The sequence below is a fragment of the Ciconia boyciana genome, chromosome 3, assembly GCF_034638445.1.
Source record: "Ciconia boyciana chromosome 3, ASM3463844v1, whole genome shotgun sequence".
NCBI lineage: Eukaryota > Metazoa > Chordata > Aves > Ciconiiformes > Ciconiidae > Ciconia > Ciconia boyciana.
This window is the reverse complement of record NC_132936.1, coordinates 41,082,013-41,225,163: the sequence shown is the minus strand read 5'-3', so window position 1 is coordinate 41,225,163 and position 143,151 is coordinate 41,082,013. Positions and strand designations below refer to the sequence as shown.

The 143,151-nt window shown below is 40.2% G+C and overlaps 5 protein-coding genes and 1 long non-coding RNA gene across 13 annotated transcripts in view; 2 read left to right on the top strand and 4 right to left on the bottom strand.

The window, feature by feature from the left end:
• The window catches only part of LOC140649984 (uncharacterized), a 6,392-nt gene extending 3,788 nt beyond the window's left edge, over positions 1 to 2,604 (bottom strand). The window contains exon 1 of the long non-coding RNA XR_012041812.1: positions 2,268 to 2,604. This is a non-coding gene — a long non-coding RNA (uncharacterized lncRNA). The remainder of the gene's footprint in view (positions 1 to 2,267) is intronic.
• Positions 2,605 to 2,922: 318 nt separating this feature from the next.
• AKIRIN2 (akirin 2) lies at positions 2,923 to 20,276 on the top strand. 5 transcript variants are annotated; one of them, XM_072855436.1, is made up of 5 exons: positions 2,928 to 3,609; positions 14,531 to 14,674; positions 15,276 to 15,410; positions 19,208 to 19,279; positions 19,594 to 20,276. In XM_072855436.1, exons 1-5 carry the CDS (start codon positions 3,405 to 3,407, stop codon positions 19,602 to 19,604), a joined length of 567 nt encoding a protein of 188 aa, XP_072711537.1. In that variant the 5' UTR covers positions 2,928 to 3,404; the 3' UTR covers positions 19,605 to 20,276. The 5 variants fall into 5 exon arrangements, with proteins under 5 accessions (XP_072711536.1, XP_072711533.1, XP_072711537.1 ...); XM_072855434.1 differs by having other exon boundaries at positions 2,931 to 3,609; positions 15,261 to 15,410; XM_072855435.1 differs by lacking the exons at positions 19,208 to 19,279; positions 19,594 to 20,276 and adding an exon at positions 18,141 to 18,334 and having other exon boundaries at positions 2,923 to 3,609.
• A 6,067-nt stretch (positions 20,277 to 26,343) lies between these two features.
• Positions 26,344 to 62,970, bottom strand: ORC3 (origin recognition complex subunit 3). Of its 2 annotated transcripts, none has more exons than XM_072855425.1 (20): positions 62,827 to 62,970; positions 60,136 to 60,190; positions 58,142 to 58,239; positions 53,881 to 54,025; positions 52,501 to 52,605; positions 51,573 to 51,727; positions 50,586 to 50,722; positions 48,330 to 48,489; positions 47,402 to 47,515; positions 45,326 to 45,459; positions 44,785 to 44,848; positions 41,379 to 41,495; positions 40,392 to 40,471; positions 37,001 to 37,134; positions 34,470 to 34,552; positions 33,893 to 33,990; positions 32,854 to 32,995; positions 28,922 to 29,038; positions 27,709 to 27,788; positions 26,344 to 26,491 (listed from the first exon to the last, which is right to left on the bottom strand). In XM_072855425.1, the coding sequence occupies exons 1-20, from the start codon at positions 62,848 to 62,850 to the stop codon at positions 26,386 to 26,388; spliced, it is 2,148 nt and encodes a 715-aa protein (XP_072711526.1). In that variant the 5' UTR covers positions 62,851 to 62,970; the 3' UTR covers positions 26,344 to 26,385. The 2 variants fall into 2 exon arrangements, with proteins under 2 accessions (XP_072711526.1, XP_072711527.1); XM_072855426.1 differs by having other exon boundaries at positions 34,470 to 34,555; positions 62,827 to 62,967.
• Positions 62,971 to 63,010: 40 nt separating this feature from the next.
• On the top strand, positions 63,011 to 104,409 carry RARS2 (arginyl-tRNA synthetase 2, mitochondrial). 3 transcript variants are annotated; one of them, XM_072855428.1, is made up of 20 exons: positions 63,011 to 63,135; positions 64,054 to 64,127; positions 64,747 to 64,852; positions 68,687 to 68,770; positions 72,042 to 72,139; positions 73,239 to 73,294; positions 74,847 to 74,930; positions 78,605 to 78,681; positions 82,327 to 82,482; positions 84,427 to 84,533; positions 85,151 to 85,246; positions 87,615 to 87,675; positions 91,844 to 91,920; positions 93,290 to 93,414; positions 97,661 to 97,728; positions 97,828 to 97,937; positions 99,004 to 99,099; positions 101,846 to 101,920; positions 102,824 to 102,887; positions 104,274 to 104,409. In XM_072855428.1, the coding sequence occupies exons 1-20, from the start codon at positions 63,133 to 63,135 to the stop codon at positions 104,358 to 104,360; spliced, it is 1,704 nt and encodes a 567-aa protein (XP_072711529.1). In that variant the 5' UTR covers positions 63,011 to 63,132; the 3' UTR covers positions 104,361 to 104,409. The 3 variants fall into 3 exon arrangements, with proteins under 3 accessions (XP_072711529.1, XP_072711528.1, XP_072711530.1); XM_072855427.1 differs by having other exon boundaries at positions 63,121 to 63,249; XM_072855429.1 differs by lacking the exons at positions 63,011 to 63,135; positions 64,054 to 64,127; positions 64,747 to 64,852; positions 68,687 to 68,770; positions 72,042 to 72,139 and adding an exon at positions 72,576 to 72,654.
• A 1,539-nt stretch (positions 104,410 to 105,948) lies between these two features.
• Positions 105,949 to 122,987, bottom strand: SLC35A1 (solute carrier family 35 member A1). The gene is made up of 8 exons (XM_072855422.1): positions 122,883 to 122,987; positions 119,608 to 119,785; positions 113,214 to 113,373; positions 112,678 to 112,830; positions 111,801 to 111,867; positions 108,410 to 108,586; positions 107,878 to 108,012; positions 105,949 to 106,505 (listed from the first exon to the last, which is right to left on the bottom strand). The coding sequence occupies exons 1-8, from the start codon at positions 122,896 to 122,898 to the stop codon at positions 106,375 to 106,377; spliced, it is 1,017 nt and encodes a 338-aa protein (XP_072711523.1). The 5' UTR covers positions 122,899 to 122,987; the 3' UTR covers positions 105,949 to 106,374.
• A 1,865-nt stretch (positions 122,988 to 124,852) lies between these two features.
• Positions 124,853 to 142,866, bottom strand: CFAP206 (cilia and flagella associated protein 206). Its single transcript, XM_072855421.1, has 13 exons — positions 142,757 to 142,866; positions 142,403 to 142,511; positions 140,632 to 140,715; positions 140,212 to 140,302; positions 138,910 to 139,098; positions 138,490 to 138,648; positions 137,352 to 137,560; positions 136,401 to 136,520; positions 133,659 to 133,857; positions 132,814 to 132,951; positions 130,603 to 130,796; positions 129,387 to 129,530; positions 124,853 to 126,346 (listed from the first exon to the last, which is right to left on the bottom strand). Exons 2-13 carry the CDS (start codon positions 142,508 to 142,510, stop codon positions 126,116 to 126,118), a joined length of 1,866 nt encoding a protein of 621 aa, XP_072711522.1. The 5' UTR covers position 142,511; positions 142,757 to 142,866; the 3' UTR covers positions 124,853 to 126,115.
• Positions 142,867 to 143,151: the final 285 nt, after the last annotated feature.

Here is a 143,151-nt window from a genome sequence, read left to right as displayed (position 1 = left end):
AGCTACTGTGTGAAGTGGGAGGAATAAGGTTAGATGGCATAAAAGAAAAGGACTGTGATGTGGACCTTGCCTCAAATGAATAGGATGTCTCAAGGAAAAGGAAAAGGAAGCAGAGTCAACATGGTATATAAAGAGAATGAGAGGAAGACAGCAAAGAAAGAAAACAAAAAACAATGGGGGAATGGAGCAACGGCAGAGGAAGGGGAAGAAAAGAGAATGCATGAAGACTAGCATTTGGTCAACTACGAACAACATTTCCATCACAGTCCCAAAGGAATACACTGAAAGGGTTACTTTCCCACCCCATTCAGAGCTTGTACAAAGACCAAAACATTGTCCTGCGTCTGGACTTGTCTTTTTAACAGGTGTCATGCTTGAAGTGCAGATCCAATAAAATCTAGCACACCACCAGTTATAAATAAGCTCTCCCATTCCCAGTATTAATAAAATTTGTGGGTACTATTTATTTAAAAAATATGCTTATAATATATAATTTTAAAGGCACCCCATGTAGCACATAATGGGACACTGCAAATTGGTTATATAAGTAAGTAGAAGAAAGAACAATATAAACAGTGGTTTGCAGACTTGACCTTAGGGTGTTTCCTGCCACAATGAAAGTAAAAACACATGTTCCCTGACAACTATCAAGCACTTTGTCACTGCTGTTGGACATTTTGCTGCCTTAGGGTTTGTCTACATGCAAAGCTACATTGGTTTAGCTGGGTTTAATTTGCTGCAAAGGGCTGTGTGAATTCTTATTTTGACTTAAATCAGACTTACTTCAGTTTAGCTCAACAAATTAAAGGGCAGATAAAGCCTGAGTAACTCTGTTGATTAGGACAATCATGGTTCTAATCAATTGCTTACAATTATAATGCTGCCTGCGCTGGCAAAAGCTTGCTTTCTAGTAGCTTATCTTGATGAAGTTTTGCCTGATTCCGCAGACTGTTTTAATTGACTTAAATTGTGCCTGAATGGTCCTTAGGATCTGGTGTCACATGAGTCAATGTAACCGAATCTTTTCTGCTGCTGAATGCAGATTTCATGTATATAAAATATTAAGTTCAGTGGGAAAGTGCTGGTTATTCTAAAATTTAGGGTTTTTTCAATATTGCACCCAAACACGGGCACTTCTCAGCATATAGATGAAGACAGAAGTAGCTGTCTCAGTCCTGCATGGGCACAGGGCATTCCAAACTGAACAAGTGCATCATACACATGTTGAAAAACATGCAAGGTTTCCTTAATCCAAAGCCTGCAAAAACACTTCACCTCAGTCTTCTTGGGTGAAACACTTGGTATGAATACTTAAGACTGTTGCAAGAACACAGGGAAACTTATCTGCTTAGGGAAATGTAATGGAAATGAAGAATTAAATGAATGGAAAACCAGCCTTCATTATTCCAAAGAAGAGTGTCCACAGAAGGAGTTATACCTGTATACTAATAGTAGGGCAATTATAACACTGTAATAACATCAGCACATTTCCTGAGCCTTGTTATGGAGAACCAAAACTTGTCTTAGTTTTAGAGAGGCTTGTCAGCATCCTCCTTACCAAGGAAGAATATTCTAAGTACTTCCTCTACAGAGGAAAAGGTAACAGCAGAGGAATAAATTTGCTATTTTCTGTAATTAGTTTTAGGCCAAGGCAAGTCAGGTAAACCTAAAGATAATTTCACCTAATTGTTCCAACATCATCATGAGCTATCTGTTACAGAAAGCAAATTAATTACTATTTCTATTTTTGTTGGGCAGAAAAGCTCTGCCAGGTCACCCCATCACTTGAAACATCAGGTACGCTAAGAACTGCACAACCACATTGCCAGCACAGACATCAGGTCTGTGTTTAGACTGACTGGGTGCTGTTACAGCTTAATTAACAATATATGCCATGCATAGAACACATAAAGCAAAAACTTGCTTCAGAATGATAAGGTTTGTTTTGTTTTTTAAATGCCATTAGAGAAAGGCTAGCTTATATTTCATCAGACAATAAAAAAACCACCAAAGTGTCAAGATTTTATGAGGGCATGCATAGTCCTCATTTTATCTTCCAAAGCCAACCTGTCTTTACCTTCACAGTTAAATTAACAGGATCAGATACAAAAAAGCTGAAGGTTACATAAATGTTGGGGCCTATCAACCCCTGTTAGCTTTTCCACCAGGGTGAACTGTAACACGGTTTATTTCAATTCGGAAGCTGAACAGGAAAGAGCTCTGCTCTTCCCACAAACAGCTATAGTTATTTGAACCTCTTCTCTCACCACTCTCCTTCAGCAAGAAAGCCCTTTATGCAACTGCCAGGAAATCAGTCGGTTACACCAAGAGACAACTCTCAGCATCGCGGGGCCTTTTCTGGCGTGTCCTTAGCTGTCACCTCCACCCGCTTCCTACCTCTGACTCCTGCACGCTCCCTGCTCTGCCCTCATCATGGAGGCCACTAAACGCACTTTGCCCTCATTTCACACACAGACAAGCGGCCTGCGGACATACAGCCGCTGCCGGACCCACCCGGCGCCTGAGGTAACAGGCGGCCCGGGCCGCAGGGCTCTCGCCCCCTTTGTGTGTCCGGGACCTGACGGGAGCCCTTCGCACCTTCCCCAGGGCCGCGCCGCTGCCTAGGGGCGCTGAGAATACCCAGCAGCCGCCCCCGAGGCTGAGCCCTGAGCCCCGCCGCCCCGTCCCCGCAGCCTCGTCCTTTAACCCGCACCCCACACCGCAGCCTCTGAGGGGGGATTTAAATCAGAACCCGGAAGCCGGGGAGGCCGGCGCGGAGCACGGCGGGATTTGTAGTCCCGCCGCCCCTGCGGGCGCCCCGCCGCCGAGCCGCGTTGCCGGGGCGGGGAAACCACGAGTCCCCTGAGCCTCTGCGGCCGCCACCGCCCCAGGAACGCAGGCGCAGTGCGGGGGGCTGGTTTTTGAATCCGAGGCGTTGTTATTGACGCCATATTGCTGGTGTGGGAGTCACAGAGGGAAGCGCCGCCGCCGCCGCTGCCCGGGCCCCGCCGCCATCGCTCGTCATCGGCGGCCCCGGACCGGGTAGCCGGGCCCGGCCCTGCGCCCCTCGGCCCAGCTCCCGCCCCGCCACCGGCCGCGGGCGGAATTGGCCCGGCCCGGCCAGGGCAGGGCGGGCGGCGAGAGCGGGGATCCAGCCGGCCGAGCCGGAGCCGCTGGGGGGGCCGGGGCCGCTCCCCAGAGAGAGGCCGACAGGGAGGCGGCGGAGGCCCTGACGCAGCTGCCCCCTCCTTTCCCTGCCGCCTTCCCTTCCCTCCCCCCCAGCCCACCCCAGACAGCGGGGAAGGCGCCTCTGGGCAGGGCCGGCTGCTGCTACCACCGCCGCCGTCGTCTCCCCTGCCCCTCGCTCCGAGCCCCCTTCCTCCGCCCCGCCGCCGCCCCGCGCCATGGCTTGCGGCGCCACTTTGAAAAGGACTCTGGATTTCGACCCGCTGCTGAGCCCGGCGTCCCCGAAGCGGAGGCGATGTGCGCCATTGTCAGCCCCGGCCTCGGCCGCCGCCTCCTCCTCCTCCTTCGCTGCCGCCTCCCCGCAGAAATACCTGCGCATGGAGCCCTCGCCCTTCGGAGAGGTGTCGTCCCGGCTCACCACAGGTGAGGGACGCGGCCCCGCCGTGCCCGGGAGCCCCCCGGGGCGGTGGGGGGGTGGGGGTGCGGGGCGGCGGCGGGGGGACCTCGGCGGGGAGGGGGCGGCGGGTGCGCAGGGCAGGGTGCCGGGAAGGCGACCGGGGAGGGGGGAGGAGGAAGAAGAGGGATGGGGAGGGTGGGTCTCGCGTCCCCCTCCAGCCATTTTCTGTCGGGTTGTGTGGCTGGCAGCGGCGGGGGCCGGGGCGATCCCTGCTCGGCTTGGCACCGCCGCGGCGGAGACACAATAGAAATGGCCGTTTGCAGCAGGAGAGGGGGAGGAGGGACGGCGAGGAAGGGGGGGGGGGCGGGTTGAGCCGATGCGGGCGGGTGGCCATAGGAAAGGGACCGGAGAAAGGGACCCGAGCGAGGGAAGCGGGGGGGCGTTGGTGGGGGAGGCTTGATCCGGTGCCGAGGGAAGGGGGAGGCCGGCTTTCCTCGCGTCGGGGACGGGCACGGAGGATTTTTTTCTCCTCTTCCACGGCTGCCTGGATGTGGCAAGGAGAGCCGCAGGGGCGAGTCAAGCTGCGGAAACGCTGGGGGCGGCGGGGGGCTGGTGGTGGCGGCCGTGGTGTCTGCGGAGGCGGGGATGGGGCTGGGGCTCGGGCTCGCTCCCGCTCCCAGCTTGCGCCCGGAGCCCCTCTCAGCGGGGCCCCCATCGATCTCTTGCAGCCATTATCGGTGGGTCGAGCGTTGCCCGAGCCGAGGCGGCGGCACCTCCTCCCGTTGCTCAGACATCGGGGGGGGGGGGGAGGGAGGGCGGCCTGTCATCAATCACCCGCAAAACGCCAGTGGGAAAAGGCAAAAGCAGATAAAACAAAGGGGTAATTCCGCTTCCAGTCCCTTAATGCCTGCCACGGTCCCGGATGACCCATTCTGTGGCATCCTTAAAGTTTTGTAGGAAAACCGAGCGATGAAGGCGATTGTGTGCAAGGGTGAGAGTTGCCTTTAGGGCAGCTAAAATGGAATCGGGCAGTCTTCTCGTCTCGGAGACGTTGGGCGAGAACGAAACCCTTTCACATTGTTAACGTGTGAGAGATGAGTCAACCGGTGGCCCTAAAAGCTCCAGGTCTGCTTGTGTAATTGTTGTCAATTAAAAATCAACCGAGTTCGTTTTACCAGCGAGTAGGGAGAGAAGAAAGGAATGAATCTTGGCTGGGCACGCAGGATTGATTGGCCCTTGCTATGGTTAGTCTAGTGGGTAGCTTCCAGTAATGCACTTAAGAACGGTTAAGCTCGCAGCCATGAGTGGCTGTAGTGCTGAGGTATGGATCTGTGTCCTTTGTGTGCAGGAAAAAAGCCCTCTGCAGTTGTTGCAGCTGAATTCCTTCTGCTGTTGCATTCGATACTCCCTTTTATGCAAAAGTTGGCCCCGGATTACTGCTAGTATTACCGAGCAGTAAGTTTGAATGTGTTTTCAAATTGCCATCTCCTCCCTGTAGGACAGTGCCTTGTTTCAATATTCTTCGTTCTGAAAACTGTAGAATAGAATATATTTTTTCACAGGTTTTAATCAAATTCAAAAAAATTGCTATGGAGGAAATATATAGATGGCATACAAGGTGCTTACACTTGGCATCAGTGTCTTGATATTTTTTTGCACCTCTAGGAAAAGATCTTGAATGAGTCAGCGGTCTGGGATGAGAGTTGTGATGGACGGCACTCCCTGGTACAGTGAGGCATTACATATACTTTGAGATAGGTGTTTAAAATCAGAATTGATTTGATTATTTTTAGAAGATAATGGTTGCTTCATTGCAAGGGTATCTTTTGGCTTGTTTCTTTGGGATTTGGAGAGCTTAGGTTACAAATATTTAATATAAATATTGTCTGGCCAGCAAACATGTATCACTGAAAGGAGACAAATCAATACAATTTTCAGCAGAGATAACCTACAGCGGTATTTGAGGTAATACCTAAGCTTCTATCTTAATGATTCTGAAGCTCTTAAAGACAAAAATGTTACTGAACTTAAGCAAATACAGGCCTCATCTTCTCTTGAGAAAATCGGAGGTGCAGGTGGTAATCCATGTGAAAAGGTAATTCTGTACTGATAATTCTGTAAGCCATTTGGATAATGTAATGAAAAGTGAAGGACAGTAAATAAAAATGTCTCTTACAGCACTTGAATGCTCTTGAGCAAAACTTGAAGCATTTATAAATTGTGCACGTTTACACGGTTTTTGCTTAAAAGCTCCCTCTATGGTTTCTGTTACAAGAAAAAAAATCTTTGTACAGTGCTAGTGCAAATGTGACTGTTAAGCAGCTTGCTTAGTTTTTGCTTTCAGTTGAATTTAGGGGTATTATGACATTGTGTATCTTTCATTTTGACCATCAGCGAACAAAATAGAGCTTATCATTTTAAAGGGGACACTTGAAAGATTGTGTGGGATTCATCTCATCTAATTTCGTAAATGTACATCTGACCTAATAATTTGTGGTTTTCTTGATAGTCAGTTGGAAGAAACAGCTGGTTTATTCTAGAGCTCTGACTTAGGATGAGGCAAAGCATGCTGTAGAAATATGTATTGCTTTCCGTTGACTGTAAAATGAATTTACATGACCGTTTCTGATTTAGATGTCTGCATTTGGGTCAGATAAATCTTGCTCTGTGTGTGAAAAGAATTCCAGTCTGACTTTAAAAGTGTTCCCAACTGAGTCACCATTTTGTTCAGTTTTTATATTGGGAAATTTAATAACAATAGCCAGAATTCAGTTGACTTCACTTATGGTTTTCTCAGCATGTTACTGTAATGCTTAGGTTTCCAGCACTTAAAAAGTGTCTGTCTGAATTTTGTGTAATGCAAATTAATGATCATAGGAAATCAGAGCTTTGGATATAAAACCTGATGCTGATACTTTAAGTTCAGCTTAAGCATTTTTCTTCTATTTGATACTCTGTCCTGGTAGTGTTTAACTTCACCCAGTAGAGACTATATAAGTGCCAGAACTTCTTACCACATGGTTAATCATTTCAAAAATTAGTTATCTGGAAGCAGACTACAGATTGATTGAGGGGGGTGCTGAGAACTAAGAATACAGTGTGGTAGTCAGATGAGAAAACAGCTGTCTCTATAGAGTGGTCATAGACAAATAAACGGTATGTCTGTTTGAGAGAGGGTAGGCTTATTCAAGATGAAATTTATCTCTCACAAGAGTGTTTTAATATTTTGTGGTTATTTGAACAGCTGTTAGGTCACTTCCAGTTTCTCAATGAATTTGGCAGCCAAACTAATTGTGGCTTTACGTCTGTACTTTCTGTGGAATTGTGCTTACTGGCTTGAGCGTACTCTGTTTGCTAATTTTTGGATACCATTGTTTGCATCTAGAATTATGTTTTAAAACTGTGTTCACGGTAAGTGGTGCAGAACGTATCTGTCTGGCATAAGATGGGTTCAGTTTTGAAAGAATTTTCTACTGCTTGAATACTACAGATGAATTTTACTTTCATGTAAGTTCTAGCTATAAATGAGATTGTTCTTCTATGACCAGAACAACTGCACTCAGATTTGGATGCCTGTGGGTAATGCATTGTACATGTTCAGTTTCCTCTGAAGTCCTAAGGGTGCTGTCCTGTTTTTAAGCTGTTAAATGAATTCTAGAGGGTGAAAGGAGGAAGCAGTGGCAGTATTTTTTTTTTCCTGCTCTCTGCTGGATGTTGTAGAACCATTATTTGCAGTTTTACCCTGATGAAAGATTATGTTCTGAGGGAAAAAAAAGAAAAAAGAATAAACTACACTTAAGCTGTACTTTAAATTCAAAGGCAGGTCAGTGTTAGAAAGCCTGCATGTCTGGATATTTCTGAGACTGAAGCTACAGTGGGAAATACAGCCCGAAGAAATGGGGGGGGGGGGAGAGGGAGAGATAATGTTGACCTTAGGGATTTAAATCTCCTAATTCATGATACGTAGTAACTGAGAAGACAAACAGATCAGTAGCTTTTTTCCATACTCCTCACCCAAAATCAGAGGTTAACTTGCAGCTAGAACTTTGTAGAATCAAAAAGAATGTTGTATTTTAAAAGTTTGTGAAATTGCTTAAAAATCCACAGACTTTTGCATCTGCACATGCAATTTTTCCTCCATCTGAAACATTCATCTGCTTCAACACTTCCCCAGCAACTAACTGATGTTGCAAACAAAAAATTGTAGTGGGTGGGGTTATTGAGAACAGTCCTTCAGCTCTGGTCACTGGTTGAAATCCAAGCAGAGATAATGTCGAACATTTGACGGAATATAGAAACCGTTGAATTTATGCAGTATTTAGTAATGAATATGCATAATTGGTATTTGCTGCTCTAATGGCAGTTGTATGGCGAATGTCTCTAGTTAAAGATGGCAAGTGGAGTTGGTTGTAAGAGCCCCTCTCTCATGAAGGACTCTTTACAAACAGAAGGTAGATAAATTTGTCTTTAATGTATACCTTTTTCTTTCACAGAATAATCTGGGGGAAAAAATGATCTAATTAGCACAGATTTTCAAAGTTAATGCAAGAAAATGACTTTGACCTTTTTGAATAGGAAGAACTGTTAGTCTTCCCTATAGGCTGTCCTCCTATGACCTTTCAGTTGCCCTCTTGGGCAAACTTAACTACTTCTGTCTGAAACTTGGTCAGACAGTGGCCAAGTACACATTTGGCTTTTAAATGAACAGATCTAGTGGCTTTGGAATGTGACATATTAGTAGTGCTGCATCTCTTTCTGCTTAATTTCTGTTTTGTTAACATTTATCTGCATGTGTATTTATTGCTAAATTATCTTGGAGAGATGCCAAGTTTCTCATTGTGCTCCAGTATTGCAGAAATCATTAGGATTTTAAAAAACAAAACATTCCCACCCCTTAAAAAAAAAAAAAGAAAAAGCACATAATGGCTGCATCTGGACTTGATAATTTAATTTGTATGAGAAATTTCTATATGGATGCCTGTGGTGACTATAAATGTTAAATACCCTTGGTTGTAGATGTCATAAAATGTTGAAGCAGTTTTTTGTTTCAGTGGCAAGTCTGATAAATGCAATGTGACATTTTTTTATGTGAAGAGAAAGATCTAATTGCTGTGGCTAATACATTTTGCATTGCTTGATTTATTTTTCATTCCTCAACCCCTTGATCAGGAGAACTGGGATTTCCTGAAATAACACATTGGCAGAATGAGCTAATGCATATGTGAGCATCCGACTTGTGGGAGAACCAGAACCTTCGTCAGCCTGAGACCTTGAGTAATTGGATCTCGTGAGGTGGCCAGCTCTGTGCCACAGAGTGTGTTGCGAGCTGCTTCCGTCTGTTCTGTAGCTATAGACACCGGCTGTGAAGTGTCAGTATGTACCCATTATCAGGGTTCTGGTGCTTAGAGCATGCTCCTCTGAGGTGAGCATGATTTCCAAAAGTATACATTTTCTATTACTGAAGTCTCACAGACCATGCCTAATTAAGAAATGGAACTGGAGTGATTGATGTCTATGACCAAAGCAAGAGAGTAAGAGGAATATCTGGATTGTTTTAATTTCTGTCTGTGCCTGTGGATTCCCTGGTTAAGTAGATATAAAAAGTGAAGAATACTGTTGCCCATTGCTCTGCTGCAGTGCTGCTCTTAGGGGAAGCTAGCTTCTTAAAATTAATGTTGTATGTCAGTAGTCTTGTGGGGAGGCCAAAACTAGGAATGTGGTAGCATAAACTAAATGTTGAATAAGGATGGTGGCCTAATGGAAATGTTATAAACTTCAACTAGGACAGTGAAGCAGTTTTGCTTTAACAGGAGCTGAAATCCCTGAAGATGCATGCTGTTGACATCAGGATAGCATTTGATTGATTCACTTAGAGGAAATCTCAGGCATGGTTCAGGTTTGAATGCATATGTTGAATGGTGACATTGCAAACTGAAACACGAGCTTTAGGTTCCATTTCGGGCCAGGAAAACTGCTACTCTGATTTCAGCCTATTGAGTCACCTTCCTATGTGTTTTGCCAAAGTTTCCTTCAGCTAAATGAGAGAAGCCAGAAACTGAAATGAGAGATTGCTAGTTTAAAAATGAAGCCCCCCCTCCCCCCCCAAGAAAAAACATCCTTCAGGGGAAACAATCAGCACCTTCATAGTTGATAAGCGGTTATTAAAATGGAGAAAATAGTTTGCCTTGTTACCTTTTCAAGTTGAACTGCTGTTTCCTTTGTACATAATTTCTAGGTAATTACAGGTCAGGATGAAGTAATTAGATGACAGAACTTTGAAAAAGAATAACTTGAATTTTTATCATGAATTAGAGGAAGTAAGAAGGCATCAGTCCTTGGAAATTAATATTTGGCTTTGTAATCCATTAGTGTGACAGATCATGTTTCAGATGTCAAACTTGAATTCTGAATTGCCCCCTTCATGTTTCATCCACTCTTCATTGGGTGTGAAAGCAGCTGAAATGTGAAATTTTGGTTCCCCGAGTCATATCTCAAATTCTGAAAGAAGACTGGCATGAATGCTGTCCTTCATCTTAATGCAGTATTTCATTAACATACGTACTCAACTTTATGGTCTTAGTACACAGAGCTCTACATAAAAAAAGAGTATCTATGCATTTCATTATATTCAGGTGTATTTAACTGAATCTTCTATGCCTTTAGTGGTCATGGTGAGACAGTATCAATCTTTGTCATTCCTTATCTTAGCCTTGAACCTGAAGGAGGAGAAGGGGGCATATAATACAGTCTTGCCTAACTGACGGGGATTCATGGTCATCTTGAATTTGAAATATAATTTATGAAGTACTAATTAATTTCAGTGTATAAGCAATGTGGCTTTTTCTTGCTACTACCCTAGATTAGATTCAGCAGGCCTAATTTTCACTTTCAGCACCTCTGCCTGGTGTTCCCCTGTTAGCTAGCGCTGTGCCTTCAGAGGTACCTCTAACCAGTAGGAAATGCTGAGCACAGAGGGTAAAGTGAAATTAAAAAGACACCAAGGATAGGCCACGGTGATGTGTGTTTGATCATATTAAATATATTCCTTTTGTCATCTCATAAATGAAATTATTGCCTGACATACAATGTCTGATTTGAACTTCAGCACCTATAAGATGGATGCAAGTCTTTATTTAAAAGATCTAATGAGTTCTAATATATATGATTCAAGTTCTAATATATATGATTCAAGTTCTAACTTCAGTTTTATAGTCTTAGAGAAGCTCCCTTAGATTAGATTGTCTTTAATGAGTACACTTTCAGATTCTAAATTTTTATATATAAAATAATTTGTTAATTAAAATGCATGGCATTGTTGAAAAAGACATTTTGGGCCTCCATATTGAGTAACACATAAAAAAACCTGCCCTGCGTTTGACGCAAGTTAAATGCATGTTTTAATTCAGTTGTCAACTGCAAAGGGCATAGTCAGCTAATTGGGAGTAAAGGAAGTTAAGAAACTAAACTTGAAAAGGCAGGAAGGTTTTCTGCACTCAAAATTAGGTTGGTGAATGAGATCTGCTAACTCTAGGCTTTAACTGGGCCAGAATTTTAAAGGGATTTACAGTCAGTTGAATGCAATATAGGTGTTGTTCAAAAGTTGTCTGGTTTGCACTGCCTTAGTATTTCATGGCTTCTTTCAAGTGCTGAGATGCTATAAAAGCTGTTTTGAACATAATATGTTTGTTCATCAGACATATTTTTGTGGATTTATTAAGCAAAACTGTAAATGCCAGAAGTAACTTGGTGCATTTGAACAACTTTTCTTACTCTCCTAGATTTTTTTTTTTAAAAAGACAAAATAATTCAATTTGGCATTCAGATTTTCATTTAAAATCAGTAATAAATATTTGCAAGCTTACATTTCACTTCACAGTGAAGTAGTTTTGTTTAAAGGCATAGATTTTATGTCACTATATGCTAATAAAAATGTCTACTCAGTCTTTGCTGCTGCAGAAATGTGCCTGCTTAATTTGAAGCATTACTAGTCTGATCATTCATGTGAAAAGTCATTGAACAGTTTGATGCTGTGTGAAACTTGTGTTTCTTGACTATTGATCTCCATTTTACAAATGATGGGGATTGGGAAGTATGAGATGAGTCATTCTCAGTCATCTTGCCTGCTAGCAGCACAGTACTGAGTAGAGCTTGTACCCCAGTTCTCTGTGCTGAGCAATAGTGCCTTAAATCTCCTAAGTTAGGCTAAGTAGAGGAATACTGTTTACCAAACCAGGTTATGTACATGCTCAACAAGGGTTCAGTCAGGACTTCAGATTTCAGGCTTTTTTCTCCTGGTGGCTGTTTGCAATGTAGACAGTGCATTGTCATGTTTAAATAGTCCCCTCTTCCATCCCACTTTGCTTAGTTTTATACCTTTACCTGAAGTTACAGTAATGCAAACTGTCAAAGTGGTTTTGTCAGGATAGGGATCTCCCAATGTATCTGTCAGTAGCATTTCTTGAGATTTTTGATTATCAGAGCAAAATTTGAAGATGGCAAGTTAAAAAGTGTTGCCAAATTAGAAGTAGATGAAACTACTTCAATATCATTGAGACTTCTGTGTCCACAATTCAAAATAATTTGGAATAGAATCATGTATCCTTGGTGCACAGATCTTATTTTCTATCCCAGTTGTTACTGTTTTCCCAAAGTCAGTACCTGATTTCTCCACCTCCCCTCCCTGTCGGTCGTCCCCCTGTCCGTGCCCCCCGATATGTTGCTTTTGCTCCTTCTATTCTGACTGGTATTTTAACATTTTCTTTGAATTATTTCCTATTTAATTTGTAGGGGTAGTTAGGGCTGGAGGAAACCTGGCTGATGATTATTGTTTTAACTCCTGGAGTTTTATCCATTGATCAGAGTCTGTTTACGTTTTTTTTTCTTAATGATTTTGGTGGTTAATGTGGTTTGAGGATGTTTCTGCAAAAAGATAATATAAAGGAGAGCTGTAGAGAAGATTTTATCAAAGTTGTTACACCCAAAATTTGGCTGATGTTTTTGCAGCTCATACGGAATTTGGAAAGTATGCTCAAGACCACGTAGTTGTAGTGAAGGATGCATGTGATCTATTACATTCTTCAGTTAATGTAAATACAGTGTGAATGTTTGCAGTCACGTTTCTCATCCTGTAGACATGCTTTAGGACAGATGTTATCTTATGAGCTAATTTGGTTCCCACTCAAAATTATGCAGTATTGCTTCAGCTAGAACAGCACTTGATTCTGAGGAAAGGTATTGTTTTACCACCATAATGCTGTTGAGTAAAAATGTTGCAGGGCCATTCTCCAACCGATGCAGTGTGTATGCGCATGACAAATTCTACGTGGAATTCTATTTAATTTTGGAAGCCTGACTGCATCTTGGTTTAACCTGATTTATGTATTTCTGTACCACACTGGAGTGTAGTATGTACCTTTGTCCTACAAAAAGTATGAATCCTCCAGCCACCCTTGAGTACTTTTTTCCCCACTTTCTCCTAGTTTCCTTCATTTCCCTACTGTGCTTCTTTATTATGTCTTCTGCTTTTGCTTTGAACCAAGTTATTTAACCCCCTTGAGGGAGCTGAAAATTGTACAAGCACTGTAGGCATGGGACTGAAAAGGTATATACTGCAAGGCCTTCATCAATGGACAAAATGGAAACAAGGTCCTTTGCTGAAAATGCTGGTATTCCTGATGACTGGAAAAAGTTTCCTCTCTTTGTATGAGTTGGAAGCCCCCAGACTGATTTACAGAATTGAAGAACTACCGCACTAGTTAAACCTCTGAACTAGGAATTGGCAAATGTTTGCTTCTGCTTGGTCTAGCATAGGCTTCAGCCACTGACTGAATAAGCTGGTAACTGAAGTTACTTACTTCACATGATTGCTTACTAGAAAATGTTCAACTAAGGAGCCTCAATAGCGTACTGTTTACAAACCTGAAAATTAGTTAAGAAGTTTTCATGGTATTGTATTGGCAAAATGCTGAACAGAAGTAGGAAGGTACTGAGTGAGTGGAGTCCTTTGCAACTCTGACATGATCACATTGATTTGTATGTATCTGAGTTCTGGAAAGCTGCCTTTGCCAAAAGTCTAGAAGTCTCCATGGAAGACTATACTGTAGGGAATTTTTTTAAAATGCGTTTGAGCATTTGAAAGTAAGAATTCTCATAAAGAGGGAGTCTTTGGAAGTCTCCTTCTGTGAAAGTCTCCTGTAAAAAATAGAAAATGGCTTTTTTTTTTTCTTTAATATTTTACATTGCCAAAGGATATGCAGTTAGGGCACTGATGTACCTGAGAGCCTTTTGTTACATGGAATTTCAGAGAGAAGGCACATGGGATTGATAGTTCTATTGCAAGGATTACTTTTTTCCTTGTACTTCTACAATGGAGATGAGATTATTAAAAGCACTTGCTGTATTTTATTCATTGTATTTTATTCAAATTCTGAACTACATATTGCCGTACTCCTTTAAGAGAGACTCTTGATCTGTCCATTGTGTTTGTTTGGCTAGATCTGAGGCTGTCAAAAATGTTCTGGAAGGTTTTTGTACTTTGTCAGTTGCCAATTCTTTGAGATTTTAAGCAGTAGTTGCTTTATGCATATTCTGTCTAAACTGTTTTCCTCTCCACTTTGCTGCCTATATGCCAGTAACTATACAGAGAGGAATGGTATTTCATGTACATGTTTTATTCTGGAGTCTTTTGTTACCCTTAACTGTATGAACGATAAACACTGTCTGGGGGAGAAAGATGATTGCAAATTGAATGTATGAAGGGAAGGTGATGAATACCAGTAGAAGTTCTGTAGACTAATTTTTATACGTGTATAAAAGGCCATGTTTTAAGAGTTTAGCGTTTATCATCTGTTAATTGTCTACAGTGTTTGGCGTTTGAGTTGAAATAAAGTTGTGACATACTGAAATGTGATTATTTTAGGCTTAATTTTCTTATTGTTTTTCTTTTAGAACAAATTCTGTACAACATAAAACAGGAGTACAAACGCATGCAGAAGAGGAGACACTTAGAAAATAGCTTCCAGCAGACAGATCCTTGTTGTTCTACTGATGCACAGCCACATGCATTTCTGCTTACTGGACCAGCTTTGCCAGGTACTCAGAAAATTCTGTGCAATTCTGCTCTGTGTTCTTAGACTCTGTTTGCATAAATAATTTTCCCTAGATATCTGGTGGTTTATGGCACCTTCTCACCAGTTACTGTTGCTTTTTTTGGCAATACTAGCATTGATCTGGAAGATTGTAGCTTCTCATTTTAAGAATCAGTAGGACACAAAGCTTGCATTGTATTCAAGAGACCATCCTGCGTACCCTGCCACTGATACTGTAATAGGCTTTGGCAAAGCAGCTGTCTTTACAAAAATACATTGTACTGTAATTTTTACATAAAATAGAAGCTTAAATTTGTAAATGTCAGCTGCCATGTAAATGGTGTTCACAGTGTTTGTGTAACACTCTTGGTGTTTTGGTGCCTGTGCGTATTGTGCATTGTAGATGTCTTCCTTTTGGGTGTCCAATTTTACTTTTAATAGTAATTAGAAGTGTTCAAGTGGCAGAGAAAGACTTCTCCAAGTGTTCTGTAAAGTTTCTTTAATGTAAAAGATGTGAAGAAAACTGATTATAAAAATGGTTCTGAACTACTTGTAAGTGTAAATTGGTATGCCCAAATATTTAATCTTAGGTACTTCATCTGCAGCATCATCACCATTGAAAAAAGAACAGCCCCTGTTTACTCTCAGACAAGTTGGAATGATCTGTGAACGTTTGCTGAAAGAGCGTGAAGAGAAAATCCGTGAAGAGTATGAAGAAATTTTGACCACAAAACTTGCAGGTATATTATAGTTCAAAATAATGTGTTAGGATGAGTTTGAAAGCTTAAAACTTTAACTCATTTTTGTGTTATGCTGTTTTTTCTGACCTAATCTGATTAAGGAATGAGATTGCATACAGGACAGAAAAAATGTGTAGTCTCTTTGATAGGTTTTTTTCTTCTATGCTGCCTTGGATAGAAACTATGACTCCTGGGTATTACTAATCAATGGAAACAGTGGTTTTATTTCAGATAGAACTTTCTCTTGCTATCATGTTTAATTGATCATTTCCTCCTCGTGTTTTTGCCAGAAAGACTTTCTATTCTACTGGCTTAAGAGCTCTTTGTGAAGGACTTTCCCCCCCCACACTGCTTGGGAACTGACTTCCTTTTTCTGGAATTTGGCAAGAAGACAGTACCTAAGGTTTCCCTTGCTCTTCCCAGTACTTACCATTACGCTGCTGCCAGCGGTGTTTGGTATCTGCCGGAGTGTCAGTAGTTTAGCTGCATTTCTGGTGCTCTGTGTTGATTGTTGTGTTTCATGTCATTCAGCTGGTATTTTTGGCGCCTGATGCCAACTTACCTTTTCATAAGGATCAATCGTTCATGTCAGCATTGTAACTATGACCTTTCTTTAGTTGTTGAAGTTCTCTACTTCTAAGCATCTTGCTAGCATTTGAACACCTAAGTTCTGTTGCATTCAGAGGTAGGTGCCTTCACAGTATGATTCGGTGTCTAATTTAATGTTCAGTGTGATGGTAACAAACATCTGAGTACATCAAACCTGCTTTTGAATACCTGTGGCTGTTCTGCTTCCCACCTGAAAACATATCAGAATTAAAGTTTGCAAATCTCTTCAGGTGTGGGAATAAAACCTACAGGCATGTCCATACTGAAAGTCACCAGACTTGTGTCAGGCTTGTGGGTTGCCTGTGACAGTATTTTCTGTGCACCTGAGCCTCTGTTCATGTTCTGTGCTTGCTGATCTGCCATTGCTTTGTAAGAAATGACTATAGTTCTAAGTCCCTCTTAAATCTACATCTATTTACAACTCTAACTAGAGCCCTAAATACTTCTGTTGCTTTGGGCCTAATGTTCAATTTCTGCTGTTTTCTTTTTAACCTGCTTCAGACTGATGAATTAGGACTCTGTAGAACTTTTTTCTTCTAATTTATATATGATAGGAATGAGGTCATTTCTTGCATTCTCTTAAATGCATTTCAGTTACCAGTGATCATAATAACCATTTGAAGACCAGGTATATTTACATTTGTTCCAGACACTTTCTGAGTACAAACTTGTAGTTCTTTACAGCAGGAACCCCTGTGGCAAGTTCCTTACATGTGCTCCATCTGTCAGTCCCAAAGGGAATTTTTTTTTTTTTTTGGGAAGGGAGGGGGCATGGTTTCTGTTTGGAGGGTTGTGGTTTACAGTGAGACGCGTTAGGTTTACTTGTTCTTACGATGGTGGTCACCAAAAGAGCTATTAGAAAGATCATGTTACTGCATCCCATATATCAAGCCAATCATAAATTTTCAGCATTATATGGGAATTTAGAAAGAGACACTGCCAAAAGAATTAAAAAATTCCTTACATAGAAGACCAGTTATGTTTTTTTGCTGACAGAATGATTATATCTTTTTCTAGACTTTGTATAGTAAGGTGATACTCATTCTTACAAACTAGTGAAGTCAATGGAAATGTAACTGGAAATTCTGTAATAAATCTCAATTGAATAGGTTCTTTAAAGTGCCTTAGCTGAATGTTTGGATCTCAGATATTTTCCTCATTCCTTGCTGAATCACAATTTTCTTGTAGGTAGTTAGCCAGATACTGCCTTTTTTCCCCCCTCTCCCATGTTGTGAGCAGAGTTGCCTTTCATGCAGAGTGAGTGTTTGATAAATGGAAAACTTAGATCACTGTAATGCCCTGATTCCCCCTCCTGCCTCTGTTACCTGAAACCACTGTGTTAGCATAAACTTGGGTTTGCAAGATCCTTTGCATATTTTAAAAACAGAGAAAGAATGTAAGGGGCTAAGGGAAACTTTAGCTCAAAAGGTTTTCTAGAACTTGTTTGTGAAAAACAGCTTTTTATACTAAAGGTCAAGTTGTAGAGTATAGTAATCATATTTGTATTCGTGGCATTTAGCCACCTTTTCACTTAAAATAGATACTTAGAACCTATGTATGATACAGGATGCCAGTGGTGTAAGTATCTTTACAAGCATTCACTTAAATTTTCACACAGTTCACTGTAGGCTGCTCTTGCCTTTGGATTGCTTAACTTTCCTAATCTGAATGCCACAAGAAAGGGGATTTTTAGTAACTGTGGATTCTTTAAATTTCCAAAGCCGTAACTTTAACAATGATGATGCTACAAAGCAGCTGTGTATGTTGACTTAAACCTTTAAAGAAGAAAGCTTGCAAGTTAGTTTCTGGCCTTTAATACATACTTTTAGGAAAAGTTCTAGTTGCTGTTATTTTTGGAAATGGTTTCTGGGCAACAGATCCTTCAGTCTGCTCTTTGTGTTATTTTGTTGTTTGGCTAAGATCCTCGCATGGCTGCTGAAAAGCCATCAGTCAGAACTGCAGTGAAACAGAGGTCCTGCTTGTGGGCAGAAGGGAACTGGCTGCCATGACCCTGGGCCCCTTCAGTCAGGGGTTGAATGTCCTTAGATCATTGGGTCAGGTCCGTACTTTGGGCTGCTGCTGCACTACTTGCTGATTACTGATACCCTGTTTACTTCAAAGGTGAAGCTCATCCCTGCAAGAGGATGGGGACTTTAATGGGGCAAACCTGTGGGACTAGGAACCACTACAAATCTAACTGCATTTTTGGTTGAAGATTGCCTTCTTTGACCTTGCCCTTTTCTCAGAACACCCCACATTGCTGCACATGTATTTTTCCACAAGGGAGGAAGGGGAATGGAGAGGAGCGGCATCTGGTAGATATTACTCTCCTTGTTCAATTTCCTAATTCTGAAAGGTGATATCCTGCTGATGAGTGCAATATTAAAACTAAATAAAATATTGCGAATGTATTTGTATGTATGTGTGTATAGAAAGAATAATCTTTCTGGGAAATAACAGTGCTAAGTTCAAAGCCAAATTAATACGTTTGATATCTAAATTTCATTTCAGATTATACAGTAGCTGTTTTCATGAAGTCCACAGTCAACTATGTCTCCTATTGTGGCTACTTTTGTGATTGGAATTAGTCAAGTGTTAGTCACTTAGCATTTCATCCTTTTAGTTTGTCATTTGCTTTTGATTTTTCTGGTGGTCACCAAAAAGAATTTCTAACTCTGTAGCAAGTCCCTTTCCTGTACTTCTGTGTTTCCATTTCATTAAATTAATTTTCTTACATCAGGTACTGATAGGAGCAGAGAGAAGTTATGTTTCCAACCCTAGCACTGACCTTAATGCCATGTTTGCTTAACTACTCTGCCCCCATTACAGATCTGTGAAATGGGCACACTTGATTACTTCAAAATACAGTGTCTGATGCTTAGCCAGTTGTTAGGTATATTGAGGTCTTTGTGTATGTGCAGCATAATTCTCTTTGAGCATATTACTGTCTTTCCCATTACAGAAGTTTGTAAGGGGAAGTCTTTTAATTACGGGGACATGTGCTGCATTGTTGTTCTTTGGGATGAAAAGGAAATGGCAGCTATGAACTGTGTAAAGTCACTTAAAACTACTGTTAGTGGATGCGTGTTTAATCTATATGATTTGTATGTATAAGAAAGTAGCCTTGAATATTTTTCAGCGTGAGTTAAACTTAATATACTCACACTTCTAATGCTTCATGCTTGCAGAACAATATGACGCATTTGTGAAGTTCACGCATGATCAAATCATGCGACGATATGGAGAACAGCCTGCCAGTTGTGAGTATCTATTTCTTCTGGTTCCTATAGCAGCATTAAATTACTGAATGTTCTATAATTTAAGCGGCCATTGTTTGTTGTTAAGCTTCAGCTAGGCCCCAAGTTAAAATACTTTAAATTGATAATATGGAAGACCGAGGTTGAAAGGAAGATGTGAGGTGAAATGCCGCTTTTATTTAAAACATCTAAAACTGTCTCCCATACCATGCTGTTTTTCTACTTTTGAAGCAGGTTTTGATATTGCCATAGCAGGTTTGTGATAGAGCTGGCATTTAACTCCATCATTAACTCTTGGGTTTTTTTTCTCTTTCCAGACGTTTCATGAATCACACTTTCTGCATATGTGGGCTGCCCTATACACCCTGTTTTATTGTTGCAAGCTGTCCCAGTAAAGACTTGCAGCAATGCCATATTTTTTCCCCCTGTGAACACAGGTTATTTCAAGCTTTTGTCAGTGGCAACCACTCTTATGCAGCAACTGGTTTTGGAGTGCTCCCTGATGTCAGTACCACCTGGATGTGGACCTTTGCTACCTGTAATAATACCAGTGGCCTCATTTGCTGTATCATTACAATTTGGCTTCTTATGTTAATAAGTTTGAAAAAGTAAAGGATTAAAGCTGGTGTTCTAGAAGTTGCCCTTCACTGGTTGTGTAAATAAAAATGTAGAATGACACTTCTGACTGAAGTTAGTGTGGTTTTCATAACTGTGCACTACAACAAAGCTGTAATCACAGTTAAGTTAGAATGTAATCCCAGGACAATTTTAAGCAAATAGCCCACAGTACTGCCTGTGAAATAGTGAAGGAGGGCATTTCTGTATTCCATGACTTTTTTGGGGGTTAAGAATGGGTTTATATGATTTCTCATTTTTGTAGTTTTTATTTATTCTATCAGTCTTTAACAAATGTTTATTGCTGCAATTTTTCAGTGTATCATTGTTTTACTGCCCTTGTAGTACTGGAATTTAGTTGGAAGAATAAAACATTTACTTCTAATCTGTTTGTTTTTAATATGCAGGTGGAACTTTTGCTGTGTATGAATAAACTTAAATCTGAGTGTTTACATGAAAACTTCATTTACTAGCAATAGTGGGTGGGTCAGAATTTTAGATCAGGAGAAGGAGGCAGATGAAAATTTCAGGTAATTCTTCAGAGGCGAAAAAATCTTCCTTAGATTGCCTGTATTGTTTCCTGTTGTGGAAGCATGTTTGTTACAGAACTGTCAAGAAACTTGATTTAACTTGCTGCAGCTGACTCAAACAGCTGTGCTTGTCTTCCTTCAGATTTAAATGACACATCAAAGGAAATCTGTTTGTAAGATAGAGCAGGTGCTTGCACCACAAGCTGGAACTACACAGGTATTGGAAGAGCTAAAGGTGCGTAATCTTTGTGTTCAGGGTCGAGGAGTTTGTTGTTGGATGCATTCAGCTGTTTCCAGAGTGCTGTATCAGTGCTGACTGCTGTTGGCTGTGCAATTCTGAGTCTCGGTGTGGATTACTGAAAAGTTACTACATGGCAAGTCGAGATCTGTGTGCTGTGGGGTAGAAGTATTGCTTACCAAATGACTTGGGTTATCTGCTTTGGGGACTTTAAAGTAGTTTCAGAGTAATCCTTTGATTATAAACTGTGGTCTTCTCTAACTTACTGTCAGCTTCTGGTTAAGTGGAAGTCTGTTGTTTAATAGATCTTTGTACCATTCGAAATTAACAGAAGAGTTTTAGTTGAAATGTAATTGAAACCTCAGCTGGTAGATACATGCATTAATTGGCTCATGCTGGTGCTTATGATTTCAGAGAAGCCATGTGATGAGCTCTAGTTCTTAGTGAACTTCTGTTCACTTGGTAGTGAGATTGCAGGTTCAGAATTAGGCATGTGGCCACAGTATCAGTATTTTCTGCTCACTTTCCTGAAACCTATCTTACCCAATTATTTGGATTCTTTTTACTATATTTTCAGAATCTCAGAAATGAGAAATCTCTGCTAGATTCCCCTCTTGGGTCTTCTGTTACTGAAGATAAAAACAAAACTATCAAGGGCTGTAACTTCTGTTGTCTGCCTCAGGGTTCTCAGTCCCCCTCCTTCCTGCTCATTTTTTTTGACCTTTTATTGTTAACTTGCCCACGGTAGGAAAACCACTGCTTCTAGGTGGACCACTACCCAAATTCCAGCATCCTGATACATTTCCTCTATCTCCTGTGTTCTAGCAGATCCTTGTTCTGACTTGATAGAAATGCGTGTATGCCTAACTGATAATTTGAGATAGGAGTAGAATTAAGATACCAGCCATTTTGACTGTCTCTGTGCCTCAGCTTATCTTTTCTTTTGGGATATTAAGAGTTATTATAAATAAGTGATGTCATGTTAGCACCCAGCCACTCCTGTGCTGCTCCAAATTAATGCGTAATAAGCAGTCTTCTCACAGATTAAATACAATGCCACCATGGGTGCTTATGCATCACAGCTGTGGTATGCTTAATTTGTGCCCATTTTGAAAATGAGGTTGCATTGTTTGAAATTTTTCACTTTTTAACCTGCTGCTTGTTCTGTCTTGGACTTCAAACTGGCTTGTTTTCCTGATCTTGGTGCCAATATCTGATGTGATGAATTTCACATGAAAGGCTTGTTCTAACAGGTGACTTATTCTTTAGCAGGAAAATGGTTGGCTGCTTGATTACTGTTGAATAAAATTAGGAAAATTGGGGAGTGGTGTGGAGCAGGCTGGTGCTTAAAAAAAACCCTGGCTTTGGAGAGCCTTTTCAAAGGCTTTCGAGTTAAGTTAGAAATGAGTAAGATTCAATAACTACTGAATTCCCGGCACTACATTTTGTGGTGGCCACATTTATAATATTTTTGCAATTTGTATGTAACTGCAGTCTATCCAAAAGCAAAGCAAGCTGAGGACAGTTAATTGCAACTTAACAGAGTGAAACCAAAGATCTTGGTTAACCTGTTTTTAAGGTAGTGATGTGTAAATGCTTTTCAAGCAGATCTCAGTTACTGTATACTTAAAAAGCAGCATGTACATCCTGACTGTGTTGATTTTTGTGTCTAGCATATAACTGTAAGATTATTCAGCACTTTTCAAGGTTGAAAAGGAAGGAGATTCAAGCAATTTTGTGTGCTGATGCTTGAGATCTGTCTGCGTACTCCTGAACAGCAAGACCATTAGCAGATTCTGGTTAGAAACTGTTTTGTGAAAGCTCTCTTCATTCCTGAGTTGGGAATTGGGAAGGATTTAGCTCTATGATTCCACAGTGGGGAGGAAAAAAACAAGGCTGGTAAAGTATGTATTAAGAGTTTATGCTCTTGTGAACCAGTCAGTGCTCATGACCTTTGTATTGGAAGCAATTCTCTGAGATTATGAATGTGAGGATGAATGTTTGGCTTTTACAGGCACCTGGCTTATTATATTTTACTGCTGTTGTAGGCTCCAAGATAAAAGAAAAATTACCAAGTTTGTGTTTGAAACCAGTAGTGCAGTAAAGAGGTGTCAAAGAACAGCATCCGTAACAGTAGAGAAAAATGGTAAACTCTTCAAACAAGAGTTAATTTACTTTCAGGTCTGATTTTTGGCAGTAGTTTTGTTGAAAGATATGGCTATTGAAGAATACAATACAGTTTCAGTTCAGAGGTGAGGCCTTTACATTGTTAAAGTTTCAGAGCTCCTACCCACAATACAAACATTGGCTTTTTGTTTTGGTTTTTTTTTTTTTTTTTTTTTGTCCTGTTTGCTTTCAGTGAATGTTGCAGACAGAGAAGGTTTCCTGGAGTATCTGCAGAACATGTACTACTCTGCAGACAGTTGTAGAAACTAACATTTGAAAATTACATACATATTTGCAGTCGAAGTCTCTTGTGTATTTCAGCTAAGGTATGTGAGGGTGGGTTTGGAATATTTACAACAAAAAGTAGTAAAATAAATTATATGAGAGGAGGCAAATGTAAAATTCATACTATATAGCCAGATTATCTGCAAACAGAAGGCCTGGTGTTATTAGACCCCTAGCACCAGAATGTCATTAAAGGAGGAAAAGCACAAGGGGCTTTTTCATAGCTGTAGTGTCTCTGCTGTTACTGATGTTGGCTCAGAATTTAGCGGTTAAGCTCTTCCCAGGCAGCTAGGACTGACTACAAAGTCCAGCCTCTGAAGAAAGGCAAGCTAAATGAAATTTATGGCCAGTTTTGCTTAGGTTTTTTTTAATTGTCCAACCTTCCTACCCTCCTTGCTGAAGAAAATGAAATTACACAGTACTTCCTACATAATTTTAGTCAAGTATTTCCCCATTATACATCTTAGTCTGAAGTGCCAAGTACTGAATTATAAAGATTTGATACTGAGAAACCATATATAGTATAGCAAACATGTGACTTCAAGTTTCAAAATTTATGTTATTAGTTAAAGGGAAGAAACAGCCACTAACTATTAATTTTTCTGTTTTAATGTCATGTTGCCTGCACATTTGGGGATTAAAAGCCACACAGCGTTGAGGCTTGCTTCTCTTTATTTCCAAACATTTTACCCTCAAAAGGTGTGAAAGTTAGATGGTGTGGGCTTATCTTGCATTGGGTGAGGTTAGGGGAGGGGAGGCTGCAGGCAACTGGCAGAGGACAGCTGCGCAGAGCACTTGGCTCCATGTCCTCTTGCAGATCGGGGAGACATTCGGCTGTGTTGCTGCTCCCTTCCATTTGTCAAGCATATTTGCAAGAGAAATAGGTGAGGTTCAGGACAGAGGAGAGCTATTTAGCATTCCCTTCCTACTGAAATGTCTCACTTTGCTGCTTGAAAGCCTTACGTATAAATACCACTATGATATAGGTGCCCTAGTGTGGTCTCTGGAGTGAAAAACAGCGGAATTTTACCCCTGTGTCTTTTCGGAAGAGAGGAACTTTTGCAACTGTTCCACTGAGATACTAAAAATTCTTGCTTTGGGTTTTCATCATTACATTTCCCAAGTTGTATGTTTAGGCAGTATAAAGGCCAATAAACTACTCATCCTCCTCAGCCTCTTAATTTGTCTGGCAACATTTAGAGCCAGGCCCTCCCTTAAGTACAGCAGGAAGTGTTGCTGTGTCTCTGCAATTAGAGCAACCAGGAAAGTATTGTGACTTTCCCAGTTGTTGTAGAGTACATGACTCCTACCCTCTCTGAGGGTATTTAAAACAAGCCTAACCTATCTTGTATACATTCCTGGGTAAGCAGCCTGGTAACTTACAGGTTCTTGTAATAGGACTTCCCTCCCCTCCTAGTACAGATCTGGTTTATGCAAGTGATTCAATCTGCAGTGCTTCGGGCTATTGTTTTCAGTTTTGAGTAGGCTGAAGTGCCTGTGCAACTAAGTGGGAGCATCTGGACTCGTGCACTAAGAGCAGCACTTAAAGGCCTCAGATGGAAAGTGAAGTCTGTAGTCCTCTCACACTCAACTGAGGAAGTCTGGGAGGTTTTTGGAGGTAAATACAGCCTTTTACAAGAAACTTAACTAATCAGCAATTTTTAAGTAGGCTGGGAGGGACGAAGTCAACATTTTTAAACTGTGCAGCCCTTTCCTTGGTGATAAGACTGACCTGAAGTCTCCACCCATACTGCTGAAATGCATGTGTCGCAGCCCTGGGGCTGGTTTATCAATGCATGGCAGATGTGCACACTGTTCTGGAGGGAAGCACAGCTCTTCCCCTTTGGTTTCTAAGGCTTTTTCCATGGTTGGAAAACATGGGCCACTGACATCAGCATAAACACATGTGCTCCCCAGACTGAGTCCGAGTGAAGCTGAAGGTTAATGCAGTAAGATCTGCACAGTAGCTTTTGAGTGCCAAAGAAAAGAGATGGGGCTGGTTAGGCCATACCCATGCTACTCTGATACGTGGCATCAGGTGTAGGTTTGTCTTAAGCTCAGCTTCCTTGGGGACCAGAACTCCAGTAATGACTTGTGTTTTTTCCAGCTTTTTGGCACAGCATTTTATTTGTGGCTTTTGTTACAGTATCAGGGACTGATCTGTGACCGACTCTAGGCAGAGAAAGCAGCTCTTTGGTCTATCCTGACCAAATCAGAAGCAGCTGTGAGCCATTCTAGTCCTGTTCCTACAAACAGTACAGCATTGGTAACCTGTATGTGGGTGCATGCACTGCTCTGTGCTGGCAGAAGCTCAGAGAGTGCATCCTGGGCTTGCTTACTGCACAGGGTCAAGTGGCTGAGAAGGTTCTTCGACTAAAGATCTGTCGGATAAGCAGTGCTGTAACACTCTCAGCCAATTTGTTTTCACACAGCTGTTTTCTTTGCTTGTGTACAGTACAAATCCTCAGCAAAGAGAAAAGTTACAGCATGTATGTCAGGTGTGGATTTTACTACCTTCCTCCAATGCTCATGAGTGCCATCTTCTCATTTAGTCTGTGCTGACCCAAGTTCCCCTGACAGCAAAAGTCAGCTAGTACTAATGAGCTTCACTAGAAAAAGGGAATTATTTAAACAGTTTGCTTTTGCTCTTCTCAAAGAGCAAGAATGTGTGTCTTAAATTATTCTGTCCCTTTCTCCTCCTCATGAAGGAGCTTTCAGGGAGTTATGACCAGTTTTGGTTTGAAGAACATGCAGCAGAGGCTGAACATGGAAGCTTATGGTCATTTTTGGCATACTGGTTTTACTTATTTTTAAATCTGCAGTTCAAGGATCTGGAAGACATTTTATAATGATGATTCAAATCCTATCAGCTTATAAGCAAGTTAATAATACTGCTTCATCACTTCTGTAGCTTACACAGCCAGTGTTGTCCTTTGGGCTTGCTAGCCTGAATTCTATCATAGTATCTATCTAGAATTCTATCTAGTATAGTGTTAAATATCACACATCAAAGAAGATTAAAACTGGCACAACAATACAGTATTTGGAACGTGAGCATTAATACTGAGCAGTACATTATGCAGGGAGGCTGAGTATTAAAAAACAACATTGCTATTCAAGTCTATCCAGGCACTCAGAAGAACGTATCTATCTCACAGCACTCTGTCATACTTGACTTTGACTCAGTATGCAAAGTTATTGAGGACCAGTTTAGTGGGAACACAGCCATTGCATAATGTTAGAAAGAACAGGTTTATTAAGATCTTGGTGGCACATTAACAGCCTCCCCATGTCAACCTTGCCACGTGGTCAGTTTTCTGCTTGCTAGGCTTTATGAAGCCTAGGAGTTCCAGTTCGGAAACAGCTCGAATGAAACGAGCACTGGGCATTTCAGTAAAGGAAATTGAGTATACTTTTCATGACACATTGATAGAGACACCATTCTCTCTAGGAGGAGAAGATTTCTAAGTCATGGTAAGCACAGATTACACACACAAAATGTTGTGTTGCACACCAAGACTCTTGGAAACAAGGGCAGAGCATGATTTGCCTACAGAAGCACAAATCTAGAATCTAATCAGTATTTCTCTTGCTACATGCATACAGTGTGGCAAGGAAGGAAGAGTTCCTTTACCCACTGCTAAGAGAAGCTTAAAGCCTACAAAGATGCTAATTTTGTAGTCTCTCAGAAAAAGAATTTGTACTTTCATGTCCCTTGACAAAAAATGGGAAGACATAATTATAGATTTTTTTTTGAGGTTTCATAAAACAGCATCACCTTTTCTTTACTGACTATTCACTATACCTTTCTTATTGCCTTCCTGACACACAGCTATATATCCTTGAATTAAATAGAGAATTTAGTTTTGTGTTAGTTACCAGTGGAGCTTGTAAAAAAGGAAAGGCCTTGTACTAAAGGAAAGCTAGGTATAGTACTAAAGCATATTAATATTCTTCCTGTAGTTAAGCCTCTTTTTGTACAATCATTCATCTCTTCTCTGTGGCAGTGCTACTGTGTTATAGCCATGTTTTGGTTCATAATGCTCATCCTTTAAATATTTTGCAGACCTCACTTAAGAATCAGGACAAAGTGAGAAGCAGAATGGATGTTTTGTGGGAACTAAAATTCTCAACTCTAAGGTACTAGAACTCATAGCTTTTACAGAGACACTACTTTTGTCAGCATTTCCCCTACTAATGCGTCCATCTTCCTTGTAATAAACTACTGTCTATTTCTCCATCTGCTCTCTAGGTCACAGCTATCCTATCTTCTGCTCCCCAGTAATGCTCTCCCTCTATACAGCAGCTGTACAACTCTCAGATGATTTAACTGAGTAGAATAGTTCAACTTGTCTTAAGGACTGTTAGGTCTGTTTCAGATCCAAACAGCTCCTATGGACAAAAGCTGCTCTCTTTACCTTGCCACACCCAGCCCAACTATTTTGGCTTATCTATTTCTGTGACATTTTCAGTATATTAAGTCATCTTATTTTTCTGGAATTAGTTATCAGTGCATGTGAAGCTGTATTTTAAAAATCCTGGTTCATTAGTCCTGTAAGCATTTGAATGTCAAACTTGAGAGAAATGAGAAAGGATATTGGATAATATCATCCACCTGGTCTGAGGAAGCTGCATCTGCATTTGGTCCCTCAACTGCCATCACCACAGTTGAGAAAGCCTAGAAAGGGAAAAGCAGCAGAGATTTAACACATTTCATAGATAGACAGAGCTGCATATAAAATAATGAGCTCTGAGCTGATGACTATCGCTCAGGAAGAAGGAGATCTTGGAATAACTCTGAGAATGTCAGTTCAGCAGCAATCAAGAGAGCAAGCAAGGTTACATATTACCATGGCAGGAATACAGAATGAAAGACATCACTGTATGAACTCATGTGCCTGCATTTTAAAACCCAATACAGTTGTGGTCCCTGACCCATTCTCAGAAAAAATACAGAACTGAAAAACATTTGCAAAGCAAGACTGCTTAAACATTCTGGAAACATGAAGGAGATAAGTTGGCTGGGAAGAAATCTATAAAACTGAGGGACAGCAGGAGGCTGTGTAGGAATCTTCTGTCCACTTTTATTTCCCATACACAAACAAGGCAGCAGCAAACAAAAGATACTCGGAACAAGTAGAAGGAGTGTCCTCTGCACTGCATGTAGTTAAGCTACAGAATTTCTTGCCAGAGGATGCTGTGGTTGCTAAAAAGTTACATTGATAATGTAATCCAGGTAGGCTTACGAAATACAGAGAAACCATTCCAGTTTAGGAAACTTTAGAGCTAAAACATGATTGTTAGTTAGGGAACATTTGGAGAATGTATCATATTAATGTATGTTCTCTTGTTGCACTCTCTCTGCTTTTGCTCACAGTATGAGACAGAGTATCAGGCTAGAAGGACCTTTGCTCTTCCCTAGCACAAGCATTCTTCTCCAAGAGCCCCACACTTGCCGAGCAGCAGCACTTGCCTGTTTCCATAGAAGTGTCACAGAATATGTAAAAACAAAGGGGGGGAAAAAAAGGTACCCTTGTGAAGCATAAAATCTAATCTGTGCCGAGCATAAAATAGAAGCAGAAGCAAAAGATTTCATCACAGAGTAATAATGCTGGAAATAAATGATTCACAGTAGTCAGAGGAAGACTGTGGGCTGGTGATTGGAGTTACTGTGTGTTCTTGCACAGGAGGGACTGAGGTATGCCATGATTTAAGCTGTCAAAAGGGCCACTAAAGAAAAGCAGACATACAGCAAAAAGATAAATCAGAATACTAAAAGCAGGTAAAGGCACTGTTTGCATTGTCACATACCTCTAACCAATCAACGAGATTAATCAGTCTGCCACACTCCAAATGAAGCTTATACGCTATGCATATGTCAGGGGCTTTATTAGAAATGCTTCCTCCATCACTTTTCAAAGCTTGATTCTGATGAAAAAAAATGAAGGCAGTAACCTTGATCAGTTTTTAATCCTGAACAATTTAACATTAGATATAGACAGATATAACATTATTTCAGGAAATTCACATGGTAGGTATTTTAACCATATGTTAACTGTGTGTTTAATGGCAAGTTGATGGTACAAAGGAAAAAAACCCCAAACAAACCCAAAAAACAGGAAACAAGAAAACATACTATTAAGAAAAAAATCCAACAAAAAACCACCCAGCTACTTCACTCCTGGTGTTCCTTCTACAATTTTGTATACTTATGCAGTCTCTACTCTCATGAGTGATTATCTGATTAGGCTTTTCCCCAATTCTTTTGCTAGTTCTATTTACATATCAGATAGAAATATTCTGTTCTGTGGATTCAGGAAAAGAAACTAGTCATGATTTGCCTCAGACTGTACTATGCAGAACACAGAAAAATGTCCCCTGCCCCCAAAAGGAAAGAGGAAGTCTTGGTACAGATCTATCAGATGTACTAAAAAGCAAAACTGATTCTCTCATCTCAGAGTTTTATCTTTGAAATGTAACAATCATTTCTTCTGGCTTGAAACACAGCACCTTTAAAGGCAGAAGCCTGATTTCCTCACAGACTATTCTGTATGTCAGGAAATTCAGGTCATCAGCACTGAACCATTTACTTGAGAAGTAAAAAAGCCACTTGAACCAGAAGCAAAAGTCTCTGTAGAGCTGCAGAAATTTAGAACATTTCATATCAGTTCATGATTTTTTTTTCCAGTTTTCAGTCTCATGCACTTTAAGAAGCCAGCTCTCTTAATATGAAAACAACCACCGATCATTCCTTTCAGTTCACAGAAATTTTAGCTAAAATGCTTTTATATGCTAGTGAAATATGCAGCTACTTTTGGGAAGTCTATAAAGCCCTAGGAAGGATATTTTCATAAATGCTTTTCAATATAGGAAAGAAGGTTAGGCAAAGAATATAACTTTGCTCAAGAATCTCTAGCTTACCTTTCATAGATCTCAATCCCTGCAAGTTGTGAGACTCAGATTTGTTTGGACTCTAGCTCTTACGAGACATTTCACAATTTCCAGAAAGCCTAACAATTTTCAAGTTTATTTATTCTGTACAAGGAACACAAAAGCTGCAGACATTAGGTTAATGTCTGCCAGTTCAGTCCAGATGGTCTCCAGATAAACTCAAGAGTAACATTGCTAAACCCTCAAAATGTTACAATCCAGACATTAATTTACCAGACTATAATTCAGGAGCATACCCTAATAGATCCAAATACTACTGTGTTACTAACGGGCACAGGTGAAGTTACACCTTCTGGCTGATCTAGTGGCTCAGCACTATTCTGAGGGATAACCCTGTGCCTTTCTCTTTCCCCTCTGCTACTTCTCCTGACACTGTGGCTTCCTACACTTTGCATTGATTTTCTAATGTTAAGGCCAGAACAGTTATCACAACCAAGAGAGGATGCAACTTCCAGAGCAACTGCACTCTCCTGGAACAGGTTCATCTGAAGAAATTAGTATCTAGCTGGTCCACATGCAAATGCCGAGAATGATCCAGGGAAGATATTACTGATTGTCACTGCAGGGTCTCTGCCAGCACCTGAAAGAATTCAGCCTCACTTGTGATAACTAGGCCAAGTCTTTACAGCATAGTGGGAGGGAGCTGCAGCCATGTGCGGGGAAACCTCAGCTTCCTGAGGTGGCAGCACATGCGTTGTCCCCAGGAGGAAATAACTAGACTGACAAGCAGGAAGCTGCCCTAGAACAAGCAGCCAGTTGTGGAACCACCTGTACAGCACAGAGGTGCTGCTTCAGAAAGTGAAGAGTATGGGAGTGGGAACAACCCAGAACACTGCTGATGAGGGGTTTCTGTTGCTTGACCCTGCCCCGAGAGGCTAGACAGAGGACAGACTGGTACCTTGCCCTGGAATCAATGTTACTAACTTTCCCAAGGACCAAATGCTAGTATCCCCTTTCCCTGATACAGGAGCTTAATTGCAACTCGAGGATTTTAGTTTCATAGCAATCAAAGTAGCTTCATGGGTAATAGGGCTCATTCCTTGAGATCAATGTGAAAAATCACACTTCTTATCCAAGGTCAAGAACAAAACTTGCACAACCATCTAAACCCCAGGAAGATCCAAGATCAGATTTCCTTGCACTGGCACAATACTAAGCAGTGCCTTGCTGGTATTCCAAGTTACAACTTGTTGAAATTTCAAGGGATCAGTGAAAACAGAATTACACTTTTTTGCGGGTTCCCCCTCCCCCCCCAGGATAAGTATGATCCTTGGTTCACATTTTGCTAAATAAATAACTGGACTGGATTCCTGTAAGAAATGCATCACATATTTATCGTTTGCTGGTACTCCACTGAAGCAGATCCTTTTCTGTCCTAGCCTTCTGGAAGGAACAGCTCTAGAGAACTTTGCTCTGGTCATGGCCCAGAAAAGTACAAGCCATGCAGAAGACATGGATACAATTAAGAAAAAATATCTGACTCACATGGATTAAAGTGCTAAGCAAGGTACTCAGCCAATACTGCTGCTGTTAGAAACTGTGCCAAACCTTCACAATCTACTCAGAAAACATCAGAAATATGTTAAAGTATGTCAAAGAACAAAGTGCAGGATGACAGAGGGCTTTAAATCCTGTCAACTCATCAAAGAGAATACTTATTAAACACATCAGTAGCTAGATTTTGCTAGCTCTCCTCATCTATATTTTTACAGGTTTTCTGAAAATATAAATTACTGAGGTTCATATTAGGTCTCTTTAATGGTAGCCCACTTGCTAACTACTGTTTTCACAAATAAGCTCTTTAAGTGGTTTTAGAAATAACTCCTGCACACAGCAAAACTGACAACCCTCCTTCAAACAGAGGCACAGTGCCAACAAACCCAATACGAATCAGGTTGTAGATTTCAAAGACTGATCTTTATCAAGTATAGTTCCTGGTAAGTGTTGGCTTTGACTCAAGTAACATATAATCACTCAGATACAGGTACAACTGATGTTTTCTTCAAAACTGTAATCACATTTTTAAGGGAAATGTTAGGGCATGAGGATAACTCCAAGTAGCACCTATAATCAAGGACAAAACCAAAGGTATGTTCACTCCTTTTCCAAATCCCACTGTATTCCCTTCTTTCGGTCATCCTGTGAATTTGATTTATGAAAGAAGTGGAAAAGGGGCTGCTTTTCTTCTCTACCCAAGGGCAGGGTTAACTAATAGAATCCATGACAATCCTTTTTTTGGACTCAGAAAAGACAGGATGTCAATACACACCAGATATTAAAATAAATGTAAAAAGAGAAACAAAGGACTCCTTTAAATATGCTGTATTTAAGCTACTGTTAATGCCATCACTCCACCTAACAGAGCCTTCACCTTACAGCTAGTCTACAGAGTGAGGACTAAGCACCAGCCCTGTGAAGAAAGTCTCTGGAAAGAGCCACAGACACTGCATTTTTCCCCATGCACAGTCATCCCATTCGTAATGGGAGGACAAAATGATTTTTCTGCTACATCTACAGGAGAAAGAAAACATCATGACTGGAACAGGCTCTGGAAAATGGGACTCCCCATATAAAACTCTTTCCATAATTAGCTGCTTTATTTCAGCCAGACAGATTCCCTAGCTCTTTGCAGAGTCCCCAGTTGCTTATCAACACTAACTTGCTGGTTCTCTGCAAAACAGCTGGAAGTGTGCTAAGCTTCATGAAACAGCAAAACTAAGCCTTACACATCATCCTCCTGTGCAGCCTTCAGAAACTACTCCAGCACCACAAACAACTCACTTGTTTCTTACCTTCAGGTAGCAGTATGGGTTATTTAAAGCTGTATGAAGTGCAGTCCTTGGGGCAGCATTCAAGTGCCCACGGAGAACACTGGCTGTGTTGAAATACACTATCTCATGCAGAGTCTTGTGGTCTGCAGGAACAAGGTAATTTCTGAAAAAGCAACATGAGGTATGGGGGAAGGAGGGGAGATACAAGCTTTACCTTAAGGGAAACAACAGAAGTCTACTGCAGGCAGAGACTACAAGAATGTATGTTTCCCAACCAGTACAGACAAATCTCTGAAATAAGGAGATGAACAGCACTGAAATCAACTTTTAAGCAGGGAAGTCAGTTATCAACTCTACATCTAATGGGTTTAGCATAGAACTCTAGCTGGGCCACTGACAAAAAAATAAGGGCAGCATCTGAAATGCTAACACGTGTCATGTACTCTACTCCACGGATCTTGCTTATCTGTCTCGAGGCCTCCTGATGAGTCTCTGCTCATCTTTGTCTTCATATGTGAAGCTTTTTTCTTGGCACAGTCATACTTCTGTTAGCTTCTCTGCCTCACCCCTCAAGGCTCTGTAATTTACCAGTGCCTTCATCTATTCCCCCACCCCAAGCCTTTCACATTTTCTGCTACAGAGCTGCCTCCAAAACCCGATCTGCTACACCTTGCTCACCAAAACAGTTCCCAAAATGGGTAAGATATGACACTTGACATCTATACGGTTTTGTAAGTAGAACAGATCAGCAAAGATTAGGGTAAAAACTTGACTTTATTTTGCCACATATACCCAGTCCTCCCTCAACTTTTTTCTGTAGCCAAAATAAGTTGGTCAATTAATGTGCCAATTAGTTCTACTAATCTGTGGAAAATAGATTTTTTTTAAATTTTATTTTCAGAGCCCTCATCAAAGAAAGAATAGGAAGGAAAAAAGTGTGCTTCATACCGCAGGGACCAAGACACAATTTTGACAAGATTAACATGTTAACACATTAGCAAAATTTCTGTTGCAACTTATGGTGCAAACTAATGCAGGAATATAAAACAGGAAAGCTCACCTTACAAGACTGTCTATATAGTCAACAACTTCAAAACGAAGCATTTCAAACTTTGTCAGTTTCTTAGACCGCCTTGATTCCTTCAACTCCAACAAAGTCTTTAAAAAAAAGTGGTGCATAAAACTACATGGGAGGTAGTTATTCTCTGGAGAACATAAGTTATATGTTTATCACATAATTAATTTTTGCTGGCATGTCTTCACTGATGATGTCTGAAAGTGTGATCGTGCAGTGATTTTTATTTAGGCCAGTGTATTCAGTTCTCAAACTGGTAGGAGTTTGGGAAATTCAAAGAAATGTGTGTTAAGCAGAATGTGTAATTTACAAGTTACATAAGAAGAAACCCCCTAATGTGCATTTTAAAATCCTGGTTTATGACAGATATTTTCTATAATTTTCTATGCGTCGGGTGGGCCTCACATACATAGTTGGTACTTATTCATTAATTGTTAAGAAGAGTTACTTACATGCAACCTTTACTCAGAGCTCCAGCAAGCTGGGAAGAACTAACCACGGGCAATTACATTTTAAAAGATTCAGTTAAGGAACTAGTCAGTAAAGCCTACACAGGCCTAACCTTCTGAAGATGATAAAGGTCTGTCTTCTTCTGGAGCTCCTTTTGTGACGATACGGACACATCTCGTTCTTGGAAAGCTTCTGCTACTAGAAGAAAACTAATGTTTGATACGTGGGGTAAACTTTTCCTGACTACCTATATAAACCCCCTAACCCAAGCACTCTGAGACACGTTCAGTTACTTGTTCACATAGACCCAAACACAGACAGCCTGGAGTCTTGCACCTTGAAAAAGATTGTTAAAAAAGGAGTCTGAAGAGCAGCTTAACCAACAGTAATTAAGTAACTGAAGCAATTCAGCCCTGAGCAAAGATCCGGCACAAGCCTTGCATATCACCTGAATTCTGCTTATGTCACCCTAGGTCATACTCTGAACATTTCTAAGTTGGTCAGATTAGGACTAGATACTACTGATGTTTTAGGAGTGTTCAAAAAGCCACACACTGCATTTTTTTTCCTTCTCGTGCAAAAAAACACTAAGTAAGAAATGAGTTCTCCCTACTTAACCCAGAAACTGCAACCAGAGCAGCAAACCAAAAGTGTGCTAAGGTATTTCCTTGTCCAGTTTTATTCTCATCTTAATTTATAACAAAATTTTGTTTTCATAGCCATGTAGTTTGTTGATCAATTGCACCAATAATTAGTAATTTTTAAGTAAAAACAAAGAAACAAAAACTCCCAAAGCACAATCAATGCTAGGATGAGTGATAATCAAAACAAAAGGTAACTAGATTTCTTGCTTTACTTATGAAGATGGTAATAAGATGGCGATTCCACCTACAGCTCACAGGTACAGCTCCAATCAGCCATGACAATCATGATATATAAAAGCTTTTTGGTGACCTACATAGAATGAGTTGCCATTTTCCAGTGCCCTGTGGACATTTGTATTTACATTGAAGGCTTCGAAACAGAGAACTTCCTCTCTCCACTACTACACCAATATATTTTGAAATATTTTTTATCAAATCCTTCAACTCAAAATAGACTGAACATATGGATATTTTGTTTCCTCAAGCTTCATGTTTTTATTTTTTCCAGTTCATTAGGCAGTTCAGAAGATGGACTTTGTTGTTAAAAAAACCCCAATAAATTTTGGACTATTCTTTCACTCTAAGGGCTCTGTGGGGGATTTGGGTACATAACATTTTTGGCAGACTTCTGAAAACTCCTGCTAAAGATCAACACAATCACAGAAACATACAGGAAGAAGTCACCTAACTCAGCAACCTATTCATGTAAAGTTTATCTTAACTTCCCCTTCTCACTTTTTCATTATAGCTTAAATCCGCTTTGAAAACAAACAGATCATTCATGGATTCATTAGACGATCTCTGCTTTAAAAACATCTTCAAATCCTAACTGAAAATAAAAACTGCCTTTTTTGTTTTATAGTTCTGCATGCCCCTGAATTCCCAGAGTTGTTCTTTTTTATTAATTCCCTCAAGGTAAAAATCCAACTACTTAAAAGCCTTTTGTTTCAATTCTTTTTTTCCAAACTAGATGAGCCTTTAGGTTTTCCATCATAGTTCAGATTCTTCAGCGCTGGTATCTTCAGCGACATATACAGCTTTTTCAAAGTGATCACCTATTTCCTGTACCACAGTCCTGCTATTACCACATCTATTCAAAAATACATGGTACAGGCAAGAGCCGATTCTTCTAAACAAGCCTCAGTTAACCCTAGAGCATTACATGACTGCTTTAATTAATATTAGATTGCATTTGGTGGCTTATTGCCTACTTGTCCAAATGCTGGGTAGCAACCACACTGATAATGAACTTCATTTAATATGCATAAAACAGACCAGATGATAACCACTTTATCTTCAAAAGGGAATCATAGGGGAGCACTTCTCCATAGTTCAGGGGAAGCGACGAAATTCCTGTTCCAGAAGAATGCTGGAATATGTCACATTCCAATTTCAGAAGGCATACGGCAGTTTCTGTTAACCTGCCTCTGAAAGACAGAAGGCTGCTACTCATTTGCCTTACTAAACTTTCAAATATGTCCTTTACCATGAACAAATATATGGGCCTGACAAGTTAACAGCATGTCAGCAGAGCCCTGACAACTGGCACTGGATGTCCTAGCTCTTATATGAATTTAACTGAAGGTGCAGGTGAAATAATTTTATATACATTTGGATTAAGTACCATGTCATAAGGAATTCTGCTCCTATTTATCTTTCAGTATCTGTTTTTATTTGTTAAATGTTTTTAATGATTACAACATCTGGTAAAATGCTCAAAAGATACGTATGACGGATTTAGTGAGTAATGTTTGCTGATCTGTCCAATTTCTTATCTTAGGTCACTCCTCCATATTATAAAAAGTATGAACCACATACCAATAAAAAATATAAACACCTCCTAATTTTGTGCGTGTATTTAAAAAAACAGTCCTGAAAAATCTGATGGTTTGATACAATGACAGGATATCACCAGGGAAAATGATACCCATTGGTCAGATTATAAAACAGATTATATAAAATATAATCTTCAACGGAATGTATGATGGTACACACCCACCTTCTAGTTTCTGAAACTGGGTCAAGAACTCCTTCAACTTCTCTACTGTCTTATCAAACTCCTTTCCAGAAGATGACACAAAAATTTCCACACATTGTTGAAGCATGGTTACCAAATCAGACTTGTTCAACATCCTAAAAGACACAATTGTTGGGTGAAGTTAAAATGCAGAATGATGAAACAGCTTTCAATGTCCTTAGTTGAAAAAGAGTTTAAAAATAATCTGAAGAACTCCTTTTAAAAGAGAAAACCTCCAAGATTTCAAGCATTGAGTCTTGCAGTGAAGTCCATTTTTTCCTTGCTGTCATTAACAGAAAGAAACAAATCAACTTGGGTAGATGTCCTTCACATTTTCCTGCAGAACTGACAGTGAAAGCTTTTCTGATATTCTACTTAAAAACGCTTGCTAGATACAGAGTTATAATTTTTGAAACTGTGAGTCAGATTTTAAAAAATAATTAAAAAAAAAGTATGGTAGGGTTCATAACTCATTCCCAAGAATGGTAAATGAAATGGTAAAAAAAAAAATATATCAGATTAGTATGTATTCACACATCCACAAAATCCATTACTCTCTGTGATTCAGACTGATTCTCAAACAAAATCAGAATTCCTGTTTTCTGTATTTAATTGCTATAACCCCAACCACCACTAGAATCCCAGAATCATTTAGGTCAGAAGGGACCTCTTGAGATCACCTAGCCCAACCTCCAGCCTAGCATTTACTTACTTTTAATCATGTATTAGGGCATTTTATAAATGTCACCAAGCACTGCTCAGTCTCGGAATCTTCACTGAAAAGATATCAAAGCAAGTCGTTGCAAATATCCATAAGTGAAATCCAGAATTACAGTCATTGCATCAAGCCAGTACCATTACACATGCATGTAATTTTTTTAATGCTGTGCGAGAGGCTGCCATTGCTAAACACTGTGGTTCTGAACAATCACACATTTGTAATAGTTGCTGTTACTAGAAGCACTTCCCAGCCTATTCTTGTATTTTTGCTTTGTCTTATACAAAACAAAGGTGCTAATAGTTTAAGGATTTTAGAAGACACAAACACAGCTACACAAAAAAGGGAGCATGACAAAAGAATGAAATGATGGTGATCAGTGTGTCAGGCAGTGGGTGTCCCTGTCAGCCACCTAAACATTGACTAAGAGAGATTTAAGGAAGAATTTAGAAGAGGCTCAGGAAGCTTTATGGATGTCTGGAGGGGCAATTGCAATTTGAGCTCTAGTTTCTAGCTGGCAGTTGATGCTAAATGCTTCTAAAGGCTAGAATTTGAAACTTCCGTTTATCCAATTCAGGGTTATGGATTTTTGCAAGTCAGGTGTTGCCTTCAGATACGCTTGTTTTGTACAGAAAAGCATAATGAGTTAACAGAAAGTGTGACCTTGACCACACAAAAGGCTAGAAAACATTTTGAAACTGTCTGGTAGAATATAATGGGTAAACAAGATAGCCTTCTTCCAGGGCAGAGAAAACACTGCAATAATTAAACACCGAAGATGGAGAGAGGATAACCAGATTTGGAGATCTGTATTTTAGTAATATTATTCAAAAAGAAGCTGCAAGTTCTAGAAAAACTTATTTACGACAACAATGGGATTACAGGGCCCAAAGAACAGGCAAGAGGATGGTTATCACATATCAGGAAACAGTAAAGGATCCTTTTCAACCTTTTGGGCTTGTGATTACTGCAAGGTATGCCAGGTATCAGAGAGCGGAGCTAAGATTTTAATTCAGTTAGGAGACAGGCTTAAAGCAGAAAGGAAGATCTCAGATCATCCAAAGACAGTAAATAAATCTGTCTCCGATTATTCAGAGACAAGTTATGAAAGAGAAGAAAGCAAGCTGGGATGAAGTCCATAGAAACTCCCTCTGAATGCTGAAGTGGGGAATCATCTGAAGAAGTGATAACAGAGATCAGTGCAGAAAAAGCAGAGACAAGAGAAGTATGTGTAAAATGGAAAAAGGGAGTTAAAGAAAAAGTTAAAAGCTGAAAGAATAATAATCACAGCTAGAATCCCAAGTATTTGAAGGAATCGTGTTGAAGGAGTTTTGTTAGAAAAATGACAGAATTCCTGGATTAAAAAACAAAAACAAAAGAATCATTTATGAAAGGAATGACCATTATCGCTGTATTTCTATCAGAAGCTGCCACAGTGGGAGCCAGGGCCAGAGGAAAAACAGGAGGGAGATGAACAGATAAGAATAAAGGGGGAGCAAGACAGAATCTGATGGCAGCATCAACTTTGAGATAGAAGAAAATTAAACATAAGAGTAGAAAAAGGAGAGGAAAAAAACAGCCAAGAGTTATTAGAGGTTACAGAACAGACAGTACAGGAAAGCAAAATGACACGTTTGTGGGCAAGTGGATAGGTGATTGAGTGCTGTCAAGATTCAGGAGAGTCAGAGAAGGATTAAGAAGGAAAGACTGTAGAAATGACAAATCAAGCATGTAATCCTTTCAAAGGGATGAGGGTAAAGAACATAGCGCAGTGGCGGTGTGTAAGAACCACTCAGTAAGGCAAAAGGTACAGTTTGAAGAGTATGTTTCCTTGTGTATATAAGCCCAGAAAGTTATCCTCCACCCACCAATGACATGATTATTCTATTCAGTTTTACTGTTAGACACATCAAACCTCACAAGCTCAGAGGCTCTTGAAGAGGCAGTTATGGTAACGGCATTGCATCAGCTCCTTGTGCGACAGAACTGATGTATTATTTGAATGAACATAGCTATCAGGAAACAGCCACTTGCCATGATAAAGCACATTTAAAAGTCTGTAGCTGCAACATTGCAATTGAAGGGTTTTCTATTAAGAAAATTGGCTTAGATTACTTTTCCACTTTAAACGCTGACAGACAACACAAGTGTAGGCTCTCCTAAAGTCCTAAACTCACAATAACACAAAAAATTAACTCAGTCCCTGTACAAACTGTTAGACAAAGCAGGTAGGGGGGAAGCAGTAAAACAAAAAAATAAGAAAGGCCTCCGCTACTCATTTGGAACAGATTCAAATTTTCACAACAGATTCAAATTTAGGCCAACTAAAACTAATAATTTGGCTGATAATATCTAACACAGTCATACTTTAAAAGACAAAGCCCGACTGATGTCCTCATTCACACACAGTAATTTCAGTGGTTTCAGCATAATTACTCAGGGCATAAGAGATATTAGAACCTGGTTGAGTTTCATGGAAAACAGTAGAAAGACAAAATGAAAACAGCAGTCAATTATACTTGCAAACAATTCTATAACTAGCTGTGAACAAGTAATATCCTCAGCTTTAAGTTCCAGAATAAGAGATGACTGATATTCTCTATGTGTACAGTGGTATTAAAACAAAATGGGAAAAGAAAAGAAAAAAAAAATCACCTTGCTAGCTGAAGACATGACTCATACTCCTTTGTCTCCCACACTCGGTTTTCCAAACATGCACAGTGCAGCTCCCTGATCTGTTATGCAGAAAGTGAAGAAAGGATAAAGTGTTTTACAAACAAAGCAATGCGGAACTCTTACAACAAGCTTTTCAAAGTAATATGTAATTCCTTTGGAGCTTGTTTCCCAGAGATGCAGAATGATTGCAAAAGAAATGAGAGCATTTAGTATCTTACAGAACTAAGCTCCTAGTGTTGCTGGAGTCTATGTGTTGCTCTGCACCCCATTTCAAACAACTAACATTCACATGAAGATAACTGCAGAGAACACAGAGGAAGTCCAATCAAATGCCCCAGCTAAAACATCTTTTTATTCTCAAATACTGGGACAGTTCATGCTGATTTTATAGTTAGGGCCAGATTTTAATAAGTGTGCAATACATTGAGAACCAACAGACAAGTAGTGCACATGCACAGAATATATTGCTCTTCTAGTGGAAGAAGAAATTGCTTAGCATGAGAAGGTGGATTTAATGACATTAGAGCAGTGTGGCTAATTAAGAGCAATTATCACTGTTCCCTTACTATCATTTTTATTCTGTATAGAAGGTTGCTAAAACTCAGTCTCTTCATCTGAATTTGACTAGTGAGCTAATAGGTGGTAGAAGACTATACATTGTCTGCAATGCATACAGATAATCACAGATGTGGGAAAGTCAATGTGCGGATTCTTTTGCTGATCTGTGCGTCTGCCTCCTCCTGGAAATTCCTTCCTGTTGACTGACAAGGTATCATCCACCCCACTAAAGAAACCACATGCTGTTGCCCTCTGCCCATAGCAAGAAAGCATCTGTCTCCATTTTAAGAAGTAGGGGGCAAAGCAGCAGAATAGCAAACAAAGAGAAAGAATAAATACTTATTCAGATGTCATACTTTGAAACACCCCCCCCCCATGTTTCACTAAGATGGAATAACAGTATGTCACCTGCTTGCCCAAAGGATACTTTGGAAGAGAAGATGTGAAAACATGAAGACATCTCAGAACTGGAACATAATTTTCATGGTAAACATGCAAGTCCTCCAGCAGCTTCTGGATTGTTTCCTACAGTGACAGAATAATTGTTTTAAAAGTCATTCTGACATCCATTTATTTAAAACTCTCATGAAGAGTCATAAAATGACTCTGAAGTTTTGACATTGTGGTGTGCTATGATTTAAATCACCAGTGTTAAATAAAGACCACTCTGCAAAAAAGCTGTGTTTCAACAGTTCACTGCAACCACATTGCATATTGTTAACTTTACTTTCTTCCTCCATCTCACTGGAGAATTGTTATTGATTAGCATTATTATTTTACTATTTTCAACTATATTTAGCCTTTAGATTTGGTATGTCATCTCGTAAAAATGAGACTATACACTATACCTTTAATAGGCAATGAGAAATTATATAGCTACTTTTACTCAAATTCTTATTATTTGCATTTTTGTATTACAAATGCATTTAAAAATGTATTTCTTGTATTGTGGGTGGCTGCTGTTTTTACTAGTTAGGTATACATAAAAAGACCAGTTCCCAGAAAAGAAAGAAATATGCAGTTGCTGCTCCTATGTGCTCTTAATTTGACTTCTGTTTATTCATAGACTGAGAACTGCAGAAAGAAAAAAATAATCATGTATTAGGAAAAAGAAATTATTAACTGCTGCTACTGAATTTACTGGATGACATCTCACTATCTCTAGCCTCCCATGGAAGCATATGTAACACTTGCAGAAAACCACACTCAAAATTTTTGGTAGCTGTATTAAAGTACTTTGGGCTCATTACATTTAAGTTTGTGAATCAGAAGATCTTCTCTCACCTGTCTTCAGTCAAAGATAAAGAGGAAAAAAACAAAGGATTATCTACATATTTTATTGCCATTTTCCTCAACTCTGAGCAAACTATTCCAAATGGAAAGAGAAAAATAAAACAAGCCACTGAAGTTCTCTAAAGTTAAACTGAAACAAAGAGCATCAAAGATTAAAAGTAAAAAAAAAAGGCAAAACCTTATCTGCCAGCAATATAAGGAAGTACTGACATATGGAAAGATTAAGTATCATACTGCAAAGACGGAAAGTAACAAAGACACTTAGTGCTGCAGAGAGCTTTCTGATGTTGAAAAAGTTCAAAATGATTAAAAACATTAAAGACATTTCTCCCCATAGACTTTTTATCTATTAAAATTTAAGGGCCACTGACATAATAATTGTTTAAATGACTTCCAAGACTTTAGGGTAGACACTCACAAGTTTGTATTTAATTCTAAGCAGGATCGTTAAAAAAAAAAAAAGGAAAAAAATTATGCCCATCACAAAAAAAGCTGAGAGAAGAAAAAAGTTCTCTTTAATGCTGCTACATCAATCTTATTTCCCCAAACCCAGAGTATTATAGCATCTATATTTCCCTCATCTTCTTTCCCAGCTCAAGACAGATGTAGTTAATATATATAAATCACAATGCAATAGTACTATGTATTTTGCCAAATAACGGAGTGAAAAGGCATATTCTGTTTTAGAAGAATTTGAAAACATTATTAGAAGACTATGCAGTGTTATTTCCATAAATATAGATCGCCACATTTACAAATTAAATTTGCCATGAAAACTTTCAGAGTTGTAAGTAATTAGGATGTAAAATTGCTTTTAAAACTGATTATTCTAAATAGGTGGAACTCTTCCCATAGTTATTAAAAAAAGTGGTAACAACATGGAATATAAATTGCAGCTGACAAAGGGTATTGCAGGTTTAGGTGCTAAGCTTGAACAGCAAGTTTACCTGGTCCTGAACATGAACAGTAAATTTATATGAAGTAGTACCACAGTGACTTTGAAAGCGTTTCCAAAGTTGGGAATGATACGGTAGATTAGTACAACATACAGAATAAACAGCATCTAATTAATGCAGTAAGTAGGGCCTTTTCTCCCCAAGCAGACTACACTGCCAGCTTGGCAATGCAGTAATAGCCCTACCCCTATTGTAGAGACTAAAACAAGTGTCTTCAATTAAAATTTGTCAGAAGCATCATATGCACATAAGCACAAGAATTCCAGCTTCCTTCCCAAACTTACAGGGTGAGGCTTGTGAAATAAGGGGTATATTGTTAAACATATAAAGTTTAAAACATATAAAGTTTAAGTTGATGAGCATTCAATTTTCAAAGTAGCAGCCCATTACATGGTCTTTAAACTTTAAACAAAGAAATAGAGTTTCCGCTGCTCACTCCCACTCCTTCCCTCCTCCTGTTGTTTCAACAGAAGCATTTATGCACCTGCAGAGTGAACTGTGTTGGGGAAATCATTCTGCAGAAAAAACCCAGCAAAAAAAATTCCCATGTCTTGTCTTTTTGGTCAGGTTACTTTAAGTCGATTGTTTCTCTGATTACATTCATTGCACAGCCACACAAGCAGTTGTGCTGGCACATCTGCTGAGGTGCATATAAACAGCAAGGGAACAGCAGTAGCTTAAGCTATTTTTGCCACTGAAGACTATGGATCGTAAAATCATGTATAAATCATGTCTCACTTTGACTACTGTAATTGCACTGCACTTGCAAACTTGCCAGCTACCAACCTCTCTTCCAGCCATTACCATTGCTCTTCACACTTGAAAAGTCCTTACAGACCAGGAAGCTCTGCTAGGATAAATTAATTGCTTTATCTCTAGTAGTACCATCTGCCTGACAGGTTAGCTATACTTGAGATTAAGAGTCCGGAGAAACCCTTCACCCTGAGCAATGCTTCTACTGGGTGTGGTTCAGCTGGTGAAAATAACCAACAGATCTTTGTTGGTGAATTCCTAAAGAGCTCACAATAGTAGTAGCCTGACTTTAATCACTTGACAAAACTTCAGATAAACATGTAACAAAGTTTTAATCCTGTACGACATCTAGTGTGAATGTGTGCCTCAGGACCCAGACTGCCCTACTGAGTTCAATCAGAAACTACACAGAGGGTATGGAGGCTTAAGAGCTTATGAAATAACCTCCAAGATTAGTTACTCATTCTGCGAACACTTCACTGACTTTCCAAGAAAGTCAGTCTGAGTAAGCATTAAAAGACCACACCATAAATAAACCTTGTAATCTTCTTTTTAAGCAGTTATATTTCTACACATAGGTAAAAGTTGGTGTAAGAAAAGTTGTGCAGCTTTGTATAAAGGTACACCTGGCAATGCTAGAGATTTGGAATTTTGACCTGCTGATCCTAATTACTGGACATGAAGCACAGTATGTACTGTATGAAAGATGTTATACAGAACCATACATCTTAGTCTTGTATTTTATTATGATCCACAAACTAATATATTGGGAAAGTTATTTCTGCTCTCCGAAGAGATTTTTAAAATTTTACCTTTAAGAAGCTGTCTGCTGTCAGCAGTGCAATCTGTTTCTCTGATACTTGACTTTCCACATACCTGATGGCAAGAAAAAACAAGAACATAAAAATTATAATGTAAAATATGATTAAAGATTATAGAGTTTAAAAAGTTCAAAAAGTTTATGCTGCTATAAGGATTTCTTTGGAAAGATTCAAAGAGGGACTGTCAAATCCAGCAAGTTGAAAGGCCACTCCAAAACCCTAGAGATTATGCTCCAAGTCAGCTTAACAAGTTCAAAAGTTATTTATGATTATTTATCGTAATAGCTTGTTTCTGTATTAAGAACAAGAGGAAAAAAAAAAGTTCAAGTGATTACACATCACAGAAGCTGAACTCTCTAGACCAGAAGATTAAGGCTTCCTGACTGTCCTCCTTTTGATCAATTTACCTTTGCTATAGAAACATACACACAAGTGATCTACAGTTTTCACAGAGCTACACTTACAGATTCCTTTTATCTTTTTTAAAGCTGACTAAATACAAGATTGACCAAAAATTTATCTCCCCTCTTACCTTCTAAAAGAGGGCAGTCTTCGAATGTTTTCACACTGATCATGTGATAAAGAATTTACTCTCTTCTTAAGGTCTACCAGTTGGCAACACAGTACACTAAGAGGCTGGGAATAGAAGTGCTCCACAATACAGAGCTGAAAAACAAAGCAAGAACCAGTGATGTTAATAAAAATTAATCCTCCCTGTTATATCTAACTTTTAATGCTTTCTTATTACTATAGTGCATATACTACAATGGTAATAATGGTATTCCTTTAAAAAAAATAATTCATTACAGTTCATAAATATTCCATAAGTCACTACAGGACACTGATTATTCAGTTTTAAATACAGTCACATAATTACCTTTTTTGCTGTATGTGGTATTCATTTTCAGTACCTCATCTTTCCCCCCTCTTACAAAATGATAACTATAGCTTGTCAAATATTTTCTATTCACTTATGTGAAATACTGCATTCTTTAGGTTACATATTTAGCTCCCATGTTCACAAATAACAGAGTATATTTAAAGATATGAAAAGCAGTCACTGTACACAAGCAAACTTATCACATGTCCTAATATGAATTTCTGTTTCATATATACAAAAATACACTGCTAAGCTCTTACGATGCATATGTACAAACATGCTTTAACACTGATTTCAGCTGCACTAAATGTTTGTAGCATCAGGGCCTTGCAAAATAGTAGCACATACTCATCACATCTATTCTTAAAAACAAAACAAAAACCCAGACTACCTCACAAAAAACTTTTAAAACATAAAAACTGTCAAAGAGGACAGACGCTTCCTGTCAGAAAAGTTAACATCACTCCTAGACATCATGAGATGATGATGATCCCTTGTATCTCACTTAGGAAATCTGATCTGAAATTGCTTCATCCTTGAATACTTTTAACGCGTAAGGACACAGCCATATGCTGCCAGGGTTAAGACTTGTATTTTCATATCAGGCCAATGGGGAATCATTAAATCCTGCTGACTTTCTCAAATGAGAGGCGTTGAAACCTATGAAAGCCTGCACAGGTCTGCATGAAGAGGTACTACAGCCAGGATATTTCTCCTGGCCATGTGTAATCACTGAATCTTAGATATCAAAGAATCTGAGACACTCTAAAGGAGTATGACACTAAAAGGGCATGTTTTACTAACAGGTTCACACTTATGGAACCAGGCAAGAAAGAAACAATTTCACAATCCTGCATTAAAACAGATTACAGGGACTACAAATTCTTTGGAGAACTCTTGTCCGCAGTCCACAAAAGCTACAAGGAGACTCAGACACAGAAATACATCTAGATATGAAGATCTATATAAGCCAATAAAAATACAATTATCATGCTCTGCATAGACTATTTTTTGAAACCTTGAAGTCTTCCACTTTGTCTCCTGAGGGGGTAAACGTAACTTGTGCATTGCTGCACAGCTGCCTGGAGCACAAGCACCACCTACTCAGAGGCACAAAGTAAGTGACCCTACAGCTCCTATTTCCCTACAGGGGAAAGATTTCCTTACAGGGAAATAGGTAAGAAGTGCGCATCCAGAAACTGTGCCAGAAGAGTTCAAGCTGGGAAGAGACACTGCTGTAGCCTACTCGCACCACAACAAACAAGAGTACAAGGACCTGGTACAGAGGATCAGAGCTGGAGAGTTCTGCCAGGGGTGCTAGAAGCTACAAGTTAATCTATAGCAAGATCAAGGTCTTTCTACCCACTAAGGCAGGTTACCCTTTTAAATGTGACCTTTAAATACAGTTTTTTGTGGCAGAGTAAGCTTCTTTTACATGCTTCTTCATACCTGTCCTACAAGTTTTCCCATAAAACCTTAGCAGTTAAGGTTTTAACCTTAAAACACCCACCTGTTCACAGATCCAAACTGTTTCCAAGGGACATTTTTTCATCCAATTCAGTGACAGCAAGATTAGGACCTAAGAAATCTTTCAGTACCTAGTAAGTACCCTTTCTTTTCACAACTGTTATCCCACAAGTGTGAGGTCATTTACCCAGTGTGCGAGACACCAATATTAGACTGTTAGACTACACAACCATAATTTGAGTTCTTGTTACCATTGCCTACCTGAAATCCTTTGATAAAATTCTGGACAGAAAAATCATGGTACAAGAATATGTTGATGAGAACCTGCAGAACTTTCTCACCCAGTTTAAAGGGAAACTGGGCTGTCAGAAGCAGCTGAGGGAGACAAAAAGGAAAAGTAGCCATAGCAGAAATTCTTTCCTGAATTCAACTGAGCAAAATATATATACAATTTGATACAACTCTCAGTATATGTTAGCATTCAACTAAACGAGACCCTAAATACACTGCCAACTTCTAAAAACAATTTCTACTAAAATATCCATGCAAAGATTGATTTTCAGTTTATTATTTCACCACATTTTTGTAAGTACCTTTCACTAATATGCAACGTTGGAAGTTAGTTTTGCTTAACACTATTTTTGTATTTATTTTTAAAATTACAAACAACAGAACAGAGATTGCTGTAACAACCAGGGATACCAACTACTTTCAGCATGTGTAGCAGTGATTTTGGAAATCCTGCACAAAGTGGTGTACCCAGAATCGCACAAGCACAGCATTTATATGGCTTGACCATTTGGATAACTCTGCTAATTTTTGACAGGCAGCAAAATTCAGGCTGAACTGAGTTTTTCTATGTTTAAAACTATCTTTTTTCTGGAACAAAGTAAAACTCAAATCAAAGCACTACTTTAATGAAGAGCTGAGAATGTCAAAGTGTAATTGCCCAAGTACGTATGCACAGATGTCAATGCACATGAAAGCAGATGTGTGTGTGTCTCAATGCGACAAGGAAGCTCTCAGTATTAAGCTACTCTGCAGCTATGAGTAGAAATACCAGAAATCCACAGATCTCAGGAACAGATTGCATTTCAAAAGCTTCAGACAAACCTACTACTTTTAAAGGTCACACGTGTACACTGTGCTTGAATACACACACACTCCTCCTATTTAGAAAGGGAATTACCTTGTCAATTATAGTAGACAGATGCTCCTTAGAAGAAAGGGACTGGAAAAGCTCTATGCACAGCAGAGAGGAAACAGAGTGAGGAAGTAAGCTGTGGATAATCATTGGAGACGTAGCGATTCCAAAAATCAGTACTAGAGGTAATTCACGGATATGCTGACTAGATCATGGGGGAAGGGAGAAAAAAAACATAATAGTTACATTATAGAAAATCATGAAACAAATGCATTATGTTCCTACTACAGCACTGAGCTTAGATGCAGAAAGGGGTAAATTAAAAGATTCGTTGTCAATAAACCAAAAGAGTTTTGATGTGGAGTAACATGAAAATGAAAGCAAGCTATTTAAAGCACTAAAGTAGAAAAGCAAATTAAATTATGTTTTAGGATTCAAATTTCAGGAAGTGGCATAAAAAGCATCTTTTCAGTTACAGTATTGTACTGGCCCTATCTTCCCAAAAAGTTATATTCAGAGAACTGAATCTTATAATATGACGTTTTTTCCCCAAAGAAATAAAGAAAAAATAAGAAAAGACATTAAGCAGCTAACAGTCTCAAGAAAATTTACAAATTTTACACCATTTAATGAATTTAAAATAAATATGAAACATCTCTAACGTTCTATGCTCCCATTATACTTAAAAAAACAGAATTCCAACTTCTCCAGATTTAGTCTTCCTCTTCAGATAGTTTTTTAGTATACGCTTTGAGAACTGATAACCAGGACTGAATGCTGTATTCCTGGTGAGCAGAATACAAATTATACAAAATACAGTGTTTTCAGTATTATTTCATCATTATTTTCCACTTTCTGTTCGTTTCAAGGAGATACAAATTCTTCTATCTTAAATGTCTTCTAGATTAAAATTGACAATTTATTCCTTTCCTCTGTTTTCACCGCAGCAGCTTTTTAACCTTTGTGTTTTAATTGTTATCCCACAATTATTTCTCTAACTCCTCAAAAGTCATTGCTAGAAACTTAAACATAAAAACAATAAACTTCATACATTACTGTCCACTGCTGATAACCTAAAATATTGGAGAGAAAATGAATCTTGTGATTAACAAATCAGAAGAACCTCTCACATTTACCCACTTCACCCTTATTATTAAACATGTTTAAGACTGAAAATAAGACAATAAACCCAATCTCTACAATTAACCCAAAAATATTTTTCAGTGTTATGCAACTCTGCCGAGCTTCTAGTTTACCCATCTTCTACTTTACTTTAATCAAGACAATCTTTAGTTATAAGATCATTTGAATCCTCTAAACCTTTTTTCTGAAGAGACAGTCTATGAAAAAAGTGTATTTGCAAATAGTAGACTGACAGACCTGAACTGCACTTCATCTACATTCCACATGCTCATAATTAACTATTTATCCTTGCCACAAAAAGCAAAACAAAACACAACACTTGAAAAACAATTAAAACCTCATCTTCCCCTGCCTTACACCCTAATTATTTCCAAATAGTTATACATTTCTGATTTTACTTCTTGAAGTGTTCCTCAGAGAACCCATCTGCCAGATCTGAAGTAGAAAAATATTTTTATCGTGGGTGTCTCAGCAAATGAAATTGCCTAGCCTTGTTCAGAGGTAATGTCAGGTGTGCACGCTGCAGCTGAACTAATTGTACAACTGCAGCCCCATTTCTGCTGGAACTGTAGTTTCAACCTGGGGACTAAGTGTAAGATGCTCTTTTTGGAGAACAGCATGGGTTTTTGATTAGAATGCATGAGATGATATTAAGGAAGACAGGTTAAGGAAGGACAGAAGCACACGAGCACTCAGCTACTCATTACAGATCCTGGCCAACATTTAGAAATTCTCTTTATATACTATTAGTAAGCTAGTGACCTTTAAGCAGCATTACATCAGTAGTCATACAAAAAATATACTCTGAAAACAATTTTAAAAGTCTACTGAAGAAAGATCTAGGCATCTTAAAAAATTAGTTTCAGAATCACAAATTCTATAACAACTAGTACCAATAAATCCTCTTATGTAAAGAATTAAATCAGCCACCCAATATCTCAACCCAGCCCTTAAGCACTCTGGTTCGGAGTCCCAAGTTAGCTTTAGGATAATTCATCTCCAAAACCTAGCAAATAGGTTTTTGCTCAATCACTGCTGCAAGGAAGCAGCATCAATATCTGATTCCAACTCTCCACTGGCCTCACTGTTACACTTCAAAACAGCTGCAAATAGAAAATGGGTAAAGGAATGGAAGAACTAAACTTCAGGTCACATTACCTGCTGATGACTATGAAGTCTTGAAGTACTTTTGTACTGAAACTTTCCATGTCTTTGAATATAACTACAACTGGAGGAGATTGCAAGTGTCTAGAAGAGGAAGTTCTTTTTTTGCTCGGAGTTTCAGAATCTGTTTTCTTTAAAGCCATTTGTTATGCATTAATAAACAGAAGACAGGAAAATAAAAAGATTGAATCTTCCTTCTGTTTGGTACAGCAGGAAGTACAACAAATAAACAAGTTTTAAAAACCCACATTCTAAGACATGAATAGCTCTGTGGCACAGAACTGGTGAAATTCTGTTGGGATCGAGGGACATGATTTGAGTTGTGTACCTGGACATTGCCCATTTCCTATATCTTTACCCATTAATAAAAAGAGCATGTACTCATTAAACTTATTTAACATACTGCTCTGATGAAGTCATCATAAAATCAGTTCTGACTTTTATTCATGACAGAAATAAAATTTAAAACTTCATTAGCTTTATTAAAGACAAAGATACAAAAATATTTTGAAAGTTATTTTCTCACTGCTTGTCAATGTCGCGTGGGTTGCAGATGACATAATGGCACACACATTAGCACTAATATGGTGCCTTTCCCCTGGATGGCTGTTCTTTCTTAAAGTTTTGTTTTAATAAACAAAACATCTCAGCACTCCTGGGAGAAAAGCATCTGGCATGAAGTTGATACTGCATTTTAAGCTTCTAGTTCCCAATTAAACATATGATAAAATAGTACTTTTTGCTTGTTTTTCAGAATTCTGACATCGATACCTCATCATAAACTAATTCCATGTTTGTTATATACATTACCAATTTATATTCCAATCCCCTCAATCTCAGTTATTTTTAGTATTAAATGAAAAGATAACCTTTGGCATTTTTTCGCTACGGCGTAGAAATTTGAATTATTCAATTTATTTTTTAAAAGCATCTAAAGGTCAGGCATTTTTATAAACTGGTGATTAAAAAAAAAAATCATACCTTTGTTACACTCTTATACCAGTTGATAAGAGAAGTCATTGAACAACGTATTCTATTCTGGGAAACCTGCACATAGTCCTCGTCTTCCAGTGACTCCACATCTATATAGCAGTTCATCAACTGCCCCATCAGCTTCTGCATCAGATTTTTTATGCCTTCACAACATATTTTTAGACACACAAGTAAAGACATTTGGTTATTCGGTAACACTTCTCCAACTCATAGTCTAAAAAATTACCCCAAGTTATCACTTACTATTTTTCATTTTTCTAATTATTCTCCTTCTCTCTCCAGAACGCACATCTCATGCTCCAGAAAGCTTGAAAGTATTCATGATATGCATTTTGTTAATGCAATAAAAATTATCCTATTAATTTGCCTAGATAGCACCAATTCAGGTTAAGATGTTGGCCCTGCTCCTTTCCTGAACTCCAGCCACATGCTATTAGAATGACCTAAAAATAAATAAGGCAGCAGATCCATAGATCTGGGGATGCTGCCATAAGTGATTTTAACCTTTTTACTTAAAAAATAAAAAAGGATTAAGGAGAGTGGGACAAAATTTTATTCTACCCGTTCCCTCACTGTAATAATGTGACTGTAAGCATTTAAAAAGTGGAATGCATACATACACTGTCTAATTAAACAAGAGGAAAGCCAGCCTACAACATCAACATGTAATACACTAAGCAGCATGCTCTTATGCTACAACTAAGTAGTATTTCAATCTTCATTATTTTAAACAGAACTGGATACCTCTTAAAATACAGCAGGCATTACTGCTATGTTAACATGGGATTGGGCAAATCTTTAGTAAGTCTTCAAGATCCCTCCATCCCATTATTCTTACATTTGGGGGCAAAAGCTAAAATTTCTAGTTAATTGACAGCTTATTCAGATGAAGAAGCAAAGCTATTGCAGTATTTACCTGGGCAATCTTTGGCTTCCAGCAAGGCTATATAAGGAGTAATGTTATTCTGAAGGACTTCAGAAAGACTTCTAAAAGTCAAGTCATGATCTGTAACATTTACACCTAGAAGACAGACAATTTTTAAGGGCATTTTTCCTGTGGTTTGTGACCACAATGATTGAATAATAAACTGAACAGCAGACAAAAGCTAGAGGACACCTCAAATATTCAAGGAAGGAATGAAAAGCATCACATCATCTATGAGGAAAGATGAAAAACTAGCACAAGATTAGACATACATGTTAATACTAGCTGATTAAAAGGAACAGGGAATCACTACAAAGACCCCTCATATAGTTTGGGTTTTGGTTTTTTTTGAAGAAAGATTTCTCAAGGGTGCACACCTGCAAGGAGTAGAATTAGTTTTCTAACTTCACTGCTCCTCATACCCTCAGAAGCCATCCACAGTCATCTAAGGCCTGCAGACAAGAAGATGAAATTCACCTTCTCTGGAGGAAGAGCAGTGCATACACCTGAGACTTGGATCCTCATATGGCTTATGTAAGGACAATTACTATGAGTTAGTATGAACTACAGTCTGAATTTACTATGAACTACTCAATATTTACTGCCTTTGTTAACATCCTTAGACAACCAAAAAAAAGAACAAGCCCCTCCAGAAGGCAATTCACAGCTTCTTCCACAGAAATATTCAGAGCAGGAACTTCTCACTTTCTACTACCTACAGAAGTAGACTACCTTCTAGGCTTTGTTAGTACTCACATGGTAAATTTGAAGCACAGGCCTGATTTTAGGTTCCCTAAAATGATCCACTGAAAATGCAATCAGGTTGCCTTGAACCAGGTTTAGGATTACAGTTACAACCTGGGGGGGGGGGGGGGAGGGGGGAGGGAGAAAGACTTCAACTCAGAACTTCACTAACTTCAGTAATAAGATCTTCAGCTATTTTCTTCACCCTCTGCTCCTTTTCCAAGATAGTGACACTGCTGTCCTACACGTAAAGATGCACTGCAAGAACATCAGAAATACAGAAGCTGTGTAATTCCATGGTTAGTCATAGAAACCACCAAGCATGTTGGTGGCAGAAACAGGGACAGAATCAAAGCATCTCCAGTGCATCGGGAAAAAAAACCCAAATCACTACCAGCTGCCTAAGACAGACCTTTAGGGAAGGTGTTACCTTACTGCACTATTATGCATACAGACAAAGGGGAAGGAGGTCTTATCCTGCTTCCCTCTCCCAACCCAATCTCTTCTCTTAACATTTCTGAAGCTGATACTGCTCACAGTAATTGCTGGAAGTCAGCAATATATTTTTCTTTGATCTCTGTGTCAGTTTTAAGCAGATGCACATAAAATATATCTTTAAAAAATTACCTAAGACAAGAGCTGCAGTAGGGATTTCCCTGGACTTCATCCGACAAGTCCATTTTGTTGTCTTCTCTTGGAACTCAGAATGAGACTGCCTCAAAAAACTTCCTAAGTTATCAAATAACTGCTTATTCAAGTCTTCCTGTATTTGCTGTAAACAAACAGAGAAATATTATTTATAAAATGTGGAAACACCAGAATATCCTCCTTTTCCTCCCCCTTCCCCGCATAATTTTTAACCCTTAAAACTCCAGAGTAAAATTTTAAGTAACACTAAATTTCCCTGTGAACTATAAATATGCTAATTTATTCACTGTGTGGCAAACACAGACATTTCCCCATCTTGGAATTGCCGGTCAAATGCCTCAACAATGACTTGGAAAGCAAATGAGCTTAACTATGTTGTCACACCACAGGCTTTAGAGAAGAAGGAAAAACCCATATGGACAAAGTGTAAGCGACACAGGAGGAATAAAACAGTATAATTAGTTTCTGGAAGAATGTTCATGAAAATTCCTATCATTTCCTCTTGGCTTACAAAACACCTGTTAACATTTTTCTGAGAAATCTATATGAGAGCAAACATTCAGCTCCTACAAATCTAATTCAGGATGAAAAAAAAAAAATAATAAAAGGAAAGCATTAAGTATGTTTTATAGGAAAAAATACTAAACCACACAACTGCCACATTTGCTATACTGTCTTCTGCCCTTCAGGATGCTTTTTATACAAGAACATGTATATGCAGGAATATATGGAAAGGTGAGAGAAAGCAGGGGGAGAGAAAACTTTTAAAGGTAGATATATAGTGGCAGCATTTCGTATTTCTTTTATTCTGTATGTGCCTTTGAAAAATCTGTCTCTAATACAAGATATGCCTTCTGCTAGAATAGACAAAAAACCCCCTGTACTCTGAAGTTCAGAATATCAAAATATACTCTAGAAGATACCTGTTAGAAACAAGATTAAACCCCTGCCCCCAATAAAATCATCATCAAGATTTATTAGCAACAAGAAGTGACACACACAGCAGTGAACTTGATTTTAAATGAAGTGGCAAAGGCCGTCTCTAGCAGCATTGATGAGGCAGCTATCAAAGGAGTTAAGGTCACATCTCCAGGAGATTGCACATGATGCCTGCTCAAAAACCTGAGCTCCATTTCCATTATACAGAAGAGTTCCTCTTGCTCTCCCAAACAACTGATAAAACTGTACACAAAGTAATCTTACTCTTTTCACCCTCTACTTATTAAAAAATATTATTCTGGCCTTTCTGATGTTGATTGTGCACCTCTGAGCTCCCACCTGATAAATTCTATGGCAACTCCAAAGAAACTGCAATATGGCATTTTAAAAAGAAGAGTTTACGCCATCAGCTTTATAACAGCATTGTAACAGCTCCTGTACGTCCCATAACAATCCTCTGAGCTTCTGCTTCAGAATCCATCAGACCTTGAGTTTCTTCTGATTATTATTGTACATGTTTTCGCTAAGCTGCCCTAACAAGAACATAAATCCTTACTGTGCATGGTTACAGTATATATTATTTCTTCCAGTGCACACTTGTGAAGATGGAATTCAGTCTGCCATAGCACTACACATTTACTTAGCTTTCTTAAAATCCATCAGTCTTTTCTTGTCAAAACAACCTTGTTACTGGCACTATTTTAGTAGTGTTCCAGAAAGTACACTAGGCTGCTCTGCATATCAAGTGACCAACTCATTTACTTGCATGACACTGCTTACTCTGGAAAAGTCATATGAACTGGAAGTTCAGTCCCTGCTACTAGGTTTGGTGATGATTATCTGTTGTGTGGTCTGAAAACCATTATCTGCACATTAGAGCTAAAATTACCATATTACAGCCCTGCACTTAGGCTTTTTGTTTCTAACCAGGATCCTGGTAGTGCAACTGGAATTCCTCACCTTACAGGAAGGGAATATTTCTGAAAGTCCTTGATGAGGTGTACCATAATAAGAACATTTGCAAGGCCACTGCTGACAGCAGGGGTCAAAACTGGGATACCTTGCAATACTGAAACAAAAAAGTCCAAAATTCACCTTCCAAAAATGAAGGACAGTTCCTGCAGTACTTTTGCCAGCTTTTCATGGTGTGAGAAGCCTGAAAGGATGTCATCACTGGATGACAGATGGTGCTGCCACAATCACAGCACAGGTTATGATGGACATACAAAGGCCAAGAGTGCTCCGCAACAAAGTACTTGGAGGTCAAATCCTCTTCACTCAACACCTCAAGTAGATACCAGAGAACTGGGAAAACACCAGCAACAAGCACATGGCCTGCCAACAAATCGTCAGGTAGCAGTACTCTAGCAAAAATTTTGGAGAATATCCTGCTAGGCTCCCTTAGCACACTACCAGAAGCCCTAGAATAAAAGTCCAAACCAGCAAGCCACACACTTCCCAGGTATTCTGTTATGGATCAGGTTTACTACAGCAGGGTTTGAAAATATATAAGAAATAAAATCCTGACTGGATAAAGCCCACAGCTACCTGGTCTGACCTCACAGATGATGCTGCTTTGAGCAGAAGTTCGGACCAGAGACTTTCTAAGGTCCCTTCCAACTTTATATGTAAGAACACAATTTTATATGTAAGAACGATTATCACCTCCAAGTTTGCCAACAGTGGGATAAAAGGATCATAATTCAAAACTCAGTAGAAAAAATATCAGAGCTACCCCAGAAGCTGGATAAAGAAAATTCTATGTATAGCAGCAAAAGTAACTGCATGTAATCTGCCCTGGGGCAAATCAAACTCTAAGGCAAGGCCCATATCAATTTGTCAACGTAGCATGAACTGTCTTCCATCAGGAGGAGGAAGAACAGAAGAAAGTATTAGGCAAACTCCTAGCAGCCTCAAAGAAAACAAGGGCAGGAGATTCAGAACAGGAAAGAATGAGTATTTTGGAGATGGCAATGGCTCTGTGCTTCTTAGTGGTTAAGGGAGGCTTTCACTATGATGGGCTGTGACTGCTGCTCTGGGAGAAATTCTTGCAGAGCACTAGGGAAAAAAAAAAACAAAACAACAAACTAACGAAAAACCTCCAAGACTTCTTCAGCCTCAAAATCCTGCAGCCACTGTTGGTGATGTAGAAGCGTTGACTCAACAGCCTGGACAACACTGTGCCAAAGAAAGAAGATCCAAGAAAAGGTCTTCCAGAAGTAGCTACAGAATGTCATCTTCCCTGTAGTCCACTGTGAAGCTGACAAGGCAGTTTCTGGTGCAGCTGCCAACATTACTGCCAATGCTGGTAGCTAACCCATCAAGCTGAAGCAGTTGGCAGGAAGATACCAAATATACCTCCACAAACTTCTGTGTGTTCTCTATAATCAGCATCATGATGTACTGCACTGCTTTGCCCAGCCTGGCCACTTACAGTTTGAAAAGGGTGCCAACTAGTCAAAGTGATCTGGATCATGGAATAGTAGGAACAGAATTAGAGGAATTTATGAGTTTAGCCCAAGGGTCCAGATCGTAAGCTACATCCAGCTGCCTTCTACTGTGCATCCCAAAACAAACTTTGGAAAAAAAGTTTCTCATAATGTCTAGAGCCCAACAGCAGGCAGAGGAATATGGAATACTTGCCCAGAATCCTTGACACTGAATAGAGGAGGAAATCCCTGCTGTACGAAAGCCATTATTCATACTATAATACAAGCCAGCTGGCTGTAGGGACACAACAGCATGCCATGTAACACACAACAATTAGGAGGCCACAGTTCAGTATGAAATTAACTCCGATCCCCACCGGACAACCTCATTGACACTGTCTGTACTAATTCAATAGACTCTGCTTGCAGCTGTGTCATTCAGTATTTGACATCCATGCAGTTGTATAAATCCACTGTGAATCCTGAGCTGCTATGAACTCTGTAACACTGAGGTCAAGAGCAGCCTAAAATCCTCAGAGGGCTGGCAAGCACGTAACTGAATTGAAGGTAGAAAACAGCAGTATGCCAGGAATTAATAAAAAGGACAATTAGTAAGAAGAGAAGCTTAGAAGCAGCAGCTTGAAGCATCAAAAGCATATAGCTGTGCAGTTAGAAGTAATGTGTAATTGATTAATTTATTCTTACTATTTTATATTCTAGACAGGGATTTCAGTCTCAGTATTTCTGGCCCTTTTATTGCTTTAACTAATTGTCCTTTTAAGCATGTAAAAGAGAAGGTCTCCAGAAACAAAGAACCAAGCAGCACTGTTATAAATGCAACACACTGCTTTAGTATTAGGTGCAAGACTCACCTCTGTTTCCGATTTGATCTTATTCCATAAAAACTGACAAGTAACAAACCGCAACTCAGCATCCCCTGAATCATTGTTTCTTTCTCTGAAATCATTAACTAGAAAGACAGAAAGCAAAGGCAAGCACAAATAAGATTATTAAAACAAAACATATTTTGTTGAGAAGAAAACAAAGCATCCAACTGAAACAACAATGTCTTAATAGACGTATCTATCTGAGGGAGATAACTTTTCTCTTAACCAATTAACTAACTGCTGGTAGCTGGTAGAATAAGCAAGGGAACAAGCAGAATCTATTACCCAAGTATGCAGGCAAAAGGTAAAGAACTGGCTTCCATCTCAAGTCCCAGATGAGCTAAAGGCTAAATCAGAGCAAACAGCCTTTATTATTAATATAAAATTTTAAAAAAAATCTTTCCCTTGCTTCAGAAAGTTTTGTGGGTCTTTCACCTATTAAATATTCAATCCTCCTTTACTATTACAGTCAGATATGAACCATAAAGGCTTGCAAGAATAGATACATGAAAATCCTTTCTGTTCCCCAGGGAAGATGCAGCTAACACCAATTTCCTGAAAATAATAAGGTATCCTGGGAAAGGACTGTCAGGTTACATGAAATGCAGATTTATTTATTTTTTTTAAATACATTTAAACCAACACAACTATGCCAGCAAAACTTCTAAGCCCAAACCAGGCCTACATTTCTGGCTCACCTCTAAATTGTCCCTCACTTCTATACATGCTCTTTATGAAAAAGAAAAGGAGAATCAGATCCTTTTTGGTAAAAACAGTGTCTTGGCACATTTTCTGAATACATCTGGCTTCCCAGGTGCTGCACTGCCTCACAGATGTGAGCACAGAAACTCTCCACCAGCTTCCAACGAAGAAGGAAAGACAGAGCTGGGAGTAAAATGTGAGACTGAATAGAAACTAGTATAACTGAGTGAGATTTTTCTCATTGTTTTTCCTCCAACATTCACACAGTCTACATTTCCTTTAAAAGGAAAAAAAAAAAAGCACAGGCTTGGAACTACCCTTCTACTTCCAGCATACATTTAGCAGGCCTGGTGTAGCTTCAATGCTTCACTAACCACCTGGAAAAACACAAAGACTGAAAGTTAAGTAAACAGCCTGTTAACTGTTGCTACAAGGCGACATTAAACATAACGATTGATTTTTTTTAAACATATGTATATAAAAAATTTGCTAGCCATTAATGTCCATTTGGTGGCCACTCAATGGAGCAGCAGTGGTGGTCTGATCTCTAGAAAAGAACCAGTTGATGAGCTCATTCAATCTCCCAAAGCATTAAAAACACCCAAAACAGCTCTGTAAATGACAAACAAGAGGCATCCCTCATCCTCCAGGACAGCTGACCCAAACTGGCCACAGGGCTATTCCATACCATATGATGTCATGCTCAGTATATAAACTGGGGGGAGTTGGCCAATGAGCAGTGATCACTGCTCAGGGATGGGATGGGCGTCAGTCAGCAGGTGATGAGCAATTACATTGTGCATCACTTATTTTGTATATTCTTTTATCATTATTATTATTTTCCCTTCCTTTTCTGCCTATTAAATTGTCTTTATCTCAACCCACAAATTTTACTTTTTCACCCCTCCAATTCTCTCCCCCATCCCACTGGGTGGAGGAAGTGAGTGAACAGCTGTGTGGTGTTTAGCTGCCTGCCGGGTTAAACCACAACAGTTTGTCAGCCAGTAAACAATTTATGGTAGCAGGGAAAGGTGTTCTCCTGTAAAAAATATTTGCAAAGACAAAGATAGCTATACGATCTTGATTGCTGGAGATGAAAAAAAAACATTTACACTAGCCAATAAGTTGCTGGGGTTCCTCTGAAGACATGAGTTTTCAGCAATACTGACTTCAAGGAGCAACAGAAATCATCACGCAGCTATGACAGAATTAAGTCGCATGTGGTTAACCTTCCAGGATTAACCCAAGCATAGCAACGTATATCAAAATGCACTAACCTGTTTTCTGAGATACCCTTCTCTTCTTGGGACTTGGTTTAAAAACAAAGCAGCCCTAGAAAATAGCAAAAAAATATAAGCTTCAACATGAGCATCAATCTGACTGGCTCCTGAGGCCACTTTATTCTCCTTTAATTTCAGTGCTCCATTAAACCAACAATTTGAACTGAACTGCCAGCATCTCAAGGATATAAATTTGCGTGTCGTCCCTTTATATTCCTGTTTCAAGCTGGAAAACTAGCAGAAGCAGTATCCCAGCATATTTGGGAGGAACGTTTTCACCTTTCCATTATGTTCTTCAATTCAGCCATCAACTAGAACAGCAACAGATTTTTTAAATGTCTCATAACCTCCAACAGGTTTATAATTAAGAGGAAATGATTCCCTGAGGACACATCAATGGAGTTTTCTCAGTACAGTTTCAGTTCAAAACAAAACAAAAGGAAAAAAAAAGCAAGAGGCCGGGATGCATAGAAAAGGTGACCCAGAATAATGCAATGAATATTAAGTGACTTACAAAAGCCAATGACACGCCCTAGCTACAGAGGGCAAGTGTATCCCAACTGGAAAAAGTAAAGATGGTTACAAGCAGAATGACAAATGGTTTGGAAAAAGTTCAGATAAATAAAAACCCTGGTTCCAAAGAAGTTCTCCAGACAGAAGTCATCTCCCAGTTAGACCAGTTTCATCACACAGGAGGAAGGAATAACACACAAGTATTAAGCTTTGAATTCTGGAAGATGTTTTTTCTTTTTCCTCTAGAAAATCTGAAATCTATTCCCTCGTCCTCTCAAATAAAAACGTACCTCTTTTGAAGAGTTATATTTCCTATATATCAGAAATCATATGCGCTCCCCAGCTCTCACTGTGAGGTTCTTGTGCTACAGCAAGGGGGAAGGAAACACACAAGTGTTCAAGATAGATAAACAGACTGATTCAATCCTGTATTTCTCAATGGAGATGCTTATATAAGCAAAGATTACTGAACTCAACCTAGGATAGTTCAGCCACCAGTGTAAGAATGATCTAGTGAAAATAAAACTCCAGAGGTATGTTCAATTTTGATCACAGGCACTAGTCTGTTGGGTGACTTTGGACGTGTTATTTCCCTTCTGATACAAATAAGAAACTGCAGTAAAACACCGATAACAATATCGGCTTCCTCTGAAAAACAGCCTTATGAATTGTAGATGCCTTCAGATACTTTCCGTTTTACTACATATATTAGCAACCAGCTAAAACCAGCTGGACAAAAGTTGCGGTTATTCTACAAATCCTCATCACTCTGGAACAATTCCACTACAAAAAGCTATGCTACAGCCTTATTTATGCTGCAGTACATGCAATATGTCAGAACAGTAATTCACAAAAGCACCACTGTAATCAGCCAAAATAACTATAAATCATACATATAAAAAAGAAACGATGTATGCTTAAGTCAAATGAAACACAAATACTACTTAATGCTTTACAAGCATTGAGTTTCCCTACACCACTGAACATAGCAAGGACCAGAATATAAAATGGCAAAGAAGCGTTACATATAAGACACGGGAGGCAAGGGGGGACACAGACCTCTCACTACCTAACTACTTAAAGGCAGCAGCCATTTTTGAAAGGGAAATCCACTTGTTTTTGGATTAAGTTTTAACTTTGTTTGGAAGTTCTTCCCTTTACTCCTAAAAATTATAACCTGCACAGCAACTTCCACACTGAAGGATCCAGCTGCACATGGCAATTCAGTGAAAAACTACAAGGGAGAAGTCTTCTGATGATAAAACGCATCCCTTCCTGCTGTGAACCACTGCTATTGTTCACTATATGATCAAGCAAGACAGGAAATAAGTTAAATGTTCCAATACAACATTTTAAGTCTCGCTACATATTAAGACTCCGATGAATGCACTGCCCCTACTGCCAACCCTGACTACGGGCCAGATAGAAGCTTTCAGCTCAGAAATACCAAGGTGATAACACATATTTAACATCATGTGTGAGTGACAGCACTTTTATTTTTATTTCTCCATTAAATTAGTTTTGGGGTAAGACACAATGAACGTTTCAAAGTGGCAGCAAGCGATGCCAACAGACTTTAGCTGGCAGTGACAAAACCTACAGCCACAACACTACTGCTCAGTTCTAGGGTGAGCTTTACTTCAAGTGCGAGCGCTTTTCGTGTGCCAACAGGACCGAGGAGCAAGGCAGGAGAGCTGACTGATCACTGTGAGAAGAAAAAGTGCCTTAGGTAAAGCGGGACCGAGTGGGCGTCAGGGCACGGATGAAGAGCCACCAAGCCTTGACACAGCAAGGGAAGGGAACAGACAGCAGAACAGGGCCACTGGGAGCCTGGGCACAGGGGCTGAGGGAAACGGCAGCGGATATAGGCAGGAAGAGGAGCAGACGCAGGACGCGACAGGGAGACAGGGCAATCCTGCGGGTCGGTTCCTTCAGCACCCGCACAACCCGCTGCTCTCCTCACACAGCCCGGCAGGGACCGCTCCGAGGGGGCCCGCTCAGGTCGGACGAAGCTCCCGTCCCGCCGAAGCGGGGGAGCGGCCGGCGCGCCCGGCCGCCCGCCGCGGTACGAGGCCCCGAGCCGCCCCACCGCCTCGGCAGGGCGGGAGCGAAAGCGGGCGGGCGGCCGTCCGCCCCCGGAGCGGCGGTTGGCGGGCAGTCCCCACCCCCCCTCACCTTGGAGACGGAGCACGTGCTCATGTCGCCCCTCTCGCGCCCCGGCCCCGGGCGGTACCGGACACGCCGTCCCGCCGCCGACCCAGCCGCAGGGGGAGGAGCCGCGCAGGCCGGCACCGACCCGCGGCGCACGCGCACTCCGTGAACGCCGCCCGGCCCCCTACTTGTCCGTCAAACCCTCCGGCCTGGCGCGCTCGCTTCGCCGCTCTCCCCCCGCCCCTGCGCAGTGGGACAGCCTCTGCCCACCCCCTCCGCGCAAAGGGGGACCAATGGGCTCTTCCTCCCTCTCCCACCCCTGTTCTGAGAATGGTACGGCCCAGCCCGCCCCTGGGCGGGCGGAAAGCAGGGGGGGGGGGGTGCGACCTTCCGCCTGACGGCGCAGCCATGGCAGCCTGTTCCTTTCGGAGGAGCATCGCTTCCCAGGTACGCCGCTCCCTCCCGCCGCTTGCCTGGAGGAGGGGCGCACCATAACCGAGACTTCCCATTTGTGCCCTTACCCAGACACCTCCCCCCTCCTCCGAGCGTCTTATAGTGGGTCCGACCCGTTGCCAAGAGGCTCGGCGCGGGTTTCCCTGCCCCACCCCTCTCTGGCGGGTGGGCGGGGGGGCGCGCTCCTGGGGGCTGCAGGTGAGGGGTGCCCCGCCCCCGCCCGGCCCTTGGCGGGAGGTGTGAGAGGGCCGCGGGGCCCGTGGTCCCCTCACAGTCCCCTCACAGTCCCCTCACAGTCCCTTACACCGCCTGCCCCGCACCAGGCATGCAGCTGTGCCGGCAGCGTTGACTCGGTTTCCTCTCCCTGTGAGCAGTTAACCAGGAGACTCTCCATCTTGGCAAGAGCCCAGCCATTCGTAGCTTATTAGTGAGGCCCTGGCATGGTATGGGCCTCCTTGTCCCCCGCTTACTAGGTGCGGGATAAGCTAAGTGAGGTGTAGTGACTTAGATAAAGGCATGCGAGGGTTTGATGGGATCCTTGATGGAAAAGATAAAAAAAAAGCAGCTATACGTCGTGTTTTGTCTTGCTTTTTCTAAGGCTCCTTTAACATTTCTGGGGTTTGTATTGCATATTTTATTGTATTGCCTATAATAGTTAATAAGTATTTGCTTTTTTATCTGGGTTGAAATTTGCTTTCAAATACAAATGATGCATTCCCCATGGCTATTTAAACAGGGAGTGATACTTTTCCTGGATCTTTTTTGCTTAAGCCACTTTGTTTTTTATTTCAAATTTAGCTTTCAAAGGTTTTGGATCTGCCACCAGAAGATTTAATAAAGTCCATATCTGCAGTTCCCGTCTCCAAAAAACGGTAGTGTTTACATTTTATCTTACGGTGTTGTGTCATGTTCTGTTATTTTCTGTTGTGCTTATTATTGCAAGAGCTTAACAGGACTTTAGGGAAAAAGAAATACAGAAAAAACAAACCGAAGCTAATACACCAATGCAATTATAAGAAGATACCTAAATCTAATTAAATCACTGTATTTTTTCAAGCAAGCTCAAACCAAATATAATTGCTTAACAAGCTGTACAAATTGTAGGCAGTGCTTGAATGGCAGATGTTTCAGCATTAATGATCTGAATGTGAAACTGCTTAGAACCAATGTGAAGTTATAATGGGGTTTTTTCAGTGTCCTGCTCGAGAGATGTAATAACGTTAGCAAGTAAATCACATTTATTCATGAGCCTAATTTTTATTTATTCTGAAATGGTGTTCTCACCATATCTACTTTCTGATTGTATTAGAGCAAAGGTAATATTTGGCCTTCTATTGCAGCTTTCTAAACATAGTGAACTTTCAGGTATCTGTGACTAGGTTATGCTTGGGAATTAGACTCGCATATGCAGAGCGAGCTTGGATCTGCCAAATCTACCCATCATCTCAACAGTTTGTTTTTTTTCCTGATTTTCGTATATTCTTTTTTCAGGCACGTCGCTGATTTCCAGCTTTCCATTGCTTCTGTAACAGAAGACAGTTCTAGTGATTGCTTCGCACAAGACCTTAATCTTCAAGCTCAAAAGCTAGCTGAAAGGGTATGCTAATGCATTAATCATATATTTATGCAATAACGAACTTACAGACTAGAGGTGTAATAGGCATCATAAGGTAAATAATATTCTTTGTCCAAGCATCTGTTTGGGTCAGAGCAGTTTAATGACTGCACCTAGTGTAATTGTACACAGAATCTTCACAGGGAATTGGAGAAGCAGTTTTAGTTAAGGTTATTGTGAAATTATTATTTTCAAATAGATTGAGAGTAAATAATATTTGTGAAGTTAGGAGGGTATCTGAAGGGTATGCCATAGTCTGTACTGTTGCCCAAAACTGGAGGAAGAAATTGAGTATGCAGTGTCTTGGAAAACCAAAGACTGCAAAATCCAGCGCTAGAATGGCAATGGATAAATTTAGCCTGTGGGACAAACAGGCCAGACTTTCAAATCCCTAACTGCTTGAAATTGAGGTTTCTTAGAACAGCAATTTTTTCAGGTGTGTTAGTCTGGGAAATGGCATTAGCTGAGGTGTTAAGACTAACTACAGCATAAAAAAGAAGCAGCATGCAAAACAAGGTCTACAGAAGTGACACAAACCTTGAAGGAAGGGAAGGAAATAAAAATCTGGAGAAGTTGGCATGCATAAAGTTGAACAAAAGTGTTCAGAAAGGTGATGCTGAGGCTTGAGGGATCATTTGAGTGGAAAAAAATAATTTACAATCTAAAAACATGTTGCTGATGCCAATGCAGAGGAGTATAAACTAGGAAACCCCTGTTTTAGTTGGCAAAGTTAGTTGCAAAGAGGAGCTAGATTGAATAATGAAAGTGCAAACGGTTCTTCATCTACATCAGAAAGAGCTAGCTTGAGAAGTAATCAGTTGGGTTGCTATATGATCAGGAGTTAAAAAGGACAAATAAAAACAGTTGTAATACTGTTGAGAAGCTAAACTATTTCCCCATGTCATTCTTCACTGCTGAGATGTTGAAGAGATCCGCATCTTGGACCCATTCTCATAACAGAGGAATATTCTGACTCAGGTGAAAGAAGAACTGATGGTGCACAGATGTATGACCAAAAGTTCTGAAACAACTTAAAGATGATCTAGAACCACAAAGTAATTCAGGTTGGAAAGGACCTCAGGAAGTTATCTGTTCCCATCTCCTCTTCAGTGCAGGTTGTTGAGGACTTTTGAAATCCTATCAGGTTTTGAAAGCCTCCCAGGATTTGACAGCCTCCCTGGGCAATCTGTTCCAATGACTGTAACATCACGGTAACAATTTTTTTCCTTGTGTCTAGTCTGTCACTTTAAAAACAGCTGCTTTTCCCAGTGTTTAGAGAGCCACAAATTGTCTCTCTCCTTTATTGTTTGTGGCTTATTAAATAAACTTGGGACACTTAGCCCTACATCTTTGCATTGAAGAGCAGTTGTAACAGTAAAGAAGAACAGGCCATCAATATAAGCCCCAAAACTGAATAGAGCATGCTGGTTAGACAAAGGAAAAAAAATTCCATTAATCTCTTAGGAATGGTTTTTCTGGATTGGGTGGTGGATAAAGGAGCTGCATTTAATATAATTTGCTTAGACTGGTCATGTCATCCACAAAGAACATAAGCAGTGTAGAAATTAGCAAAATATGACCACATATCAAAAACTAGCAGACAGAAAAATGTAGGCAGTTATCAGTTTTTGTCATGATAAACAGTTGATAGAGTGCCTCAAGGTTCAACAGTGTGTTCGTAGTCACTTCTGAGGTAATAGGTCACAGTATTTGAAATACAGATATTTAGGTTAGGCAGAAGAGGTGGAAATTGTTCTTGTTGACTAAAATACCCTAAATAATTAGGCAACGTGATACTAAATGAAACATAATGTGCTCCGATGTGCTTGTTGTCCCAAAAATTGGGGTTCGTTTACCCGGTGTGCGAAATGCCAATATACACACAGAGCTGAGGTATTTTATTGCATATCTGCGTAGATATGGGTGTCTGTCCCAAGACAGCACACACAGCTTTCAAATTAACAGTTATTTATACACAAAGCATTAACATATTCAACTTCCTAATATGTATGCAGTATTCTTCTATTAAATGATTGGTTAAAATCTCTTCACCTAGCATGTAAATTAGTACGCATGCTTAGTTGTTGTTCTTCAACTTCATCATTTGAGTCAGTGGTATAATTTGGGTAGGTGGTCTGTGAATTGGTGGTCACAATCTCCCCCTGCCAGAATTACCTTTCTCCTACTTTCCTACCTTTTTGGCAGATCCAAGTGGTTCTTCATGGTTTACTAACTAGACTAGTAATACATCAGTTACACTTCTGCTTTTTGACAGCCACACCCTGCTTATTAGACAAAGGTACATTGTATAAGTTCCTATGGAGATAGGGTAGGGCTCTACAGTGGATTTCTATAGCAGCATCAATCTTTATGTGAATTGTGTACCTACATTTGATTATTACAACATGCTGAAAATTGTCCATCAGAAAGGTCAGAATTGTCTTGTTTCCATGGGCTTTTGACTTCATGTGGCTGGTTGGTTCTCGTTGCATCGTTGGACTGTTAGTTCCTTATGGAGGGGACATTGTGTTGTGGCGTTTTTATGCCCCTGTACAGCATAGTGGCATTCTGGTCCAAGCATTAGGCACGGGAGTTCTGGTTACTAAAGAACCACGGGGCACTTGGAGGAGAGGTTGTTAAAGCTATGGAGAGGCCAGATGAGCACTCATATTAAAGAGAGATAAAAAACACTGAGATGACAAATGACAGATTATGTAGAAAACCTTTAGCAGAACAAATGGTATGGAGAAAGTCCAGTGGGAATTTCTGTTTTCTCTCTTCCTTATAAGTAAAAAGGACCTTTTTTAAAATGAAAAGGTGGGAAATTCAGAGTCAATACAAGAAATATTTTTTCATGTAGCCTGTGAATAAGCATTGGGATTTGTTGTTATTGGAGCTTGTGAAGGTTAAAGACCTTCAAGGCTAACCATGATTTCATCTCCTGGTGAAGTTAGTGTCTAAGCTGAAGACCTAGCATGGGGGTAGAATTTCTTCTTCATGTTGATGAGCTTCAGTAGGAATGTATAGCTTGCCTCTCAAAGATATTAACCAAGTGATAAAGTGATTGTGCTGTCTTTTATAGGCTTTTCATCCTGCTCTTTTTGTTTTTAGACAATTTCTTGGCTATGAAAGACAGCTAGTTTAATAAGTAACTCTCAAACCTGACAGATTGATACCCAAAATTCTCAGCATGTGAAGAGACCAAAATATGTGTAAAGAGGAGGTTGGCATTAGGGGTTGGGTGCCCAAATATTCCTTATGGGTTCAGAATTTTCAAAACATGTGCCTTATAGAAAGTGTAAATGGATTTTTTAATAAATTGGCCTTTAATATCTTTATTTTGTATCACTGGATACCGTAGAACATTGTCATTAAAGTCATAAACTTCAAGAAACAGCTGTCTGTTTCTGTCTCAGGTTTGCTTTAAGACATTGATCTTGATTTTTTTTTTTTAAAGTGCTATCAGGTACTGTGTAAACTGTCAAATGTATCTCAGCTTATGTGTGTACAAAGGGATCAACTACTGCTTCCTGTCAAAATAAAACACAGACTGTACCCATGCAGGGACTGAAGTAAAACATATGTGTGACATTTCAGGCTGAGTTACATTCAGAGCTGTTAAGCACGGATTGGAAATAATAAAATCATCCCTTTTGCCAACAGGATGGATTAAATGATCCACTTGTGATTGCTTCAAACCAATAAATAACATTTAATGTTTATTTTGGATTAAATTAATATTTATAGTGTGTTGAATTACAATTTTCCAATTTATTTTTTTTCATGTAGAGTTTCTGTTTTGTTTTGTTCTTTTAGCTAAAATGTGATGCTGTAGTGAGTGAAATCAGTGCTGGTCCAGGAACAGTAAACTTTACAATAAACAGGGAATTATTAGCAAAGGTGAGTACTATATTTCAGGTGCATTAAGGTAAAAAATAAATTCCTCAATATAAAACTATAGAATACTTACTGACGTCTTAGAAAGGTATTTTCTACGTAAAACTGTCTTTTGTAAGTTCTCCTCGAGGATCCCTGTTGCTGATTTATTATGTAGGCCTAGAATTTGCAATGAGGCTCACAAAAGTTTATCCTTATGAGGAAACAATGTATTTACCATTCACTGATAATCACAACTCCTCTTTTTCATCTCTCCTGCTTTAAAAGGCAGGCTTGGCATCTGCTTTGGGTTTCTACAGTATACAACTCAAAAGTTTTGATCCTGCATGTAAAGACTGTTGTTTAAAATAGAAAAGTATGATGAAAAGACACCTGAAATAAAAGTATTTGATAGCAGATCTATCATTACATACTTCGCTTAAAAAACAAAGGGAAGATATATTCCTCAAAGTCCAATGCGTGACTGAAATTGAAAGCTTCTTTTGTTAAACCAGTAACTTAATGAAAGGAAGATACCGCTCAGTCTGTAAGAGTAGTGTCTCAGTTGTACTCTGTCTGGATTATTTGCAAGAGCTTCATAAAGATAAGTGGATGGCTGGTACTGTTAGACTGGTGACCGAATGAAAGCTTTGCTAAGCCAGTTCAGCTAACTGTGGAGCAAGCTCCATTGTGATGTTGTTCATGGCCTTAATCTATAGGCTTAGCAACTCTTGTGGAAAATGATATTGTGGTCTTGGAAAATTAACTATATGTGAATTAGGGGCAAGAAATCGGGTCTTACCTAATACTGGCGAAGCCCTCTTCCTATCAGGACTTCCACTGAGTCACTTAGGCTTGTAGTCCTCTTCTCCTGAATGGGAAGACCCTTTCTTCTTGTGAATTGCTAATGCTTAGGCATGCCTATCAGTCAGTTGCTTTATCCCTTTAATTTTTCATTAGCTATTTATAATTAGTCCATCTTGATAAGAACATAGCAGCTGACTGTTCACTGAAAGAGTAGTTATGGTGATAAATTTTATTCATGGACAGGATTTCAAAAGATACTGTATCTGTAGGGATTCTAGTCAGTTTAATGATTCAAGCAAAACTATGTGTCTGGCCTAGTAGAATTTTGCTTGAAAAAATGTGGAATTAGGACATGCAATCTTGCATTATGCCACTGAGGAGAGAGGAGGAGATAAAACCTAGCTGTGACTTTCACTGATACAGAGAATTGGTCTATGGGTAAATTTGATTATTTCTGTGTAAGCTTACCTTCTTAGGTGCCGTAATAAGAACAGAATTAAAGGTTTTTCTACAGGTGCAGTTCCTTTTTTTTAAAATTTATTCCATATCTATTGCTGAAGAATTTTAAGGTGCTTTTTGGAGGAGAAAAAAAAGAAAAGCTTCTGCTGAATGGAATGAGATATCTACTTTACTTCACATTGTTAAAGGCCTCTATTATCTTCAGGAAGTTTGTCCAATACATACAGCTTCACATATTAGGTTTTGTAGTGTATTGGCATCTGTCTGACAAACTGAAGTATGTAGGGTATGTACAGGGACTTACCTTGCTGTATGAATGCATTGCTGATAATAAAATCAGCATAGGATTCCTCTTCCCACAAACTGTGTTCAAGCTGTTGAGGAAGTATTTTAAGGCATTTTACAGTCTCCATACTTTGAAAGTAGACGCACCTTTGTAGGGACCATTCACAGTGTCCTTACACACTTGCAGGTGAGGGAGGGGAAGAAGGGGTGTTTGGACACATGAAGATTGAATAGTTGGATTTTTTTGGCACTAAAGGAGTAGCTGGCTGGCTTTTTTCCTGTTCCTGTTACAGATTTAAATGACTTGGTAGTTCTGAGGAGGCTTAAATTCTTGCAGAAGTCTCCTGTTTTTCTGCTTCCCTATTGTATATACATGCTCCCTTCCAATGGGAAAGGAAAAGAATATTAGGCAGATGCTATTCCTAAAAAGCATTAATGAAGAAATATAGTGGACAGTGATGCAAAGTAACTGGAAAAAGGTAGAAACATTAATCTGCCTCATGTTCTGGGATGAACAATGAAAGCAGTTTAAATTTATACTACCAAAATTAGAAAAAGCTAAGCCTCTTTTGTCTGTGTCACTTAAACCACTGGCTGATGTTTAAATATGCTGTTGGAGTTATGAATGGCCAAACGTTCCATGAGCTGTTGTTGCAGTCTACCTGCAGTGAACCGATGGAGAGGATTCTGTAGTAGTTGTTTTGTCTCTTAAATTGGCTTCAGTGATAATCATGAAGACTAGAACTCCCGTACTTCTGTGCAACATTTCCTGAAGCAAAAGAAATGTGTTCATGTGCTACTCGGGTGACCTGCATATGCGTGGTAATGCTCAGGCAGTCAGAGCTCATGGGATTTCTTGCAGGCCCTCAGTCACAAGGAGTGTGTGGGAGGTCTGATATGTACCAAAGGGTTGGACCTACATGATCTGGCTGTGCCGTGCACAGCGGGTGTCCCCTGTATTCACACCTCGACAAAAACCTTGGATATAGGACAGGACTCCTAAGAATTTCAGAGAAATGGCCAAATGCCTCAAAGTGTGCCTAGACAAGATGTATTTGTGGGAAGAGGACACTTCTGAGGAAGCCCAGAGGTATGGTATGTAGCTTTTTTTATTAATTAAAAAAGAAGAAAAAAAGCCTGTTGGGAACATTTGTCTGCACAATGAGGTAAATTTGCTAGTCAAGTTTACTGCTCATAAGCTCTCCTACTTTTTCATCCAAATCTATGATTGAGTTCTATAAGGTACTGTTTTTATTTAAAAATGTGTTACCTGAATTAGGAGAGGTGAGGGTCCTAGTTAGAATCCTATTTATGTGAGAACTCTCTCATTTTACATGAGGTCACTGTTCTACGCATGTTCCTGGACTTAGTTTCCTTTCCTGCCCACCAATTACCCCCCAGGTTACTCTTGTGCCCTTTCATGTTATGTAACTAAAAAATGATTAAGAACTAGGCTTTCCACTTCCTTTTAAGTTTCTACCAAAATCAGCCTTGATCTGCACCAAAATCTCTGCCTATAATATCTCTAACTTTTTAATTGATCAGATTCAGCTTTCAAAAGTTAATGGCATTTTCATCTACATATGAGATCTTGTTTGCCTGACAGACTAGCCACCTAATTGCTAATGTAAATAAAGGCTGTGGGATCAGACTCTTGTGTGACTGGTAAACAGTTTTCCTGATCATGCTTTCTGTTGTTGAAACATATTTTCCTTTTTTTTTTTTAATCTTCCTTGTGGTTTAGACTGTGTTGCAGCAGGTGTTGAAAGAAGGCTCAGAGTATGGAGTAAAAAGTGAACTTTTCTCTACAGTGCCTAGACAAAAGGCAGTGGTTGAGTTCAGGTAAGCATGTGTGATGAGTCCTTTGGGAAAATTGCCTTGTCTGCTGATTGATATTTTGCTGGTTGATATTCATTGTTGTAATGTATGATGCCTGTGAAGTTAAACCATATTTATGGTATTATATTCAGCTGTATTTGATACTCCGATATATTTGCCAAGTAGAATATAAGTTATATTTAGGGAATTGAGGCTTTTTCCCAGAATGTATTATTGGTATTTAAAGAGTTCACGCCTCACACTGCCCTCCACTAAGAATAGTCTCATTTAGTGCATAATAGCATTCACGTTTTAAGTCAGCTTCTTTTATTTTGTTATCAAGAAACATGATCTGAATTTTCAGCTGCTAACCCATTTCTTTTTTCAGCTTGATACCTTCCTCCCTGACTTGCTAAAGCAGCCAGGCATTTGTCTTGCTAAATATTCTCAATTTGTGGCCCCAAAATTTCTGTCCAGTGCAGTTTTGTTTACTGTCACCTGCTCATGGAATGAAAAGTGTCTGACTCAGATCTCTTTAGGTATAAATATTTTTGTTCACTTATACTCCCTCTGTAGGCTTCTATAGTCACAGAAAGTAAGCTTTAATTTGGAGCGTGAATTTTCATAGCTGAACTTCCATTTTATTGTCAGGGGCCAATAATTGTGGGTACAGGGTTTTTTGGGGGGGGGGCATTGTTGGTAGAAGAGATGTGATTTTACTTACTGATTCTTGTACACAAGGTTTCCTGTCCTGGTATTAGATTTATGTCTAATAAAGGTATGAGGCAAATGAGCCGTATGTCCAAAACATGTAAAAATTGAGAAGGTCGTGCAAGTCCTTTGTCACTAGTATAGTTGGGTTTGGGGGGATTCTTTGTTGTGGGGTTGTTTGTGGTTTCTTTTTCCTTGCAACACTGGCTGTTAACTGATATTGGAGGAAAAGCTGGTTGGATAGGAAAATTTGCTGTCTAGAACACAAGCTAACCAGGGAATTTTAAGGGAAAATTGAAAATGGTGGTTTTATTTCAGTTCTTCTGCTATATGCATGAGTTGAATTCTTTTGACTTGGTGATCTGGCAGTCTTGTACATTGAACAAACATTATTTGTGAAAATTTGTTACAGCTCCCCTAATATTGCCAAAAAGTTTCACATAGGACATTTGCGTTCCACAATAGTAGGTAAGTATGCATTTAACTGTGCCCTAAAAGGGCTTCTTTGTCTTCCTGCTTCACTTGACAGGGGAACACTGCTAACCTTTCACTCTTCTAGTGGAGTGGCCGAGTCAGGCTTGACTTGCTCATTAAAAACCTTTTGCTCATTATGCAGTGAAGAAAAGAGCGTGGTGTGTTGCTGGCAGATTTATTAAGTCACACGTAATAGAGTTTTATGACTGTGAACATTAAATGAAGTCGTTTAAAATTGTTCTACAAAGACAGCCAGGGCAGTTTTCATTGAGGTGTTATGAGAGTCCTTTGAATTTTAAATTTCCAATTTGCACTGGACTGCACAGCAGTCAGATAGTTATGTCTTGGTGGCTGTCTTGCAAAAACCTTGCTTTTATATGTTAATTACTTTATGCCAGTATTACTAACGCAGTTGCTGTAATTTGTAATGGAATAATTAATAACTTCATTGTGCAGCACTCTAATGGCATATGGAAAACATTATTTCTCCCTCCTTTCCCTCTCTGACAATAAAAACTAGTAGGTTATTAGCAGAAGATCCTACAGCATCTGTGCAGCTAATAATGTATTAGTTTTTAATTATATTTAATGTATCGTATAATTATTAATTGCATAAAGTTAATAATTCTGCCTTTTCATGGACTGATAATTGAGTGAAATTACATAACTTGGAACATACTCTTTATGTTCCATTTCTGGACCCTTTGCTATAGAAAAAAAACACTTTCAAAAATAGTTCTGTAGATCAACGTTTGTCCAATAGGAAGAGGATTAATTGACTACAGAGAATGGAATTGAAAGTAATTGCAAGGTATAATATGGTGTTATAGTAACAGAAGAAGAGAAAGCTTTCTGCATAGTTTTACATCAGTATTGTAATTAAAAATTACCCTTGAAGCACGGCAAAGAGAGGATGGGATGCGGGTATTTCTTTGTAATTCTATGGTTGTAGCTAAGCTCAGGAGAAAGATTAAGGGTTTTTGTTGTAATAACAGTTAGAACCAAGACATGTTTGTGTGATACGGTAAGTTTGGAGCATATCAGCATAACACTCACTGTGTTAAGTGCAGAGCTCAGCACTGCTGCAGCAGTATAGAGATTTAGGACTTGATGTTCTCTATTTAACATCACAGTTAACAGCAGTTTGTGAATTTTGAGTACTTGCTTAACCTCCTGGTATGAGGTTGCCTGACTGTAACGGGAATTATGTATACTGCAACATATTTGTGAGAATACAAGAAGACTTTAAAAAGTGTTTTTCATGTTCATATACTTTGCAGTATGTGCATGCACATACACGTGTATGTTTTTATCACTGTTGTATAAGACACTTTAAGGCACCTTTCAAATGCACGGCCTTTCTTTTCCTGCTTAGAATACTATTTCTTTTAGGTGTGAGGTATTTTAGCAAATTCTGTGGAGTAGTTCATCTGATTGCTTTTCTTCTTCATTTTTAATACAGATCATACAAAAACAGAAAACTGTTTTGTTGGGATAAGAGGCTACCTACAACTGAATAATAATACCAATTTTGTTTCCTTACCAGGGAATTTTATAGCAAATCTCAAAGTTGCACTGGGACATGAAGTAATAAGAATAAATTACCTTGGTGACTGGGGCATGCAGTTTGGTATGCTTTAATATTTGTTTCTTCTCTTCCCTTTTCTACTGTGTGATATGGTCTAGGTTTCTAGCTTTAGTTTTTGCAGGCCCATTGGATTCACTCTGGGCTCATAAAGAGTAATACTGTGTTTCCATGCATGCAACGTGTAGTTAATCTCCTTAAAATATGAACAAAGCAATCCAGACTGATTCATCAGCAGTATGACCTACACTACTGTACAAGAAATAACAGGAGGAAATTTACCCTCTGTCCCTCAGTAGCTCCTCTCTCAGATTACGTATGTGTAATTTGGAGTTTATTTTTAAAGGGCAGTATAAATATTTTCTGAGTGTGCTAGTTATACCTTTGGAGCTCTCATAGCTGAACAGAGTTCTGTTGCTGCCTCCAGACAAAATGGGTACATATTACCATAGCTGTTGCATGTCTACTGTGATACTGTCTTCCTTACTCAGATTTTGCATGCGTAACAGTTGTGGAAGAGTAAGCTTGCTAACTTAGCTATGCCACACCTGTATACACAATGACAGAATAATTGCAACAAAATGTGTATTTTATATTTGGTTGTCTTTGTATGTGTGTTGTAGCGTTTTCTTTATCTGTTTTTTTTGTTCCCTCTGGAAACTAGTTCATTATTCATAGAGCATAATTAACTTCCATAGCAACTTCATTTTGGCATGTTGAGGCCTGGAGAGTTTGTATCTTTAAAGATATCCCAACAGTTCCCCCAAAATATTCAGTTTCCCTTTAAAATGTAGCAAAAGAAAGGTGTGTAGGTGAAGAATGTGCAAGTGAATAGGCCCTAGAAGACTATCAATCTTGGCATGCATGTGCGTTTGCACGCAGACACATACACATTCCTACGTCTTCTGAAATGTCCATCACATAAGTGAGCACTGAAAAATCCTCTCATGTGCAGCCTAGCATGGCTTGATATTTATTCCCTGACCAGAGATCATTTATGTCCGATTGCTGGGTCTGTAAATATCCCTCTTATATGGCAGTTGACCCATCCATAGGATTCACAACTTTGTTGATTTCTGTTGTTAATTTTGTATTTTAAATTGATCCATATTCTCCTCTCCTTTTCCAATTTCCCCCCAAAAGCTGGTTTTGACATATTTTTAGGCATTTAAAAGAAGGCAGTCATGCCCACTTCCTCGTTCTTGAAAGCTGGTACACCTGTGAAAACTATAAAACTCCCCTACATCTTTTGCAGTAGGTTCTGAAAACAGTGTCCATATATTTATTTTTAAATGGCAAACACAAAGTGCGATGTCTATTTAGCGGTCACTTTTGGTCATTCCAGCCCTTATGCTTCCCCTTCCAGTTTCGCTGGTACCGCTGTTTATGGGGACATCAATGAATCAATGTTATGAACAGAGCTGGGTTAAAAACTTAGCGGAAATACCCTACTTCTACTCTATTTATGTATTCAGATTCAGCAGTGTAGATAACATAACCAAAATGTATTCAGTTCTATCCATTCTCCTTCTAGAGTAAATCCCTGGGTTTTAGGCAGTTGAGTAAAACATTCTTATGACTGTGAGAGCAGTAATAGAATATTTTTTTCCTTTGTTAAATTATTTCCTCCGCAGCTTGTCCTTTGTGATCCCGTTTCTAATCAAACTAGTTTATAGCAGAGCTTTGCTTCAGTTAGAATTTGTTTCATAGGAATTGAATACAGAATGAGTTCAACTAAAATTCAACAAATTTCATCATTGCATATTTCATTCATTTTTGCCCCTTAGGCATAATTTTATCACTATGCTATTGTATAATGAATGTGGCAAGGACAATTAAGCAATGAAATGCAATGTGGTTAAAGGGCTTCTCAGCTGACCTCATTCACTCTGTCTTTGAAGATACTAAATTGTACTCCTAGGTCTGACTATCAGGAATTTTATGTATTTTAATACAGAGTTTCCTGAAGGTATAAAGATCACAATGCCTGTTATTTACATGTGTACCTGTTGTCCACCACACAATTGTTAGAATCATGCTTTTGGCCTAGTAGTTCCAACTGTTTCTTTCAAAATGGATGCTCCCCTCTTTATTTGGGCTGGCTCAGCTCAAATATGTGACAGGTTTTATAACAAATAATATAGTCATGCTTCACAAAATTATAGCATAGGAATATTATTATAATGGTCCTTTCCCAGAAGTAGTGCTATAATTAATGATCTGTCAGCATTTCTATTACAACTGCTATTGTCAGAGGCTTTAAAACATAATAATTGAAAACATATTTTGCTGAAACATGGCAGAGAAGTCCTCAACCTCTAGGCAGTTTTGGGGCAGGTTTCTTAAGGTAACAAAGCTTATGCAGTCACACTGTCTGTCTATCTGTCTTCCTGTCATTCTGCTCCTAATAAATTTTGACTTTTAGCCAGATCTGACAAAGAAAAATGTCTCCAAGAGAACAAATTCCTTTTGGTATTGTGATAGTTGGCAGCCGAGTAGGGATAGAAATACAATGTGTAGTGCCCTCTGGGAGAGAAAGTTAACTTCTGTGTTTAGCCTGCCGGCTAACCAGTCAGCACATCTAAGTCAGAAGCAGTCCCAACACATGCTGCATCTGGCCAATAATTGGTGAGTATAACAAGGGCTGGGGATAGTTTGGGGAAGACAGAAACGTGTGGAAGGATGTGTTTGGGCTGAGTAAAAACTGGCAGTCTTGCTGGGGTGTGAAGCCAGCATTGAAAAGTGGAATGTGTAGGTACACTAATACCTAAGAGAGATCATTAGGAAATCAGGCTCTGATTGCTCATAGAACAAGCTGTCCTTTAAAGAAACTCCCTTTCAGTAGGATTAGACTCATTTTATTTCCTAAACCCTAACTTGTTTTTCTTACCTAAAACTGCTACGGCTTCTATTGCACTCAGTGCTTCCAAGAGGGAAGCTCTTGAGACAGTGCTATTTGTTTAGTTGCAGAGGGCTTTTCAAAGGGATACCTGCATACCTATTCCTCAGATGCTGTCTTCACATCAGTCCTGGTCCTTGTCAGCTCAGAGGAATGAGATGGCTTTAAAAGCAGCCTCAGAAAATCTAAAAGACTTCGGAGTTAATATTGCTAGATTACTGAATGAGTTAATGGGCTCTTTTGATTTAGACAATAAGGTTGGAATTTGGATCTTGCCCTTTCAGATGGCTTTTGGAAAGTGTAGAAGCCAAGTCGGATACGTGAAAAAAGCTGCATATTCTCAGCACACAGCAAAAAGTTCCCTTGAAAATATTGCATGTGGAATACCATATTGTGTCCCAGTTTCTCTTGTCCTTGAAATGATAATACTGTTAAGGGAGGAAGCAAAACAAGGAGTTTTGAGCATGTTCTGTTGCTGGACAGTTTCCACTGTGTGGCTTCTCATTTACAGCTGGTTGCTGTTTAAAAGATAATTTTCTCTACAAGTCTAGAAACACAAATTCCATTTATGAGGAACTGAAAAATCAACATAGTATTTCTTACGAGTTTCTAGCTATTATAGTTTTGGGTTTTTTCATGCAGTGGAGTAATAGGTTATGCTTTTGATTTGTTTTTGTAGCATATACCATTATATTGTTTGAAAATGTAAGACATTTATTACATACAATGTTAAGACTAGACTTGCTTATGAAATAAACTTAATCAAGAAAGCAATATAGTCTGAGCTGTTGTCTAACTCTGTATTTAATTGTTATTCAAGGCTTATTGGGTGTTGGTTTCCAACGCTTCGGCAACAAAGACAAGCTAAAATCCAGTCCTTTACAACACCTTTTTGAGGTAAGTTCAGAGAAGACCAACTAGGGAGTTCAGGGGACAGTCCATTTTACTTAGCTGTCAATTTTGTACAGAATGGTATGTCTGCAGGGTCATGATGAGACTTACATCGGATTTAAACTACCTTGCTTGAAGGGCCGGTGCTAGCCTGGGCCACGGCAGCAGAGACAGTTTTCACTGGGCAATGACAGCGGAAATAGGTATCTTTAGGCTGAAAAATATGCCCCATAAGGGAGGTAAGGGTTAAATATGGATACTTAGGTTGCATTGATTGCTGCTATCACCACACCCGGTTTGACCGATATCAACTATCTTAACTGGGCATAGGTGACCACTGAGCTCACTGTAGTAACTGCAGTAGAAATGGTGTCTTGCATCTAGTGCTGTAGTATGTTGGTTACCAAAGTTGTGAAAAGAAGTGGCATGTATGGTGTAAAAATCCTCTTGTTGCTAGTATTTTTAGAATAAGTAATGTTTAATTTACATTGCTCAATACACGATTCACTCTGGTTGGGGAAAAGGATCTTTAAAGTGTTTTGTATCTAATATGGAGCCTTAGGATATATAGGTAAGGAGGAGTGACCATCACTTTCCAGAATACTGTTCTGGCACTGCAGAATGCTCTTCTTTCTTCCATAAGCATGAAAGAGCCAGGAGCATTAGAGGGTGCAGTTTCTGCTGACAGGCATTTCAGCAGTAGGGAAGGCTGTTTGATTGCAGGAGGTTGCCGTCTCGGTTGCCCACCATGCGCATCTGCATGGTGCAAGTGCTATAGATCTAATTTCTGTGTCTCAGCGACAAAACTGAGTCAGTAGACTGTCCAGGTTAGCAATAAAGATTGAGGTAGTTTAACAAGCCTTGTTTTCCCAGGACTAATATGATTTTGGTTGTTGGTTTGCTCCATTCAAATATGCCTAATATCATCTGAGTTAGTATTTATTTCTTCCTCTTTACCAGTTCCTGTGTCACTTCTTGTTTCATACAGTGTCATGAGCAAAAAATGTTTTCATCAGTCTTTTGATACTTGTAAGTGATCTTTGTTTGACGATCATGCTGGGTGTAACACGTATACGATGCGTAAGAGAACAGGACTTATATACTTACCTGCACAAACCCAACAACCATAAGGACAGGTGGACAAAATTTTCTGAATGGCTAATGTTCAAGCCCTCATCCTTTAAAAGAAAGATTTCATGTGTTAATGGGGCTTTGTCAGGGTTCTTGTGTGGCACTGTCAGGTGTTTTCTTATGACAAAGCTGAGCTGTGCTTCACCCTGTAAGCTGGATATGGGAACTATTGCTAGTGCCGGTGTTCAGACAGTATGTCACAGGATAACTGTTTTGCATAAATCTGTTTACTGGCAAAGGAACAAACTGTGTGTTTGAATACTTGGATACTCTCCAGCTGAATACATATTAGGCAGATTGTTTATGTGGCAGAGTAGCTCCTTCTGAGTTTGCCAGCTTCTTTGACATATATAAATTTTGTTGGCTTGTTCCCTCATCCCTGAGGCCTGCTCAATAAAATTGATAGATTCTCAACATGGAGGTGTTTTAGAGCTGTAGGACTGATTTAAAGAGATGACAAGAAGTAGTGATATTCTTGTGGTTGTGCATTGCTGCGTATTCTCTAATTTTTATTTATAATTTCAGTCCGTTCTTAGGATTTAAATTTCAAATACTTGAATTTTGCACTGAAGCTTTAAAAGAATATCTATTGCAGTAGCATGTAGGCTTTATGACCTTAAAAAAAATTACCTTCAAGTGTAGAGAACAGTATTCAGTCAACTGCAAAAGGTTCTAAACCAGTAATTGTTTAAGACCAAATTAGTTTCTCAAATATTCCCAATTTTATCTGTGTGTTCAGCTGTATTCCTGGTTTATATCAAAACCTGAGACATGTTTCAAAGTGGTGTTTTTTCTGCTGTTGTGTGAAACTAATCTTTCCTATAGTTTGTTTAAAAAGAAAATTTCCATAGCACAATTTCTATATAAATAAATATATAGACAAATGTACCTTTCCAAACCTCTTTGCACCCTCCATTTTGGTCAAGAATCAGGTGCAAATATGTCTTTTGCATTATTTTTGCTTTATAACATCGGGGGGGGAGTGTGCTAGAATGTGTGAAGCTAGTGGTGCGGGAGGGGGAACATTCTTCTTGGAAAGGGTTGAATTTTCCCTCTACTTTAAATTTCTTTTTTGTGGCAGAACTAAGCAAACATTAATCCTTGAGGCTTGTCAGCAGTACTGCCTATTAAAATCTCTAAAAATCTTTGAACATAAAAGGAAGGGGAGAAGTTCAAGAATTTTGCTGTGGAAGCTTTTTTTTTTTTTTAATAGGTGGAACCCATTCGAGCAAGGTATTGTTGGCCAATTCCTTGTCTGAACATTGCAGGAGTGAAGTTTTTATAATTATTTTTTCTCAAGATTGCAATGATTTGGGGATTAAAACTCCCTTACAAAGACTTAAAAGTTAAACAGCATTGAACTGTTTGGGTCTAAATACACAGTGTAACCACTAGTTAATTATTTTTACATAGTACTTTAACTTTTTAAAAACTTTTCCATGGGCTTTCAAAATGCTGCATGTGGAAAGCAAGGAATCATTGTTTGGGCAAATATTTGGCCTTTAGATATATAGGAATATGTTATTGTAGGATAGAATCATAGAATATCTCAAGTTGGAAGGAACCCATAAGGATCATTGAGTCCAGCTCCCTGCACCTTGCAGGACTACCTAAAACTAAACCATATGACTAAGAGCGTTGTCCAGACACTCCTTGAACTCTGACAGGCTTGGTGCCATGACCGCTTCCCTGGGGAGCCTGTTCCAGTGACCGACCACCCTCTCAGTGAAGAACCTTTTCCTAATGTCCAATCTGAACTTCTCCTGATGCAGCTTCATTCCATTTCCTTGTGTCCTGTTGCTGGTGACTAGAGAGAGGAGATCAGCACCTCCTCCTCCGCCGCCTGCCTTGAGGAAGTTGTAGACTGCAATGAGGTCACCCCTCAGGCTTCCCCAAGCTGGAGAGCCAAATTTGTTGTACATAGATAAAGTTGGCTGTTACAAGAGTTTGTAATGCTGTGAGCAAACTGACAGTGCATATGTGCGTGTCTAGTCAGATGTTGACATTCCTACGCTTGACTTCAGCCAGAGAGAGACAGCATGTATTAGTATGGGTGCATAGTACTGGAAGTAAGTGGCTTTTGGATCAGAACTGTTTTGGGGTGGGGGTGGGGCATTGAGCTTGTAAAACATCGAGTCTTATCAACTTTGTGGTCCTCTGAAGAAAAGTCTCTGGTTTAAAAGTCTGTGATGATTTCCCTTTCATGCATAAATTAGTTCTTCTATATCCTGCTGCTGCAGTTTGTTTCAAGGTAATGAAGAGGACGATAGCGACAGCAGTAAGGAATTATGGCCTTAGTCTTGTTTCAAGATAAGCTGCACATTCTCCTATTGGAGTTTGGACTACTCATTCATCCTTTAAATAGGAAATGTTTTCCTTTAACATGGCTTTAAAATTTTGATGTTGCAAATGTCATCTTTACATGTATTTGTATTGTTCTTGTAGAACTTTTCTCTGTTTATTTTTATTGGAGGGAGAGGATTATACTTTTTCAACATTTTCAGTGCTGTTATATTTTAGGTGTATGTGCAGATTAACAAAGCAGCAGAAGATGAAAACACAAAAAAGCTGGCTAAGGATTTCTTTAGAAAACTGGAGGAACACGATGAGCTGACATTGTCACTTTGGAAACAATTTAGAGACTTCAGTATTGAGGAATACATCCGAATTTATAAGGTACAAATCATCCACTGCTGCTTCTGTGTTGTTGGCAAAATGGTCTCTTTATCTCTTGCTCCATCAATCTAATTGACAGTGCACAGCACCTTTGCATCCAAGAGACTGACTTTGCAGCAAACTGACTCAGGAACAGAGGTTGCTGTAATGTTGTCAATTCACTGCCTTTCCAGTAAACTTTACGCTGTTGTGGGGAACGTGTTTCTAAATATGCCAGGTTATGCCCCATTCTGTTTGGAAAAAGCACGGTAGTTGACTTAACATCCAAGCAGACTGTCACTTTAGTTGCTGACAGCCTAGATACATTTTGTTTAATGGAGTCCATGTAATTGACCCTTTGACTAATTCTCCCTTCTCAGAAGCCCTGAAGCTAGGAGTATGGTGCTAGGCAACAAAGCAAATCAGTGTTAGATAAATACTGTTCAGTTTTGCTTTATCTTTGAAGTCAGCAACAACCCACTAAATTTAATAGTTTTCATGTAATAAATTTTATTAGGAGATAACTCTGTTTCCACTACTTCTGATCTAATGTTATAATGCAGAGCTGTGTATGTTGCATATTAAATTGAGTGTAAGTAATTATAGCAGCAGGAGTTGCGCTATAATTACAATAGTAATCAGCGCATAAGTTACCTGCAGGTTGAGCTGAGCTAATATACAGCCATCTGTTGCATACTGTAATCTCAAGAATGGAGCCAGTGTCCGCAGTTTCGTGGGAGATGTTTGTGCCACTGACCACAGAATGAATCTTACAAATTTGGGAAACAGGAGTGAGATACACCTTCTGCCACTGAATCCAGTCTACTGGTATTAATGCTATGTATCTTACTCAAGAGTCCATCTGAAAACCAGCTAGTGTTTTTCTTTCCCACATTCTTGCAATGAAATTCTGGAATGGGTGCCCTGTTTTGATGGGCTTAGACATTTTTTTCTAACTCACAGCTCCAAAGAATTTGTGACTCGTTTTATACCACTTCCTTCTTCTAGTATTATTCTTTACTTAAAATTGCTCTTTTCCGTCTCCTTCCTCTTGTTGTATTTGTAGAAATTGGTCACGTCTTCTTTTATCCTTGACTGCAAAGTTAAAAGAGAAGTGGCCTGCCCCTTCCTCAATAATCCAGATAATCTGGCTGTGCTTTAATTTCTTCCCTGAAACATATCACTGGCTTCATGCTAAGTACTCTAAGTTAAGATCTCCTAAGTGAGACACAGCCTTGATAATTCTAGTGGAAAGCTGACCTGTTAGGGTAAGTGGGTACTGGGCTGTGTATGCAGCTGCATCATGATGGTCACTCATCATTGATCACGTGATGACTGGTACAGCTAGATCTTTCTCTCCCAGTTCCTTTTCAAACAAATAAGTATCGAGCTGATGGACTGACAGCTTTATTGCCCTCAGTTAAAAACCTTGTCTTTTGTACTATTACGTTTTACCTGGATTTGACAGTTAAGGTCATCCTATCTCTCGTAGGTGTACCCTCAGCCTTCCTAGTAATGGTGATTTCTGTGTGCTCGGCAGTGTTTGTGAGCAGCTCCTGCTTTTTTTTTTATTATTATTTTTTAGCATCCTTTTAAAATAGGATTGGTTTGAAGTCCAAGTAACTTCTCTGCAGTCCACTGGTTTCGCCTCCAGCACAGCAAGTTAGAGGCCTACCTCACATTTTTTTGTACTAATTGCTCTCTCCAGTTTACTCCTAATTTCTCATGAACATTATATCCAACACTGTATTAAACTCAGGGAGGTTAATTCTAATGCAGAAATTGATTAAATCAAAATCCAAACATCCTTTCCTTTTAACAATGAAGTGATATTTCCTGGAATAAAATTAATCTTTGCACTCTATCTGACCTGTGACACAGACCTATCGTCTGACTTAATTTGAAGAAATGATTAGCCTCAATCTAACAATGTTTCCCTTCTTTGATATTCTTGGAACTTTTCAGCGTCTAGGAGTGCACTTCGATGAATATTCTGGAGAATCATTTTACCAAGAGAAGTCCCGGGAAGTTCTAAAGATGTTGGAGGATAAAGGACTCCTTCAGAAAACAATGTATGAACTCATTATTCAATCTATTGGTATAGTTTACTTAACAACTCACTTGCATTTCAAATGAAATATGAGTGAGGTGTGTACGTCATCTAAAGGGAAGAGGTTTTTTTTAGATGGTTTTGGTAGCTGTTCTAGTAGAAGGCCAACAGGATTTGTGCAATCACAGCTAAAAATTAAGTTTGCCTTTTCTTGTGGCTGGCACAGAAGCCTGGCCATGACAAATTAGGTACAATTACAGTGTTCAACTCCTAATGGCCTTTTTAGGCTGTTTATTAGTTTGGTAGCTGCATGTGCCATTTAACGAGCAAGTTAGATGAGATCCTTGCCTTGATGTGCTGCCTGGCTGAACTGGGACAGAAACTGTAGTCATGGAGTGCACCAGAATGTGGGCAGGCGGCTCCCTGGCATCAGCAGTGGTGACAACAAACTTAGAGGAACGGTCTTCAAAAATACTTAAATGGTACAGTCATTCAAAGAAAAGAATGAGATTCTCTAGAGTGAGGGGGGGTTCTATGGCAAGAGGCCTTCATTTTGGTTCTGACCTCTATCTTACCTGAACTTTACCTGTATTTTGGATCTGGCTTGCAGTTACTTCAGTGTTTTCTCTCAACTTATAGAAAAGGAACAGGAATTGTGGATCTTTCGGAAAAGAAAGACCTCTCATCGTTTTCCACCGTCATGCGTAGTGATGGGACATCGCTTTATATAACAAGGCAAGTAGCCCATCTGTGTTTCTTGCCATTTATTTTGCCAGTAAACTTTTGTACATGATTACATATGTAACTGATAGTACAGATTTTGAAGCTTTTTATTTCTGGGATGGAACACTTTGCCTAATGAGTAATTGTAACTGGAACTAGCAATGTAACTATGGTGGGCTGAAAATGGTTCAGGAAAAACACCGGCTTTTAAATACTTTTCCTCCCCTTAAGCAGTCTGTTAGTAAACCTCCTCTTTCCATAAATCATAATACTTTCTCCAGCTGCTGACTTTGAAAACAAAGCTGGGATCTCTTCATCTAATAAACACTTGCCAAATAATGAAGGTTTTAGAAAGACCGTTGCTTAAAATGTTTATTGGCAGTGTGATGCAGAAAAAAAAGGCTTGTTCAGCCATGTCTTCATTGACTCAGTGGACCACCAGCACTGTACCATCAATTTTATCACTGTTTTCCTGCCTTCTCATCAGTATCCTAAAATTCCTCTTGGGTATTTTAATATGGAAGCCTTAACAGTTTCTTTGTGCCAGTAATGTAAATAAATCAGATGTCTAGCCCTCAGGGTAAACTGTATACAGCTTTTCAGGACAAGGGTATTAGAGAGATGCTGCAGTCAATCCTGCACAATCCTGCACAGCTGCTGAATCCTGTAGCCAGATGGAGGCAAGGCTGCCACAGCTCCATGACCACAGGTCCCACCAGTAGTGAGACTGCGCAGCTGTTCCCAGTAGGCACACAAGCACGCATGCAAATGTGCACAGAGACAGCCAAACAGGGCAACAGAGACAAAACCACTCAGCGCTCAGACAGCACATATGGCTTCATTTTGTTCCCCTCTGGCTGATTAGGGTGAAGATTTAATAGTGTGAAGCAATATACATGTATGTATGTGTGTATATATGTGCACAGGTATGTATGTGATATATATTATCTACATAAGTAATATAAATATGTATTATATGTATAGAGTATGTATACACAATGTGGATCTCTCCAGTAGCTGAGCTTCAACACTCAGTCTGCCCATTAGCTGGCCCCTGGATCCCCAGGTCTCCCCAGTTGCTGGCACCTGGGCATGCGAGCCCCCAAGGCCCATAGCCCCACTGCAGTTGCTGGTACAGACACAGCAGATCCCTCTGGTAACTGGGCTTAGACATGTGGTCCATCCAGCAGCTGGCCCTGGATCAGCACTCTCCCCTGTTGCCTCCTACATAGAGACACACGTGTATGCAGGCGGGTCTCTCGGTTAACCCCCAGGCCCCATGATCTCTCTGACAGTTGGCCTGGACCTCCTGATACCGACAGTACAGACTCCTCTGCGTGCCTCATCTTTGAAGACACACACGTACCTGGCTTTACCTACTTGCTGGCTAGATCAGCTTGATATGTGCTGTCAATCACATGCGGATGTGTGTGCCCTCACTCCAGTTGTTGGCAGCAGAGACACCTTGGCCCCTGTAACCCATGGTCAGGCTCCAGTTGCTATCACTTAATTTCACTTACGTCCAGTCCCTTCAGTTGCTGGCACCACAGGTGCATGGCCTATATGACCTGTAGTCCCCAACTCCAGTTGCTGATACTTAGACCTCCAAACACACATGCACACAGGAGAGAGACCCCCTCACCCAGGAAAGTTTGAAATGAATTTTAATGAGAAGACAGGACAGACTGTGCTGATCAGGCGCAGGGCACAACCGGACAAACATACTAACCAGCAATCTGTTTACAAGCCACCTGCCCCTTTTATCATCTTCTCCCTCTCTTTTCTCATCTTTGGTTCCTCCCCTAAGCACCCCATAATAAGTCTTGTGCAATTGCAAAATGCTTTTCCCTTGCATCCCATGTCCCTTAAGGCAGTAACCTCCCTCAGTCAGAAGGTGGTCCAGAGTGCTGCTCCTGGTGACCCCTGAGGTGGGTTTCAGACTGGGACATGGGGCTGATGGCTCTCCTGTCACAGCCCTGGGAGGAGCTCAAGCAAGTTGTTTCTCTGTACTACTTTGTGTGTGTGAACATGAGCTTTTTATCATACAACCTAACACTGAGCACTGTGTTAGTTTTCCAGGAGAGGGATGTTTCTCTCAAGTCTCCCAGTTGATTGATTGTCCCAGTAGGCAGACAGAGACCAGACTTATTCTGTGCATCAGAACTTTTTCCTCAGTACTTTTCATAACTGGTGGTTTAAAAAAACATTTCAAACACATTGTGAACAAAGTATACCTGTCCTCTTTTGTGTGTAAGGTATACATGGATCCCTCTAATCTGGCAGTCCTCTTCCCTCCATAAGAGTAGGTTATTTTCCCAAGAAGCAAATAATGAGGTATGTTTGAGTGGAAGTCCAAATAGTTTCTCATTATCTCTTTCAGAGATCTTGCTGCTGCTATAGACCGAATGAATAAGCATAGCTGGGATACTATGATTTATGTGGTAAGTAATTCTAGATTCACCAAACACTTTTGAGCCTGACTCTTGCCAATAATCCAGGGGGCCTCTTGCTCCCAATATGACTTTGGCACATAGTATTTTTGGCAGTAAAATAGATGCCCTTACTGCCCAGCAACTGTGCCTCAACGTGGCAGTGTTTCTTGGTTCTATTTCAGTTCATGACCCACAGAACAGCTGAAAAATCAGCTCTGGAGTTATTCTCTGTTTTAAAAATTCATTGCAATTTGTTTTAAAGGATCTTTTACTCAATTGACATTGTATTTTCTATATAAATGTTGTAATTAATCTTTAAACAAGTCAGAAAAAGCTGTTAGTGCTATAAGGGGTTGTAAAATGTTTAATTTAGAAATTAATGTTCTAAAATGAATCTAAGTCTAAAGTCCTGATATGCTATCTGAAATGTAAATTTTTATGGCTTTGAACAGCGCCTTGGTTTCATGATGTAGAAATCGCACATCAAGTACTGCTTAATCAATCTGGAGCAGTTGTAGACAGGGAATCTTTTTTAATGTTTCTTGGTTTGATTATTTTGCCTTTCGACAATTCCAGCAGTATCAGTAGTGAATAGCAGTATCATCTTCTCACTTGTGTGAAACTTTTTTTGCTTTAGTATTACCAAGGACATATCACATGATGCTTTTAAATTTTATTTTTCCCAGATTTAGAAAAAACATTTTTAAAACCATGTTTTATTATGTGAAGTCAATTAAAGACCCATGGAAAAAATCTGCAGGTTTCTGGCATGTTCTTTGTGATGTGTTTGGTAATGTCCATAAATCTTCTCCGGTGCAACTCTTTCAAAAGCCAGTATAATGTTACAAATACCATGATTCAGGGGAGGGGGAGAGATCAGTAAGCATAAAATTAAATACCCAGATAGTTTAAAGTGCAATTTTTAGTTAAGTCACATTCCTCCTTTTATTTTCAGTCTTCAGGAAGTTTCCACTAACTTGGCATTGCCACAGGTGGTCATAGAACAGGAGGTTTTTTGTTGTGTTTTTTGGGGGGAGGTTACCTCTACTGACTGCAACATAGTAGATTCACTGGCATCGAAGAACAGTGTGGCTGTGAAACTGCAATGCATTAGGAGTTAAGGAAGCTTCCTGCCTAGTTCATGTGGGCAGGTAATTATTTGTATTTTTTATACCATGAGGTAGTAGGGACCAAGGGAGAAGGAACAATTAGAAAGAAAGAAAATAACTGGGTATTTTGCACAAATTAGGATGAGGGCTGAATGTTAAGCTGATGGAGTGAGCAAGTACAGAAGCAATAGTCTTGAGCTGACTGGCTGCTCACAGCTGAACTCCAGTAACTGTTCACTTCCTTGCCTGGGCCTCTTTGATCTATTCCTAGTCCAAACAGATAGGCAGCAAAACCAGACAGTGGCGTGATCGATGTGACCATTATAATCAATGTCTCATTCAAGTTGGAAATGACAGATTAGTCTGCCTAGTCCTGTTCTCTCAGCCTTGCTAAGGTTGCATAGTTTTTGGATAACATGGTTAGTATTTCTATCATTTCTGACTTTCTGAGGGCTGAGAAAGTGGGTCATAAAATGAGAGGGTGACAACATGAACTGTTAAGAGAGTTTGTGGGACAGATAGCCTGATGAGGGAACTGCCAGCCTTGCTGAGTTTTGCTGCTGTTTTGTGGCAGTGCTTTGTAGTGGGTTAGGACTTTACTCAGTGCTACCAGAGGCAGGAGGATTTAATGGGTTTAAGTAAGAACACCAATTATTTTAGTCTTTAATTATTAAATACAGATGTATTTCAGAATCCCTATCTTGTTACAAGAAAATTATTTAGAGGCTCTTGAGTCTTACTTCATAAGATCATCTTATTTTCATCAGATCAACTTGTTTAAAAGAACATTAAATTGGTTTATTAGTTGTAGTGCTGTAAATCAGTGCATTCACCAATTTATATTTTAAAATAGTCCTACTTATTTCATAAAAATGCAGTGATATGAGCAAAATATTCAAAACACTTAAAAATGTGACATGTATTATTAAAGAAGTGCTAAGATTCCATTGAATGTTGTATTCAAAACAGGAGATGAAAACACTTTTATATATGAAGAATTAAATATAATCCACACTGTCAGACTGCAAACTTCTCCCTTAAAGCTAACCACTTAGACTACATTTGGACATGTATAATTTTGGGGCCTGTAAGGAAAAAAACCTGCCATTCTTCATAATATGAATCTTCTTTTTGAGCATTTGTGTTATTTTTGCCATGCTGTGAAGCTATGAAAATAAAGTAGTTTTATGAAATGGTAGTGTCTGCAGGTTCATCTTTTTTAACCTACTTACACATCCATGTTTTGAGTATTACTTTTAGGCAGAGATGAAGTTGTGTGGTACTCTAGTATTTATTTCCATCCTTCTTAACAAATTTGGTTTTCATGCCGTTTTAATTATGTGGATTGTTCAAGCATAATAAACACTCATTGTTACGCTTCTTGCAGTATCACACAGCATCCCAAAACCACAGGAGTTGATGCTTAGTTTTCAGGTGGCTAGCTGAAACCTGGAATTCAGCTTGTACTGCCTGATAGGTATTCTTATCTTGGCCTCTCTTTTCATGTTTTTTTTTTTCCGTGGGAGTTTAAAGGATTATTTTAAAAGCTATTAGATTATTATTAGATTATTTTCTGCTAATGATTTTAAATATTCTTCTGTATGCTATTTCTATATACATTGGTCAAGACAAGTAATTACAAACTTAAGTGAGCTTTTAGTTTAGTTTTAGCTGAAAATTCTGTTCTGTGAACAGTCACAAAGAAGCAATTAAGTTCAGAAGAATTGGAGTCTTTTGTCAGTGAGTATTGTCATGATTTTTTACAATATCTACTCACAAAAGACTGCAGTCCTTCAAAGAGGCTTTTAAATGCTGTGATTATGGTCCACGTGGTGAGGGACACGCTGTTGTGCACACAAAACAAAACAAGTTTCTTTCATAGAATGTATAATCTCTTCTAAAACAAGAGAATAGAGATAAATTCAGACCTAGAGGGAAGCAGAGGAAACAGCGAGGCAGCATTGGCCAGTACAGTGAGCTGGCCTTAATCTAAACTTTATAAAGTTTATTGTGAGATCTTTTAGTGAGAGAGATCTGGCTTTGTAACAGGTACAGAGAGCTTCTCTCATATGTAAGGTGCGTGGAAAAGAGCTTGGAAGGCCTTGTTTGAAATGATGACCACCGTCTGATTATCAGCCTTGCTTGTGAATCGGCACAGAGAGAGGTGATGCATTGGAGTAGAGCAGGTGATGAAGGACTGTGAAGGAGGAGGCAGGTGCTTCAGACTTGATAAAGTGGTAGAGTTGAGAAAACAACACAGATAGGCACTTCACTCACTGCTCACTCCCTGTCTTGGAAGACCAAAGAAATAAGGAAATAGTGGTTATTTGGTTATCACTGCACTGTTTTTTAAGGAGGGATGAAGGAGTCCTTGTAGTCAAAGCAACTAGGTAGGAAAGTGAACTTGGTAGCAGCAGGTGTAGCTAGAAACACAACCGAAGATCATTGTTAGACATAAACTTCCATCAGAAGCTGTCTTAAGTCATAGGAGAGAGTAATTGGAAGTGGAAGAGAGCACAAGGTACATCATTAATATGAAAATGTGATCATGTATACTTTTTTTTTTTTTAAATTATGCATCTGACTTATGATGTAAAGCTCCACAAATCATGCTGGAGACAAAAGAAACCAGTGGGTTCTGGAGACAGAGAGTTTAAAGAGATGTTCTGTTTCTAAGCCAAAGGAACCTTAAAGTTTGGTGATGTAAAACATGAGAATATAACAAGAGCAGCAAGGTTCTGAAGTGAAAACGGAGGCATTTTGTTTGATGGGCAGCTCACAGGTTATGTGAAACTAAAGAACATCAAGGTTTCATTTCAGTTCATGGCTTTGCCTTCGTGACCTAGGAATAATAATTTTTTTAAAAGGTAAATTACTTTTTCTGACAAGATGCAAAATCCCATTGCCATAGATTCCAGCTGTTACACTTTTCAAGTCTTGCCTGTCTTCATAGGTCTTGATTCTGCTTGCAGTGACTTACTGGCACAGTATCTGTGGTGTTATGTGTTTATGTGTTAAAAGCTAATCCTTATAAAACTTTTCTAATATGCACCAATTCTGTTCCTTAGACAGATAAAAGTCAAAGTAATCACTTTCAACATTTGTTCCAAATACTGAAGCTCATGGGTTATGACTGGGCAGAAAGGTATGTATTTATGAATCTTAATTATATACCTTCTTTTTTTCTTTTTTTTTCTTTTTATCTTTTTCTCCTTTTTTCTCCTTTTTTCTCCTTTTTTCTCCTTTTTTCTCCTTTTGAATGTGTAATAGGTCCACTGGAATTTCAGTGGAGTGCTCTTTTGAAGAGAATCTCCTGAATGTGTCCACCTGCCACCACACTGTAGCACATCATGTAGGCATTTTGGATGAAACTAAGCTACAAGATGCACTGCTGGTGCGCAACTAATGAACTCCAGAGTGCAAGCAGACATTTGGCCTGGACCCAACTAATGCTAGTCCAATAAGGAGGAAAACATAAGAAAACAAAACCCTCAGAATTGTGTGCAATGTGGGCCTCAGGTCCTCGGCACCAACCTTTTCACACTACCTGTCTGCTCCTGCTGGTCTGCTTTGTTTGCGAAAGGAGACATTGCCATGTGTTCAGGATGTGAAAAACAGCCCTGTCTCTCATTTAACAGGTCATTCATAACTGCTTGATGTAAAAATGGGAAAAAGGGAAACAATCTTTCAGAGACTTTATGGCATAGCTTCTGGGATATGGTGTGATCACATGTTAAACAATTACTTCTTGAAGTATGATATTTTAGCAGAGATCTGAATCTGAGTTTGTGTCATGCTTCAGGCTTGAAATATCTGTTGCAGAGAAATGTATCCCCACTGTTATTCATTGTAATTACCAGTCTTGTTAGCAATCTGAGCAAAGGTCAATAATGGATCTGCAGACTAAATCATATTCCTCTCTGACAGACGGCATGTCTTTTGTGGTTAAATATAGGATTTTAGCCTTCAGGAATATTAGTCTGCCCCCTTTCACAGTGCTTAAAGTTGCATTAAAATTACCTTAGGTTATGGATCCAGAATAATGCTTGGGATTATTGTGAGCAGAAGCAATGAATGTTTTATTATTAGCAATGATTAATTACACTTTTATTTTAATGTGGCCACAATAGAATTATTATAACTCCCTTTCTAATGTTATTAACAGATCTGTGTTGCCACAGTAATGTGATCTGTCTACATCCTGCCTCTCCTCAATTTATTGCAATTTATTGCATTGAGTCCTCTGTACTAAAGCTAGTAGCAAGAGAGGTTCCCAAGAGCACGCAAATGACCAGGTTATCATAACGCTGATCACAGTTTTCCCATTATATAATAAGTATGGAGCTTTGGTTGGTGAAATGAGTTACTGATTATATCACCAAGCTTCCCACGTTGGAGCGCTATTTATTCAGCTGTTATTGCTGTTTCCTGGTAAGAATCCAGCTCTGAACAAACACTGCAAACATTTCTCTTGATTAAAATGTAATTTTAGGTCCTGCTGCTTTTCAACACAGGTGCCAGCATGTGTCTTTTGGACTAGTTCAAGGGATGAAGACTCGGAGAGGAGAAGTAATTTTCCTGGAAGATGTTTTAAATGAAGTTCGCTCAAGGATGTTACAAAACATGGCTTCCACAAAAAGTTAGCTATTTCAGGTCTTATTAATTTCTTCTGATGTTCTGTGTTGATCAAAACCGTGTTGTCTTTTCTACCCTACACTTTTCCCTGCATCAGACTAGACACAGCAATACGCCCTGATCTGTGCACTTTTTGTATCTCACATAATATAGACAATGTTAAAATAATCCTTTGCAACTCTGTGAACTACGATTTGCAAATTACGATTTGCAAATTTTAACATTTGGTGAAATTATTTCATCATGCTTTTGCACTGGGAAGGAAGTACCTGCCTTTGGGGGACAACAGTTGCTTTTTTCTGGAGGGACAAGGTAGTCAGTAGTGGGATTGGGGCTGGAGTTCAGGGAACAGTCAGATTTCCTCCAAAGGTTTTGTAGCTCTGACAGTTTTCTCTGGCAAGATTGACTGTAGCTTGTCTGCAACTACTGCCTTGTCATCCTCCCAGCCTCATGACTGTTTCCGGAGTCCCCAGGAGGTCACTGCTCTGCAGCAGAATCTGCTGAAGGGGATGTTTGTCTGCACCTCGGGCTGTGGCTGTTTCCTCTTGATGCAGTAAAGATTCAAGCAGTTCCTAGTGAAATGCTGCCCCCTCTTGTGCTTTCTGGAGTTAGGTGCTGAATTGAATCAATGAACTGATCAGGTTAAGTAGTGGGCATGTTCCTTGCTCTGCCTCCTCAGCTTTTTTAATCCAGATAATTTTGCTTGTAGAGTGGACAAGGAGAAGGGGGGGCAGGCAGAATGATAGAACGGTGACCCTCGGTTCAAACCGATTTTACTGCAGAGAGGGATGGAGCTTAGAGCTCCAGTTTAAAGGTCAGTATCATAGCTGAGTGCAAAGCAGACTTATTTTTATGCTGGACTGAACTGACACGGCAGAGGTACAGACCCATGTTCCATTGCACAAGCAGTAGGCAGAAGAACAGCTAAAAGAAGTAATGTGTTCAGATGGCACTGCAGCATTCCCCAGAGCTTATCCGTTAGATCCTAAATCCTACCTGTGCTTCTAGAAACTTTCCCCCCGTGTTTGAATTCCTGCCTTACTTCCCCTTTCTTAAATTAGAAATCCTTATCTTAAATTAGATCTAATCTTAAAAAATCTAATCTTAAATTAGAAATCCTAAATCCTTGACTCATAACAATGTCTTCAATGTTTGACAAGTGTTTGGATACACAGTGAAAGATATTACAAACTTGTGTGTGGCATCAAAATGCCTCACTGTCATTGAAAAGATTTTGGGAGCTGGCCATCTAACAGCCAATGCTAGCTTTAAAAATCATGCCTCTGTGGAGCTGGAGCTGGTTAGTGAAATACCTTTGTATAAACTCTTTCTTTGCTATTAACTGTACACAGTTCTTCTACTATTTAAGTTTCCATTATTGGCATCCTTTTTCTTTCTACTCATCTCAATGAAACCTGAAGTCCACGTAAATCCTCTCTATAATGCTTATTATTTCCTTTGCTGCTTTGCTTTCTCGTAGATAGCTTTGTCTGTGTCTCATCAAGCATCTAAACAAAAGCCTGAATTCTGAGACAGTTGTTCTGCTTTGAAACAAATTTCAGTTGTGAAATGTAATAATGTAATCTAAACATATTTGTCTTTGTGAATGAATAGCCAGTCTGAGACTTCTGAGGGCTATGAACTATCCTCACACTTTTCAAGCTTAATCCTTTCTGAATTTTGTAAATAGCAAAGGTACGAGTAGTGTGAACTACTCCAAGTTGTCTCAGTTGGCTTTGCTGACCTGGCACGAAGAAATAGCAAAGCAAAAGACAGAAATCTAAGTGTACTGAAACTGTACTGCAAAACTGTTTCAGCTTAAGTGGTGCCTTAACAGAACAGCTGACTTCTCCATATTCTGCTGTTAGTGGGAAATCAGCTGGGACAGGAAATCGTAAGCTGAACTCTGCAAATTTAATAGATTACATATACCACAATAAAAACATGCACTTGGCCCTTGCTGAAGTGGAACAGATTTACCTTGTAAAAGACTATGATAAGAGTCTTCCTTTCTCTCCAGTAGAGACAAACAGGAAGAGGAGACCCTGGTAGAGTGCACTGTGATCTGAGTTCAAAAACAGAAAGCGTTATGTATGTCAAAAGCATTGCCTTTTTACTAGGCAAGGTTGTCGGTCCAAAACCAAGTACTTGATTTCACAGAAGACCCAGCATCTAAAGTGCTGTTATGTAGGCAAGTTTACTGTACTTCTGATGAACTGGAGCACCAGCTTGGCCCTGTGAACTTCCCTGTGAGACAGGGAATGAAACAGGCCCTTCGGTGAATTTCTGTACACAACAGCATGCTGCTTATCTGCTGAAGAATATCACTTGAGTCGTGAAAAAGCTGGAAATAGCTTTGCAGACATGTCTCTGCAGCTGTTGTGAGGACATTATCTCTTAGTCTCTTCCAGATTAATTAGGTTTTGTAACGATAGACTTAAGTTCAGTCTATTTAGTTAGAGGAGCTTCAGAGAGGTTCTTGTCATGTCTCCCCACGGAGAAGGGCAAGTCTAGCCTGACTAATCTAGTGGCCTTCTGTGATTGAGTGACTGCATCAGTGGACAGGGGAAGAGCTATGGGTGTCATCTACCTGGACTTCTGTAAGGCCTTTGATATGGTCCCCCACAATATTCTTACCTCTGAATTGGAGAGATATGGATTTGACGGGTGGACTGTTAGATGGATAAGGAATTGGCTGGATGGCCATGTCCAAAGATTTATATGTCAGTGGCTCAATGTCCAAGGTGGAAACCAGTAACAAGTGGCATCCCTCAAGGGTCTGTACTGGGACCAATACTATTTGATATCTTCATCAATGACAGACAGTGGGATCGAGTGCACCCTCAGCAAGTTTGCAGACGACACCAAGCCAAGTGGTGCGGTTGACACACCTGAGGGACGGGATGCCATCCAGAGGGACCTGGACAGACTTGAGGACTGGGCCTGTGTGAACCTCATGAGGTTCAACAAGGCCAAGTGCGAGGTCCTGCACCTAGGTCAGGGCAATCACTGGTATCAATACAGGCTGGGGGATGAATGGATTGAGAGTAGCCCTCCAGAGAGGGACTTGGGGGTACTGGTGGATGAAAAATTGGACATGAGCTGGCAACATGTGCTTGCAGCCCTGAAAGCCAATTGTATCCTGGGCTGCATTAAAAGAAGCGTGGCCAGCAGGTCGAGGGAGGTGATTCTGCCCCTCTACTCCACTCTCGTGAGGGCCCATCTGGAGTACTGCATCCAGCTCTGGGGTTTCCAGTACAAGAAAGATATAGACCTGTTAGAGTGGGTCCAGAGGAGGGCCACAAAAATGCTCAGAGGGCTGGAACACCTCTCCCATGAAGAAAGGCTGAGAGAGTTGGGATTGTTCAGCCTGGAGAATAGAAGGCTCCAGGGAGATGATGTTATGGCGGCCTTTCAGTACTTAAAGGGGGCTTATAAGAAAGATGGAGAAAGACTTTTTTTATCAGGGCCTGTAGTGATGGGACAAGGGACAACGGTTTTAAACTGAAAGAGAGTAGGTTTAGATTGGAAGGAAGACATTTTTTACAATGAGGGTTGTGAGACACTGGAACAGGTTGCCCAGAGAAGTTGTGGATGCCCCATCCCTGGAAGTGTTCAAGGCCAGGTTGGATGAGGCTTTGAGTAACCTAATCTAGTTGAAGATGTCCCGGCCCATGGCAGGGGGGTTGGACTGGATGATCTTTAAAGGTCCCTTCCAACCCAAACCATTCTATGATTTTCTGAGTTCAGATTCTCTGAGTATAGTCAGTTTAGATATCTACAGTGGATGGTGTGAATACCCCCTAAATGTACATCCAAATGCTCCGCTAGCCATTGGAACAATTTTTCTTTGCCTATTTATGCCTCCATATCACTTGGAGGTTTTTATCAGTTTTTAAACAAAATCTGAATTGCCCTGTCATTCTCTTCCTGATCTTAGAGACTGGCTCTCTGAATTGTGAAGAGGAATTCAGTGTAGTCTATCCAGCCTGTTGTAATGAACGCTTCTGACCTTAAAAGCTGTGTTACACATAGTAGGGGAAGTGGGAAAAAGCCCATCTGAAACAGCTGCATGTCAAATTTTAAGAAAGATTTAGATCCTAGACTTCTTGCTGTATGCATCCTGACAATTTCCATATTGCTAGTTCACAGTTTTAGAAGATGCTGTTTTATTGGCATCTCCAAGTCTGAGCAAGGGAGTCATTATGCTACTATGGACTTACAATTTCTTTTTCTCCGTTTCTCTTCAGCAAGCAAAGAGATAGAAGACCCTATGGAGACAGCAGAGAAAGTTGGTCTTGCAGCACTAATAATTCAGGTGAGTCTGAGCTGCCTCCTGAGGTGTTTGCATCTTCTGTGAAAAGTTAAAAATTGAGATGGAGAGCCATATCTAGGTGACATTAATTTATTGTTCCAGGACTTCCGGGGCCTTCTGTCATCTGATTATCAGTTTAGCTGGGATCGAGCTCTTCAAAGTCGTGGAGATACAGGCGTGTTCTTGCAGTACACCCATGCCAGACTCCATAGGTAAGAAGAGCATTTGTACACAGAAGTAGAGTTTGACATGTATTTTAACCTTATTAACTTACTGCTTTGTTAAGTAGTAGGGTTAACTCCTTCCCTAAATATGATACGTGTTCACTTTTTCAGCAGAGGTGTGACTTTACGATAGGAATCACTCAGACTTCCCAGAAGAGCAAGCCAATTCAAATGAAATTGCCACCTCATTTCCACAGGGCTGAGCTACCTGTTCATGTACTTTCTCAGTTGTAGGAACAGTCTCTCTGTGTGGTTGGTGTCAGTGATGAAGAACAGTGGCCCTAGGACTAAGGAAACTGATGTAAAAACCAAAATGCCCATACTTGTAAAACATACCAAATCATAGAACTTAGATGTTTTTGGTTACCACTGTAACTAGTGGGTTTTTTTAACATTCTGTTATTTCCCACTGTTGGTAACCAAGGTTAAAAACAGCCCCCTTCCTGTTGACTCAGGTCAAACACCTGACATGTTTAATTATTTTTTTTAAAGAATTTCAGAAGAGTCCAGTTTGAACAGTTTTATCAATTATAACGATCTGTCAGAGCATTCTTAATGCAGACATCGATACGTATTTTCATAAAAGCATGTAAGATGCTACCTACCAAAGGCCCGTACCAACCTGGTATTCTGTCTGAGGCAATGGTAACAGGAGATGGTATTCAGGGAGAGCATGCAAGCCTGATCCCTTTCTGTAGTCTGTTCCTCTTGTACTCTCTTATCATCTAGGCATTGATGGTACTAGGGTACCATTTCTAGGGTATTGACTAGTCCTAGTCCTTTTAGCCTCCCTAGTCCTCCCTAGTCCTTTTAGCATCAGCTTCTGGACCTGTTGTCCATGCGTATCTTCAGTCCTGTTGATACTGAATGGCTAGCACAAATTTTAATGTTTTTATCTTGGGTTGAAGTCAGCTAGTCTGTCTCACTGTTCCATTCAGCTTGAGCAGAAGATGCCTACCCTTTTTTCTTAAAAACACAAATTACTGTTTTTCTTGTTCAGCTTTGCTAACAAGAGTTTTTCATGCAACATTTGTTTTTCATTCTTACATTTTAGTTTAGAACAGGTGCATGGGAACGAGCAGCTAACTGATGTTAATGTGGCGTGCTTGCAAGAGCCAGATGCCATCTCTGTTCTTCAGCATCTTCTCAGGTTTGTCTAGTTTTCTTTCCAAATACCAGTTCCCTTAAAATATACTTCTGGATTTGCTGCCAGCCTGTTGAGCAGGCACAGACTGCATGATCATAAAAGAAAAATGGCTATTATTTCAGGCAGTGGCTTGTCTGTTGGGTCATACTGATTGCAACAGTAGCCCTCACTTGAAATCTTCGTGGACTTTAGAAGCCAGATGAAGGAAAAAACAATATTTGAAACATACTCTGTGTACGTGAGCCTCTTAATTATTTCTTGTCTTCACAAAAATATGCTAAGCTCTATATAAATGTTAGCTGCAGATTTGCTTGGTCCCTCTTGTTCTGTTTTTGTCATGTGGGTGAGGGGAGAGGAAGTGCTCCTGGGTGAGGTGAAATGGAGGATGTGCATGCACAGTCAGTAGCTCAACATCCTGCAGAGCTACTGAATGTGCACAACTAATACGTGTTAATAGCAGTAATGTTCTTTGTTAATTCAGTCTTAAAGTTGAGCAGTTTCTGTATTCATTATTTCATAGGTGTGTAATTAAAATATGGGGACAAGGGAGTTGTCCATGTTCCGCAGCCTGTGATGGAGTTGGAAGTAATAGAGGCTTTCAGAATTCCTAGTAAGAGGTCCTATAAACTGCATTGCACACTGCACAGTGCCAGAGAGTTGGCCACACTAAGGCCTTCTTGAGGGCATCTGTTTAAAATTCGGACTTCCAAAAGTCATGCCAGAGTCCCAGGTGGCTCCTTTCAGCCTGCAACTGTAGGTTGCAGAGTCCTACCGTCAACTGTAATTGCCTTGGGAGGTCTGCCTGCAGTTTATCGTATGCTGCATGCTCTCTTGAGCAACAGCAAGACCAGCCAGCACTCTAAATAAGACTAGTAGTGTCTTATTTATCCAATGCAATTGTATTTCACAGAAAACTCATGGGTCGTTTCTTGGGTTTTATCACATTAGTGTACATAGCTGCCTGTCTTATGTGTGAAAATTGACAGGGTTAATGTATTTCAGGTTGATTTGCAGGGATCGCTGCATCCCAGACGTGTCCATTTTCAAACAGAGGTTGTTGCTCCACTGCAGGGCTCTTGTTCTTATAGAGCTTCAGGTCTGCTTATTGCAAAGGCCTTTGAGTCTGGCCAGGCACCACATGGAATCTGTATGAAACATCTCCTGGGGCCTTTACTTCCAGCAGAAGGCAGTGTTTAGGTTATCCATTAGACCAGGCACTCAGTGGCTAACAAACACACTCAGGTTTAAACATCCCATTATTTCAGGAGTAACAATTACTGTTCAGTCCTCTTTGAGTTGCCATGAGTAGATTCTTCTTGAAAAGTTTCCATGATAAACACTCCTGAGTTGTCAGAAGCCCACTTCCCATGGCTCTGCTTCTGCTGTTTGAAAAGTTACCAAACATTTGCCCTTAAAATTAGTTGACCATTAGCTTTGCAGACTAAGGAATAGTAGATTGAAGGTAGCATGTATATCCCTGCAAAAGTGGACTTATTTAACTGATAAAATAATCTAACACGTCATAAGCCAACACTGAAATGGCAGCTTCATGAAGCAACAAAGTTGGTATCAAAAGAGGGCCCCTTCATTTAATACCAACTTTGTTGCTTCATGAAGCTTTATTAATGGCTGTTTGATGGTGCTTGTTAAATTAATAGTAATTTGTCTATACCTACGTTGCTGTCTCTGAGGGGCCAACAGCTGCTGGTATCTAAGCTGTCCCTGAGACAATGCAGAGGTTCCCCTGGTTTTTTCTCTCACATCTGTTGCACAGCAGTATAAAGGCAGTGACGTTCCCTGTTTGAGCAGTGGCCACCTGGGGCATGCTGGCTGAGGTGAGCTGCTGACTGTATGTGTAAGAGATGTTTTTGTAGCTTACCTGCCATGGGAATGGGGAGCACTCCCTCCCTGGTGCTATAGCTCTTATGTGACCACTGAGCCCTCATTATCAGAGCTCACTCCCCAGTTCTCCTGCAGCTTGCCTTTAGAGGAAGATCCCAGGGAAGTTCTGCTTGGGCATGCTGGCGGGGATGGGCCCAGGAGCTGAGCAAAGACCAGGAAGTTCACTCCCCACTTCAAATTTGAAATCTATTCAGCCCCAGAGGTGTTGGTAACTTCTTGCAGGCTGTGAAAAAGAGGATATGCACAAGTGGACAGCAGAACATGTGAAGGAAAAACATGGATCTCCATGACGCTGCCTGTGTTATCCAGTTTAATACTGTCTTACATAAGTTGATTTTATTCCAGGATTATGTAAACCCACTTTGTTTTTGTCTTTTCTAATGTTACAAGATCCCCTTTAGCTACTTAAAATTCTAAGCTGCATTTACTAAAAGCAACATTCTCTAAGGGACTATTTTGACTGCCTTGGTTATTTAATACATGTTTTTTGCTCCTAGGAGCTTCCAATTAGTGTTGAAATGTAAAACCAGACATAATGTTCCAGGAGCAAATACAGCTCTTGTGTTCTCTTTGCTATAGCCTGCCTCTCTGAGCCCTGCCATCTACAGTGTTTGCATGATGAGGAGCAGAAGCAATCTCCTTCAGTAATAAGTGAACGAGGAAGAAATAATCAATTGTGTGCTAACTACATGGCTTAGGTCTGGTTCAGAAGATTATTTTTGTTAATTCTGCAATTGTGGTTGCGTGTTTATTCTGACTTAAGCAAGTCTGATGAGCCTTGTATCTGAGTACACCTTCCTACCACTACACCTTCCTAACACCAAACAATTCTTTTCTTTCTTCACAGGTATGATGAGGTCCTATATAGATCTTCTCAGGATCTGCAACCCAAGCACATTGTCAGCTACCTCCTCACACTTAGGTAAGGTGATTGCTAATACTGGCATCCATCTCCGGTAAGGACAGGTCTTCCTGAGCTGGCTCTGCAGCCCTCATATCTGCACTGCTTTGAAGAGTAAAAATAGTGGGAAGATGTAAATTTGTGGGACAGTTTCTCTGGAGCAGGAAAGGTATAAAGTAGGAGAGTAAATAATATAATAAATAGTAGAGATTGAGGTTGGAACCAGGAACAAAGAAGCCAGGAGCCTTCTCGGAAACTAATTGCTTTCAAGAAAAAAAGAATCACTTGGCTGTAACCCAGTGTCTGAACCCAAAATCATGCTGGACTAATCATATGTTGAAGAGCAGATTTGAGCTGATAATATGCTCTCAAGTCTCAAAATTTCAGCTAGGAAATTTGTCCAACCCCCTTTTAACCACTGATCTCAGCTTATGTGTTGAGATGGACAAAGCATATTATTACTGTAAGTCATACTGTATATGTGACCTCCATAGGGAGGGTCCCTGTAGGGACCTGTCTGATTTAACAGCACAGTGAAACACTGGAGTAGAGTCTGTGTATGGGGAACGCTTTAACAAGCTAAGGAAAATGGTATAAGGAATCATGCACCTTGGGAATGACAGGGCAGGCTCTCAAGGCTCTTCCCAGGCCAGTTCTGGGGTATTGGGGGGGGGGGGGGGGGGAGTGGAGAGATTGTTTGGGGTTGTTTTATGAGCATTAAGTTGTTGATGGCATGCCCTGACAACATGCAGGCTACAGAAAACCATGCCCTCCCTCAGCCAGGTGAAAGAGGCTGTTGGAAATAAGTCTCAGGCATGCTGCAATCGTGGCTCATCCAGTTCTGCTGCTTTCTGTAGTCCATAGCACTGCTCTTGTCAAGAGACCTGCTCGTTCTCACCATTCTCACCGTGTTTTCCATTTCAGCCATCTTGCAGCCGTGGCACATAAAACTCTTCCTGTGAAAGGCAGCGCCCCTGAACTAGCCCAGGTATGGCACAGCATTGTTACGTGGCTGGAGTCTGTGTAGGGCATCCCAGAGCAATATAGGGCTTTGCCAACCCAGCTGTGCAACCACTTGGGTGAATATGCACCTGCAGGCTAATGAGCCAACAGGCAGGCTCTCCCATGGGAGGCACCGCTTTGAGAAGGCAGGGGTTGCTGTTTATGGCTGTGCTTTCCGGAGGGCTGCTCGGCCTGATCTTCCCAAAAAAGAATGCTTCATAAGGACAACTGCTCCAAGCCCAGTCAATCCCCTTTCCTTCTCATCACCTTTCCTTCAGAACTTTTAAAAAGTAAACATTTGAGCATTTAACTTGCTGGTTAATTTCTGATGGTTTCCTCTAGTGGTTATGTGGGAAGACAGAGAATTAGGAGGTAACTGAATCTGTCTCCTCCCTCTTGCCACCTACATATCCCAAGTTGTCTGTATTGCCTTTCTAGCTAAAGCACGGAGGCTGACAACTGTTAATGTGCAGTTCCAAATAGATGCAAATTATTTTCTACTGATCTCCCAGGCAATGTTTGACCCCTTAACTGCTCAGTAAATTATATACTAATTACACTGCCTTTCTTATTTTCTCTTTCATCTATTTCAAAAGCAATTACCTATCCAATTTTGGTAGGAAATCACATTTAAGTGTTCAGCTGTGTTGTGGGGGAAAAAAATTCAGTGGAATTGATGGAGCTGCACTCTGTATTTGAGCTTAGATGCTGTAGGTATTCCTTAGTCCTTGAAGATGGACTAAGACAGTCCAAGTTACAAGGAAAATTTCAGTTCCTTATCCTATAAAAAAAATAAATTTCTAAATATCTTTCAGTATGACAGCTTTCAAGAACTATTGTTATGGAGCAAGGTTGATAGAGCCCTTCCCAAACAGTCAGCTGTGTAACAGCCAAGACATTGACAAGGAAGAGTGAAATTTTCAAAGCAGCCCATAGTTGCTTGACAGCCTCTAACCCAGGCACAGTGAGAGGAGGGATTCCAACAGTATCCTCAGGCTGTAACAGCCTGTGGTGCATGAAAGATTTTCACTTTGTAGTCATTGCTAGCTCTTTTGCAGGCACCTCCTCTGGTCGCTCTGCCCTGAGGGTACTAGACTGGGCTGGACACCCCTTTCCAGCTTCCCTTCATTGATGAAAGTGTCCCTCTGTTGACACTGTTAGTGGGCTATCAACAGCTGGTGTGAATTCTGCCAGCATTGTTGTGTTACTCAGTACAGAGATGATGTGTATGTCTGAATCCCAGCGCCCTGCATGGGGACAGAGGATGCGCACAGTGTTCTCACCTCTGACAGGCTGCTCCGAACTGCTGTCCTGAGAGCTACGCCCTATTCTGTAGCAATACCGTAAGCTGACAGCTATTCTTGTTTTCCAGGCAAGGCTCTGTCTCTTTCAAGCTGCACGCTCAGTTCTAGCCAACGGAATGAAACTTCTTGGCATTACACCTGTAACGCAAATGTAATGAGGCTGTACACAGTGTAAAGTCACATCTCTTAGTAAAAGGATTTTTTTTCCAGATAATGTAAATACTCTCCTGTGTGTCATTGCTAATGCAGTCTAGACACTCTCTGTCTGCTCTTGGAGGTTTGTATGCTCCATCACACCGACTGCAGAAGAGCACGCATGGCATGGCCATTTGGGGGAGGCTGGGGTTGTCACAATCGCTTTCTCCCAGGCACTTGGTAGGAGTAGTGTACTTAAGACACTAGTCTACCTGGTATTTCCCATAAAAGAGAACTGCTCTGTACTTGCCATGTAAATATAACAGCCTTTTGGTAGAGGAAGTGGTATTAACTGTGCTGCCCTAAGCAGCCAAAGTTCTCCCCTTCAGTGGCTGCCATTGTGTACTTAGGCCTAATGGTACAGCAGCTACAGCTACTCTGTATACTGTAACAAACTGCGTTAGTCAGACCGTGCCAGAGAATTTTTTTCCTGTGTGTTGTACTGCACTCCCCCTCTGGTTACGTCAGCCAAGACCAGCTGCCAACTCTGTCACATCCTGTTCCTCACCCATTCCTCTGTCACACCGACATGATGACTTGGGAGAAGAGGGTTTGCTGCCCAGCTGGTGGAACAGGACCCACGGTCCTCCCTCAGCACCGTACACACAGTCAGACGTGGCAGGTGCTGCTTGGCACCCTGAGCCATCACACTGCTGAAGAGAGGTGGAGCATCAGTCTGCAAGGTAGTGCAGGTGGCTGTTCCAGCCTCTGAAATGCCTGACCATACCCACCACCACCAAAGCCTTGACGCACCAGAGCAGCACTCTGGTGGCACACTGTTCTAGATGCACAGAGCAGTTGGTGAAAGGCAGAGAGGAGCATCTTCTCCCACTGGAACAGAATTTAAGCATGTTTGTTGCTGCTGTGTTTAACATGCCCCACTTTCCAGTAAAACCCAGCTGGTTAACTCATGTCTGAAGGAATCTAACCAGGACATAAACTTGATCACATTTCTGACTCCACTTTGAATGTTAACGAGTTGCCCAAATGCACCAAAGTCAGTTTTCCCTCAATGCAGAGTTGCAGTTTCTGGAAGGGTCAAACTGAGTGAGGCCTCAGAAAATGAGGGAGAAGGCTTAAATTATACAGTTGGCACTCACATTAAATCAAGGCCTAACATGCATTACAGGAACTCTTCTCAAGCATCACTCCATATGCACAAGAAGGTTTAGAGAGAAGATGTACAGATAAAAATCTTCTAGTCTGACACTTTGACTCATTCATACTTAAGCCAGAGATACAAGAACACATACGAACCTTATTTCCCTGTACAACTGAGGTTTGACAAAACACATTGAATAGAAGATCCCTCTATCAGCTACAGCAGGTATAAAAAACATTTGCAAAGTGAAAGAAAATCTGCAACTTCAGAGAAACAGCAGTCTTTCATTCTGACTTTTAAAACCAAACAGCAAGTGCTGCTTCTAATCACTTCCAGGTAAGTGATGCTTGAAGTATGGTTATTCCTGGTGGAGTTGTGTTGTCTCATATATATCACCAAGAAGAGAAACTTTTCCTGTCGTTAATCGAACTGCAATTGCCAACTAGTTTAAGAGAAAATGCTGGCAATAATTGCTCTTTTTAATAGATTTTTATGAAGCTTTTGGGCATTTCTGCCCTCAAAGGGCAAGACAGTTTATCAAATACAGAAAGAACCAGTTTCCCTCCATTATATACATTATATACAATTGAGTGTTCAGTTCCTTCATTCTGCTTTCCTTGTAAGTGGGAATCTTCATTGTTCGATGCAAATGAAGAATACCTTCAAGAAAATACCCATCCAGCTCCTCAGCTGTAACGTAGCCTCAGCCTCAGCCACTGGAAACTTCACATGTAAGACAGAACTAACTTCTGCTTTTAGTCTATCCCACTTGAACCATTGCATGAGTAGCTTAAGGCTAATTTTTAAAAAATGCAGGTTTTTTTAAGGTCCGTTTTTTTCTCTTGTCTGTCTGTCCATTTTTATGGACAACGTCACACAGTAGCAAGTCTCTCTTTTGAGCTCTTAGTCTCTGATGGCTGGATTTTTGTAGTGTCTTGTCGAGGTAATCCATAGAGGTAAATAGAAATACACACCAGGAGAGCACCCAGGGAGAAGGTAACAGCTGAAAGGAGACAAAATAGTTTAAATAAACACTTCTATACAAGAAGAAACCTTCAGAAGACTAAACTATATAAGTTATGATGGTATTTGAACAACAGTATTAAAGTTACTCAAAACTAAACAGGACAACAAGCTGTTAATAATTCACAGAATCTAGACTCGTCCTCTGTCACCGAGAACTCGAGTGTTTACAATCCCCACGCCACTTCAGTTAGTCTCCTATCAGCAAGAACGTGGTGATGGTCAGAAAAGCAAGTGTGAAACATCTCGTGCAGTTCCAGATGCCATCCGACAGGCTTCCGTTACAATAAACTTAACGATAAAGACACAGCAGATGTGATAAAGTAGCCTGTGATAACACTTTGTTTTGCCTTTCCACATCCAGACAGGCTTGAGAAATGCTATTAATGAGGCTTTCACAGAAAGATCACAAATCAAATCTGGACTGGTGTCAACCGTCAACAAAATGTTCTGCCCAAGTGAGTTTTTAAAACTAGTTGTGTTTTTTATCGCTTGGTTTAAGGTGCTCTTTTTCAGCCAGACACTGATGATTTTCTCCTTATGCAAACCTTCCTCAAGTTTCATCTCACTAAGACCACATCAGAAAGCTAGTTTTTCCATCATTACACCATACCATCTTTGGGTTATGGTAGGAAAGTAAAAAATAAATACCCAAAACTAAACAGTGAATGACTGAGCAGGAACTACTAGATACAGTATCGGACACAGACTTGATCAGGGAGAAAATCCTTTGTAGTTGCAGGACAGCCCAAAGCAATCTGCTGTTTCCTCTCAAAAATATTCACCACATCAGTCATGACCCCAGCTGCCGTGTGACTCGATCCATGTGGTGTTGGCCACAGCAAACAGGGAAGGTAAAAGTTAACGCAGGAGCAGGTATAACATAACAGGGATGTGCAAAGCCCTTGCAGAAATAGCTGAGGAATTAATTTGGCACTGGCTGTACTAAAACCAACAAGAAACGACAACTTATCAACAGCAGGCTCAGGTAAACAGCTATATCACACATTAAACTGCATCAGAAAGTGATTCATGAATAAAGCTGTATAAACTCGTAAGCTGTTTAAATCGGAAAGAACCTTTCCATTTGAGGTTGTAGGATGCCTCTGAAAGATGAAACCGTGAATGCCTTTGAAAGCACAGGATCATCAGGCACCTTATGTGACACAACAGGAACAATACACAAGTGCATAGGAGTCCTGGAGAAGACTAAGTTAAAACCAGAAAAATTCCAGAAAAAAAGGAGGCGCAAATGATTGCTGTGGTATGAACTGTGTACAGCCTGCTAGCAGCCTGCTAGCCAGGAAGGAAACCTGCACGTATGGTCAAATCAAAGGCAAAAAAGCACTTACTTATCTGGAGGCCAAAGAGGATGACTGATGCCACAGTAGAAAGAACAATGGCTGCCGCTGCAGAAAAGCCTTTCATAATGTTATCTGTGTACTTAACAACAACCGAAGTGTAAAGGCCACCTACGCTGGCGAGAACTGGAAAGCAGATAACATGTTTCTATTAGTAAAGGTGCAGTAGGTTACTCTTGAAATGATGCATTTTACCCCACTGGTGTACTCCTTGTTTGGGCTACATCATCCTAATTGGTGATTTAATGCAACATTCAGCAAAATGGGATGTCTACACGGCATCTAGTAGATCAGATACAACTCATTTAAAGATGATCTACTCGCTACTCAGCCATTTAGACTGCTGTTTCAGCACAGTTTTAAATTGAACAAGTGAATAATTTGCAAGATAATGATACTTAAAAAAAAACAAACTCAAAATACAGTAAAGAACGGACTGAATTTGTAGCTTCGTGCAATCAGTTATATCATAGTTAAAAGAGCAAACCAATGTAACAAGACCCTAAAACCACAAGATACTTACAGATGACAAACCAGACGTAGTATGTATAGCCATAGAAAAACCCTTTCTCAAGAACTTGGGCTCCGTCTGACATGTACACACCAAATAAAGTCACCACAATCCCAGATAAGTACATCTGAATATTCCTCACCCACAAGGAAGTATCTGAACTCTTTAAGACCTTCTCAAAATAAACTCCTAAAAAAAAAAAAAGAAGTTTCAGTAAGATGAATGAAGTTTCATCCTTAATGATTCATGGTTCATAGTGTTTTAAAGCCAGACAAGACTACCAGAATCATCTTGTCCTACAGACTCTTAGGTTTCACAGAAGTTCCCAATGCAGAAGGCCCAAAATCACATCCTGCTAATGTGCGTCTTCCATGACAGGATCGTTTTAATGGGTATATAACATAAAAAAATAGATTCTATTTCTGTTCACCGTTGTTTTAACAATGAACTTTATCAACAATTGAAACTACTGCTCATTTCTGTTTGATTTGCCAGGCTTCTGATTCCACCAGTTTCTCCTGTACAGTTCTATACCAGAAAAAAAGCGTTTCACCTTGGCACCTGGTATTTTATCCCCAGGACAGTATTTATGTATTTCAGTATGATGGAGAACGATTTTTCCTCCATCAAGATATTTCGCAGTACAAAATAATAATAATAAAATGATTTTTAAAAAAAAAAAGGAGTGGGTGGGGCTATATTACCTCAATAAGAGACAGACTGAAAATTCCTCGGAAGCCTTGTGCTTGCAGAATACTTGGCAGAGTGGCAACGTTCTGAAACCACAGCTTCAGGGGATTAAAAGAGCAAATCAAAACCGATGCCTTCTGCTAATTGAAACTACAGACTGATTTTGAGGAAATGGAATTCATTTTAATCTAAAGCTCTTGTTCACAGTGCCACACTGATGAGCATTACTTTTATGCTCTGCATTACTGAAATTCCCCAAATACTTTTTCATTATTCTATTTGGGAGGTGTATGTCAGACTAAAAGGCCGACATTTGACAAGGCCATCACTAGCTGCCTTTTTAAGCATTGCTCCCACACCAGGACTCTGCTAATCTCTGGAATTTCCTCTGCGTTTCAAAACATAGACAGCAGTTTGCAGGACTCGGATCTTCTCAGCCACTTCCATGAATTTCTGGTGTGAGTCCTACTGACTAAAATTTTCTCGCTGATTAATGTCACCCAAGATCCTTCATACAATACGAGAAAAGTATATGGAACTGACAAAGACAGCACAGAGAAAAGATCTGTGGATTAGAAGCCTTAGGAAGCCCACACACTCCTCCTGAAATCCCTGAGTTAGTTTCAAGGAAGGTCTTGCTACTCTTTTATTAATGAAAAATGCAATTTATAATTTAATACAGTATAGTGAATATTTACGGTGAATAAATTAGAGAACAGATTTATATTTCAGGGGTTCAAATAATTTAAAAAAACAAGGAAATATTATATTCTCTCATCTGAATACCCATTTTTAAAGTCTAAACAATATCAACAAAAAACTAGTATTGTTATCGACTGCAGTGCTTAAAAGAACCCACAGTAATCTATCTCAAGATTTCTGCTCGCTGAGAAGACCCACAAGAGCACAACCAGGTGTAATCAGTGTACCAGAAATTTGGCTTGAGTATAAACCATACTTGTAAATTTTATAAACTAAGAAAACAGTAAGCAAACCAATGAAATGATGCTTTCAGATTTCTGAAAATACATAAAAATCACTCTATTAGGCAAGATGAAGGAAAGAATAGGTGCTGTTTAGGAGAAATTCCTCTTTGGTACTGTTTCAAGTCACAAAGGATCTGCCATTTTATATTTGTCCAATGCTTTTATAAGCATTGTTGGGCCCCCAGATACTTGGAAATTATCACAAGATCAGCAGTTTGAAGAAAAAACTTATTTTCCATCTCTGAGGTTCAAAAACACATAACTTTTTGAATTTGCTGGAATAATATAAAACACTGAACATGGTCAGTCCAGAAACTGAAGGTTTAATGCCAAAATAACTTCTTCCTGTGGGTGGGGGAAGGAAGAAGAGGAAAGGAGTTTGAATAGGATTTATGTTTTCAACATGTAAAGCCCCAAGGGCACAAGGAGCTCCACGGATGAAATACTCCGTCCTCCCAGCTGCCTCAAAGGTACAGCTGTCAGTGAGGAAACACCCAAGCTGCAATCCTTTTGTGGGAGAAGAAAGCCATATGATGCAGGCAGCTCTAAATCCTCTAGAGCTGCCTGCATCAGCCCTTTCAGTGGTCTGAATTTGAGACCTTTAGAAGCACAGCTGTCTACCCGCGTTATCAGAGAAAGCTTTAGGAGACTCTGAAGGCTTCACCGTGAATGCTGTGCTTTGTCTCGTGGCTTGGGAGCATCTATTGAAATGAGTAAATTTATAACCTTCTAGGAAAAGTTGATTAAGCTCTATACAGTCTGATTTAGTATTTCTGCTTCAAAGTGCTTATTTCACTGAAAAGACACCAAACAAGAACACCACCCTCCTCCTTTCCTCCCCTGCCAACCAGAATGTTCTCCACGAGTAACAAGTGTGTATGCACAGCACAAGATTATTCTTGCAGGATTGTATGGTAATACAGGTGGGTGATAATACCTTGTTTTCTTACAGAGGGAGGGGGAAGAATCCAGTTTACAGCCAGGGAAATATGCCCCTGTGAGCCAAATTTAAAATTAAGTAGTAATTTGCATTTCCTTATTTCTCAGCACCAGCTCACTTGTCCTCAAGTTCTGGTCTCCTTCTGCAGAAACCAGAGAAAAGCTACTCTGAGGGGAAATGCTGGTTGTTGAACAAAACCAAACCAAACACTGTTCATGCAGTTAATCTAGGTTTCCTGCTACTCATCTTCGTCTCTGCCTTACTCATGCTCCCTCTGCATCTCAGATTTACCACTGACAGGACTACGGCAATGTGTATTTCAGGGCTGAGCTAGCACAAGAACTGAGCAAGGAGCTCAGTTCCCCGTATAAAAAAATGCAAGTATTTCATGTTATCACCATAAGGGAGCTATTCACTGTAAAGCCAACTTTATAAAATTGATGTACTTTAATTAATTGTACTGAGTGAGTCATTACAGATGTTCCCTAGAGGAGTATTCTAAGCATTTGAAAGATGCTTCCACTTGCAAACCAGCCTTCTAAGTTGCATCACGTAAAACCAACAGTATGTGCTCTTAGTCATTTGCTTGACAACTAGAGTAATCCTGAATCTGTCCTGAATCTGCCATAATTACTGCAAGTAGAAGGTAATTATGGGCAGAGGGGATAAAGTCCTTTTTTATTTTCTAATCAACGGAGACAGTTAACTAATGTAGAATGTTCTGTTTTAAACATCATGAGTTCTCTAGTCCTTTTGACGTGACCTGCGTACGGAAATAATACTATACCTGCAAATCCTGAACACAATACAGCAACAGCAATCGCTCCAAACCCTAGCCATGGATTCTGCTCCACCTGCAACATCAACCATTATTTTAAAAAGGATGCAACACTTCAGTAATTTACAATAATCAATTCCAGAGCTACTTCGTTAAGTACAGCAAAATTATTAGCGTTTCATTATAGTATAAAACGTACTTGCTTAGCTAGAGCTGTCCTTCAGATTAGCTCAGTGTAGCTCTGTGGCGTTTCACTTTGAGTGTACTCTTAGCAACCCCTGCAGTGCTCAGAGGCACCGTCTACTTGGCTGTGGCCAGTCTTCCCAGCTGCATGACCTGCCTTTCCCACTAATGCCTCTGACCAGCAGCTAAGACCTAAGAAACAGAAGACACTTGTTTCTGCCTAGAACGGGATTAGGTCAGTGCCTCTGAAGGGTGTGTTTAAATGACATACCCACACCCACACGGCATTGGAGTTCCACTCCTAGTTCCGCAGGTGCTTTGATTCCAAGTTCTCTGCTCCAGTAATTACAATGATACCAGGGCCAACTGCTGGAAACAATATATTACTCAGATACTCCTATGATGGTGCATTAGACTGGTTACGATGACTGTGCTAATTTATACTAATTGTAGCAATCAGTTGCCTTTCCAACAAGTGAGACTGGAGCAATACCGCAAGCCTGCCTGAACTGGTATACAATAAATGTGAAAGTGAATGATCAAACTAGTGTTTATGTTGTAGATGAAGTGGCTGGAAATAGGAAGCGGGTACTGCTGTGTGGAATGTAAGAGACCTTACCTTAATCCCAGCTGCTGTGAAGTGAAATACAAAGCATAAGGCAGTGTATTCTTCGTGGTGAAGTGGCAAAATGAGAACTCCTACCTGTACTTTTGTAGACTGAGCAGGCTTCCACTGAACAAGGGTAACACCACCACACAGCATGAAGACAGAGAACCACTGCAACTTACTAAGGGTACGGTTTAGCATTAGGACTGTACATAAAGCTGTACAAGGGATCTTCAGCTGGTATGTCACCTAAAGAAGATGGGAATATAGCATAGAGGATGTAGTTTTATAAACTCCTCCAAAACAAGAAAATAAAAATAGAGAATTTAACTACAGAATGGCAAATAAAATTTTATATTCATTGATTTTCTACAGATCCTTGGGTTTTTGTACCATTGTCAATTACAACAAAGTGAATTTGAAGTGACTTTAGCAGTAAGTGGGTTAGCTCAGAAAACCAGAGCTCTACAAGAGAGCGTAAGCTCTGAATGTAACAAAGCATCATTTGGCTTTTAACACTGAGGCGAAAGAGGGTACTGCTGCTAGACAGGCAGATACCTAGCACGCATGCGTCATGAAACAGTAAAGAGAAATGTATTTACAGATCAGTTACTGACAAAAACGTGTATTACCTGGTAGACTGCCGCATCCAAGTTGCTAAGAGCCACAAACGCCATATTGTTTTGGAGAGCATACACCAAAGATGGAACACTTAATTTTAGCAACTCTGTAGGACTTCCAAATACATTTTCCTTTAAAGATGTTATTAACCTTGCCAGACTTCCAGTTTCTCTGCAAAATAAAATATTAATATAATTGAGAGCTCTCTTAAACTGATATTTGAAAACAGAAATCAAATCAATGAATCCTTTAGGAAGGCTGAAAATTTGTTCTCAACAATCAGTTGTACCTTCTGCTCATTAAAGAAAAATTAACTGGGAAAAAACAGTGAGGTTATCAACAAGTAGAAACCCCTGAAGGTGAAGAAGACATTCTGGAATCAGGAAGTTAGATGCATTAATGTGTAATAAAGTAAACAACAACCATGAACACCGTAAACAGTGGAATAAGTCACTAAGTATACAGGCAGTGGGACAGAAGGCTGTTGTCCCTGTCCCCCCCGCCTTTTTTGGGGGTATTAATATTTGTGTGTGATGTCAAATGCCTGTGATTTTCCAGATCCACTTTAAACTGGGCCTCATAGTACAACCAAAAAAGATTGTACCCTTGCACATCACTGAGCTGGAAACACCTCTCATTCCTCAGCCAGCCCTGGGTTCCTCTTCTCACTTGTGCTGTGTGAGTCGCTGGACTGGTACCAGCAGGCATGTGAATAGGTCTGGTGGGGCGTGTGGTGGCTCCCTGTCGCCTTGCATCTTCACACGTCTCCTTCATGTAATTGCAGCGTGCGAAAGAGCAGGCAATGGGGAAGAACCTGGTGCTTCTTGCTGCTGTCCCCTTTTATGGCTTGCTCCTCAGCTTATTAAAGCTGACCTCTGCATTGCTAGTTCTTCCTTATCATTTGTACATCAATCTGACATTTCTTGCTCACTTGTCCCTGCTACTCAAGTCCTCCAGTTCCCCTCCCAGCTCTCCTCAAGTCCCATGTCCGCCCCCCTTCTGTTCCTCTCTCACTTGGCCACTGACAAATACCAACATCCAAAATCACTCCTGTCCCCTCCCACAGGCCCCTCAACTTGTGGCCTGTTGCTCTTGAATTTAACACATCTTTTGCTTCCATTACACATGCATATGAACAAATGGCTCACATCCTCCTCAGCGCTCCAGGAGCCCAATTCCCCACATTTCACCCATGTCCCAACTTCTTCCTTTTTCACAAATGTACATCATCTACCTGCCCCAAACTCTTATTAGCAATTACCAAAATTAGCAATCTCTCTATGCCCCAGGCTCCTTCATTAACCACCTTGTTCCTGCATATTTTCCATTCCTGATCAAACCCTGAGTCTGTGCTCCAGGTTCTTAAACTTTTCCTCTCCAAAGATTTATGGACTCTATCCTCTCATGATCCTTCTATCCAAGTTTCTCTCCTCCCTTGCTTTCCCCCTCCGTGGAACCAAGTATATACCTCCTTTTCTCCTGGTGGTTTTTTTTGTAGTGAGAGCAGTCTTTATATAGGCAGCTGCAAGGGCTTCTTTTTGTCATTTTCGCATAACAGAGAGCACACACAAAAAAGAGAGTCAGGGGCAGTACAGTTACCAAATAGAGGCACGTATGGTTTCCCACACTCTTGCGGTACAAGCGAGGTCACATGCAAAGCTCTTTCCTAACTTAAGGGGACACTTTGCTTGGGACAGACACTGTGACGCCGAGCACGTCACATAGGTGTCTTTTGCAAGACACATCTGGCCACAAGGGACAACCATTGACATGAAATCTATAGGTCATGTCAATACATGATATTGTACCAATACATATACCAATACATGGTACATCTATAGACAAGTAGACTTAAAGCGAAGTTTGCAATACAAGCAAGAGTTCACGCTACAGCTCGCCATGGTTAATGGCACTAGATACAGAACCGCATAAAATGTTACGAGTCATTGACATTATGGTTAAAATTGTTGGTTTACTTATTCCTCAATGTATTTATTATATTGCACAGCATTGGGAGATAAGATCTACAAGAAAACCTAGAGTTCCTGGTAACACCCAAGTACAGCCGGACTAAAGTGCTTCTATCTCAAATGTCTAACTGCAAATAAAATATAATTAGCACAGGCAGAGTTCTACTCTGTGAGAATAAGAAGTCAAAAAATACCACACAGTAATGGCTGCTTCTATTTGTCTACAGTGAGGTAGGCTGTTGAATAAGAAAATAATATTTAAACTATACCTGCTTCTGTTCCAGACCATGCTCGGTAAATTAGCTGATCACACGTTTAAACTCAAATCACAGCAGTAATAGTAGTTTCTGTCTACTTTAACTTCGAGCATGGAATTTCAGCAGTGAAGAATAACAGATGTCTAGTAAGCACCATTTTCACTTCAGTTTTTGAGAACAAGAAGATGAACTATGTAATAGTTCATCTTTGCAGTGGGTGTGCTTTCTGAAGCACGCACTTATCAAGAATCTCTAACTGTAAGTTGAATTCAGTACAAAGATCATGTGGAGACAGATTTAGATCTACACAAAAAAGAATTTAAAACAAGTCTCTGCGTACAGCTGATAATGCAAAACAAGGTGCCCAAAGATGTACACTGCAAAATCAAATAAGAAAATAAGAACCGATGTAGCTTGAATTCAGCATTCTTGATGTTGATCTAGATTCAACTTAAAAAACATGTTTTGTTTTCTTCATAGGTCTGAATAGGTGAGAGATACTAGTAACAATCAGTTCTGCAAGAGAAACATGCATTTGTTAGAAAAGTCAAAGTTAAAACTAGAGTTTGCAAATCAGCTCTACTTTTCTTCATCCATTGCTAAGTAATTATGTACTATCTAAGAATGTAGACAACGTAACTACCAGATGGTGAACTGGACTTTAAATAAATATTAGAAGTTGAGAGTACAGTTGAGTAAACAATTAACACGCCTTAAACTATCATAAACTTCTCTTTTGAAAGACAATATTTTGGCATTCATCCATTCAATGTGCCTTCCAGGAGACACTTTAAAATTAAACACAGCGAAGGCATAGTGTTAGAATGTGTAAGAAAACAAATTCTGCAGCCGGAACAATGCAAGAGTCATACTCTAGTATCCTGTATGTTGCAGTAACCAGTGCTGGCTGTTTCAAAAAGAAAAAGGTACCCATCCAAATGTATCCCACTATACAGAAAAAACAGATTGTATTCTATCTTCTAACTGGTTGTTAAACTACAAAGGCACCTTGCTTTGGGTGAGACAAATTGATTAGGACTTTAAGACTGGAGGAAGCTGTAAAGGAGACACTGAAGGAAAACTATGCTGTTCAGCATATTCATAAGTGATCTAAAATGGGAGATTATTAGGAAATTGGCAAATTTTTCTGATTATACTCAATTATATGTGATATCCAAAAGGAAACTTTCAATAGTTGTAGTGAGTCTGACTCTCACTACACCAAGCAGAATTCACCAGATCTTTTGCCATCTGAGAAACAGCTCAGTTACCTGGACAGCAAAGGAAGGCATCCAGACCCACCAGCAAGCGAGACATCCTACCAAGAAGAGGTGAGCACAGCCTGATGAACAGCGTCTGCTGGTGCCCATCTCTCTCTCGACTATGGAGCAGAAAACCCCACTAGCTGACCAGATCAAAACAGACATTATAACCTTCAAACAGCTCAGTGAATCAGATTCATCCCATTTTAATTGGCAAATAAAGCTTAGTTGTCAATAAATGAGAAAGAATCATAGGAAATGACAACCCCAAAATACGGCAACCATCTCTAAACCAGTTATGGGCATTTGGGAAAAAGATGCGAGTAACGCTCTGACAGCGCCAGCTCAAGGCTCAGCTGTGTTCAGAGAAATAAGTAGAATGTTACGAATCCTTAGGAAAGGAATGGAGACCAAGACAGAAAGCACCTTCACCTCTCTGCCTAATGCCACAGCATGTGTACATCCTGATTGCTGCATGCAGCTCTGGATCTTGTTTCAAAAGGGATGTAACAATACTGGAAATGCTGTGGAGATGGGTACTAGGATCATCACGGAAAAATTAGCTAGGACTCTGTGCTGGTTTTGGCTGGGATAGAGTTAATTTTCTTCATAGTAGCTAGTACAGGGCTACATTTTGGATTTGTGACCTAAACAGTGCTGATAACACAGGGATGTTTTAGCTGTTGCTGAGCAGTGCTTACACAGAGTCAAGGCCTTTTCTGCTTCTCACCCCACCCCACCAGCGAGTAGGCTGGGGGTGCACAAGAAGAGGGGACACAGCTGGGACAGCTGACCCCAATTGACCAAAGGGATATCCCATACTATATGACGTCATGCTCAGCATGTAAAGCTGGGGGAAGAAGGAGGAAGAGGGGTTGTTCAGAGCGATGGCATTTTATCTTCCCAAGTAATGGTTATGTGTGATGGAGCCCTGCTTTCCTGGAGATGGCTGAACACCTGCCTGCCCATGGGAAGTAGTGAATGAATTCCTTGTTTTGCTTTGCTTGCGTGCGCGGCTTTTGCTTTACCTATTAAACTGTCTTTATCTCAACCCACGAGTTTTCTCACTTTTACTCTTCCAGTTCTCTCCCCCATCCCACCGGGGGGGAGTGAGCGAGCGGCTGTGTGGGGCTTAGTTGCAGGTTGGGGTTAAACCATGATAGAGTTCCAGCTTAGAAAATAAATGAGTAATGAAAACACAATACATATCTGTAGACATATGAAAATAAAAGTGAAGGGGGAAAGATTATTCATGTCTGCCAACACAAGAAGACAGAATCCAGTGAAGTGTTTATTAAAAAGTACTTTTACATATACCGTGTAATTATACCGCAGAAGTAATTTCACAGATACAGAATGGACTAACAGTTCAAAAAGAAACTGGACAAGCTCACAGAGGACAGGATCATTAGGTGCTACAGCCACAGTGTGCACACAGCACCCAGGCTGGGAAATCCATAAGCTTCTGCCACCAGCTAAGGAAAGTTCAGCCCGTGCTTGCCCTATTGCCTATACTGCTGTTCTAAGCATCCTCTGCTGACTACTGTCAAAGGGAGGACGATGGGCTACATGGATTTTTGGCTGTGCAGGGCTGTTCTAAAAAACATAATAGACTTCTGAGTTAAAAGTAATTACCTTTTAAATTATTTCAAGCAAAAAGACCATTCGTACATTTAATGAACACAATATTACTGACCCTTAACAAAAGGCAGATTGCTTACTCTGCTGAACTAGGCCTCTCTGGTATACTATAAACAGCCTGGGTCCCAGGTGCACAAGAACAGATTTGAGAAATTATACACACAGGTGAGGCTACCAAATGCCACCCACAGGTTCCTCACTATTGAGAAACGTGGGCTGCTGCAGTCTCTGGAAAGCAGAGGCTGGATCAGGATCCACACTGGCCGCAACACTGTGAGAACCACAGCGCAACCACTCGTCAGCAGAGACACTTCTGTCAACGTTTTGTGCTGGCAGAGTGAGAAGCCCAGGGTGCATAAAAAGAAAAAAAGAAATTTGCCACTGGTCACACTTGCCTTTTCTAACGCATTATGTTTAATGAAAGGTTAAACAAGAGGCAGTTTGCTACAGCTGCCTTACCAAATTCAAATATTGTCTCATTTCTAAAGCAAGTAAAATGCCATTTTGATGTTAAGTAGAAAAGATCTTATAAAAATCTGAAGTACACCATGTGACTTCATGATCCTCTAGCACTAAACAGTCAGCCTTCTGATGTAGCAAAAGCCACAAAGAGATAGGCAGGGACTCTAAAGGAACAAATTCTACCACAACAGAAAGAACTGGGCTTTGGAAAAGTCCAGGAAGAATATAAAGATTCTTCCAAGGAAGAATGTAGCACAGCGAAGCTGAGAGGAAAGACAGCAGACTGATGGCCTCCCTACTTCAGATGCTCACAAGGACTAAAGTTCTAGTTCTTAGTGGCAGTCTGGGATTACAGAAACTCTAATATTTTCTGACCACAGCCTTTCAGCATTGATTCTCCAGGTTAACAGAGACAGCAAAATGCCTGTCTGTAACATTGTTTGGGAAAATCTATGAGTAGGAACATTACAATTTTATCTAACTCAGCAGACGATGGCTCACAGTCCAGCTTTCATCTACACCAATATTTTAAAGACCCAAAACACTGCAGATAATCCATGCTGACATTCTGAACCTATTCCAAAGCATACAAAGATAGAAAATATGCAGAAAGGACACACCCAAATATTGTGCTGTTTACAAAGCAGTTTCAGTTGAGGAGGACTCACAAGCTCTAACCCGCTCTAAAATTACTCTTCCACAGCATGACTACCCAGCCACGTTCTCAAATGTATCTGTACTTTGGTATCTGAGAATTTGAGGTTAGAAGCAAGGATTTGTCTTCAAAATACTGATGAGCATTCCCATACTTACTTAGCCAAGATGCCCACACTCAAGAACAACTTGATAATTTCAGTGATGCACACAGCTGTCGTTGAAAAGTAGAGTTCTGTCTCCACTGTCCTTGTGTACCGCAATGCGACCGTGTATGTTGCAGCAACCAGGGTCATCACAGTAAGGCAGTACAACTTGAACAGTAAGCTCACATTTTCTGAAAGAAAACAAAGATGACGACTCAGCATGCCCTTAATTTCAATTTAAGGACTGAAACAGCACGTTCTCCAGCTGGAGGACTGTAGCAAATACTACTGTGGCAGCACACAATAATTACAATGTTGTGAAACACTTCCTATTAAAAGTTTAAGTTAAATTTCAAAGTCTCTTCTCAAAGAAGCTTTTACAGGAACTCCAGGTGTTTGGAAGTAAGATGTCCTCTTCCCCTCATAATCATCCTTCATTCTAGAAAAACTAATTATAGACTAATATTTATCTAATAATAATCAAAAAGTCTTTCAGTGCTTTCCTGCTCTTTAGCTGATAGTAAGCGCTCACTCCGAAATGGCAGCTGATCCTCTCCGCGTAGTATACTGAAGTCTGACACAAAGAATGTTGGCAGACTAGTAAAAGCAAAGAGAGAGGAAAAGTACAGTATGAGCAAAGAAGGGAATCAAATCTAGCAAATCTTAATAAATAAGGCAGCATTTCCTTCAGCCTTATTTTCCACCTAAGCTAGTGAAAGAAGAGAGTTTTGCTCAGAAAGGTGATGAGACTTCACACAAAGGGCTTCCTTGAAAAATTACTCACTGTAGAAAACACTAAGTTTATGGCTATTCAAGTAAATTAAACTATACAGGGACTACGTATCATCTGTGTTATCCCCTCTGTCTTCCCCACTGCTATACTCCTACAACAGTAGCAATTCTTGTAACAGTTTTGCCCTGGACCAACTACTACCCTGTGTAATTTGGGAGTTAGCCTGTTCCAGGTCTACTGGCGAAAGGCAGTTTTTCACACAGCCGCCCTCCTCTAAGGCCTGAGAGTGTCATCGGGTGGATGTGGCCAGGCCACACCAGTTCATTCCCATGTCAGAGAATGGCTAAGACTGCATCCATACCGGTAAAGAGAACAGCACATGACTCCAAACAGAACTTCTCTGCATGAGGGCATGACCTACAACATGAGACATCAGCAAATGTGTGGTTGTCTACAAAACCATTTTTCAAACTGGTAAATTATTCTTTGTTATGTATGGCATCTGACGGGTGGATGTTGGTCATTCTGCAGCATCTTTCGGGCCATTATCTGTCGTGTTCTGAATATCCTAAAGAAACGAACTTTAATTGGTGTAAGTTTATGCTCCTCTGCTGATTAGGGAATGAGTTAACAGATAAGCTCCAGGCAGATTTGTAATAACTTTGTTCATTTAATATGGGAATGAATTGCTGAATCCAGTGCAACTGATGTTTTGGTTCATTTTTCTTTCAAGCCAGTGATGTCTTCTACTGCATAACATTTCTGCAAGGTACAGTTAATACCTCCTGCTGCTGCAATCACTTAGATTAGCTACTTCCTTATAGAGAAAAAAACTCACCCACGTCAGTAACCACTTTTAAAAGGAAGAGCCAATTAGTTTTTGGACTAACAATGCTTAAAAGAGACTTACAAGCTGTAATCCATTTTTAAATTAAGTTTGGATTGCGGGGAGGGTGGGGAGGGGTGGTGGGAATCCAAGGGCATAACAACCAGGAAATAAAATTAACCCAGTCCAGTTTTACAAAAATGTGTTTTCTAGTGATATTTTAGTGCTGACAGAAATATTAACAATGTATTTTTACACATTAAGATTTTAAGTCTATGTACTACCGAACTAAAACTAAATTTAATCCTTGCCAATATTAACTACTCTTCAAAAAATAAATAAATGCCCCAATTTGGCAACAGCTTGCAAACTTGGGTAAACCAAATGCAGCAGGACAAAATGAATCTAGTAACTATACTAGATAGTTCTAGCGTTATGTAAAAAGCTATCTGTAGTTAGTTTTCAGCCTGAACATTTCTCCAGCCTGGCTCACATGTCTGCATCAGTACCAGTGCAGCACTGGGGGCAGAAGGAAAGCATTGCTGTGGCACCCATATCTTCTGCTGATAAGTCTGAACTTATACCAACTTAAAAAAAAAATGAGCTGAAAGCTGAAAGAAGCTGTTGTTTCTTTCCCAGAGTTTCTCTCACTGGCTTCAGTAAATCCCACTCAAATGAAACGATTTCCAGCCAAAAGCCTCAGGATATAAATGCGGGCCTCCCACGCATCTCCACAGCTCATCTAACCACTCCGCCAGGGCTCTTTTAAATGGCAGCCCAAGGCCAACCCTGGCACATGAAGCACAACCTGCGGCCTGCCAAAGGCAGCCGGCATGGCGGGCACCTCAGACCCAGTCTTACACATCCTGCGGGAAACCCTCCTGCTCCCGGCCCTTCTCCTCCTAGGTTCCCCCCCTTCTCGTCCCCACCAAGCCTGCTGCCAAGAGTTGAGGAGCCCTGCGCAAGGCCCTCTATGGGGGAAGCTGGCGGAGGGACAGGCATCGCCTTCCTGAAGGGTTTAAGCCCACCTGGCTTGCCCTGGCTTCGGGACCGCCGGGGCTCTGGCACCGTTGCACATAGGCCAAGAGAAACTCAGGGTCCGGTGGGGGTTTTAGGGGGTGGGGGTGGTGTGCCCATGTGCACTAGCGACCTGGGCCTCACGGCGTCGGGCGAAGCCCCAAGAGCGTTGCGCCACATTCAAACGCTCCCAGAGCAGGAACCGGCGACAGAGGCGCCACCGCTCCAGAGACGGCTGCGGCTGAGGGTGGTCCTAAAGGCGGAGGCGCCAGCGGTGGCCCGACGAGCCCCGGCCCGGGAGCCCCGGCCGGCCGCCCGCTGTCCCGCCGGACGGCGCCTCCCACACGCCAGAGAGGCGGCGGTCCCGCCGCGCGGCCCCCGCAGCCGCCGCCGGCCCCGGGCCAGGGTGGTCACAGGCGGCGGGAGCAGAGCGGGAGGGCGGGAAGGCGAGGCGGGGGGGAGAGTCCCTCCCCGGCGCGGCCCTCACAGCCCCTTTCCCCCGCGCCCGCGGTGGTGGCGCCCGGCGCCGCAGCCCCGTTCGCGGAGGACAGTTCCACTCCCTCTGGGGCGGGGGAGGCAGGGGGGAGCCGCCGGCGCGCGGGTCGCGCTTACTTCTTGGGGGGTGGGGGGGATTGGCCCCTTCTCCGGCCGAACCTCTCTCCGAGAGCCGCGGTAGCCCTCTCACTAACCCGCGCCGCGCCGCCGCCCTCACCTTTCGGAGGCGACATCGTGCTCGCAGCAGGCGCCAAGACCTCCGGGCCGGAGCCGTCCCCCGTGCCCCGCCGCTCCTCCCATTACACCATAGAGTGCCGCGCGGCCGCCTAGAGCGCCCCGCCTCCCTCGTTTCACCATAGAGTCGGAGGTCCGTCTCGCCTAGAGAGCCCCTCTCCCCCACTCGCCGGGAGGTGGAGGGCGGCGGCTGGGCGCGGAAGCGGGCGGTGCCTCCCTCTCCTGGCAGGCAGTCGGGCTGCTGACTCTCAGCCTTTACCGATTTTAGCCCTTAAACGAGAAAAAAAGGGAGAGCGCTGGCCAAAAGGGCGGGTGCGGGCACTGTGCGAAGGCAACGTCACCCCACGGTAGCCTCCGAGCCGCGGCAGGCTGCGGACCGAAGGGGCGGGCGCGGTGTTCCCGGGGGCTGGGTCACCTTCGGGCCCGTAACGGGTGTGGGCGGCCGCGCCGCGGGGCACGCCGTCAGCCCCCGGGGGAAGAGGCTCTGAGCGGGGGCTGGGCGCGGGCGGCGCTCCCACGGGCGTGGGGAGGAGAGAGGAGAAGGCAGCAGCTTCACTACCGCGGCGCGGACAGTGCTTTTTCCCGGTGTGTGCTGGCCGAATGCACCCGCTTCTACTTATCTGCTTCCTCTCGTAACCCTTATCCGGCTAATTTGTTTCTCCGCGGCGAGCGTGCAAGGGAAGGTGTTTGGGAAGGCGCGGGCCAAGCCGTGGCCGGGAGCTCGGCGGAGCGCCGGGCGGCCCAGCGCGGCGGGGGATGGCGCGGCGGGGGATGGCATGGCGGGCTCCCCGGCCAGGCCCGCTCCCCGCGCGGAACGGCCGCCTGGCAGCTGGGACGCTGCGGCGGGAGCAGAGGCCGTACAAAATGCCTCGCTTCGGAGAGCGAGGAGGCTGTAAGGGTTTGGAAAGGGAGCGATACTTTAATCTGTGCAGCAACAGGCAGGCGTAAAACCACCAGGTGATTTTAATGACTATCGATGCATGCGAATTATCGAGTAAAGCTTAAGGAATTCAAGTCAAGTACGCTGCAATCTGCCTGTCTCCCGCTGTCTACGTACCTGCCTTGTGCTCCCCAAGCAGCACCATCTAAAAAGGAAAAAGCCCCCAAACCAGCTGTAAATGCAAAGGATGCCGGTGCGCTGCGATGAGCTAGCCTTCGAGTAACCTTAAAGCCTGACGACGGCAAGCGTCGCACTTTGTCACCGAAGCCCTGGCTAGGAGGCTATCGCTGTATCACGCGGCCTGGCCATCGTGAGTACGCTCACCCGTGCACCAGCAGAACCCAAGAACCAGATTCAAATAAAGAAAAACTCAAGTTCAAGTGGGCATCGACTGAACGTTGTCTCCTTTCACATGAATAAAGCCATTTTGAAAAGTAACTTTTCCTTTTTTTCTGAACTATTTTATTGGTAGTAAACACCCAGGAATCTCACACGTGTATTTCTCATTGCCAGTAGTAAGCTCTTACGTACTGAGATGTTTCTGCCGTGCCAAAACTGAGATTACAGTTGTATTCCCCAGTATTTTACAATACTGCGGTAGCTTCTCCAAGTGGAAAAGAGTAAGTGGGATAAAAGGGATTTTCACTTACCAGTTTTCTTTTAAATAAATGTATTTATGTATTCTTAAAATACCAGTTGGTTGGTTAAAAGTAATAACTTCAACATAAAGATTCAAAGAAAAGTATGAGAAAATGGAGATCACAAGAACAAAAAGTATTTAAGAAAGCAGCAACAGGCTATTTTCTCTGAATTAATAAAAAAAGCTGCAGCTGGTAATAGCATTCATTATTTTTTATTCATTAGTTTTTATTAATACATCTAAAAATCAGTGCCAGCTTATTGAAAATCATGGCAGAGCAGCACATCTGGCTGCTACTGATTAGTTTCTTTTCACAACAGAGAAAATCACCTAGTGGAAACCATTTAGCTAAGTTTTTTTCTGTGCTCCCCTCCTGCTCTTTTTTTAATAATGCCTTGTGGATTTGTCCCAGCTGTATAACTTAAAAAAAGTGAAGCCAGATAACCTTGGAGACAGTTAAACAAAAAGAGAATGCTGTCCTGCACAATGCCACCGAAAAATCACCCAGTAGCTTGAACCTTTGAGCTTCATTGTCACAAGCTTGTGTAACAATGAGCCAGGAAACCGTGCTGCACCATGCTGCACCTGACCAAAAAAGAGACCTAGAAACCTTAGTAGACCCTATGGCAATCACAGTTGTGCACCTGGACTTTTTGCCGATAATAATTTGTGGAGCTCTTTGTTGTTGTGAAAAGTAGCTCCATTTTAAAGCTCCATCCTTCCATTTGAGAAGATGTTTCATCTTAAAGGTCAAATGATTCAGGTGGTCAGAACAGAAATACTAGCTGCAGTTGCGTTGATCAGACCTGGCACACATTTCACTGCCACAATGAAATAAAGCTAAAAACCTTTTCCTGTTGTGCTTTAGTTTTTCAAGCACAAGTGAAACAGAGCTTTCAAAAAGGTGCCCCGAGGTCAAGTTCCTATGGTTTCCAGTGTTCAGCCAGCACGCTGTTTAGCCAATGAATACAGAAATTACTAGAGACCTAAAAGCCATCCAAGCTAGATTCCCTCCTCTTGACCTCCCTGCCTTGGCCTACACTCGTAACGCGTATTACCCTGCAAAGACGCTTGAGATAACGACAGCGCAAATGGACAGGCCCAAGGACCTAGACTGATCACACTTTGCTAATTTCACCTTCTTGATGATTCTGCTCTAAGGGTGGAGCTGTGACATTCGGGTGGCTCTTGGGATCAGTTTTGTTTCACACCAATGGGAATTATGCCTCGTAGGAGCTGCAGGATTGGCCCCGTATCTCATAAAAGCTATATGTCTTACATTATCCTTTTCACGTACCAAAGACATGGCTCTTAAGGACAGTGTTTCAGCAAGCAATCATTGTATTAAAACCTCAAGAAAATCCCAGAACACACACTACACATTTAAATGTTAGTTTAAGTTAAAGTCTTTGGGGAACATCTTGATTCTAAATTGCTGTTTAAAATCTGGGTGTTTCAGGCTTATCATTTCTATCACTTAATGCCAGTCAGCAGCCCCAACAGATAAGGTAAATGAAATAAATCAACTGCTCCTGGAATCAACGGACACAGTAAAATCTTTTGTATCTTAATTGAGATATATGCAGGGATTTTTTAATATACATTCAATATATATCTTTAGGTTTCTCACTTTCACTTAGGCTTCATCTACTGCTCTTGTTAAGTCTACTTCGACCATATGAGTAGTAGGAGATGATCCTCCTCGGAGACCTTCCAAGAAAATCTGTGGTCTGGGTACATTGCTTGAGTTGTCACGTTTAGTCTGGGTGCTAACATCTTTTGGCAAGTACACTTGGGTGGAGTTCTCTCTTCTCATATAGCTGAGATCAGTCTGCATAGCGTGAGTTAATTTGCGGCGCAAATTGGCCTAAAGACACAAAAAGAATCAGATTAAGCAAAATTTTGTTTGAACGTTTTAGCACTAGTGTGTACTTACGTGTGTTTGTATATTTTACATCTATGGGCTTCACAAACTTGGAACATGGCCCACACCCTACTGTTAATACACAGTTGCAACTGTGATTGGATACCTCCTGACCTAACAGGATGTGTGACCAGCACTGTATGTAGCCCACACAATTTTAACTCAGCCTCTTACTACTTTCCTGTTTTCCTTTGGTCACTGTGCTTCAAATTTTGTTAAATGCTGGAGCCTTTATTTTGTGCGAATAAAATGTTGTTTTCATGCTAAGCTTTTCCAGCACTTCAAATTAAATTTCAATCAGTCTGAAAGCACACTGGATGGGATGGCAGGCAGATAAATTGCTTTGAGCATCTGAAACAAGCTTGAGGATCCCAAACATTGTGGATAACCAAACTAAAGGATTAAGCCTTTGTCTGGTTTCAAACCAAATGTGATGAGGTTTAGGTGTTGGTGTCACAAAGTACCAGATAAAAGGGAAAAAATGCCTTCTTTCGAGACATTGCTTATTAACCCCTTGGCAAGGGGCAAAAGGTAAGGTAATTTATGATTAAAGCTCTGTTTAATCACAGAAACTGCACAACAAAACCACTTCTCACAAAGTTAATATTACAAAGTCAGCACTTGAAACAACAAAATGTTCCTTATTCCAGTAAGCCTTCTATGTCAGCAATGATGTAAAATGCTGTAAATCATATGACATAATGTTGTCATTGAAATATACAAAATCCAGGCTCATGTGGTTGGATCCAAACCCCTACATGTAAGTGAGAAAGTCCCTGGAGTCCAGTCCAGACAGCAGAGACTGGAGTCAGTGGAAGCTGGAGAGTGATGAAGTTGGCCAAATTCGGTGTGTGTATCAGCGTGAGTCAAAATATGCTCCAGACGCCACTAGCTAGGTCTCTATCAACTGGAATGGAAGTTGAAGCACCTATATGTAGACACATTTCATTATCTTATTCTACAACTGAATCTTATGCACAGTGTCATCAAGGAAAATACAGAAAAGAACAATAAGGAATTTACAGAAGAGATGGCACAGAAAGAAAGACAATATTTTAGTCTTTTTTTCTGAAGGTTTTAATGACATAACAAGAGCAGGCATGAGATACTGTTTCTCTGTTAAGTTTATCCCTCTTGAAAACTGAATGTATGCTATTGCAAGGAACTATGCTTGCACAGAGAAACAAATGTGCACTGAAAATTTTACTTCTAACATCAAATAGGTATTCTAACAAACTCATATTTTAACACTTCCTATCACTGCAAGTTTTCTGGCTAAGTATGAACAACAGAAAAAAAACCCAAGGCGTATGAGCTCATCCTCTCACAAAACCCACAAATATGTCTGATGCTCCCCTAAAAGTATCAATTCACAGATGCATTGGTAAGCTATTTCTGTTATTTTAGCACTTGGATTCTAAACATTGTATCACCTCTATATTACAAATTCAGCATAGTCACTGTAGATAAAACACTTCTGCACGCATCTGGGATTTTTTGTTTAACTCAGCATCACTAATCTCCCGTATGGACAGCTGAGGCTAAAACACCCTTAGTACTTTAAAGTACTTTCTCTAAATATTTCAAACTAACGAGCTACAAATTTGCTTGTGAATGGTCTTCATGCTCAGCTATTGGAAAACATCCACCTTTGCTTACACTAAAGAGAAACCACTGACCACATCTAACATTTATTTATGTACTTTTGTCCATTACAGAAGCAAAGGAGGCTTTTAGCTAGGCCTCTTGTAAACCTAATTGGCTTCTTTATATACCTCAGTAACAACTATTACTGAGAATCCTTTATAAGCCAGTTAACACTGGCAAGACTTCTCAGTCCAAAATTTTGTTTTCCTTTTATAATGTTGGAGATTTAATGGCAAAAAGAACAGCAGGAAGGAAACAGGCTGCACAGTAGACCACAGGCCTCCATAGTGCATCTGTTTGCAGAAAAAAAATAATCAACCCTGCAGTACTCTGTGTCCAGTTGATATTGGTAACTGCAATATTCCCTGTACTCAGAAGTTCATTTTGACTGAATTGTGAAAATCAGGTGCTATACCTTGACAACTGCATGTGCTGGCAAACCATAGAAAGAAGCTTTTTAAATATATACTGTTACTTTAAAAGCTTTTATGTACGTGGCTAACCTTCTGTGGACAGACTGTGATTTCCAATCCATCAGGGGATCATCATGGTAGTATAACAAACATTTCCTCTGGATTATATATACAACACAAAACCTACTTGCTCTGTTTCTTACCTCTCTGGATTCGTCCTACATGAAAGAGGGAATTTTTTTTTTTTTTTTTTCCCAAAAAAGCACGATTGGTTTTAGCAAACTTAAAGAGTCAGGATAAAATGAAAAATATTTCATTATGCAAAAAAAAAGGCCAAAAAAAAAAGGCCTCATGCTTTGATACCCTTCAAGGATGGATAAGTTAGCTCAAGGAAAGCTTCTGCAGGGTCAAACACATCCAAAGGTATTCCTAACCATTCTCTCTGCCAGTTACTACATTTTTCCTCTTCTTACTTGATCGTGATGAATATTAATATAAATTGCTCAACTTGCAACAAAGTTTTGCCTGACCCAAACCTTCCTGCAACTTTTTCTTACAAAGAAAGCATATAGCAATATCTTCGAACTTTAAATTTATTTCAGTGTAGAGAAACAACTTAAAAATTCAATGCTAATCAACAAACTCTTATTACTTAAAGAAGGCAAATGAAAAATTTGGAATGAATGGACATGGCAGTGGAAGCACTGCTCAAAAAATTGGGGAAAAATATGGAAAAAGTGGGAGAATAAGAAAGTCTAGAAATACGGAGAGAAAATACCTGAAAAAAAAAATTTGAGCCAGTTGTAACGGAAGTGTGCATCTTTGAATAAGATTAGACTTATGTTGCAAGGAACAAAAGTTTACAATAACTTATTCTGTACTTTGTTATCCAGTAATGAATATCTGGTAATAACAATACAAACCAATTTTATAGCTTTCCTTCTCAGTTCCCATTCATTCCATTCATAGGACGACACAATAGTTGGAGGCAAGATATGAGTATCAGTTTGAGTACTGCTGTCACATTTTGTGGTTGGTTTCATCAAACATTTGTCTGCATTTCTGGCCTGGATGAAAAAAAAAAAACAAAACCAAACAAGGCATTAATGAGAAGAATACAGACATCTAAGAAAGACAGCATATGGATATACTACTTCTTAAAAGCAGATGAAAACCTGCAAACTTGCAAACCGCAAGTGGATAACGATTTTTACATTAAAAATATTTTTGTTCCCCCTGCCCCTGCTGAAAAAGAGGAAACCATTAAGTATTTGATGGATTTAATTTCTGACAGAAAACCCTTTAGGCAGAGGCCACAGCTGAATTTCAGACTTCCACATCCCAGGTGAGTGCTTTAATCATTGGATTTTGATAAAAGGGGATCCCACCACCACCACACGTATTTTATGATGCAGGGACTTCAGTTTATCTTTATGAATTGACTACAAATCACAAATCGTAATCAGGAGAAGCGCTTACATCTCTGCCAGAGCCAGGTTATAAACCATACCTTTCTCACCAAGGGCCAGTTCAAGACTACATCCTTTGTATTGCTAGGGACCTAGAATTCACAACGTATCACAGAGAACATCTATGAATCCAAACCAAGTCTTTGGATTTCACATGGTAGCACTGTTGTCACTGTTGTGTTCATTATTAATAAATGCCCTTTCATTTTGTAATATATTCTATAATTCCTGTCCCCAGATATCACTACATCCTCATCCAGCACATACTGATGAACTGCTGAGCTAAAGCTCCAGGTAATATGGTAGCTGGCTTATCTTCTATTGCATTTATTGACTGTCCCTTAAGCTGCTTTTGCAAAAATGAGGAAAAGAAACATCAGACACGTGATCTTCCTAGGCTAAGGACAAACAGCTTTTACCGCTGCCACAATCCTTCGGCTCTACATATTCTCCTATGAAGAGATAAGGTGAGAACAACATTAAGGGAAAATGTTTCTTATCAACACCCTGAAGACCTGGAAAAGATGGACCTTCAGACATTCTGTGTGATAGGCAGATGATTATACTTATTTTCTAAAGATGGGTATTATCTGTTCTCTTTATGTTCTAGAAAGGACAGACCAACCAGTGACCCAACAGCTGTTCAGCAAGAGGCATGGGCAATCTGTACCTGTGCATATGGAACAAGGTATTCAAACTGATGCCGAAGCTCGAGCAATTGAATTAGCTCTGCATGTTCTTTTGCTTTTTCTACATTCAGTTGAATGAACTTATCTGGATCTTGAGCAAAGAAGTATGCAGCTTCTTTGGAACTGAAAACATAACATCTCTCCTTGTGCTTCAAAATTCCAATAGCAGGATTTCCTAAAAAACCCCAAAACAAACCCCACAAAATAAAATAGCAAACAGTATGATATGCAATACCAAAGACATTTGTAATCAAGATTCTGTGTTTCCTTCAAGTCAGTTTCACTTCCTTTTTTTACGAAATCAGAATAAATCCCTGAAAGTAAGCTTTTTAAATATAGAAAAGCCTATTTTGTTAAGGCAGTACAACTGCTTTTGATCAGTTCACATCCAGCATGCCTTAGTGCATGTTTGTCAGAAGAACAACAGATAAAACACCTACAGCAAAGGCATAAGAAAACATTGCCCATACCCACAAATGTTTCCCCTATAATCTCCAGCAAATATTTTATTGCAGATCAGCAGTCCATTTATACCAAAGGGCATAACACTGAAATTAACTGAAGAAGCAGATGAAGCAGCTGACAAGCTGGACAATAAATTAACAGAGAAAATGTCTTTAAAGGCCAAATAACTTATATAGGAAAACACAAATTGAGCTCAAGGACAGTGACAGGCTCTGCTTCAGCTGTCATTGCCTAGGAAAGACTTAGAATCATCATAGATAGTGCCTTGAAAATACTAAATGGCACTACTCAGTGGCAATCAAAAAAGCAAAAAGAATGTCAGGAATTATTAGGATGCAAACAGAGGGAGAGAAAAAAACAACACTATAACAACCTATATGCTACATTTGTAGTACTACATTTTGTTCCAACACAACAGAGTAAGAAAAAGTAAAAAGAAGGGAGTTAGGAGTGATCAGAGGCTTGGATACCTTTCACAGAAGGAGGGGTTAAAGAAAGAGGCCTCTTCAGCATTAAAAAGAAGCAACTGAAGAGAAATAATATGATATGGGGTTATAAAACCATGAATTGTGTGCAATATAAAATTACTATTTTCTAATTTTCCTAATAGAAAGGCTATCAGGTCTTTGATGAAATTATCAAGCCAGAGCTTAAAACCATCTCAAAAAGAGGTACCTTTTCATAGTAGATATAATTATAATTGTGGGACTCTTTTACAATAAGAATATCCCATGGCAAACTCTAAATGGATTCAAAAAGCACTTAGATAAATGAAAAACCTCTGTCAAGGATTATTCAACAGAAAGGTACAGGCACAACATTTATCTGAGGAAATCCCATAACCACTGACTGCTAGAACAGGGAAGGATATAATTAAGGAATGATCATTCCTACTTGATTTCTCATAATCTTCAAGTGTTCATGACTGACCACATCCAGAAATTGGATACAGGCTAGAGAGACCTGCAGTCCAAGCCAGGACAGCTGTTCTCATATGCAATACTACATAAGTGTAAGTAATTTACATTGCCGTTGAAGTATCTATTTTTTAATACTGCCAAGAAATGGCAGTATTTTCCTCCCAACCTCCTGTAGGTTTAAGAAAGTTCTATATGGATGAGTTCTATAAAGGATAGGGAGACAGAAAACATGAACTGATGGGGTAGCTGAAATAAGGCTTGCTTTCAAGACAAATGACCCTAGAACAAAAAAAAATATCCTATGATTAGTTGACTTAATCAAGTGCATTTTTGCATTCTTTTCAGAGAAGATTTTTGGTACTTTATATCCACTGTTTAAAAATACATATGATGTAGGCATGAGTGGGTCTGTTTGCAACAGATAGATACACAAAATAGAAGGAATAACCATTTTCTTATGCCTGTATTAAAACACATTAACAACAATAAACAAACCTGTGTAGGTTATACAGATGCACATATAGCAGGAGGAAACATTCATGTATCCCATCTTGTTTCTGCCTCTGCTTGCTCATGCCTACTTTCTCTTGAAGCCCTCCTACCTTCTATTTAGGGCAGTTTATTTGTGTATTTTTAAAAGAAAAATACTTTAACAGGGGAAATAAGTTATCTGGGGTGAAAATTACAAGCATGAAAATACAGCACTCCAACTTTGATGTAAGAGGTTGCATTCAGAACATGTCTTTACATTTTCACTAGTACTTGTGTACACAGAAAGTATGGAAAAGACCTAACTACAAAGCATACCTGGGAGGGTGAAGCCTTTCACACCAATTGCATGTGCACAGAAACCATGGTACTGGATTAGCAACTGGTCAAAATTATCAGTAGTCTCTGGAAAAAGCCATTCTTGGTTCTTGAAATCAGAAACATTCACTCTGATTCCTAAGAAAAGGTTTAACAAAGGAAGGATTTCAGTAACAAAACATCAGATGTTTAAAATATAATAATGTCACAGGATGACCGGATTACTGCGCTCTTCACAGGATGACCTGCAGTGCCAAGATCCCAAAAGCCAAACTTTAGCCCTGCCTTAAGAGAGATCCTACTGAAAAATCAGTCCTGCAGAAGCCTTCTTAGTAGCATTAGTTTTCTTTGGAACAGGGGATGGCAACAGGAAGGTAATATCTTATTCTTCTATTTTGTTTTCACCCACTCATGCATTACAAATCCCCTGGAGTACAACTTGGTTACTAGGGATACCATCTTACAAATACTTCTGGTAACCAAAGCCCCATTAAATTAGCTTTTTTGTTCCTCCCTCCATTTCAGAAGTTCTGAAAGGTATAAAAAGACATAAAAAAACTTGAGAAATGTCCAAAAAATGTAGAAATATTATTCACTGACCATTCTACCATTTTTATAAGGTATGTTTGTATCTAGTAGGTATATTTAATATATTTTCTATATAAAAATAAAAGCCCAAACTACACTACATGAAAAATAAATCCACACACTTCAAGACTCATTTTCATTTACTGTGCAAATTCTGGTTATTAAAAAATCAATGTGTAGCACCTTTCTGTAAAAAAAATTCAAACCACAAAATCTCGGAAAATGGAAGAAAACAAAAAAGTAGTAACTTTCAGTACCCGTGGTTTCTCTTATCCTTTCCTCATCACTTTTCACAGTCACTCCTTCCAGAAGAGACGTTAGCACTTCCTCAGGAAAAACCTGTGATTGGATTTCCGAGAACTGTTGGAGATTGTTAGTCATATTTGTGAGGAAGCTTAGCAGTAGTATCTCATCCTGAAAGCTGGTCCAGAGGTTAGAAAGTGCAACAAAGAGAGGCTAGAAAATAAAGAAAATTATCTGAAATCCAGATTTGTTTTATGTCTGCAGCGTAACTCAAGTGCCATACACAACAATCCCTGCTATGAACAAAGCGGGGCTGATCTCCAAGGCCTTCAGCATCCAGAAATTCCAAGAGAACTCCTGGGCATTGTAAGAGGAGCTCCCATCACGTATGCCCAAAGCACATACGTCCAGCATGTATGCCCATAGGCCAGAATGGTACTTTTCTACATTTTACTCCAAAGCCTTTCCCCAATACGTTACTCTGAGACCATGCTTGGAATTGAGCGCTTCACTGACAATACAGTTTTATAACTGAAAATAATGTGTACAAGAATAAGAGGGACCAGAAGAAATGCACCTGGTTAACTACCAAATGAAGTAAAACCACACCTATATGTACAAACTATCAGGCTTTGTTATCTTGTCTGCCCTGCTTCCAGAGTGACTTAGTACCACAGCCCCCAAGCCATCATGTGTGTCAAATTAATGGTGTGCAAGCCTCTTCAGAGTGGTACAAGGTTCAGGACAAAACTGGACGCTGCCATTCCCAGCAGTGATGCTGACATACAGGTGTACACACATAGAGAAGCCTACAAGCTTTGAGTATAAATGCTGATTTCAATGACAGTGACATAAAATGTGCCCTGTTAACATCTAAACACACAGAGCGTTTATGGGAAGAGATTCAACAAATCTGAAATGGACACTAACAACATTATATTTTATTCATGTTAACAATATTATTATAAGAACAGCCAACTGAGTCAGCTCTGGAATTCATCTGCATCACTAACGCTGTGGAAATTTTATGGTTACAAAAATGGAAGAAACTAAAGGAAGGGCAGCGAGATCAAAATCATTCTTACTAAAATAAACAAAGAATATTAATGAAATCTACTCTGTTTCCTAAAACAAATGTTTACCACAAATATAGGCCTTATTCTATGGTTTTTAAAAGGCAGAATGCCCTCATTCTCTACATTTGTAGAGGATCCAGCTTCTCAGCAAGTAGCTGAGAACAAGACAAGAAGAACTATTTAAAAAGTGTGTTAACAGAGGAATCTCTACCTGCAAAAGACCTGAAATCAAAAGGCATTATATATTCTGTCTTCAGCATAGAAGAGAAAACAACTAACCAACCTGAAGAGAGAAGAAAAACTAGGAAGGAAGCAGACAACAGCAGACAGCTTCTAGGGAAAAGGGTAACATGTATATCAGTCACTTAAGCCCCACAAAGATACAGAAGAAGCGAAAAAACTGCTTTGAGCAGCTGGATGAGAGGGGAAAATGTTCTCCAAATGAGAACATCTGGCTTATAAAATCACAAGCACACATAAACTGAAGCGTCAGATCACATCTGAGATGCACCTCAGTTCAAGTGCCGTTCCCATGAGTTTCCAGCTCAGATGCCCTTACAGGAAGTGTAAAAAATATTCTGAGTAGGTGGTGGGGGCATGATCTTCCTTCCTCCTTCCTCCACAGTAGACTTTATTTTGCTTTCTAATTATTTGTTTAAAAGGATGAAATATAACCTAACATATGTATGAACTGCATGCTAGTTCAACAGCTAACTACAAGGAATTAAAATGACAGACATATCACACAAAATAATGAGCTCTTCCATGAAAAGCAAATTAAATGAAGCTGGTTTCTGACATATTTCTCTCCCATTTCCTTTACACCATGCCATCATAACAATCCCAGGTTTTCACAGGGTCATTGAGCACCCTCCTTCACAATACCTGCAGTTCGCATCACTCATTCCCTCTTCCTCCAACACCTCCCTCCCACGTCCCGTAGCTCCCAACTAACGGTGAAACAGTACAGAACATCAATCGTGCAGAGGTATGTGGCTGCTCACTGGCCAGACAGCACACAAACCAGCAGGTAATTGTGGCATTCCCATTTCAGGCTCAATCTTAGGAGGGCTCTAACTGTGTCTCTCTAGTTGCTTGTTTTTCACAAAACTTGCAGCAAATGACATATTTTGAGATCTCCAGACTCTCACAAATTTGACTGAAACTGGCCAACAGGTGCAGAAGCTATTGGGAGGGACAAAGAGGCTAAAACCCCCATCACAGAAACCTGATTTCTTTAGAAAAATCATATCAAGGAGTCATACTGTAATTACAGGAATTGTTATCTGAAAGGACTTTAAGAGAATCACACTTTTGATGTGCCATTATCTGTCATCATTGTGTTCTTACTATTTCTGCAAGAAACAGGAGAATATTTACACAAACCAGGAAAATATCACTGTAAATCTACAGATACTGACAAATGACTCTACACTTACAGTAAAATACCATTTAATTGTTTCTCCTCTTCTTTGTACCTTGCTTTTCTTTTACCTTGAGATCAAGTATTTTAGTTTAGTTGCCCCTTCAAAAATCACAGATGCTGCTATAGTAGAGAGAAAATAATGTAGCCTTTTTCTTAACACAAACTATACATAAATACACTGGTAAAGTATTTTGTAATACTTTACAATTTTTTTACAATTAAGAAGAAATAGGTTTCCCATTCAAAATACTTACAAAAACTTCTTTGGTATCTATGGAAACCTTATTCTGCACTGTGTTTTTCAGCTGCTCCATTGTTGCTGCAAACTGCACATTCATCTTTTCAACTTCTTGAGCACTTGTAATTGCATCAGACTGGAAAGAGAACTTACTTCAGGTAAGAAGTATGACAGTCAAAAAATCAAGCATTTGGTAATAAGTATCTACTTGGATCTCTTCATTCAACTATTTTCAGACAACTGTTTTAAGGAACGAAATGCACCCTAACTTTCCACAAAATACATTTTTCCTTAAGTGTTCAGGTATAAAACCAGGTGCTTCTGTCAATCATATACTAGTAATTTTTATAGAAAACCTCTACATTTTTATAATGAAGAGAACTGAAAAAAATTTAAAAGATAAATATTTTTCCAAGCTTTATGATATACAGGAAAAACTAATACAATCCTGCAGTTTCTCAAAAGACAAATGAAAAGGTCTTCATAAACAAAACAAGTTTAAAGACTTTAAATCGTATTCTTCAAAGACTTCTGATGACTCCATATGTGTTGGGGATGTCTGCAGACTAAAATTGAGGTGATTTATGGATTAAATGAGATTTTTTTCTCTCATGCCTTTTGGGGCAGAGTGACTACCAATATGCAACCAAGAAAAAAGTCCTACTTTTTTAGTCCTTTGTTAATGGAATTAAACCAAAAAAGGAAATCTCCAGAAATGAAATGGAAGCACAGTTGCACTGCAGCAAACAATTAATTCGTTTTGTGTTTTACCTGACAGTAGCCAAACCCAGCCAGTTATGTACAAAGTTCAGCATGACAGATGATGTAGGTTCTTATATATTGAGATAAATTTTATTTCATTTATTTCTGAATATTTTTTCTTATATTTCGTCCTGTACAAATAGGTAACTTGAAGACATTCCATCTTCAATAAAAACGCACAGGATATAACATGATGGTATCTCACCAGAAGGATGCAAAGGAAGGCCTCATATTGTCTCACATTGAACAGTGCTTCTTTTAATTTAAAAGTACTAAGCTGTGTATATCTGTGTTGGTCTTCCTGCATAGATTCCAACAGAGCTGTGTACCGGTGGGCTAGCATATGGCAAGTATTAAGACCTTCATCGACAGTCCGTGTAGCTGATGGAATGGCTTCATTCAGAATGGCTGGCACTGTTTATACAGAATAAATATGAGATACATATAAAAAGAATTATTTAAATCATTAGCAAAAGATTACAGTGCAGTATTTGAGCAAAGAAGACTTCCAATAACATTTCTAAATTTTGTCCTTATATTCATGCATTCCAAATGCTTGCATACGAGATTCAACCACTGTATCTTACTAGTCAAGTGGTTCCAAACAGTCAGAATTACAGGTGTGGAAATATCACACACAGCCAAGCCAAGGACTGTGAGAAAACTTGCTTTATAGTAGATGCAGTTCAGTTGATATGACTGACATGGGTTTCCTGAGAGACTTTAGGCAATATGCACAATTGTCATTTCTCAGTTTCCTCTAAAACTGGGCTGCAGACCTTTCTTTCAAAGAAGTCTCCACACTGAGCTACAATACTACATGCATATTCACAAAAATATTTCCACTGGCAAGGATTCAAAATGCAAAAGATTTTTGAGAACATGTTAAGAATCTGAACAGGTTACTCTAAATTACCAGAATACTGATAATGCCCCAGCACCTTTTATAACTTCTCATTACACATATGCAACAGAAAATTGTAATTGGATTGACAGTGTCCTTTCAAGATTTTAATTAAGTGCTTTTAAAGGCAGACATTACATATTTAATTCACTTAATGGCAAGGGATCAGGGAAAAGTTATCATGAGGTAAATTAGTGCATGAAGTTAATGCATATAATCCTTCCACATCAACTGCATAGGACTCCCTCTTAGCTAAAAAGGAGTAGCCTACATGGAAACCTATACTTAAATACCAAATATGTACTTTTCCTTCAGGTTTACAGACCCTGAGTCAAAGCTGTTTATCTAGAGAGATGGGATATTATTGGAGCCACCCCAGTGAAGAAGGCCAGGAAGAATTAATTGGGAACACACAGCCCAAATGCAGTTGTCTACTTACAGTCATCAATGCTGCTTCCTCCTTTCCTGCATTCCTTGTTGTACAACCGAATTCCTGTGACTAGCATGGCAAGATTTTTCAGCTGTTGCTCTTTGTTCTTCTTACTGAGTGAGATGAAAGTAATCATCTCTGTCTGGGGGAATACACTCTGCAGGGCAGCTACAAGCATTACAAAGGGTGAGAAAACCCTCAATGTGAGCGAACAGAAAATCATTAAACAAGCAAAAATACCCTCTCCTGAACAACTGCAAAAAGTAGCAAATCCATGGCAAATTTAGACTTCAAGGCTGAGCAGTGACAGTTTGGCTAGTAAGCCTTCATCACCGTTTACCACATCTGTATCTAAAGAGCAGCAAAGAGAAGGTGAAATTTTATTTTTCAATAAGAAAAGCCCAATTTCACAGCTGGGAGTTTACTGACCTGTTACCTCCCTGACAACCTCAATATCTGTTGGGGATCCCAGGCCAGACCTCAGTAGCACGTAGCTAACTATCTTTCGATACACATTCTCCATTTCTTTTTGCAGACAAGGACGACTGTCTGTAATATCTCTGACCACAGGAGCCAGCCTTTCCTCCAGGACACAGTGCTGCTCGCTGAGTAATTCAGCTAGGAAAGAAGGATTGTTAGAAAATGCTGTCTAAATTATTTGGAATTTGGGTTATACAGAAGGTGAAAGTAATTTCCACAGTCAGAGCACCAACTTAAGGTTTTTGAAGCACAGATATGTGGAAGAGATGTTCAAGGTACCATACCGTTACAATTAACAACAGTGGAGTTAAACATTAACATAATTAGCATGATTAACACCAGTCAGTAGAGTCCAGAGAACTATTCAGGCTAAATTAAGCAGCAAGTCTCTGGCTCTCTGGACTCCCCTGACTGCAGTAGGACCTGACACACACACACATATTTCATGCACACCTGAAGTTACGTGCCCAGATCTGACCACTACTCAGGATCTCTGAATCTTACTGGACTTATTGAGCTTACTGAGCTTACTGAGTCCAGAATACTTTGGAGCAGCTTTCTAGTTTTGCTAATTTTTGGTTTTAATCCATGCTAACAAGAAAACATTTTCATGACCTCCTCACACAGAAATGTTTATTTTTTGTCTACTCTTGTTCTGTGTCTTCTGTGTCCCAGCCAGCCCTCACTGTCCCATTGAGGTCTGAAGTTACAGCAGAGACATTCTCCCCATTTAATTTCATTTTTCTTCCATATTGCCATTCTCAGACCATATGAAGTTACCACTGATGAGACCAAAACATACTTGGTTAAAACTGTAACTGATTGTTCAAGATTGCTCATCTCAGTTAGGGATATTGATAAAACATCAAATTCTCTTTCAGATACATGAGTGCAGTTCTGGGTACTGGTTCTCTTTCAGATACACAGGTGCAGCACAAGTTTTTCTTGCTGAAGGCAGATAGCCACTGCATCTGAAAACATTATTCTCAAGCTATCTAACACATAACATTCAGTAAATCTCTCAGACAGGATGAGGTGAGTGTACTCTTAAATCTAATGTAAATTTTTCCCTACTATATCCATAATGAAACACCATACTTGTATATAGTACATTTCTCCAGGGATTTCTATTTTGCTTTACTGCCAGCAGTCATTTAACAGGAATCATTATTAGCCCTACAGAGAGGGATATTAAACCCTAAACTCAGCATCAACTTCTTCTATTAAAACATTTCTTTATATTGAAATTACCTCGGTTTGCATAGTTCGTATCAAAGTAAACTTGCATCTTAATTGTGCTCAGGGATGGGTTTGTTGTGTCAAGCAGCCTGGTAACACAGAGCTAAGAAGAGAGACAGAGAAGTGAGTTCTTTCTCATCACAGGGGAAACATCTGAACTGACAGTGACTATGCTACACGTTTCACAATGTCAGTAGAGCCCCCTCCCTACCACTCTCTTGACATACTGTAAACACTATGAAGTATAAGGCATTTTTTTACATGAGGAAACACATAGTCCAGCCTTTAGCTACAGAACCATGAGAATAAAGTATCATTAAAATTTTGAAAGTGTTCATATCAAAACAAAATGGCATTTTAGTTACAGGACAGGTAGCAAATAATGCTACATTCTTAGATAAGTACTGACTCTCAACATCATGTCAGAATTACCTGGATAAGATTTTGCACATCTTTCTTTGTAAGGATTCGATCCACATTAAAGTCATTTCTTGGATCTAAAACAACAGCTTTCACCTAGATTGCCAAAAGAAAGCTATTAATTTACATCTCAACATATACTCTTTGCAACTAACCATTTTTTTTCTGAAAAATCTGAGATGCAGTCGGTATTTCTTTACTATTCTTTTTTTCCATTTCAATCTTTGATAATGAAACAAAGTTACTTCATTTCACATGTGTTGCCAGTTTCAATCTCAGTTCTCAGACATAAGTGGAAAAAGAAAGTCTATTTGTGATGCAAACTTTGCAGAGAAATGTTTAAATATAGCTCTTTTAAAAATTTCCTGGAAAAATATTTTTCAAAGTAAAATTTAATAAAAATCTAGCATGGCTGTTTATAGACTTCTCAGTTGGTGTTGCACCCATCAGTATAAACATTTACCATTTGGATAAAAAAATTCCTAGGGTTCTACATACAGGGAAATACGTGCATGTTTGCAACTGGTATGCATGCTGGGTATCTTGCCAGCCACATGCAATAGGTTTTTGCCCATGAAAATTTTCATGCTTACAATTAATATTGCTTTTGATCCCAATGTATTTTTTAAAGGCATGGTGTTGCCTTTAGGAAAAAAAATGGCAGACTAACAGTACTGCTGTGAACCATTCATATACAGGTTTATCAAGAGCTGATTCTGTTTTTATACCATCAATAAAGAAAGAACCTAGCTCCATCTTTCTGCAAACACAGCTTTGCAGAGGCATTCAGACTATATTGTGCAGCGGTGCCATTGTATCCTAAGATGAGATGCCAAAGTGTATAATGTTTTTAGGATACTTATAGTTGTCTACCAAGGACAACACTGAGATTGATTCAATTTCATTTTAGTTTAAGTGGGATCCAAGCCCACTCCTTCAAATATTCAGCCCATTTATACTACCTGGCCCAGCCTAAACAGAGAAACAAACAAAAGAGTCCATCACAATAGAGGGAAGAGGTAAACGTCAAAGAATAAATATAGCTGCTGCAATAAACATTCACTTGTGCATCATGCCTTTTTGTTCATTTATGAAAGAGTGGGAAGAAATGTTATTAAAGCTTGGGAACACTTCTCATTTTCACTTTAGAAAGAAAAAATGGTTTATCTGCCTCTAGAAGTAAACTGAGGGAGACCTCTGAGTTGGAGTTCAAAGAGGTCCCAGGACTCAGGACCTGCAGCCTTTTCAGGGCCTTATATTCGCATAGATAGCATTTCAGAGAAATGAAGTACTTTTTCAGGTTTTTAGGGCCCTACACTGAATATCACTGAACACCCCAATGCAGGCTATCAGAAGCTGAGCTGTTTGGAAGTTCAACTCACCCCCAAAAGCCTCAGCTGCCACCATCTCAGCCTGGGCTGCCATGAAGCCATGGCAGCCAACAGGCTGCCATGAAGTTGCCAGTTGAGGTTTGTTGACTTTTAAGACCAAAGGAATGATTTATGTCCTCGCTTCACGTCATTCAGCCCAAGCAGTGTCAGTCAGCAACTTCGGGGGAACTATTCATCGTATGTAAAATTAAGCCCCTACCTCACAAAAGCCTTAAAACCTGTTTGAACTGCCAAGCTACGGGCACCCAGGTTTGAAACTTCTGATCTATATGCTGTCAACACACATTTATCTTAATATTTTACGGATCACAACGGAATTTGAACGTGATTAGAAAAACAACCAGATGAAATAATAATTAAAAAATCACCCTAAACATTTAATTTGCGCTTACCATGAACGCCACCAAGGTTTCAGAAATAGTTTGTCCCTGGGCGGCGCATTCTTGCCCGATTTCACGAACGATTTTCTTGATGACACTTTCGGTCTGGTCGCAAGACATACTGGACAAACACGCACGTTAACGGGATTAACGTTTATTTAAGATTTCACGTGCGTCCTTCAACGTTTCTCCTCAAGAGGCTGAGGGTCCCTCTGGCCCCGGTACCGCCGGCCGAGGAGCCGCCCGCCGCCCAGCAGCCCCCTCGGCCCCGCCGCTCCCACACCGTCGCCGCTGGTTGGGGCACCCCCCTCCCCACCCCGCAGCGCTCCCACCGCCCCGGGCACCCCCAAAACCTCCCGCTCTCACCTGCCCCCCCCGCCCCGGCCCGGCCGGCGGCAAACGGCGAGAGCGGCCCGCAGGCGGGCGCCCGCCGCCCGCCGTTGCCATGGGGACGCGGCGCGCCCCGGCCTCGGCTGCTGCCGCCGCGGGGGGAGCACTGCGGGTGCGCGCGTGGAGGTGCGCGTGCGCGCGTGGAGGTGCGCGTGCACCTGCGCGGGTACCCCTCTGCCTCCGCAAAACGTGCGCTTGCTTACGACGCAGAGGTGCACGTAGAGAAATACGTGTTTATCAGAATACGTGTGTGTGTGTACGTGCAAAGCATATATACATACCTGCCTGCATACGTTCCGAACGCATGCATACAGAGGCGTAGGAATAAATGTATATCTGTACATAAACATCTATATGTGCACACAAACCAT

Excerpts from the sequence above, each read along its gene's own strand:
- RARS2 (XM_072855427.1), top strand. The coding sequence starts at position 63,133 with ATGGTACGGCCCAGCCCGCCCCTGGGCGGGCGGAAAGCAGGGGGGGGG. Across the intron at positions 73,295-74,846 it reads TTTGCGTTCCACAATAGTAG|GGAATTTTATAGCAAATCTC; the intron begins GTAAGTATGCAT and ends TTTCCTTACCAG. Across the intron at positions 84,534-85,150 it reads GGACTCCTTCAGAAAACAAT|AAAAGGAACAGGAATTGTGG; the intron begins GTATGAACTCAT and ends CTCAACTTATAG.
- SLC35A1 (XM_072855422.1), bottom strand. Across the intron at positions 112,831-113,213 it reads TGGATGCGGCAGTCTACCAG|GTGACATACCAGCTGAAGAT; the intron begins GTAATACACGTT and ends CATCTTCTTTAG. Across the intron at positions 108,587-111,800 it reads ATTGTGTTCAGGATTTGCAG|GAGTTTATTTTGAGAAGGTC; the intron begins GTATAGTATTAT and ends TTTTTTTTTTAG.
- CFAP206 (XM_072855421.1), bottom strand. The coding sequence starts at position 142,510 with ATGTCTTGCGACCAGACCGAAAGTGTCATCAAGAAAATCGTTCGTGAA. Across the intron at positions 139,099-140,211 it reads TACGAACTATGCAAACCGAG|CTGAATTACTCAGCGAGCAG; the intron begins GTAATTTCAATA and ends CTTCTTTCCTAG. Across the intron at positions 126,347-129,386 it reads GAAGGAAAGCTATAAAATTG|GCCAATTTGCGCCGCAAATT; the intron begins GTTTGTATTGTT and ends TTGTGTCTTTAG.
- AKIRIN2 (XM_072855431.1), top strand. The coding sequence starts at position 3,405 with ATGGCTTGCGGCGCCACTTTGAAAAGGACTCTGGATTTCGACCCGCTG. Across the intron at positions 3,610-14,530 it reads GTCGTCCCGGCTCACCACAG|AACAAATTCTGTACAACATA; the intron begins GTGAGGGACGCG and ends TTTTTCTTTTAG. Across the intron at positions 14,675-15,260 it reads TACTGGACCAGCTTTGCCAG|GTACTTCATCTGCAGCATCA; the intron begins GTACTCAGAAAA and ends ATTTAATCTTAG.
- ORC3 (XM_072855426.1), bottom strand. The coding sequence starts at position 62,850 with ATGAGCACGTGCTCCGTCTCCAAG. Across the intron at positions 34,556-37,000 it reads CCAGTTTCAGAAACTAGAAG|TAGCAGAAGCTTTCCAAGAA; the intron begins GTGGGTGTGTAC and ends GTTTTCTTCTAG. Across the intron at positions 29,039-32,853 it reads ACCCATACTGCTACCTGAAG|AATCAAGCTTTGAAAAGTGA; the intron begins GTAAGAAACAAG and ends TTTTTTCATCAG.